At 35.9% G+C, this 117,448-nt stretch overlaps 1 protein-coding gene across 1 annotated transcript; it reads right to left on the bottom strand.

The window, feature by feature from the left end:
• Window positions 1–11,120: 11,120 nt before the first annotated feature.
• LOC132552673 (protein kinase C-binding protein NELL1-like) lies at window positions 11,121–94,052 on the bottom strand. The gene is made up of 20 exons (XM_060216863.1): window positions 92,878–94,052; window positions 54,960–55,088; window positions 45,998–46,148; window positions 39,963–40,233; window positions 32,860–32,932; window positions 31,733–31,815; window positions 30,681–30,812; window positions 30,319–30,412; window positions 28,208–28,287; window positions 26,445–26,556; window positions 26,056–26,175; window positions 25,748–25,885; window positions 15,659–15,781; window positions 15,072–15,167; window positions 13,450–13,590; window positions 13,072–13,188; window positions 12,825–12,907; window positions 12,383–12,553; window positions 11,310–11,546; window positions 11,121–11,195 (listed from the first exon to the last, which is right to left on the bottom strand). The coding sequence occupies exons 1-20, from the start codon at window positions 92,942–92,944 to the stop codon at window positions 11,139–11,141; spliced, it is 2,475 nt and encodes an 824-aa protein (XP_060072846.1). The 5' UTR covers window positions 92,945–94,052; the 3' UTR covers window positions 11,121–11,138.
• Window positions 94,053–117,448: the final 23,396 nt, after the last annotated feature.

The following is a 117,448-nucleotide window of genomic DNA, read 5'->3' as shown; positions in this document are numbered from 1 at the left end:
TACAAATTAAACTTTTTCACCATTTTTTTTCCTATTTGTCAATATGATTCAATCATATAAACACACAAACAACATAAAATAGATATATCAAAGTGATAAGAAATTAAGTGAAGAAAATTCAATTGAAAACAAAATATAAAGTGGCTTGCTTTACTTTGGGAGTTCATTTCACCATAAAGGAGAATTGTACCGTGGTTCACCATTATGGTATTTTGACCACTGTTCATTTCCCCATGTTTCAAAATACCATGCTATACCGATTGATAGGTAGTGATATATTGATTTTACCGGTAAATCGGTTGTTGATGAAGGTAGTGATTTTGTACCGGTTGATAGGTATCGATATATTGATTTTGTACCGGTTGATAGGTATCGATATATTGATTTTGTACCGGTTGATAGGTATCGATATATTGATTTTGAAACGGTTGATAGGTATCGATATATTGATTTTGTTCCGGTTGATAGGTATCGATATATTGATTTTGAAACAGTTGATAGGTATCGATATATTGATCTTGTACCGGTTGATAGGTATCGATATATTGATTTTGTACCGGTTGATAGGTATCGATATATTGATTTTGAACCGGTTGATAGGTATCGATATATTGATTTTGAACCGGTTGATAGGTATCGATATATTGATTTTGTTCCGGTTGATAGGTATCGATATATTGATCTTGTTCCGGTTGATAGGTATTGATATATTGATTTTGTTCCGGTTGATAGGTATCGATATATTGATCTTGTACCGGTTGATAGGTATCGATATATTGATTTTGAACCGGTTGATAGGTATCGATATATTGATTTTGTACCGGTTGATAGGTATCGATATATTGATTTTGTACCGGTTGATAGGTATCGATATATTGATTTTGTACCGGTTGATAGGTATCGATATATTGATCTTGTACCGGTTGATAGGTATCGATATATTGATTTTGTTCCGGTTGATAGGTATCGATATATTGATTTTGTTCCGGTTGATAGGTATTGATATATTGATTTTGTTCCGGTTGATAGGTATCGATATATTGATCTTGTACCGGTTGATAGGTATCGATATATTGATTTTGAACCGGTTGATAGGTATCGATATATTGATTTTGTACCGGTTGATAGGTATCGATATATTGATTTTGTTCCGGTTGATAGGTATCGATATATTGATTTTGTTCCGGTTGATAGGTATTGATATATTGATTTTGTTCCGGTTGATAGGTATCGATATATTGATTTTGAACGGTTGATAGGTATCGATATATTGATTTTGAACCGGTTGATAGGTATCGATATATTGATTTTGAACCGGTTGATAGGTATCGATATATTGATTTTGAACCGGTTGATAGGTATCGATATATTGATTTTGTACCGGTTGATAGGTATCGATATATTGATTTTGTACCGGTTGATAGGTATCGATATATTGATTTTGTACCGGTTGATAGGTATCGATATATTGATTTTGTTCCGGTTGATAGGTATCGATATATTGATTTTGAACCGGTTGATAGGTATCGATATATTGATTTTGTACCGGTTGGTAGGCTGGTTGTCAAATGAAATATGGAAAATATCTTACTTTATACCTGGGTATTTCATTACAAATACAATATTTGGTAATATGTTTAAAAAAGAGTTCACAAGACGTCCTGCTGTTTCAGTTGAATTTATTCACAATGATAAGGCGTTTACAATCTACATTTCTAAAATGGCTCACCATCTCTCAACTGATTACCTACACTACAAAATCACAACAAGAGTAACATTACTGACCAGATATATAACTGTAACTTATTACCCACCTGGACGGATCACATACCATTACTATAATGATATATGGCCAAATCTGTTAAAATGACTCGCAGAAATGTGAGACTTCATCTCTATCATTAAACATCAAAATGTATCAAACCTTTTACCAATACTTGAAATGGTATACTTACCCCAGAATATTTGTTTAACTCCTTCCCCGCCTTCAAAATGTTACTTTATTATCAAACAATTTCCAATCTCAAAATGTTACTGTCAGTGTAATAAAACAACTCCCCATCTCAAAATGTTACTGTCGGTGTCATCAAACAACTTCCCATCTCAAAATGTTACTGTCGGTGTCATCAAACAACTTCCCACCTCAAAATGTTACTGTCGGTGTCATCAAACAACTTCCCACCTCAAAATGTTACTGTCGGTGTCATCAAACAACTTCCCATCTCAAAATGTTACTGTCGGTGTCATCAAACAACTTCCCATCTCAAAATGTTACTGTCGGTGTCATCAAACAACTTCCCATCTCAAAATGTTACTGTCGGTGTCATCAAACAACTTCCCATCTCAAAATGTTACTGTCGGTGTCATCAAACAACTTCCCATCTCAAAATGTTACTGTCGGTGTCATCAAACAACTTCCCATCTCAAAATGTTACTGTCGGTATCATCAAACAACTTCTCATCTCAAAATGTTACTGTCGGTGTCATCAAACAACTTCCCATCTCAAAATGTTACTGTCGGTGTCATCAAACAACTTCCCATCTCAAAATGTTACTGTCGGTGTCATCAAACAACTCCCCATCTCAAAATGTTACTGTCGGTGTCATCAAACAACTTCCCATCTCAAAATGTTACTGTCGGTGTCATCAAACAACTTCCCATCTCAAAATGTTACTGTCGGTGTCATCAAACAACTTCCCATCTCAAAATGTTACTGTCGGTGTCATCAAACAACTTCCCATCTCAAAATGTTACTGTCGGTGTCATCAAACAACTTCCCATCTCAAAATGTTACTGTCGGTGTCATCAAACAACTTCCCATCTCAAAATGTTACTGTCGGTGTCATCAAACAACTTCCCATCTCAAAATGTTACTGTCGGTGTCATCAAACAACTCCCCATCTCAAAATGTTACTGTCGGTGTCATCAAACAACTTCTCATCTCAAAATGTTACTGTCGGTGTCATCAAACAACTTCCCATCTCAAAATGTTACTGTCGGTGTCATCAAACAACTTCCCGTCTCAAAATATTATTGTCAGTGTCATCAAACAACTTCCCACCTCAAAATGTTACTGTCGGTATCATCAAACAACTTCCCATCTCAAAATGTTACTGTTGGTATCATCAAACAATTTCCCACCTCAAAATGGTACTCTGTATCATTAGGCAACTTTCTACCTGAAATGGGTCACTGACCAGTTCATCCCGACGAATTGTTAAATGCCACTCAAAACATTACTGGACGGTATTGCTTATCTCGACTCAAAACGTTACTGGCTGTTTAATTAGTATTAAACACATTACTGGCCGGATGATCTAAAGGTATATCACTTCCCAATCGTTTCTTGTCAAGTCACCGTAAACTGTTCACAACCATTATTCAGGTGCTGAACTCCAGGCTTTCTCGACATATTTTACAGCATTGATGGGAGACAACTCTTAGTCAAGGTAGGTACCGACTGGCTCTCAGCACAGATGGCAATTTCTTACCATAACTTTACCTTTCCAATATTGTGGTATGTAACCGTAGAAAACTCAACCTAACGGATTAGTACACAATCAGCATCACACTGTTTAGCATTCAAATGTTTACAGTTTTTTTACTTTGCCTTAGAATCAATGCGTGCCGACCAAACAATTTGCGATTTTAATTTAAAAGGCTTGGCTACAATGCAGGTTATGTTGCATTTCGACAAGCGATAGCAATGAATGAGCTATATATGTCACTTTTTAAATCTCCTGTTTTATGGTCTCTGGTAATACTTATAGTATATCAGAATATCTATGATAAAACACCTTCATCACGACAATTTTGAATAGTTTCAGTTGTAACAGAGAACCAGCGCTACCATCCCTCAAAATAACCTTCTAATTACTGCTTTACATTAATGACATTTGTTAAAGTTTCGGTATCAACAAAAATACATGTGGGGCAATAACCATTGTTGACGTTTGTTCGTCAGTTCTAACTTTGATATACTGAGAAAACATACAGTGCATTCATGTAAACAGTTCCAAATACATGTAAATGTAAACTGGCCCCAAAATATTACAACAATTTTAAAAAGACAATATTTATAATATGTACAAAGCAGTTTTATTGTGATCATTCTGGAACGACAATTTTATTGTGATCACACTGTAACGACAGTTTTATTGTGATCACACTGTAACGATAGTTCTATTGTGATCACACTGTAACGACAGTTCTATTGTGATCACACTGTAACGACAGTTCTATTGTGATCACACTGTAACGATAGTTCTATTGTGATCACACTGTAACGACAGTTTTATTGTGATCACACTGTAACGACAGTTCTATTGTGATCATTCTGGAACGACAATTGTATTGTGATCATTCTGGAACGACAGTTCTATTATGATCACAATGTAACGACAGTTCTATTGTGATCACTCTGGAACGACAATTTTATTGTGATCACACTGTAACGACAATTTTATTGTGATCACTCTGGAACGACAGTTTTATTGTGATCACACTGTAACGACAGTTCTATTGTGATCACACTGTAACGACAGTTCTATTGTGATCACACTGTAACGACAGTTCTATTGTGATCACACTGTAACGACAGTTCTATTGTGATCACACTGTAACGACAGTTCTATTGTGATCACTCTGTAACGACAGTTCTATTGTGATCACACTGTAACGACAGTTTTATTGTGATCACACTGTAACGATAGTTCTATTGTGATCACACTGTAACGACAGTTTTATTGTGATCACTCAGGAACGACAGTTCTATTGTGATCACACTGTAACGACAGTTTTATTGTGATCACACTGTAACGACAGTTCTATTGTGATCACACTGTAACGACAGTTCTATTGTGATCACTCTGGAACGACAGTTCTATTGTGATCACACTGTAACGACAGTTTTATTGTGATCACACTGTAACGACAGTTCTATTGTGATCACACTGTAACGACAGTACTATTGTGACCACAATGTAACGACAGTACTACTGTGATCACAATGTAACGACAGTTTTATTATGATCACACTGTAACGACAGTTCTATTATGATCACAATGTAACGACAGTTCTATTGTGATCACTCTGGAACGACAGTTCTATTGTGATCACTCTGGAACGACAGTTTTATTGTGATCACACTGTAACGACAGTTCTATTGTGATCACTCTGGAACGACAGTTTTATTGTGATCACACTGTAACCACAGTTCTATTGTGATCACTCTGGAACGACAGTTTTATTGTGATCACACTGTAACAACAGTTTTATTGTGATCACTCTGGAACGACAGTTCTATTGTGATCACTCTGGAACGACAGTTTTATTGTGATCACACTGTAACGACAGTTCTATTGTGATCACTCTGGAACGACAGTTTTATTGTGATCACACTGTAACGACAGTTCTATTGTGATCACTCGGGAACGACAGTTTTATTGTGATCACACTGTAACGACAGTTTTATTGTGATCATTCTGGAACGACAGTTTTATTATGATCACAATGTAACGACAGTTCTATTATGATCACACTGTAACGACAGTTTTATTGTGATCATTCTGGAACGACAGTTCTATTGTGATCACACTGTAACGACAGTTCTATTGTGATCACACTGTAACGACAGTTCTATTGTGATCACACTGTAACGACAGTTTTATTGTGATCATTCTGGAACGACAGTTCTATTGTGATCACACTGTAACGACAGTTCTATTGTGATCACACTGGAACGACAGTTTTATTGTGATCACACTGGAACGACAGTTTTATTGTGATCACACTGTAACGACAGTTCTATTGTGATCACACTGTAACGACAGTTTTATTGTGATCACAATGTAACGACAGTTCTATTATGATCACACTGTAACGACAGTACTATTGTGATCACACTGTAACGACAGTTCTATTGTGATCATTCTGGAACGACAGTTCTATTGTGATCACACTGTAACGACAGTTCTATTGTGATCACACTGTAACGACAGTTTTATTGTGATCACACTGTAACGACAGTTTTATTGTGATCACTCTGAAACGACAGTTTTATTGTGATCACACTGTAACGACAGTACTATTGTGATCACAATGTAACGACAGTACTATTGTGATCACACTGTAACGACAGTTCTATTGTGATCACACTGTAACGACAGTTCTATTGTGATCACACTGTAACGACAGTTCTATTGTGATCACAAAGTAACGACAGTTTTATTGTGATCACTCTGAAACGACAGTTTTATTGTGATCACACTGTAACGACAGTTCTATTGTGATCACACTGTAACGACAGTTTTATTGTGATCATTCTGGAACGACAGTTTTATTGTGATCATTCTGGAACGACAGTTCTATTATGATCACAATGTAACGACAGTTCTATTGTGATCACTCTGGAACGACAATTTTATTGTGATCACACTGTAACGACAATTTTATTGTGATCACTCTGGAACGACAGTTTTATTGTGATCACACTGTAACGACAGTTTTATTGTGATCATTCTGGAACGACAGTTCTATTGTGATCACACTGTAACGACAGTTCTATTGTGATCACAATGTAACGACAGTTCTATTGTGATCACACTGTAACGACAGTTCTATTGTGATCACAATGTAACGACAGTTTTATTGTGATCACAATGTAACGACAGTTTTATTGTGATCATTCTGGAACGACAGTTCTATTGTGATCACACTGTAACGACAGTTTTATTGTGATCACACTGTAACGACAGTACTATTGTGATCACAATGTAACGACAGTTGTATTGTGATCACACTGTAACGACAGTTCTATTGTGATCACACTGTAACGACAGTTTTATTGTGATCACACTGTAACGATAGTTCTATTGTGATCACACTGTAACGACAGTTCTATTGTGATCACACTTTAAAGACAGTTTTTTGGCATTTTTCCTATTGCCAGCAATCTTTATCATGCTATTAAGCTTAACAAGTGTTAACCCTCGTGCTCTCAAATGGCATTATCTCGATATCATTTGAGTTGGAAAGGATTGTAGACTCAGTCAATACTGACTTTGGATTCTTAGTCAGTTGTGACGTAAAACCAAACTTTGGAGTATTGAGTCAGCTGTAAAACTGAACAAAACTTTAGAGCATTGAGTCATTTGAGGAATCAAACTAAAATTTGGAGTATTGAGTCAGCTGTAACATAAGAACAGATTTGGAGTATTGAGTCAGCTGTAATACTAAACAAAACTATGGAGTATTGAGTCATTTGAGGAATCAAACAAAAATTTAGAGTAACATTAGAACAGATTTTGGAGTATTGAATCAGTTGTAACATAAGAACAGACATTTGAGTATTGAGTCAGTTGTAACATAATAACAGTTTTTGGAGTTTTGAGTCAGCTGTAATACTAAACAAAACTATGGAGTATTGAGTCATTTGAGGCATCAAACTAAAATTTGAAGTATTGAGTCAGCTGTAACACTAGAACAGACTTTGGTTTTAATCTAGATATAACAGGCAGACTCCATTAGAAAGTACAATTAATAGTGTGGGATATGTTGTCGACGAAAGGTAATAGCAATTTCTAAGTTACAGATAACATAAGTTCACCTGTTCAACAGTCGATTACAAACGGAATTACTTATATAAGACAAAGAAGTGTTATGCGAGACAATGCCGTTTGAATGGGTGTATATCAAAGTTGGTAGAAAAATCTAAAAAAGAATTGGAAAAACGACAAGTGATTTCACCCGATAGATATTCATGACAATTCATATATTTCTACAAAAAGTATGTTAAATATATAGCATAAAGGTACCTTCGGCAATCGGTCGAAAAGACAAAAGTAATTACATTATAAATACAGTAATAATGACAGGATGACCCTATATATGTACTAAACAGACGAGGTGTTATACGTGTAATACTAATTATATAAGAGAGGCTATACACAGAACATTGAACAGAACATCACTGTATATACTATTACTGGATTAAACATGATATATTCATAAGTAAAGAATATATAGAATAAATACGAGTATATGGATTGCAATAAATATTAAAAAGGGATAAAACTAATTTACATCAGATAAACACGACTATATGTGTCATCATCCCTTTAATAACACTAAATACATATATAATAAATTGCATCATTTTAACTAGTACAAAAACCACAATAATAGTACAATACTGCAAATGGTAACGGAATTACTACAATATACTACATAAATAGCGTCTAATATTGTGAAAAATACAACAGTGCCAAATTCACAACTTGTAACAATATTATGAAAAATATGAACTTGCAACACACTACATTTCCAATGGACCATATTGTCATAGTCAAAATACAACGATGTACAAATGTACAACCTATTACCATCACAAGTATGTACCAAATCTTTTATTTTGAAATGATATTGCATATACTGTATGATTGCATTGAATTACAAGTGAAAGATGAACACAAAATTAAAAATCATCTTTAAAAACCCTATTTCATCATAGGCACAGGTAGCGATCTTTGATATGCTAAATACTGAGCGTGCCAGTACTTCCGGCGTGGGCGATGCGATATGTGTAGATTTTATAAGAACGGCAAGATTTTATCAAGTCACAGTTCGCAATCACGACGAGCAAAGCATTTATAGACGGCTTAATGTACATGTAGATGGAAGTTCCTTATGGATTGTGATAATATAGCATACCTACTCGAATACAACGCAGGTATGACAAGCGCTGATTCACCTTCGACAAGTCAGCAGATACAATATGTATATAAAGCAGAAACTATTTAATGTTCAAAATACCTGATAGGATATTTAAAATCAAGTTGGCATTCTGTCTCATTCTGATGTCATACCTCTGTGGCATACAGCCAGAATATGAGTCTTGACAAGTAGAACCGTAAATGACAATACAAAAGGTCAGTTAATGATAACACTATTCGGTAACTGTGTTTTACCATAGTACAAGTCTTTACAATTAATAATGTAATACTTAATATGAATCTGGTGACAGCTTTATGCTGTCAAACAACAACCAGAAGTCATTGGCATGTTTAAACATGCAAGTAATTTGAATATTCGCGTAGACATCTCCAGTGTATTTGTCGATAGCATGTATTCTACATAAAGAGTAAGACACGTAAATATATATATAAAACAATAATCATGTACCCTGTAATATCGAGAGGCATTTCTGTAAATATCATTAAATATAGATGTAAATAGCAACAAATGTGATATCATACTATCCTGTAACCAATGGTGGCTAGCGAATTAAACTGAATCACAACACAATATATATTCAATAATCACAAAAATGAATCTTGTATCAAATTACAGTATAATAACACAATCTGCATATCATATTCACAAAAAAGGTTCTCGAATTGAGTACAGTGAAATGTTTTTTGTTCTGGATACGTTGCTTTGCATTTTATGATATCGGCGAATTTAAGCCCATAATGCATTTACCTACGTATACCGTTTTAAACGATGAACATTTATCAAATTATCTAATGACATATAGATAAGTTTGATGTTTAAAGTGTCTTTTAGATAACGTTGCATTATATTGCTACCATGTAAAAGTATTTTATATCAATACATTAAAATATAACCATTGATTTCGTGGTTGATCATTGTGTATACTGAACGATTATTTACAAATCGTTAATGTATACCTTAATTTCAGTAGCTAATATATATATATATCCTGAACTGTGCAAACATCTCCCCTACTTTTATCTGCGTATTGATGTGAGCAGAGCAGACATAACATGTGACAACACTATATACTACAGAGGAAACGTTAGATATATGGCTAAGCCATATATATGAAAACTGTCGCTATGAACCATAGCACTGCTTGTGTGCAGTTCAATATCAGATCAATTACATTTAACATATTTCAATGTGGATATGGAATAATAATTATTACCAAATAACAGGCCGTTATATCAATATAGGTGATGTCTACTCTCGGCATTCAAGTCACAACACTTAGTGAGGATACGAAGCAGTTATAACAACTAATTAATACATAAGAGAACAAACGCTTGATGGCAATGTGACATACATAAGTACACACTTAAATTGTGTTGGTTCTGATATCAATGTCAACAAAAACAACACCAATCTGTTACATATTCAGCCAAAGTAAGCACATACTCCTGTCAATCAAAATCAACATATCACGAATACAACGATTACACTAAACACACATCTAAAATGGCTAAATATGTCAACCATACAAATATAGAAGTATTATGCACATTCACTATAGAACTCTTGCGCGAGACATAATATCACTGACATTGTAGTAACAAGCTTTATTGTGTGTTACTCTGATAGTGTTTTCAATAATACAAAGTTCTTGTTTAGATTACTTCACAGTCCAAAGAGAATGTCCTCCATATTTCTTCATTGTGTGTATGTTTTTGTTTTTTTCTGTGTGTTTTTTTTTGTCTCTCCCTTTCTTTTATTAAGCAGCATTGCTATACAAACGTAGTTAAGGGTAAATTTTTGTCACTTGTGTACAACACTCAACACAACGTCAAACATATGAGGAACAGGGCTGTCACATACATACTAAGGACTGTATCAACATCTAAATGATACCAACGAATGGTAAATTAAACGGTAAATATGTGACAGTTTAAGGAGCTTACCATGCTTAACATGTGAACAAGTGTTATTAATCAATGTTCGGAGTGAATATGGCAATTTCTACCAGTTCAGATCATATACAATTTTTTTAAAAATCACAGTAACCACAATGATTATTTCAATCATTTGCTCTTAGAATCCGTAGTTGCCTCCCTTCAGGCATAAACATTGCATGTGAAATGACGGGCAACTGCAATATAAAAGCTATGTTAAATTCCGACGTGTTCTTCGGACCATTGGTCTGTACATATGGGGTCGTTCTGTACCTTACGCTCTGTCAATCCCACTCATAGAAGCAAAACCTCCGGAGGAATATTTCCACAACACTGGCAGCTTTTAAAGCGACTTTAATTAACATTTTTTAAATTTAAAGCAGTTTTTTTTATTCGCGATTTCTGATGTCAGTTCGTGCAGAAATACACATGAATGCATCAAAATGATGGCGGTGACTCTCTTCTCTTTTCAGTCCAGTATCGACGTACAATTATGATCGTTGTACAGACAACAAATATGACCGACCTGAAACAAAAACATATTTACGAAATTAATGTTCATCATCTCAGCAATATTTATAATATAGATCCTCATTTGTGAAATATACTCGTAGGTCTTTTTCTTGATTCAGACACTTACCCTACATTCACACGTGCTACATGGCTTTGATCCGAGTACCCAGGTATCCCCATGGGTGTACGCATGCCCCTTGTACAGGCATGTAGTAGCAGAGTTGTCTGCCCCTCCTGTGACGTATGCCTGACTGACACATGGGTTATCCTCTACACAACGTGGACAACAATCTCCCGGCTCTAGAACTGTTGTATGGCACGTGATTTTTGGACATTGAAGGGGCCAGCAATCAATCTCGCCCTCCTAAAGATAGAAAGCACAGAATGATGAAAATAACTCTTCACGATTTAACTCATTTAATGTACTTGTCATTACGAAAACCAATAATCTTAGGGGAAACAGAAACGAGTAAATGTAGATTACAATGAAATAGATAACTGTCGTTATTTAAATCACCTTGCTGAAGGAATGTTGTCAATAATTTACCGTAGTCGTAAAATTTGTGCCGTTCTCTTATAGTTGCGGATGTTTGAAGTTTAATTGCTGAGTTCGTGGATGAATTGACAAAACCATGATAGTATTGTAGAAAAAAAGAGTAAAAACTGTAGCGAAAGTAGTCAAGATATAGTACAAATTATGTATAGTGCACAAAGCGCTGCTGAAGAAGAAAAGTAGACTGTATTTATCGAATTATATCTAAAGTTATCAACCATAATTGTAGACTTAAATAATTTGTGGAAGAAGTTTGAAATATTTAGTACAAAAGTTACAATATCGTGTTGTAGGCACCAAACTTAGTTTTAACGTACAACGTTACAAAAAAATGTATTTATTTCACTTCATTCCTATCATTGTCAGACTAAAAACTTTCGCTTCATGAATAATCGCTCGAAAAAGTTGTTAAAATGTTTTATAGTGATTTATAGATCCACCATATTACCCACTTTATCGCATCTTTTCACTCACCATAGACGAAACGAGGATACAAGACAAATAACAATGAAAGTGTTTTGATGTCGTAATTTTGACAGTAGGTAGATATATTATCATCAAACCTACATAAGCAGTCTATCCTCTGAGCATATAATGGTACAGAAATATGTGTTATATGAAGATATGGCTACTTAATGGGAACGTACGAGACACTCGCAGGTCTGACATTGGTAAATCCATCTCTCGCCATTGTCGAACATGAGAGGCACCTCCTGATGCATACATTGCGAGGTCTTGTCACAGTGAAGGCAACAATCGTAGTCGGTGTTAGGGTTAGAACAGTCACACTCACGCTTGTGGCATGTCGTCACTCCAGACTGAAACAAGTCATCATTTCCGGGTTAGAACAAAAATTACATTTCATATTAAAAGAAAAAAAATAGCTACAAATTTAATAGCTTTGTGTTATGTATGATATACAGTTATATACATACATACACAAATAATTAGGTTGATTAAAGCAACACGAAATACAAATTAATTTTTGAGGTAGAATAAATTACAAATCCATAACGAGATAAAATAGGTCTCACTGCAATCACTATATATATATAAATATATATATGATATTTATGTGATATTCAATACCTTGCACGAACATTCCATGCACTTGTCATCAGATGGCGTCCAAACACTGTTATCATCATGGTAACTGTCTTTGTCGTGACATTCTGAAAGGGTTTTAATCATGATAAGGACTTGTAAAATATACAAAATTGTTTCCATCAAACACATAAATAAATGGATAATCCACACAAAATTTTAACTGTCCATCATAACAAAGTATGTCTAAAAACGATACTGCTGACAAGTCTTGTCAGATACTTATATTTACGTTTGATACACGGCATTCCAGGTTGACAGTGACACTCGTAGCTTCCCTCGAGATTGTGACATTTGGTACTTGGGTGGCAGGTATGACCGTGACCCTCACCCGCGCATTCATTGATGTCTGAGGAGAATATCATACACATCTGATATAGATATATACATACTTGCGATTACACATTATACCAAAGCATACTGGGAATATATATAAATACATCAGACGAATAAACATAATATTCTGTGTAATATCTTAAGTATGTTGTAATATATCTCTATAAACAAACACTTGAAAACTAAATGATTATGTGGTGTAATGCAACAATTCAAAGAAGAATGCAACAGAATTCTAAATCTCCAAATAGAAAGGGGACAACATTGGACGTACCCATACAGAGGCTACCATATCGGTTGTCAGGCCAGCTGCTGTGGAATCCCTCAACACAGTCACACTGGTACCAGCCTGGAGTGTCCACGCAGATACTGTTCTTGTGACATGATGCTATCTCGATGGCACATTCGTCTATATCTGTAACAAATAATTCAACATTACGATTTGTAGTATAATTTGGTCACTATTTTCAGTCAGTATAATCATACACCGTTTTTTACAGTTTATACAACAAAATACAGTTGCTGACTATGAAATCATTTTGTTTTACATTTTCTGGAAAATGTTTTCGGAAGCCATCTTTAAGATTTTTCCTCGTACCCATTGACCCCTGCCTATCAGAGGTTTACTGAAACAGAAAGCCTAAGCTGGCTCTGATGATTACCTACAAAGATGCCTGACTTGTCAGATGAAGTCCAGCGGGACCATCACCGTTACCTTTGATGTCTAGCCTAAACAATAGTAATTATCGCTGATTGACATTGTAAAGGCAATCCTTATACTGATTAATGTATCGCCTGTTCACTTCTTCATCCAATACACAATCCTCTCAAACCTTTGTCGTCTGACACTTTGGACCTAGATAGCTAAAACATGATTTCGACATATTTTTCAAATATCTAGTCCATTCTACTGATAATATTATTACAGATAAGGCAAGAGTATGTTGTATTTTGATTTTGAATGATAATATACCCTTATTTAAGAATTGTTTTGGACCTTAAAAGAGTGGAGCTCGACTATATAATTTGATGTAATTGTGCTGTATTGCCCTACAAAACTATAAACGAACTTTATAGTTATTACAGTATATTATTATTTGCATTACATTATTGATATCTTGGTGTCCAGGAGTATATGATTTAAGATGAATGTGTATCTATGAATAATGTTATTGATATTTCCAGACTGTATACTTGAAAGGATAAATTGTATATAACAAGTATCAGGTAATTAAACTCGCATTCTTCTAAATAAATATAATATATAGATTATCACTATGTACACAATTATGGATTTGGCCGGCCATATTCTCTTGGAGTATAAGTGATAATTGAAACACAATTGTTGTTTTACTGTAGATCAGGAAACAGAAGTGATGCTTTTCAAAGAAAAAACGTCTTCGATGTCATTTGAAATGACATAAGTCTTATTTTACATACCATTAAAAATAAATTCTATATATGTATAAACCATACGGTCTTGATAAAATTAGATTCAGTCGTTAAGTAAACACCATGTTACAAACATCCAGTTTCATACTTTTTGCCAATGGCTTCTGTTTTCCTCGATTAAATTTAAAGATAGTGAAAATAAAAAAAATATATATAATACAATTGTTAGGAAAGTGTAATTTACTACCAGGTACATAAACATTTGACCGTAGAGTTTCGAACCAATTTTCACCAGCTATATTGGTTGTCCAGTACTGTATAACGTAAAAAACACACGCAAGAAACACAAAACCAAGTCCATTTAGGTTATTGAAATTATAATATTGTAATTCGAGTAACGGAACTTTTTAAATAAATACATAAATAAATAAATAAATAAATAAATAAATAAATAAAAAAATATGGTCAAACTCCAATTACGAACTCGTTATTTCATCGACTTACCAAGCTCACAGTTCATGCCGATATATCCGTGACGACACTCACAGACACTAGGAGCTATACAAACACCACCGTTGAGGCAACTACCGTCACAGACAGCTAAAGAAAATAAGATATTTGTTATAGTTGTCAAAACATCAATTCATATTGCATTCAGTGAAATCAGTCATACCTTGTATTGTAAACAGACCACCGAACATAACACCCAGAGGAATCGGAACAGTACTATCTTCATACTCCTCAACACGAAAGTGTTCTTCCGAATAGGTAGCAGTAAGGCTACACATTCCAATGTGGATTGATAAGTCACAAAATCTATTCAGTATCTTTCAAAATGATAATTTGTTTAATAAAAAAGATATTCTTAATTATCAAATAGATACAGGCTTGGTAAATTAGATAATATTATGCAGGGATTACCCTGTCAGAGCTGATTTCCACTCTGAGCAATAAGGCTTTTTTGGAGTTGAAAATCGTAAATGTGAAAAGAATTAGAACGCAATTTTTGTATATACTGATATGTGTACATAGAAACACTATTCTCAACTTCTGAACATCTAAACGACCAATGAAATCAGGATAATACATACGACTACACGTATATCCGTCTCCCGTGTATCCATGACGACAATGACAGGTGTAACTCCCGCGTGTGTCCAAACAGTCTGCGTTCATGTCACAAGAATGCACGCCAGATAGGCACTCATTCCGTTCTGTAATGAAAATTAACCATGCACCCGTATTACAAAATAGATTCAGAAATTTAGGCAGGGACAAGGGAAAGAAACATTAAAACAAAGGAAAAACATGATGTCAATATAAAGACGAAATATTGCAAAAATAACACATGAAATGGGTTTTCTAATGATGTATAGGTGGAGGCGAAATTATGTGTTCCACAAGTGTTTACTACACTTCTTATTTCATCATCCATTAATTCTGTTGTTACAACGAAGAAAACATGTAAGTCTTCAATCAACAACTATTTGATCGACCATAACAGGTTTGAATTAAACAAGAACCATTTCATACCAAATGTTAAGCATCCGAGCAAGAATGCAAACGAATTTCAAATATTGTATCCATTCAACAGTATCATATCATTAGAAAAATAATATATCACAGAAATGGTGTGTAAATAGGAAAATATGTAATATCACTGGAAACTGGAAATTATACGATATCATCGACGACGTTCTATTAATAGAAAAGTTCTAACATGACACTAAATAGTTACATCATCGGGGAAATTTGATATAACCAGAAACGTGACATAATTGGCAAAATTATATTATGTCACCGTAAACGTTAAATCTAATTAATGCAAATGTCCTCTCATATCACTAGAAAGGTTTAATCAGTGGAACTGTTGTATCATATCACAGGAAACGTTCTATTATATTACAGGAAACGTTCTATTATATTACAGGAAACGTTCTATGATACCACAGGAAACGTTCTATTATATTACAGGAAACGTTCTATTATATTACAGGAAACGTTCTATCATATCACAGGAAACGTTCTATCATATTACAGGAAACGTTCTATTATATTACAGGAAACGTTCTATTATATCACAGGAAACGTTCTATTATATCACAGGAAACGTTATATTATATTACAGGAAACGTTCTATTATATTACAGGAAACGTTCTATTATATTACAGGAAACGTTCTATTATATTACAGGAAACGTTCTATTATATTACAGGAAACGTTCTATGAAATTGCAGGAAACGTTCTATGATACCACAGGAAACGTTTTATAATATCTCTTTAAGCATTCTATGATATCAATTGAAAAGTTCTATAACTGGAAACTGAAAACATGTTGAAATGAACAGTTTTCATCCGTAATGAGTTCTTTGACTGTGGTCGCAAATTTGCAGTTGTATCGGACTGTTCAATACCTCAAATATTATATCAATGCTTATACAACATATATGATTATGTTAATATCCCCAAGTGATTTGTATTAAACTTCATTCTTGTTTATTTAATATTATGTATATGTCACGTGATCTGGAATCACATAATTAATGAACTAATTGCTCACCATGAGAAAAGAGTTTTCCAGACCCTGTTCGACCAAACAAAATTGATAAAGTCATCTTAAAGCTAGTTACTGTAACTATTTTGAGTTTTTTTCATTACGCTTCAACTAAAAAAAATACAAACATTTACAACATTATCTGATCAGCACTGTATAGACGTTGTACTGTACACTATTTGAGATCTAAGGTGGTCCTAATACACTCAGATAAGGTTAACCAACATTATCCAACTAGTTTTCAACACTGATAAAACTAATTTTCAAAAAGGACATTGTCAAGAACTTTAAAGTGTGATACCAGGAGGGGGCTTAACATATTGATTTTAACGTTTACCAATCCCTTTGCTTTTTGGCAATAAAATACTATTAAACTTGAATAAACAAAGTCGTATATCTGTAAATCACGAGTTTTATCTTCTCCTGTGATGAGTCGACGGAAGACTAGTTATGTTCTCACAGTTACCGGTCTAACGCGAATTATTTTGAAAAAGAACATGTGCTGTTTTTCCGGTTCATAATATATTTGTCGAAACGCATGATAAGCTTTATGCAAACATATACTATCAGCAAGCCGTGAAATCGTAAAGAAAGAATCACATTTTGGTTTTACAATCAAATTACTTTCTTAATTGGTGATAATTTACACTTTTAAATAACATCTTTGAAATTTCAAATGATGGAAACTGTGACTTAATACATATAAGTATATCTATGCTTTCATCTAAGATTTCGTACTGAGCTACCCAGAATACAGAGATAACACAATCTTTGGTTATAGGTTTGAATTCATTTATGATTTAAAATTAGAAATCAATACTGTTGTAGCATTAGGAAAATCTTAAACTTTATGGCTGAAAACAATAAAAGTTTTATCGTTTAATCTTGTGTGTAGTGTTAGTTCTCTCACCTGTATCACCTGTATTAAAGCCCTCAGCAGTTGGTAACATACCTCCAAGATTTACCTTTGCTCGTATTTCTCATGAGATTAAATATTATGACTTCTCTCTCTATGGTTCCAAGTTTTTTTCTGCTCTTAAAAGTACACATGTGATAAAAGAACGATTATTCTGAGATAAAACTCGCGAAAATTAATGCAATCGAAATGTAACTAAGTTAACTGCCGTAATTGTATCTTTCTTTTCATTGACGATCAGATCATTAAAAGCGGATGCTCTTAAAAATTACAATACTTTTGCAGTTGAATAGTGTTTTTGATTATACCAAAAATAGCAGATAGGTAATACAACACACGTGTTTCTGAATTGATAATGACAGACGTTAAGATATGGTAAATTACTCGGATATTTTATTTTCGTCTAACGAAAGTGAACGCAGAGTTTCGCCTCCCGTTGTTAAGTATCTTTTGTGTATGTTAGCTTTAGACCTCTGTTGTCTAGTCTATATCAAACGAACATTACAGGTATACGTGCATGTTGATTTCATGATATACTGTTAAATTTTAGTAATACAAAAATGTTTTGAGTTCATGATATGCCTAAAGAATAAACTCGGCGATCAGGTGAACTCATAAAACATGTGCGTGGCACTACCTGTCCTATAAATGAGTTAACTATGCAGAGTTAGCATATGCTTTGAATCAACTTTGGTCCATGATGGCAACTGGAAATGCTTGATTTACTCTTTAAGAAAAGATCAGCATGTAATAAATCTCACAAATTGGAGCAGAAAATTCGGAGATCATTAAAAATCACACATTAGCTTCATTCTGATATATAGTGTTCTTTAGATATAAACTACATACATATTATTTCTGTAACAGTTATCTCCCTTCAATGATTATTAATGATATTAAGTAATAATTCAAAGTGAACAGAGAGATATTTCCCTTAGGAAATGAAAATTCAAACCTTGACGTCATATCATAGAATGCTCAAAGATGATATGAAATAAATCTACCTCGTAACTGGTCAGGGATCATTTTCTTAACGTAACATGGACAATGCCTTAATCATTGCTTATCGTGGTGTTTGACATAATAATCATTGTTTACTTCAATGTACGATATAATGCTTACCGTGGTGTTTGACCTAGTAATATCGTTTGTCGTATAGAAGATTCGTCCTGTTTTGAATTTGATTCTGAGCCAATATAAACCCTAACATAATGAAACGACATTAACTAGTGCATATCCTACAGAGTGACTAAGTTAGAAATATCCTACAGAGTGACAATGTGAGAAATATCCTACAGAGTGACACTGTGAGAAATATCCTACAGAGTGACACTGTGAGAAATATCCTACAGAGTGACACTGTGAGAAATATCCTACAGAGTTACAAAGTTAAAAATATCCTACAGAGTGACAAAGTTAGAAATATCCTACAGAGTGACAAAGTTAGAAATATCCTACAGAGTGACAAAGTTAGAAATATCCAACAGAGTGACACTGTGAGAAATATCCTAAAGAATGACAAAGTGAGAAATATCCTAAAATATGACACAGTGAGAAATATCCTAAAGAGTGACACGGTGAGAAATATCCTTAACTAACGATCATGAACGGCAATGCTTGGAGGACAAAATGCATGATAAATGTTCACGTAATAGCTTTTTGTACTTTACGATATAAGTGATAATCTTGCAGCATGATATAGGTCTGAACTTCTTACCTTTACAAAAAACATAACAATGTAACATAGATCACTTGACAGAAATATGCATGGACATATGGAACACAGGCGAGAACTAGGTGGCTGAAGTATAAAATTCTGACAGTCCCCAATAGAGTTTAGCTATCATGACTTTGCAAAAGCATGATCTGGTATAGATCAATGAAGGCGAATTACTTAGACCAATATAGTCGATTACTGTCCTGGTGAGCCGTGTCAAGTACTCATCAGTGCCAGGAAACAGCTAATATTCCGCTTGAATATATGGTCTACTGTATAGGACTTTACAGCAGGCGATCAGCGTGTTACGTAGCTTCCAATGTATTGTGTTTGCTTCCTAAGTAGGCGATGTGGTTAATGTTAAGAAAGAATCGAGGGAAAGTCAGGCATAAATCGAGATACTGTTTACCGCAATGAAAACAGAAACAAGGTAAGCCAGTCACTTAGTGTCGACCTATTATAGAATCCAGCCATTCAAAGTTGAAAGTGTTTTTGCTTTTTAATCTAACGAAAACATTGACGTAATGGCCTCTCCGACTTCTCGTCATTTTTTTTTCATTCCTTGTTGTATATGCCTTCCTGCTTTTGAAACAAGTTTCCCTTGTCCATTAAAATGTGCACAGCGTCAGCAATTTAAAGGAGGAGAGTGAATATGTGTAATTAAACTGGGTTCGTACATTCTATCAACGACTACTCCTAATTACCTATCAATGTTTTATGTATTTTGAACTACCTGTTCTACTGTAGACAGGTTTACAGGTCTGGAAATAACATTCTATACGATCTCCAATTAAACAGAAATATCTAACATTGTTGATATGTATTTATCAGAATTTCACATTTCACATTTATGTGAATTTATACCGATCACTTGAATTTTCTTGACAAGAATATAGTTCAGAAACATTTAGCAACCACAACTGAAAGGACGAAGGTGACCATGAAAGTTTAAAACAAGATACACTATGATATACATGTTTGATATTTTAATTATAAGGCTTAACGAAACAGAAAACATTATGCTATATCTGATAATCGACGCGATGACCTCTCCCACACATCGTCATTTTTTATTTGCATTATATGTCTTCCAGCTTTTGAAACAACTTTTCCGGTCCATCAAATTGTGCATAGCGTCAGAGATTTCACGAAATTCCAAAGCGTTTTCCTGCGGTTGAAATTTGAAAACGTGATTGTGCAACCGCTTTTATCATGGATACATACTTTGTTCTTAACATTTTTAGTTAATAATCGCGAGTTCCTCACCTTAGTTGGGCATGTGTCGAATTTCACTAGCTATTGAAACAAAACTAAGGTAAATACAGGATATTAAAAACCATGAAAGTCATTCAATTATTGGGCAGTTGCGCCTCCCCATGAATTAACTTTCGTTCGATCAATTTCCTAAGTCACCTCTTAGATTTGAAAATGTAGGTTCTTTGTATCAATACAGTTGCAGGATGCAGTCTATTTCATTATTTCTATATAATTCTAAAAATATATATGTAACCATAATTTAGTCCTAATTACTTTTGTGATTCTTTTCCGATACAAGTCTTAACCACGATGACAAAAATGAATAAGGGAACATTGTCTGACAGATTTCAGTATGAAAATTTCTTTACATTAAAACAGTCTCTCGGTTTTTATCCATCTACGAGGCCTGCTTGATAAGTTGTGAGCTTTGTATGGAAGAAATAAGCAGGGAAGTCCTTTTCAGCTATACTATTCCCTGACTATTTAAGGCTGTGCACCCGAAGAATGGTTTTTATTTGACCAATTTATGTGGAAGAAGTATTCTGACGTAACGGAATGGACAAAATCGCTGAAAGAGCAGCTATTCAGTATAGTCATTCTAATATGGTAGCAACAACAAGGAATGTTGCCCAGCCATATGCTACATTGGAAAGGTGAATGACTGAATTAAGCGTGACAGGTAGAGCCTTGGGGATGACGCCTTTCCTGGAAGGCCTGTCACTGTTGTAACCCCAGGAATGGCTGATGTCTATGATATTGATATGACTGACAGTCGAGTTACAGAGAGATATATAGCCAGAACAGTTGGGATTTCAACGGAAACAGAACATTCCATTCTTACAGAAGATCTTGCAATGAGAAAGCTCTCGGCCCGATTGGTACCAAGGCTTCTGACAGTTGATCAGAAACACACCAAACGGACTTTATCGTATGATAATCTGAACCTTTTAGAGGCAGATACTGCTAACTTTCTGCAGAGATTTGTGACTGGATGAAGCGTGTGTCCATCATTTCACCACAGAGGCCAAACAACGGTCTAAACAATGGAAGCACTCTAGTTCATCCCCGCCAAAGAAGGCACCAAAGACTGTTCAATCAGGTGGAAAGGTTATGACCTTGGTTTTCTCGGGTGCTGATGGTATTCTGATGATAGATTATCTGCCATCACCTCTTAGACAGTTAAGAGAAAACGCCGCGGAAGACTCAGTCAGGTTGTGTTGTTCCACCAGGACATTGTACCTGTTCACAAGTCCGTCAATATCATTGCTGTTAATAACGACTATAGCTTTGAATTGATTAAACATTCGCCTTATCCGCCTGATCTCGCTCCGTCAGACTTTCATCTATTTCCAAAATTGAAAAAGGCCATTTCCGGTACTACTTTCAGTCAGATGATGACGTCATACATGCAGTGGAGGACTTTCTGAACGGTCAAGAAAGAGATTTCATTAGAAGTGGCATTGAGGACCTTAAACATCAATAGCAAAAGTGTATAAATACTGAAGGGTTAGTTGAAAAATAATGCAATATGTCCACCTGAATTTAAACCCTTAAATATGAGACTCACAATCAGATCAGCTCCCCTGACCAAATACAGCTTTCGATTCTGTATAGATTAATCCTTTTTGTCTTCCTAGCCCCTTATTACATGATTGTTATTATAGTTTATCCTCAATAAAAATGTTCATAAGACCATGAACTGACAAACATAACACAGCAAGCTTCAACTATCCAAATTAAATATTTCACAATTTTGAGCTTCATGTACGTGGCCAGCAAACAACTATGCTCAATTATAACCCCAATATAAAATGTGCCGACAGAATCTTTACGAGACTAACCACATCTAATACGCTACGAAGCGAGATGAGTTTAATGGGTATTTTATTTTATTCAAGCACAGGTGAACTTCATTAAATGTTTTCCAGCAAGGCATGTCCTATCAGTTCCCGTTAACATCTAATTCCTTAATTATACCGATTCCGGTCGGGTATCCAGAAATAATATTAAAATCCGAGACCTGTTATCTGAGAGTGAGAACAAGCCTGCATCGTTATATAACATTCGGAATGTCTTTCATGTAGAGTCACTTGCAGTAGGTAATGATGTAAACCGGGCTTTATTTATCGATGTGAAAGTCTGGCGTTTTTGTAATTGATTTCCGAACCGACGGTGCACGCCTGTTGGGCGATAAAGAAGGTGAAACATACTATACTATTTTACCATGCCGACCTCCTGTGGAATGAATAATTACCCCGATTGAGATTTTCTTCACACTTCTGAAGGTCAGACCGATTGTATAGTGTGTGATGCTTGGAAAAGTGACAATGAATTATGAATTCCATTAAATAGTGTTATCAAAGTGTTAACAGAGTTGGAAAACACAAGGGCTTAATGAAACTAGTGTTTGGCGGGTTTACGTTTGCTACCCTTAAAGCATTTGTTTAATTAATAGATTATGTTTTCATCCCTAGATTTTGAACCTACCACGACTGATGGTTATCAACACTTCCACTACATGATTGAAATCTGTCTTGAACATAAAGTCTTGGCAATTTCAATATGTTCATAATAGTAAATATCGGTATATGTTTAGAAAGTAGACAAAGACATGTTATTTCAAAGAAAACGGTGTTGCATGTGGATGTAGGTACAATCATTTATATGTCTTCATGCATTTCTGTTTCAAATTAGGAAATTTGTTATAGAATGGAATGTGTTACATAGCTACAGTACGGTGATGAGGTCATGTTTCCGCCTTTCCCACTGGGGCTGAATCTACTTTGAAGTCAAAAATATCTCATGAATAATATTGATTGAAGATTTCAAAAAGATGAAATATCGACATGCAGAGCCGGAAATGGAGACGATTTTATCACCTTTTATAAAACAATAGGAAATGTTTTGAATTATCAAATTTATCATATGTTTTCCAATAATCTCTGGAAAATCCACTGTAAATTGAGCAATAATCCAATTTCCTACATATGACATTTGCATAACTTATTACACACATTATACACCTTATGAAGTATGCATTTTTTCATAGAATCTCTATTACTTAAAAAATTCAAATAGATATTTTCCGAGGCAACTTTAGATGTGAGCTTTGATGTAGGTGATATTTTCTCCAAATGGCAGAACTATGCATGTCCCTTCACCTCAAACTATCTTTTCTAGACCGTCACGTGGTTCGCAAACATAATTTACAATCATACAATTACCTATTTCTTTCGAATTTGTCTTTTTCTATTTTGAATAAGATACTCCTGTTCAAATTCTCATTTCTAATTAGTTAAATGTGATATATAATATATTCTGAAAAAAGAAGATGCATTGTGTCTGCCTATACGCTTACAGAACAGGCATACTTATTTTTATTTCGTAATGTTCACTAAAATGCTTTTCTAACTGGTCCATGAACGTGTCTTAGAATTGTGCTTTAGTTACAAATTAATTGTCATTTGTAATTATTTGTCATTGCCTGCCCTGTCTTTGTATAGTTATCCTTCATCAAATAACTATTAATAGACAACGATCACCAATTTAGATTGTAGGAAATGGGATTTATTAACCAATTTTGTAATAAAACCTACAGCCGATTTTCCAGAGGTAGAAAAAGTATTTTCTCAATTGATAATTTTCATGACTATACCGTTAATTGTTCTCTCGCACCATACCTATACATGTAAATAAATATACATATACATTTCCTTCACATCCGAACAATGAACGACATATTTCCTTTTACACTATATATGAATTATCACATGAAATTAATAATAATAATCACAATTATCACAATCATTCGTTCTATCATTCTTGCCATGTCGTTATGATAGTTTTGATCCTGGTGGTACATGATTTGTCACGTGATCACTTTATACTAAACAATCGTTCACACTAACCAACATTTTAACAACAACGAATTTAATATTTACAATTAAAATAATTCTTTTTTCCATCTTTCTCATTCGCCGTCTCTCTCGTTTTCTATCTCATTCTCGCTCTCTTCCATTTGTCATATCTTTTAAACCACGTCGATGACATAGCTTACATTATCAAAAATGACTCAATATATATATATTTCTATTTTCATTTCAATTGGAATATTATATTTTATAATCCGCAATGAAGCGAACTATTATAATGGAAAGTAGATGAATGGAACAATGCCACTGTAATACAATCACAACACAACAGAAATCAAGATAAGAGATACTTATTCAAATCGACAACATTTTGCAGACAAGTAGTGATACTTGCTTACAACATTCGCCTAACAGTGTATACGATAGCGTGAAGCCGTGACAGCAACCTACACGAGAAACCGTTATTTTTCTTTACGTATTATACGTTTTGTTTGTTGAACCAAAAAGTGGTCCAATGAAATGTGAGAAACAAATAAATATAAACTATGCAAGCAAGATAGATACCAGATCATCACCGGCACATCCAGCTCAAACAGACATTTAATCTAAAACAATTTTGTCCCACCCTAACGATAAACACGCCAACATATTTAACATTAACAAGAAACATTTTCTATAAAGGAAAAGACTGAAAGAAAGTGACAAACGAATACAGGGCATTGTCCCCATAGAAACATGGCGACAGAGCTATTGTTAGGAAATATGTAGATGATAATACATAAGGCACAGATGTAGCAAGAAAGCCACGGCCAGTAATGAGTGTGAAAAATTGAGGACTGCTGGTGAAGACGACGTGTGGGTACCTTCACACTTGTAAGGATCTGACGGAGCTTCGCCTGATGGGCATCTACACGTGTAGGATCCAATGGTATTGACGCATTTTGTGTTCCCATTACAATGGTGACCAGTCTTTCCACCTTTGACTTGACATTCATCAATATCTGAAAGATCAAACACATTCATGATAAACAATACACAATAGATGTAAGTGAGGGATAGAAACATTATATCATTGTCAATAACAATTACTTTCTGATAAAGTCTTGTACGCGGACATAGAAAATAATGCCATATAGATATAATGTTTCACTGTTAACATTAAATTAATTACCTTCACAATGGGTACCATCACCCGTGAAACCAATTTTACACTGACAGCCGTAACGGGTAGCCATATTGACGCACACCGCATTTGCATGGCATTCGTGGCCCTTGGAGCAGAAGTCGGTACCTAAAAGAGAAGAGAATTCATCACACAATCATGAAAGTTTACAAAGCATACCAATAGATAGTATAAAAACGCAATTGCAAAATGAGTTTTACTTTTGTTTAGACTAATGTGTAACTTGCCACATATATTAACAGGATATTTGTTGTCGAGGAAGAAGACACTGTTGATATGTTTATTACTTTATAAGTATAGATGCGTCAATATCTCTTGGTTCATTTTTACCTACGATCAATTGCTTTCGAATAACGCTAGCGGGGTTCAGTGCTCACCTTCACACACAGGGCAGCATTCATCTTTGATATGCAATTGTTTTTCTACAGGACAATCTAAAACTTCGCAGTTTTGTTCAGGGTCCACTTTGGTACATGCCATTCGTCCATCCTATTAACAGAAATATCATGATACGGATTTATCTTTCATATAATTACATACATGAAATTAAGATAAGTTCTTATGATTGAATCTAGAAAAATCGCAATTTTCACAGACGGATATTACCATCCCACGGCACTTCAGTAACATCACAAGGCCCTACCGCGTTTCACTTCAGGAAATTTTCATACATACCAACACTTTAAACATTCTTCGCTTTTTTCTTTTTTTAAACATTTTTCATGAACAATTGACATTTTTTGTTGTTGTAAGACTAATGATTATATCCTTAAAGCATTACGGTGCTAGTTACGTAATCTTAAAAATCCACAACCATTCCACTTCTGTGTCTCGTTCATTGTAAGGAACACCGGAACAGACTGTATAAGCACTCACGAAATGACGATAATGGCGATATAAGTTACGAGTTCCGCAACCACTAGCATTCCGCAATTTATGACGGAACACGGACGCAGCCAAACAAATGTGCTTCCTTTACATTTACTCCGTGTGTCTGTGCTTAATCAATTTAGCAAAATTGTATACAGTCGTCAATTCTGAACCAGAAACGAGACTCTATAACAGTCTACTTAGCGCAACCTATTACCAGATCGGAACAGGTCAAGGTCTAAGTAAAATAAAACATTTTTTGTGGCGGAAAGATAAACATAGTTTGACGATACAAGATTAGCAAATTATATAATGCGTTTTCTTTATCGCAACAAATCAATGATAAAATCGATGTAGAAAGCATTTGTGTACTGTTGTAAACCTTATTTCCCTCTCCCTCTTCGATATTACTAACTTAGGATTGACAATACAAGCTATTCCCATATATAAGTTTATTGAAGAACTACATATTATGTGCTATTAACCATGATGTGAGATAAATGTCGAGGAAATCTAGGCAAATCAGTTTCAAGCAGCCATATAGGTGCCGTCAATGAACATTCCTGGATGTTATTTCGTCATTAACTCTCTGATTGAGTTAGGACCCAAAACCATCCGAATTATCTTTAGTGATATCGAGGCCAGTTGCACTTCTCACTAATCTATTTACAAGATGTCGGTACGGTATGTTAGTGAACACATGAAATAATCTCCGTGATTTACAGACAGTGAGACAGTATGTTTCCTCATTAACATATGACTTCGGTAATTAACATCAGGCAAGTAATCGACGAAAGCCGAAACTTTTCGTAAATTGCTTTGGAATCCAGGTAGTGAAAATCTTATATCCAAAAGTGTGATCAACTATGTTTGTACTCTAGAAGAAATGCTTGTGAACAAAGAAAGTAAAATGTATGCTGCATAACCGGTGAGGCAGAATCTAGGAAATTTAATGAAAATACTTCAACACACACTATATCATACAGCTGTATAAGGATGCCTACAAGCTAGGGCGTATCGGTAATGGATTCTTACCCATGGAAAGTTAATAAACTCATTAATAATACATAATTGTAGTAAGACAGCACAGGCTGATCACGACGGTTGCCTAAAATAAAAATGCAGAAATCGGGGGACAGAAACACATCGTTTGATATGAGGTGACAAATCCAGAAAGTATGATGACTTATGGTCTCTAAGTAACAGTTTCCAAGCATCTACATAATATATGACACAGTGATGTGTGATTTATACAGCTTAGTATACTTACATCGCACGTACACGTTACACACATACGCGGGGTGATGGACTGACCATGATCGTAATATTTCCCGCTGTAGAAACAGTTTGCTGAAACGGTAAAAGTTTAAATAAGATAACGAAAGTTGGTTAATTTTACAAATAATGAATAGTTCACTCATATGCCTGAATATATACCAATGTTCCTATCGTTGGATACAATACAGATATATGGTGGTGTTTGTGCTTCAATGACGAAACAAATGTATTATGCAATATGAATTCTATAATTTTTGTCGCACAAGGATGAAACAGATGTACAATGCAGTATGACCTCCATGACGTTTTGACTACGAGGACGAGACAGATTTATGATATTATGAATGCATTGTTTTTCTATGCTATACATAATTTAAAACTTATTTTGAGAGTTATAATTCTAATGTGTGATTTTGGAATGATCAGCTAAGACATCTTTTAAATTTTCAAACAAATGTTTCGAAGTGTGATATGTGGAAAAAAGAATAAGAATTAAGCACAGGAAAAAACAGTTGTATTACGCTATTTTCATCTACAATACAGACAATTACTTTGGATCACGTGAATTAAGGAAAGATGGCAGCATGTTTGTTAAAGCTATCATTGCTATTTTTCACAATAGCCTTCAACTCAGTCAGCTTTCTTCTATTTTACCGACAAGTTATCACCATATGGATTCACTACGGTGTTTAATGAAGGACGAGCCTGTTACAAATTACTTCTATTGACTTCAGTGGCAATATGATTTTTCCAGTTACGGGTTTGATATAAGGACACACATGGACTTTGTAATAAATCAGGCAGTGCCAAGCTCGATGTTACAACCGCTGTGTAGAGCGGCAACTGAAAGAGTGTCTGTGGATAATAATAGACCTATCATTAAGGCACCTGGGCCTTCCAAATATAAGTACATTCTGTTTTCAAACAAGAGATCTGAAGAAATAAGTGGTTCTTTATTTATGTTAATTTGCATTTTTTTCAGACATAGGAGCATGGTAAAGATGACACCGCAATCATTACTTATATTGATAAGATATATCTTCAGTTAATATAAATTTTAGATAAATCTAATTCGATAACGTTTTAGACTGTGTTGATAGTATCAAATGATACACTGAAGGGTAAATCTTAACGAAAATTTTAAAACAGAGGCAACGGAGATACTGAAGTTTATTGCAATCAAAACACGACAGCTGTAACATAAAACACCTCGGCATCCTTGGCAAGTTATACACTACATTCAGTTAACGAACTAAAACATATTTGGATTACAATTCTAACATTAAGATATTTCCTATACCGAATTTTAGAATATATGCCTAAGATTGCTAAAACGATGCAAAACGTATCCAAAGCATCAGAAGTAACACCTATCACTCCAATTTGAAATGGAGGAATTTTTTAACGGTTTCGTAAAAGCACTGCGAATGGCTGATACCCACCGAATTCAAGCAACAATGACAAATAAGACATCTAATTTTAATATCTATAGGTACCAATTTATGTTTTATCAATCGAAATAAAATTTCTTTCAGTTACAACAACTGATAATCTGTATGGCGTCTAAAGACTAACTGGAACAGGCATTCAGTGAAACTTGGCAAGGAAGGTGACGTCCAATGCGATATGGATCATGTGTGCCAAATCCTTTACCGCAATGTGCAACAAAGATATGCAAAACAAGGGTTACCGATCATTTTACTTCTCAGAACTCATGTTTAATGCTTCTTCAAGGAGGACTCTATCGATTTTCCTGACAATTATACAATCTGCTTTTGCCAAGAACGACTAAAATGCTAATCGACTCAGAGAAGTTGTCTGGATATTACCGCCCGTAAAGAGTTTCTAACAATCAAAACATCAATTCACTTTAAAACTACAGACGTTTCTCACATATATTTTGCGTTATTTTTGTGTTTACTTTAAGAATGTTAATACATCCCTTTTCATTTTGAAATTCTTTTTCGTTCATAAGATTCACTTCTTGGTTGCATCTCATCAATTAAAAAAAAATACCAAAAAATATTTGCATCATTAGATGAAATATTACGATGAGTAGCGTCAGGGAAACATAAGTACAAAGGTCAACTTAGAGTTACTCACTGAGACAGACAGGGCAGCACTCTCCGTCTCGATATACTGGATTCTCACATTGGACGGGCGGACAATCCACCTTCTGACATTCGACAGTGCCGTTCTAAAAAAATAATAATAACTTATTCAAATTTCTCGTCTACAACGAACGTAGCATTTCTCTGTACTCCTAGATAGAACAGACATGTACGATAAGGAGAAAAAAAACAATATCTTCGATGGAATACAATTGTCTGTAAGTGTAAGGTATGCTAACCCATCCCTTAATTGTAAAATATTTGATGCGTTTCTTTTAATTGAACAAACACAAAAGTTTACACTGGGTTGATCATCAGTACCTACAGAGAGGTAGAGAGAGAGAGAACGCTTACCGCACACCGACACATCGTGCATTGGTCTAGCTGCCACACCTCTCCCTCCTTCCGCAAAGTTCCATTCTGTGAACAACTCTTTAGGCACTCACACTGTTCCAAACCAAAGATTTTCTCTTCTGCCCGCAGAAGCTAGAAAATACAAATAAGATATACAATAACTCTGTCGAGAAAGACTGACAATGAAAATGATATCATCATATGTATTGGGTCAACTAATTAAAATTGATAAACTCTAGACGGCAATTATGGTTAATTTTACAGAGAGATCAATGTCAATGTGAATGCATAAACATCTCATCACAGATACAACATATTTTCACCAAAAGAAATTTCCCAGACTATAATAAACATTTTAATAGGCGAATATTGCCAAATAGTTCGAGTAGACCCCATACAATAATGTCACAAATCATTGTCAGAGAGAAATGTGTGGAACCCATATACTTGGACGTGAAATATTTATGAAATCTCTTTCATCGTTTTAAACATTCCCTTGGAAGGTCTACGATTGTCAAATATGATGCAGTTTACATCAACAAACGTACTGATAAAAAACTGCCTTACGTTTCTGTGCTCACATCAATATAATCTTGTATTAACATAGGAATACATCGTTTCATGAACGTTTGAGTGAAACACGCCCATTTTGCTGTTAACAATATTTAGAACGTTTTCGTAGTGTTTTCTTTAAATATTTTGTTCTTAAAAAATTGAATTCCATAATATTTTCCATCAATAAAATTTCAGCAAATAGCAATTCTGATTTAGTCCCGTTCTAGAGCATATCACTCCCGTACCACACACACATATAAATGATGTTATTGTAATGGGATAACTAGACGGTTCTTGAATCTTAAGCTGAAACAGGGACTTGCTATATCGGCAATAAAAGATGTACTGCTCAGGAACAGAGATGAAGTCGTATACTTAAGGAAATTAAGGCCAAACTGAAGTTGCTGGCACTGTCCCCAGTAAGAAGTTGAGAAACTAATAAGATTTGGGTTTCATCCTTTGAAAATGGTTACACTATTACAAAACCTAGCACTTACCTTCAGGGATAGATTTTGGTACAAGGAATACATATTTTTGACTTGCTGTTCAAGCGCTTGATACTGTGCACATGTAGGACAAGCTGAAAGAGCACGAGCAAACGTTAATCACTTTAAAACATTAAATTCTCAAATCCAATTATCTCGATTTTTCTCTGTAAGCGTTATATGAAATTTGTTGATTTTTTTATTGCTATTTAATCAATTTGGTTTCTGCAAGTATCTGCGTTTTATAACACTTGTGAAACCCATTACTAGCAGATTGATTCTAAATTGACCCAAACTTGCTTTGGGCGTGATGTTCTATACTACTTTTAATGTTTTTCCAAACGTAATCTACAAACACTATAACGTCAAGGTTGGTTAAAATTCGACGATGTATCTTGTTTTCCAAAGTATTATATATATTTCTCAACCTGCCAGGAGTATGCGAGGGTAATCTGGTAGTGTGACCCAAATATCCTGTATAACATTCCACACCTAATTGGCAATACATTTGTCAATGCGAAACTTTTATGGAATGATTAAATATAATGCATAAATTCAATAGCTAAATATGTCCTGATTCACACTGCATTTAAAGGGCATAATGTTGTCTGGATTTCAAATTTGGTTTAAAAAAATAAGACAATATATTTTTTCTGATAAGAATTTTGTAATAGAGAGAGTAAAAGACTAACGCAATTGCACCATGCGGTCATCCAGATGGGCTACATTACCATAAAACGCACTTTTGAATACGTTGTGTATTAACTATCGAAGAATTCTATGTTCAAGTTCACAAGTGCAAGCAAACCCTTCCAAATAAACCGTTTCCCCTTTTTTCAAGGATTCGAATATTATCACAATTAGTCAATCAATTATGAGGTTGGAAAATTCCCTGATATATATTTTACTTCTTTTTACAGAATTATTTAAGGACGTTTGACACAGAAAACAGAAAATAGTGGAAGGTTTCAACAAGCTCATTAAAACATTTTTAAATTAAATATTTCAACATCACTGTAGTACTAGTTTCGAAAACGTGAAACCTTTGCTAGCCATATGCGCTGAACATGTCCACAAGGTGGTCGAATGGTATGTGCTTATCTAAAACATTTAATTTGGAGGCAGAAAACAATACGTACCAGTATCTTGTTGTGGACATTGTAACAGATAACCGTGTGCCTGTGTTACTATTTTTACATCTTGCAAAGCCCCCTGCAAAAGGGTGAGAAAAGGCATGATAAGTTATACGACAACAATGGATGAATCAGCAAACAAGAACAAGTTTTTCTAACTGCTGACGCATTTAATCTGGTGCTTTACTGACTTCAACGACCGAGTTCTTCCGAGCTAAAACTAAAAAAAACCCATGAAAATTGACATTATTAGATACATCACATTAATTGATACAACATAAAGGAATTGTCGTCCCCTGACATCTATATAGAGGCGTTTCGTGAATGATCCTGTTCCATTTCATAATAAGTTAAACCTAGTATTTTGTCAGATTGCTGTCAGTTTGTGTTATGTTATCAGTATAGTAATGATGACTTATGTTAAGGCATCAAGAAACAAAATAAAATGCACTGAATGCAATCAATTAATCTTTTACTTCAAGGTGTGATATATACCATTACTGTCATGGTTATTGTCCGCTGAACATTTTTATTAACCGGGTTATCAAGTGAAGATTACCATCTGTCAATTATAGTAATGTAGCATACTTGAAAACAATGCAAAATAATCATTGGGACCTTGTTCATTCATTCCAATAACAACAATGACGTGCAACTCGATCGAGTAGTGGAAAGACGCTCACTTAATTCACTTGATTGGCTATCAGATCAGTGTTTTGTAATGAACTGAAATCAATATCTCTTCCAGTTTATCTCTCAGTCAAATACTTAAAAATACACCAGAGATAAAAAATTCAACAGCATTTCTTATAATGAATATCATAGAGACAAGAGGCAGTCCCTTAAACACTCGCAAATAAAAGCCTCCATGTGTAATCTACTTTCTTCCCAGATAAGGGAGGTTGTGAATCAGCTAGAGATCAATGCCTATATCTTATAGTACAACATATATTGCACTGAATGTCAATATTGCAACAACAAATCTTACTTGAGTAGGGTAACAATATTTGACTATGCGAAACAGGTTGGACTGATTGGGATAATAACATATCACGAGATTATCTAATAATTACTTAATTTATATAAATGATTAGTGATAGCTGATAAACAACATAGTTATATAATCAAGGCAATTTAACTTTTCTCTCATGTAAACAAGAGAATTGCATGTTTGCCAAAATCGTTAAAGGCTTATGTTTCTTTCTATAACGATACCTACAGAGCAGATAGGAACGTGGGAATATGATGTTACACCTTAAAAGAAAATGGTTATAACTTGTGAAAATGTTTGTCAGAAACAAAACATATACCCGTTAAAAGATGGTGATGGTGATGACGGTGATGATACGACAGAAGGTGCCTTAATCATCTCGTACATCGCTCTCTGTCTATAAAATCAAACACGCAACATCTTTGCGGTGATTGATGCATGAACCGCTCCCTGAGAACCCATCCGAGGATCTAGAATGATTGACAGGCTAGCACACCTGAGGGTATACATTATAAAGGTCGAGCTCACTAACACAGTGCACAACGTTATTTAATCTGTTTTGAAAGTAGCATACTGTGTTTGCCAAAAAACGTCATAACAAGAAAAGCGAATTATCGTATTTCTTAATTCCAGCTTTCGAGACAAATGATAAAGCTTAGGTAGGATAGGTTTTAACAAACACCATCTATTTCCTTTATGATGGTTAAAATTCACGGCATAGAAACAAATAGCCTTTTCAGATAAAGGGTTCCAAATATCTTGAGCATACGCAAAACTCAATACTGTTATTAACTAAACACATTTATTGGCATTTCTCGAGTGACAGCCATTAGAGTCAAAGTAAGACCTACAAAGCTGCACTCAAAAGATTGACAATGGAGGTCAACAGGTGCACATTTTTGGTAACGGAAGTGGATAGCGACCGTCACTGATTGGCATTAAAATGGCTTAAAACTCTACATTTATATGAGAAGACAGAAGAGATATAGATCGGCAGGGATGCGTTGTCCTATTTACAACACATCACGTGCTTCAACTCCAATAAACACAAGTGGATGAGAAAATTGGAATTTGGAATGCCTCTTCTTTCATTACTTACTAGTAGTGCTAAGTGTGGGTGTTGACGGGGTATGACATAATTTTAGAATTAGAAACAGCATTATCTAAGTTATAGAGATTAACTCAAGCTTTACATACTCCTCCATTAGAGCATGAATGCACGTGAGAGCACGCGACGACAAGAGGGTGTTTTCTCTGACTGATTCTGCCGTTGATACTGAGCTTACATACTCTTTTCAAAACAGATTACAGGTGTCTTTCAAACAAATCAGTGTAAAAGAACATGTTTCTTTATCAAACCTCTCTTGGCAAACAGTAGTTGGTTAAACGTATTCTACGTTTGGCAAGCATTGGTAGTTTCCATAGCATCGTTTTTAAATGAAACATCTAAAGACAATTACACAGGACTGAATTTATTAAGAAAGAAAAACAAGAAAAATTTAATTTGACTATAGACAGATTGTGTCGTCGCAAATACATAATCAATGTTAATCCTGGAGAAATATTATCGACGGTTTGAACAAACAAGTTGATCAGATACCAAAACAGCCAGGCATCAGACTTGTATCCAACGGGAAGAGTGTTACCTAGGGGTAAAACGATGGAAATAAACAATGTTAGAATCGGGTTTCCGACCAACGTTTGATGTCGGTGCCCATCAATAAACCTCTGTCAGATCGTTGATGTACTCCTATCAACTTAAGACACCCCCAACGAACTCCGAGTTTACCGCTACAATAGCAATGGGCAAACCATTACCTATACATTCAGACCTCTTTTACCACCGCTGAACCAGTATATTCGGTACATGTCCTTCTACATAAGATTTCAATGAATTTCTGAATATGGTATTTTCACCTTTACTTTATCTTCCTTCTCAATGCTACTATCGAAGATTAAATAACCCTTCTTTATAAATTAGATATTTTATGATCATTTTCATACATATTTGTTTGATCAACAAGATCTCTCCTATACTGCTGAGGAAGCTACCTCAGCCATGTGATCTTGATCGTTTTTGTACCAGAGAGGAAACGATAAAGGCAATAATTCATACAGAGATACAAAGTAGGAAACGTGGCCAAAAGTATTCTTGTTAAGACAGGTATTGCTATGGTACATGCTACACAGAACTTAAAGTTAAACTATCCGTGTGATCCGCATCCGCTGACTGATACACACCTGATGCCAGGTCTCACCAAAATGACAATGGAACAAAGAATTGATCCTATCTGGTGAAGTAATCATCAGGGTTGTCTATCGAGTCATTACTACTAAATTAGGCGTTGGCAACGCTAATGGCAATAGGGATTGACCATACATGCATAATGAGTATAGTATAGTGTTTCAAGTTGTGGAGTTCTTTTTAATTGCAAACATTTTTACAATTTCAAGCAAGTCAATGATGTGAGGAACATCATATATATTCAATCAAACAAAGCGGAGAAAAGAATTAAATAGGAACAAATTTTGGAAGCTCAAAACTTTTTTTTAATTTTTGTGGGCGCACAATATGCGCGAGATAAACGCAAGATGCAAACAGCATCGGAACCGTCTTTCCTCGTTATCATTGAACGTAAGGTATACTACGTGAATAGTTTGATATATTTATATAGAAAAGATAAGGGACCCTGCTCGTTTGATTGCTGGGCGTACAATTAGTCCTCGTATCACGCGCAGACCGACACCCACGTACATGTTTTGTCTGCAACACAATGTGTGGCGCACTAAATGTGGGGGAACCAGTTATAGATATTATCATCATAGCATTTGATTATCCGGAAATTTAAAATCATAGTTAAGATAGAAATCTAATGGAATAGAGGAAGTCGGATTGATCATGTTTACATAAGTGTTATGTAACAGTTCGTGTATTAAATGCATGCGAAAAGATGTATTACTTGTCTTAATACAGAAACCTTTATTTCACCATTCTTGAAAATCAGTGTTGTTATGTCAAATTAGAATCTGGCGCCTGTATCAAAATTGGTGTGAGGTCTCCACGCAGTATTCATCGCAAGCCCACTGATAAAAAGGAGAGATGTCGGAAAGACCATTACAGCAATCCCGACCAAAATAAAAATAGTTTTGTGATTCTTGTATTGAAATGCCTTACTTATATGTAATCTCCATTGTATGCATTTTCCATGGTTCTCATTCGTTATTTAAGGGTTCCATACAGTACTCAAGAGACAAATTGTTTCTCTTTTATTTCTGACGTTTTATACAAACATAAACTCATTAATCCGTGTAACATTTTACCAACAAAAATAAATCGACATTTAACTACACTGTTTTATACCTTAACGAATGTATGTAATGTAACGTAAAATATATTAAAATATGTAGACATTGATTAGTCTATTATGGCATTTATAATCGTAATAAATGACAGCCTTGCAGACAAAATGCAAGGTTCTGTTTGCTGCAACGCTGATATTTAATGAAAACTTAAACATTAACGTTAAAAACCCAGAAAGTAGGAAAATGGAAATAAAAATCCGGAGAGTGTTTTATATATTAGAATCACAGCTTCTCTTCCTGTTTCGTATTAAGGGTCATGATTGATTACATGATGAAGGCGTGTAGATGTCTGACTGTCATGGTCTGTCTGTCCTCAGAACAAATCCATTCTTCAAACCAAATATTTCGTAGCGAGTCAATTATTCATTTTGTGTGTTTACTGTTTCCAAGTGTAGAGCCAGCAGGCGTCCTCAATAACTCGGACGATTCTTCGCAGGGGATATTATTCTATTCTTTTTACAAGGTATCCGACACGGATTCCTGAATCGTTAGGCAAAGGCTGTCCCGGACCATTATTGGTTCCAGGATGTAATGTATTACACAAAAATATACATTGTTGAAAATATCTTTGCTTTCTCTTCATATTATAAATTTACTGTCCGTATGACAATAGTTTCTACATACAAGTAACTAGAAATGCGTTTAAAACTATTATGCCATTTTATATTTTAGCATTATCACACAAAGAAAGGAAATTAACTCGAATCCTACAACACTGTACGACATGGACAATGGAGGCTTTAATGTGCAACAGTATTTTTTATATAAAATTCTGAAAATATCTCTTAAGTAATATACCATTGCAAATTCGGATCTACAGAATAAATGCAAATAACGTGTAAATAAAGATTAAACAAAACTCATTATCATAACAAATAAACTTAATTTTTTCCCACCAGTATTTGATATATAAAAAAATCTGCTACACATACGTTTTACAGGAGTCTTATACTTAACGAAAGTTAGTATTTATGTCAGGTGTTGTAGTATGTGTTGCCAGTTAATAAAGATACAAAGGGTAATACACGTGTAAACACGTGAATGACAGTCAGAATAGCACCACTCTGTGTGTGACCTGCTCCCTCCCCCGGCGCTCCAGCACCACGCCGATCACAATGCCACTTCGCATCAGTGTAGTATGCACGGCGGGTAAGAAAATGGCGTCAGCATCATACGGAAGGGCGATTCAAGTGAACGTTTCTGGTATAGCCTCATGAGCTGGCATGTCACTCGGCCGTCTGTGAGTGCAAACAATGCCCAACCGCAGGCCGACCTCGACTTTATGAGGTACCAAACATGTCGGCAATGCTTAGATGAAAGGACCAGTGTATTCTCAGACATCCAATACATTTCTATGTATGTTTTATTTTCTCGTTTTAACAGGTGTCATAAATAAACCGGTTTTTTTTGTAACGGGCACCCAAACGACATCATGTTAAGAAGAACAAAATGCTGCTGTTCGAAAATAATAATTATAGGTCATGCATGACTTTCAACATGATACAAAGGAAGAAAAAGTGGCAACAAAGTCTTTATGTGTAGTAGTCTAAGTCACACAAACATAACTACTGATACCAATTAAATTCTGTACCAGAAGACTGTATTTTCATAATTCGGAAAAATTGATGTGAAGATATTCATGTGTGGCAGGTCGGATACAATGTGAGAAAGAAAAGATCGTTAAATCCACTAACGATAATAAGATAGCATTATATGTATTACACAGCATTGTGATGAATGGGTCTAATGCCAACATATATTACAAATACAGATACAACACTTAAAAGAACTATCTTCATCCGCGATACAAAAAATTACATTCTATTTTTACTTCAGTTTATTTTTCTAAGGTTTAGTGTAATGTGTGAACCAGACGCCTTTGCTTTGTGATTTTACGTATCTTATGATATCAATTTTCTTGTCTCGAACATAAAATGCCTCTTCATCTTCTTTTTGTATCATCCCGTATGTTAATGACTAGACTAGTACTAGTCTTTGATCCCTCATTGGTGACTTAACCGAGGCAAATAATATGTTTTGAGTTTGTTAGAAAACCAAATTACTAAAGCTGCCGTCCAATTATTTTTAACTATCTAATGACAATCAGCACGAGAGTACTGAATTACGATGTTATCAAACAGTGAATTTATTTTATTTTTCTATATTTTCAGAAATCTTTTCTCAATGGCGACTTAATTCAACTGTACCTAGGTTTTGTACCTGTATGACACCCAAACTCCTGCATCGAATTCCATTCACGGTAGAAACAAACGGAGAAATTAATAAGCAATTGATTTTTTCAAAGTGGATGAAATTAATGAATGCAACAGAATCGTACAGATTTTAGTTCTAACCATGAATCATCAGCGGTAAAATGGACCAGGAAACAATAGAGAAAAATAAAACCGAACGATATCCAATTTTGACCTTCTAAGAGCTTATAACAGGCTGTCACAAAAGGATAATTAGTTTCAATTATAACAATCTTAAAGCTTCAAAGACAATATTTCAATACATCATTGTTGTCGCAATGACGCAATGAGCATACAAATTGGTACTAGTTATATACCATGCTCTCATTGACAGCTTCAACAGTTTACCATGATGTACACTATAATAATTAAACATTGTACGCCAAGAGTATTGCTCTCACTCAAATATGGAAAGAAATAAAAAAGATATTTTCCACTTTTTAAGTGTTCTTAAAACATAAATGAGTAAATTCCATAGCCAACCATCGCGCTGAAATACCTACCCTAAACAGTGCATGTTGACCATTCCTTTGGCCAACATAAAGTTTTAACGTCCCTGCCGTAGATCTCCTGTCCACAGTTTTTATCACTCTTTCGTATATTCTATTGCAGTCCACAAATAATTTGACATGAGTCCCCGACAAAGAAAGTGCAAGTTTATGCCACTGGTTGTCGGCAAGTCGGTATGGGAATGTTTCAACGAGTGTTTGTTGGTCATGAGTGTAATGGAAACGGATTTCATCCCTCCGTCCACTGCTCTCTATCTCTAAAAATCTGAAAATAACAAGATGATCACTTAAAATATAAAATATTTCAAAAAAGAAATATTTTAATCTATCAACACTCAGTAGCAATAACAATCGATATATTTCAGGATTCATAACAATTACTTGTAACGCGCAAAATGAACGGGTTCAATACAATTAAATGGTAAAATGTTCTTAATATCTGAAGCAATGATTCTGTTTTACCTAATAATAAAAAAAATCATTCCGAATACATCACTGTATCATTTCCAGCATACAAAAAACTAAACTAACTGAGGTGACAACGTCTATAATGTTCTCGAAAATGCTTTTTTATCTTTTTATATCACTAAGTTGTACATAGAACCAGGTACTCATGGACAAGTTTTGATACATTGTAGAATGTTCGCTTCAAGATACGTGTTAATTTCACAAGACCTCATCGGCAGACTAATGGAAAAGAAAAACGCTGTGGAAGTACGTCCGTCTCTTTGTCGACAACTACTATTATCTCAGGATCTTCGCAAATTATACTGAATCTGATTTTCGCCTTGACTAGTTGCTTCATACTGTTTCTTTACTTCAATATATCATTATTTATTCTAGATATCCTTTCAGGATATGGCAAAAATCCATTATTTGAATAAAGATAAAACCTCCGAATTATATTGTATCAAATATTAACCTACCAACGGAAATAATATATACAGCAGAAATCTTTTTGCACAAACTTATTACAGTTTTAAAAAACATGAAAGAAACACAAGAAGATGGCAACTTGGCTGTAGAGGATGGTGTTCCCGAATTCTTAATTTAATATACCATAGCTGCATGATTAAAAAATGATAAGGTCAGTGGGTGTACATATACATGTCTTTATCCTCTCAGGTAAAGGTCATGCGATGCCATCTTTAACTCCTTGCTTGAAGTGGTCAAGTGTGATATTCGACCCTTTAACCTTGAGCGATGACCACAGAATCTAATTAAATGTAAAACATAACTTTTCAATGATATCATACCTAATCGAATACGCATGGCAAATCCACAAGATATATTGTAGTGAAGCCTTGGATTTATAAAATAGGTCAACTGTGACCATTGTTACTCCTAATTTGACAGATGTTTCTAAAATTCAAACAGAATAAATACCATATCTTTACCTCGCATGGAAGGAATATACACGCATTTGATATGTTTCCTCCTATTTCTTGAGTGTTTGTTGACCACAAAAAATTAACATGGAGTATAATGAGCCAACACTTTTGGTTTTTCCCTGCGGACGGACAAAATCGACGCACGCACGAACGGCACTGATATACAAACCTCATTTCAAGGAGAAAAAACGGGAAGTTTTATGCATAAAATTATCTTAGAATACATGTTTATCGTTAGATAGTGAGGAAATATGATTATTTTATTTCTACATCATTTAGAAGTATTTCGTTCTATCACTAAAGCTATCGCATGATGAAAATCATTACCGAACAGGTTTGCTTCAGCTGTATTGATAAAAATGACTAAACGTTTTCAATGATTCACGTTCTCAACTTGAACTCTTGATTGCATTTGTTTGTTTTTCCCCCATTCCTCGATCAATGAATGTCAGGACATTAATTATTTTATTTTGGGCTGCCAGCTTGCCATTACGTTTTAATTTCCCGAATATTTGAGAAATATTACGTAACAGAAACCTTAATATTTTTTTAAAGAATAATTTGCGTTCGCGATGCAGTAAACAGGTATAATTGGAGTCCTATACAGAGAAATAATTATTGAGTTCTACTCAAATTTTGTAATCGTAGTTTCCATTTATTGATCTTAGTCATCTGATGTTTACATTTTTATTCATTATCCATGTGTGTCAACAAGTACGACCATTCATGATTATGTAATAAATGCTTTCTGAAAATCGTTGCATCATTTATTAATGATGTAAGGAAGAAAACGTCGTCTTATATATACATATAAATAATGTTGATTTCCCCATTCCTTGCTTAAAATATTAGGTGTTGCAGTGCCGCTATTACAGCGTGTGAAAGATCAACAAATATTCCCCTTAAAATACTTTTGGCATAATAGTTAGCCGGGTTTTCATTGGGAGTTTCACGTATGAGCAGATTGCCGTCTTACTTGCTTAGTTAAAGGTTGTCAGCAATATAAAGTTTAACGTCACAGGTCCTTGAATAATGACAATGGCAATGAACACAATTAGGTACAACATACAGGATAGTAGGAGGTAATCGGGAAACTTCATTCTTTTCAGTACACAAATCCCGATAAGAACACTTTTGAAATTTTATTTTGTGTCTCCCACTACTACATTATGATATAAGGGAGATAAGTCCATCGTATCTTTCCGTTCCTACCGTCTATCTTTCCAGAAGATGTTTCCTTGATGACCGGCATCTAATGCCCCTGTTACTGGGACGCCTACATGTAGCTGCTAACGAGAGAGATATAAAGGGATTCTCTTTGTTTAGCATTAATATCGTATCGCCTTTGACTACGAATTTTATTCTTGCGTATCTAGCATTTTGTATTTGTATTCACCATACATCATATCCGATTAATTTCATTTTCAACACGCCGATAAAACATTCATTACAATTTTGTATCGAAAATGAAAGAAAATATGTTACTTCCCTCCTAGAAGCGACCTCCTAAGTTGACGACATTTTAACATTTCCAAACATCAAAACTGTTTAAAATCCACTTCATGGGCCTTGTTTATTTTCCGTTTGCTCCCATATCTCGTATACATATACATAGTGTCTATCAAACAGAACTGATAAGACCTCTACTTTTAACCCTTCCCAACGCATCATAGACTTCGCCATGTCATTTTGTAAAAGAGATATAGTGGAGTTTGTCCCGACAGAAATAGCCTTGCAGAGCTGTATGATACGCGTCTTATTACCGTTTTATGTATTAAGTTATATATGTTTGATTTCAATTGGGATAAAATTTTGGCACTGCAAAGTTAAATAATCTTAAGTGGGCTGTAAATGGGCTCTAGAAATATCTTAGATGGCTTTCGCGTGCTAATGACTTTTCATTCATATTTGAAATGTTTCCACCGTATTTCCTGTGTAGTTCACACTTATCCAATTACCTCGGCTTTTTATTCCGAGATTTGATTGATTCTTTTTTCAGCGATGTAGCGATATTATATAAGGAACAGTAGCTGATCTCTTGAGAAACCGTTTGACGTCGACTCCTTATACTTTATTAGAGGAAAGCTCAATAATATATGTTATACATATCTTCTTATCTCCCAATTTAACATGAAACTGTAAAACATAGCTGGATCTGAGGTTTATAAGCAGCTATCGCCTCATTAATTCCTATCTTCAAGCCTTATACAGTTTTTCGAAACTTGTATAGACGATATGACTTTTTGTACAACTGTAAAATATATTTTTCCGTAGTGACAGTAAGTGTCAGTATTCAAACTTGAAATCCTGTCCTTAATCCTATTTGAAATGTCGTAACACGATGATATTTAACGTCGGACACATGTCAAGCTTTTAGCAATACCTCGCACTTATTTGCTATAGAACATCACACTACAGTGCACTAGTCTACACTATTATCATACTCAAACTACGTCCAACGTCATATCGCACAGGAAAAGAGAATAGATCCTATTGAATTATGACGATTGTAAAATATCCTACAGCCTGTCTTGTCGCAACCCTGTCGTTGGTTGGGGATACAGTGATGTTGCTATCCAGAAATGAATAATTCAATTCACAACAGGGGAATTAAGATTATCACGCTAAACATACAACTATCTTTGTCGATTTTGTTGTAGGATAAGGTCAAGGTAAACGGCTTATCATTTATATTTTTTATATATAAGCGATGGACGTAGTCAATAAATTTCTTGTTATTCAAAGACAAGTAATCATCAATATATCCTAAAGTTAAAATCTTAAGGACTTCGCAAGGTCTTTGCGACCTCTTTTGAAACATTCAATTTCGTATGAGAATAAAAAAAAATTGTTTCAGTCAAGAGAGTGGGACAATTTGTTCCAATAAAGCAAGAGATCAATGTTTTACACAGGTCATATTAACACCTTACCGCCTAACGTGATGCCGATGGATATTTCAGCTGCCGAAAAAGTACAGATACAAACCACTGACCATCATTGAGGCCAGGTCACAATGAACAGTGGTTGTGGTATTTGGCTCGGGTAAAACTCTTGTGTTAAGTCGAGCTATTTTTGATTCTGGACCATAATCTGTTCTTGTATGGATATGTGTCCTTGGTCTATATACCGATTTGTGGCCTTGACTTTCCAGCAATTAGGTGGAGAAATACTGGTTGGCATATTTTTACCATCATAAAAGTCAGTCTGGCCTTGACATTCATAGAGATAGCCATGGATGTGAGAGGCCTTAGAAGGAGGAAATGCACTTTGTTCCCGACCTTGTCAATCTAAGGTGTGTGCACTCTAGGAAACATATTTGATCGTTTTCCGAGTGTTAAAACTGCATGAGCCAATCAAACATCGATCGCCGAAGTGTTAATCTGGCGACTTAAATCCTTGACCTCCCATACTACAGGAGGTTCCAGTTAGGCTTAGAAACGCGGAATATAAGTGATATGGCTCAGATTATTTCAAATGCAATATATATCCGTATTTTGGTTTCGAAGTGTATTAATTCAGAACCAAATAACACAACGTCAACTCATTGAATCCCGAGAATGAATATAACCCAGATGTATTTGTGATTGTCCATCATCTTATTTCCGGATGAAGGCCGGCCCTAAAGAGCTTACCTTGTTACACTAGAAAGGTATGCACGTATGTAAACCACCTACATACATTGTCAGGAGATAGTCCGTGAGATGGCATGCGTAGTGTTATCCTTTACCTACACTGGTAATTATTTATTGCATTCATTGATAAGACTTGACAAGATGTTATGCCATTTTAATATGATAGAAATATTCATTTCACAGCGCTCACATTTTGAATCTATTTTATGTAAATCGAAATTTATATTAAGAGTGCCATTCATTTGTAGGAAGTTTAGTCCTCGCGGTAAGACCTAATTGCATGCCATGTTTTTAATTCATTCGAATAGTGGCATGGTTCAGAATAAACATGCACTTGTCGTTAGTCAGATATATGAAACTTACAAAATTTATTTAATTATGGATCTAGTGCACCATTCAATCTAGATTTTAAATTTCTTTCAATCACTTAAGATTTTACTCAATCACATCATCATTATCATAATTAAGGCCCTTAGCATTATTGGCGAGTGCAAAAAAGGAAGAAACAGCTGTATGATGCAGTGCGTTTCATTATTTTACTATGTATCTAGCTATCTGTACCGAGACGTGTTATTAGCTTGTCGTTTGTATATACTTAGAGATAGCAGGTGGCAGACATTGCTGGTGGACATTAAAGCCCCCAAGGTTTGCTGTAATTTGCATGCCACATTTTAATTCGAATAGTGGCACGGCTCAGAATATACACACGTGTAAAATTATTTATATTATCTGATATATGAAAATTACAAAATTTCTTCAATTAAACGAAAACGTGTCCTTCGTCGCATCGCAGATTTTAAAATGTAGACCCTTAGCATCACTGACGAATCCTAGGACGAAACAGCTGTATGGTGCAGTTTAATATATATATTCACTTGTGTGTCTTTTGTTTAATCTGTGTTTTTGTACTATCTACTCGATAGTAAAGAGCCATGATATCAATGAATACCAGTTTTCCAAGAATCTGAAAATGTCGCATGCATTGACAACAAAAGACTGAGCTTACCTTACAATGTCTGAAGAAAATGCTATGATACTCCCCGCATCTCCAACCTCCTGTTTCACAGTTGCTAAAAAAGTTACTTCACTATTCTCACGTAAAATATGAAAAGCCTCTCTCAACACAGTATTTGGTAAAGCTAAGTTCCGACTTGGATCTGAAAAACAGGAAATATCATACATCAGTATAAAGTAATCCTATCAATGTAGAAATCTTGTCCAGTTGTTTAAACGGTAATCGTTTCATTTCATCAAATTCACGTCAATGACATCCTATTGCTTGTTATTAAGTGTTGTCAGTAAGAAATCATGATATTAGTGCCCGTTGTAAACAAGAGATTTCCGGATAAACCTTTCCTCCTAACAATTGCCCCCTCTCCTCAACGTGTAATATATAAATATATAAACTATCGCTATTACAAACTCGCTATGTAGACTTTAATCGAAGTTTGGAATGTACTTTAAACACATTATAGTTTGCTTCGAATACGGGGAAAATGGAATATATCTCCAAATAACAAATTTTTTAAAGTTTATTTCCCACATATAGAAAATCAATCTCACGATTTTTTTCACGATTCAGGAAAGGTGTGATTAGTAATGGTTAAATATTATAAATCGTTGACCCTGATCGTACAATAAGTAATTCGGACGTATAGGCATCAGATACCAATAATAATTACTCGCTGTTGATTGACTTAATTTAAAATTTTCTGTATTTCCATCAGAATCTTTAAATATCGGCTGTTAGTCATCACTTTGACCTGGTTTAATGCCCAACACCGTCTGAGTATTGTACACAGCATCAAGCGTTTAGGGGGAGACTTTGGATAATCCATTACACAAGGAAAGTTTTTTCTTTTAGTATATTATCAGAAAAGAGAGGAAAATTTCATTATAACCCGGAAATGTTGTTTGTAGTATCGCTCGTCCCGAGGTGATACGGCCCGACATTAAACGTGGCGTATGATTGCCTTCGGGCTGCGCTTTTCAGCGCAAAACACTTGTTCGCCATGTCTGCTCAGGTTTATCTAGTCTTTTTTTGAATGGGGGTGGTACTCTACGAATTCCCAGGATAGTAGCTAAATGAGTCAAAAGACATGCAAACTCGCTCAAATCGGCATCACAGACAGTTTTTTTTAGAAATAAACAAAGAAGTAATGGTTGTTGTTACATAACTAAATAACATAGCTAAACTGTACATTTTACCTGTAACGCAACAGGATATTGTACATACAATTTCACTAGACACATGCAGCAAACAATATGATATTAATTGAATCTTTTCGAATAAAATTCAATTAAACTCTGATAACTGCTTGCGTGTGCTTATTTTGGGTTGTCGATGACTGGGCCAAATTATACCATAACTTCAGTCATGAATGAAATTCTGTTTTTCGCTTATCAGTTGCTAACGCAGCGGTGGCGTTGCTGTTACAGAATGTAACACTCTTGAGAGCTATTTATAGCACATGATCCCACCCCAAGACTACTTAACAAAGTCAGGATTTTAACCAAAATGAAGACAAGATACTGATTAAACATATAACTAACTTAATCAATTATGGCACCCCGAATTGAAAGTATAAAGTGTTGATGAACAGGTCTAAATTAACATATACGAAAGATGGTGCATACCTTATCTGGTGTCAAGATCTCGCTTACATGTTACATGAGAGTAAATATAGGTCTGCAGGTATGCCTACATGTTGCTGGGGGAGTATAAAACACGGAGATCCCGAAATAGGTCTTCTTCTAGACATTCATAAATTGATATGTATTTAAAGTACAGTTTGGATAGCATCATATTTCTCCAGTCTGCACTCGTGTAATCTCGTGAGATATGGACCACCTCCCGTTAATTGGCAAAAGCGACATGACCAACATTGTGAACTAGCCCAACTAACTATATTTTTTAAAGTAAAAGATTTTCATCAAAAATAAAATGATTCCTTTTGGTATGTACATTTTATTGAATGTAGTTGTGTGATGAAGTTGATTGTGCAGTTTTAGTAAATTCCGATTTTGATAAATGAGAAGATATGAACAGTGCTATTTGTTTCTAAAATAAAATGGCGTCCAGGCATCTAACGAATGCACACCGGAATGGGATACTTTAAAACTGTGGATGTTGGTTATTCCTTTTCTTTGATAAGATTGTCATGCTTGTCGAAATACAAAGGTCTGTTTACGGGGCCAGGTCTTCCACACCAATCTGATAAGAGTTTATCACAGGTAATTATCCTCTAACAGCCGACAAGTGGAGATGTAGGTGATGGCAATGTTAAAACACAGGTGCGTATATATACACTCACACGTATATATAATGTCATTCCACAAATAAATTATAAGACACTACCATCCATGGTTGTATAATAGTTTTGTTCATTAACACCAAGTGCGCTAAGACTACAGACTGAGGTTAATTCAGAACGAGGCACACGAAAAATGGTGTCGATCGATAATTGACATATCTTAGTATATCAAGAGACACATTCTTGTCTGTATCCCACATGAACTGATTCATGACAATAGCATGTAGTCATACTCCCTGGATGTACATAAAACTAGTTAGCATGGCTTACTACCCAGTCTACCGGGAATACATAGTTTGTTGTTATAAAAAAAACAGTTAAAATATGTATAGAATATCCCTTCTGCAATAGGACAACAGAGAACACTATTTAATATATGGATATATAAGCTGCGAAAAAGGAACACTTTAGATTTGACAAAGGCATACCCTATTATGTACTATAAACACTTGACTGAAAATGTAGTAATGTACATTCTTTGTAATTAAAATTCAATAGCGGTTGTCTACAGCTTGCCTGCGTGCAGGGAAGCTTTCGGTCATGCACATTGTAACGTGATCGACATCCACAAACTAGTATTCTAATAATTGAAATTTACTGCCTACAAAGTCGTTTGCTGATTGATATCAACATTCATTGTCAGCACATGCTTTGATAACGAGGCCCTTATTTGTAGTTCTAAAAGTATGCAAATGTGTATGCAGCTTTCATGAATTATTTATTAAAATCATTTGCTTCCATGTTATGCTACGCATACCGAAAAATAAAGATAGCATCTTACAACATTGTTGTGTACTGACGAAATTACGTTCTCGTCACTTTTGAATTCCTAGATTACTGAAGATTTAATTATACCAGTATATTCAATACTCGGATCACCAACAGCAAAACAGTGTTCACAGTATATACAATGCTATTTTTGGGTTGTAAAAATGATACAGTGATACACATCATTTTTGGTATTCGTGGAATGTAATAATGATACAATTTTAAGAAACATAAACGGTATTTGTAAAATGTAATGTTACAGATCATTTATCGAATTACTCCACTGTAATGGTAAATACATTATGAATCATTTATGGCATTAAGGGGTCGCAATGACTGTACAATATTATGTATCTTTTTCAATATTAATGGGTATTAAAAATTATATACCATTTATGGTATTAGGGATTTGTAATAATGGTAAAGTATTATGTTTAATTTATAGGATTAGTGAAATGTTAGAATATAATATGTTATTTATGGTGTTAATGAATGGTAATGGTAGAATATCACATTTAATTCATGATCTTAGTGAAAGGTAATGTTAGAATATAATATATTATTTATGGTGTTAATGAATGGTAATGGTAGAATATCACATTTAATTCATGATCTTAGTGAAAGCTAATGTTAGAATATATGATGTTATTTATGGTGTTAATGAATGGTAATGGTAGAATATCACATTTAATTCATGATCTTAGTGAAAGCTAATGTTAGAATATAATATGTTATTTATGGTGTTAATGAAAGGTAATGGTAGAATATCACATTTAATTCATGATCTTAGTGAAAGCTAATGTTAGAATATATTATGTTATTTATGGTGTTAATGAATGTTAATGGTAGAATATCATATATCAATTATGATATTTTCAAAAGCATAAGAGAGTTGTTATATTTTTAGGATCATTTTCTGTGGGGAATGGGCGGATTTTAACGTGACCAATGTTTGCTGGAATTCTCTACTTCATACACAATTCTCTGTTTTAAGAAGCATTATTCTGAATCGTTAAAACCCTCGTGAAGATCATTTGACTTTTATGTAAATGGGGATTCTAATCGTATCCATATGTCATACATTAATATTTTAGCAATTTACCCCGAGTTAAGAACAGCTGAAATGTTTCAGCCTACTACGGCTATAGCGACCATTTCCTTTTCATTGGTATTTATTACGACGACGTGCTGGTCCAGACACTACCAATATATCTGCCATGCATAAGGAACAGAAAGAAGTCTTTAAGGAGAATAATCAATGACGGGTTTACTTAGACCTTGTTTCAGAAGCATCAGGCATCATAAAATACCAAGGTAGCAAGATCTAGCATTATGATAGGAAAGGGGATTGTTCAGGGCCCCATTTTCTATTGGCTAACATACACCAATTCATGAAACAAAATCAAGATTAACAATTTGTACATGTCATATATTTATTATTGACAACGCTTCCTAACCATACCATACATTCTCTAAGTATAGACTCTGTCAGTCAATAATTTAGTGATAAAAAACCTATACTGCTGAATGTAGAAGTAGGTTCTATGCTAACTCAATGATGTAGTGTAAGAGACATTTATTAGAACGAAGATTTATTGAGATATAAGCATATTTCCAGATCGATACTATATATATAGACGTTCATGTAATTTCTTTCTTTGTAAACATTGCACAAGTGTTTCGTTATTCCCTCTCCACTTCATCAGTGATTTTTGCGGCGTTTTGCAAGTTTTTAAACATTCAGTTAATCGTATGTATAGGATAAGTTCAATGAAATATAAACCGCTTCCTACTGTGTGTAATTAGTTTATCAGTATATAGTCGGTGTACAGCGCATGATAGTGGGGGCCTCCAATCAATCTTCTATTGATAATGATACCGGTCCGGAAAGGGTGTACCGAGATCGTCCCAGTTATATTACAAAAATAAGTAAAAAGCGTGTATTAGATTGGAAGGTTCGATAAAAAGGCGACTTCGGAAATATGATTGAAGATAATTTTTCTATATTCGAATTTTAACGCTTTAGAAGGTGACAGAAATGTCATCTATACCGGAAATTGATAAAGCGGAGGTGAAACATTCTGATTGGGAATCCTGCAAGTCATGCGTAACTGATTGATATAGGAGCCATTCCAGGGAACATATTGGTTCGTTATTCCATTTATAAAGTCTGTTTATAAGATAATGGAAGACTAGCAAAGATTGACAAGAGTTTTTAACGAATTATAAGCATCTTGCTTCATGTCCTGATTTCAGCATTTCTTGCAGAACGAAAGATATACAGAAGCAATCTGATAGAGCCGGAATGGCATCACTAATTAAAAAAATAACAGGAGAGTGCCGTATTATATTATTTGAAACCATTTATGGAGATTGCTTTTAGAAAGTTACTATCTTTCAATAATGATGAACAATTTGACGGTAGCATCCTCAGGTAGACGGGCATGTATTTTCATTGAGGCCATCTATTATCGTCGTACCTGGTGAATCTGAATAGAAATGAAGAGCTGAATTCTTGTTAATGTCGGTCTCCCATATTGATGACAGTTTGTTGTGTTATCGAACATCAAGGCACATATATTCCTAACATTAACCGTGGCATCCACGGATGATTTTGCTGATTTTAAATACAACGTCGAAAACGTGTATTGATATTTTGTCCACTGCGAAAACGAACAAAATGTGATAATATAAAAATGTGTAATAGCGTGCATTTATGAATCTACATTTCAGGCATCTGGATTTTGAAACACCGTCAAATGAGTTCATCTCAATCCAGACTTATTTTACCTAGGATTTTTGAAAATTGAAATTCCGTAAAAGGGTTTAAAGGGTGAGACTAAATTGGGGAAATTATGTGAAATTCTAATTCTCAAAGTACATATCTATTTCCGGAAAACAGTATTGTCTGTTGTAAGCACGAAAATAGCTCTATTTGGGAAAACTTTCGTGTGATGCAGTTCCTTGCAGATTTACAAAACAACCTAGGCTTCTTTTCATTTCAAATAAAAATTGTTTTTCCGTACCCTTTTGTTGTATTTCTAAGCGGTGTAAAACATTGTAAACATGACCTAATATGTAGCTTCTGTATTAGAGTATATTGTACGATGGATTATGAGTTTGATAACGACTTTTAGTCAATAAGTGCTGACGTGGATGGTCAGGCGTTGCTCTCACAAACGGCCTATTGGCTGTCATAGTAAAGTACAAAATATTATGTACTGAGTGTGTAAGTAGATTTGCTATGTGAGAAGATTTAGAAGAAATTTTCATCGTTGTTTGAAATCCATTTTGTGCCAATATTACGTATATTCTCAGTATGATCTGGCAACAGCCTGAAATCCATCTTTTTATTGACATAACGAACACTTCCTATGATAAAGCAACTATATCCTAAAGTGAGATTAAAATGACATAAAAATCCCATAAATTACTGGCACACTTCATTTTTTTTATTTTATAAATAGGCCTTATTTATTTCGAAATCCCCGCTAAAGTTCACAAGACAATTTAAGTCATCAGAACTTTTATTATATTACCCGTTTCTAGATAAATATCCTCTTAACGAAAGAAGATCGGTAGCATCACTTATAATAGCTCTTTTTCATGTACAAAGAAATGTGACTGCTAGTGATATTTATCACTACCAGAGCAAATATCTTTAAACACAGCCATTTAAGTCATCGTCTAACCAATATTATCATACAATTAATCTACAGTTGATAATAATAGTAATTGAAACTTTCTGTATTAAGCAAATGATAAATACACACACACACACACACACACACACACACACACACACACACACACACACACATATAAATTTACCTTCCTTGTATTTGTACATATTGTTTTGAGTAGGGAATGATGTCGCTCCTGTGACATGTACAATGAGTAGTTTTCCGATCGATACAGCCATGCCCAGGGAATCCTTAGACACCGTAGTATTTAATGATGATTAAGGTGGGAGACTGACACGAAATTCGTTCAAATACTGTCCGTATCCTTATCATTTCAACAATAAACAAACCTTAACTTAATTAAGAAAGCATGTGCATGGCGTTCATTACGGTCTACACATACGGTTTTCATATTTGATCTTGAACGTGTTTGTATAAAAAAACCCTTTATCGTTAAATCGATCTAAACGCTTCAAGCACTACAGTGTGGTGCAATTTATTTATTTTTTTACTTCATAAGGCTTGTTGAAATATTCAATCTTATATATGTATTTCCATAATAATAATTTGATGAATGTGAATTCACCTAAAAACAGTGTTAAGAGAAACTCTCGCTTATATATTCATATTGGTTAAAAATCTGTAATTTGTTTTAAAAATCGAAATGACAGGCTTGAAAATGTAAAGTTTGCTTTAGATATGTTTAGATACACGGTGTACTTCCAATTAATAAATAACTTGGATATTGGAAACTAAACATACAAGTATTAAAGGACTGAAATGTATTGCTATAACGTAAAATCTGCTGATTAAATAATTAGGAATTTTTGACACATTCTATCTAATAATGATAATGAATATATGTATGTTTAAAACGTTTGCCGTTGATGCCTTTAAAGTCAAACACAAGCGCCTCTTTACATTTACATAACACTTGCACCTTTGAATATCAAACTGAATGGCTACATTTTTATTTCGTTTTCTGTTTGAAACACAAAGGACGGCCGAATTATGGAATTTTGAAATGGAGGGTTGGCATATTGGAGGAGTGTTAGGACAATGTGATTTCATCAAAATGTGGCCTAATTCATTGGATTGCAATTCCAATGTACGTTACATTGAAATTTCAATTAAATGTAAAGTTTACTCCGACGAGTGGTATTTTCTGACGAGTCTTTAATCGATTATTTTTTTCCTTTGGTGGTGAATGATGAATGGAACACAGTTTCCAGATAAAGGAAAGTCCACGGGAAACGCAGAAAAAATGGGGGGCATTTTAGGGTCAGGGGAAGGGCAGATAAGGTTGGTTATTGGCAGGGGTGTGTTCGGTAGAAGGATTCGTTCGGCGCTCGCAGACATAGGTAGAGCATGATGAGAAACACTTTATGGCACAGCAGTGCGCGCCATAATCTCGTCTGCAACAGCAAGAAGGTGAACAGGCCTACCGCTATAGGAACCATTACCATCATCGTCTCACGTTCTTTCTTTGGGGCAATATTGGTTACATAAATATATTAATCTTTTAAAACACAGGTTAATAGGACAAAACCCCTAACAATAAAACCACCAGGGAGGAACACAGGGGCAGATAACTCTAGATTAGAGAAGGTCTGTCTGGGAACTTTGGTCCGTAGTGGTACATTTAAAACTGTATAATTCATACACGGCTGAATTCACTTATCTCACAGGAAGTTAAGCAAGATAACTTTTGATAAAGAATTCCATCAGGAAAATGGACAAAAACGTCCTTGACTTTTACGATATAGTTAAAATAATTGCATATAATGCAATTCTCTTATCTTGTTTGTTTAACGGGAGGTCAACTTCGACATAAATGGCGTGTAAAAACATTTAGTCATTCTCAGGTATTTAAACAATTAACAGAAAAAAACAATAATGCTAAACACGTAGATCTGACTCCAGGAGTTACAGTGTTACACCTAGACTTTGTTGATAAGTGATGTATCCACTAAGTACGTACCTATCTACAAATCATTCATTTGGTCCCAAATATGATTTGTTCTGGCGTGTCTAATTCACAAATTGAGTTCTCGGTATGCGTGTTTATTGGAATGACCAGCGAGAATTTAAGCCGAAATGCATTTGCAAGTTTCCACATTGGAATGTATACTGAGTATATCGCAATTCATATTTAGGAAGTAGAAAATAATGTAAAACTGAAAGTAAATGGATGTCGAGTTACCTTCCAGTAGAACAGCTGAAGTGTTGTCACTCTGGCCTGCCACGACCGTGAACCGTCCGCTGTTGGCGGTCGTATTGAGGAATTGTAAAAGATCCAGTACATGTCTTGATTTGAGGTCTAAACTTACACCTGAAACACAAAAGAACATTACATAAATTTTCTGTAAATAATACTGCAGATGCCACGATGTAAAATAGTGGAACAATTTTTCTTTACATAACAACGTGCTCAACTTGTAGAAAACATATATTACCACACAAGACTAATATAAACTTTGAGGATTCATGCACAAAACAACATTCTTTATTTAACGAATAATATACAGAAATGATAAAAAAAACGATGTGGTTAGAGAACAAAGCAGCTTCAACAATCACCCATCCATCATTGTTAGACGTGCACTAAGAGTTACATTGACCTTACGATTGCCTTGGTTACTACAGGTCGACAGCCGAGTGGTATTTGAAGGCATATCTGTGGATGTCATTACTGGGCATAGGAAGACAAAACAAAGATAATGAGGGTTGCCATTGTGTATTTTGGTGGTACTTCCGGTTTGATGTGCGTTGGACGACTGCCGCTTGCACTGTGTGACCTGTGATTGCCAGCGGAGCACATTGACCGGCATCAATAGCGTTATTTTTTGGCTGGCACATCAATTGTATCCAGCTGATTAGTCTACAGCAACAGAGAGTAAGATAACTAGCATGTGTGCAAACGACACTAATTATGACCGACATATCATCAGCACACCATTGGTTCAAGGGATTGCTTGAGAAAATAGAATATCAATACTACAAACGAAATTGTGTTTTTGAAATGCTATATAATTATGAAAACATGAACAATTACATCAACATCAACATCAACGCATAGTCAAACTTTACATGCGCATGATTATTCAAAGCATCAATTTGAGATATGGACATAACGATATCCCGAATAAAAAAAACATGTAATTGCTGCTCTCTCAGAGCTCTTGAAAGTTGAATATATGATCTAGGAAAACTATCATAATTAACTACATTTAGTATACTGAATAAAGGAGAGTGAAGTATGAAAATAAAGTAATACATTACAAGTAATACATCCTGCTTGATTGTCATTTCATTTTCAGCCCCAATCACGAGAGCAATTCAGCGGTAAAGTGCGTGTTTATCCTCAAATAAAACGCAGTATTAAAAAGTTGCCTAGTTATAAAAACGTCAATTATACATTGATTACCGCCAAATGAAGCGTGAGTTCGTTTAATTAAGTTTAAAAGATACAAGCTACAATCAGAGACGATGACATTTACAGTAAATCTTCTGAAATCACACATTGATTTTATCCAGATGAAAAAGACATGCCTACATCAACTGCAATTGCTAATGGTCAGCTACAAATGGATATGACCAAACTGCCAAGATGACTGTCCATGATAATAAGTGATAACGTGTGCACCAAATAAATACCGTTTGGTGTCGCTTATCTCGACAAAGAAGGGACGAGCGTAAATCGCCGGAAATTGACAGCCATTCAACAGAAACTTCGGCAACACAATAGCCAATTTGCAGAAACCAATAATTGAGACGCAAGGCTGCGGTCAGATTTAAGGGACACAATTTGATCGACGCCTTCATTGTTCCGAATTTCATGTCATTATTATCATGTCCGAATCGTAGACTTTTTGACGGCACAATATTTGGAACACGTCACCAACTCTGAAAACTCTGATACTCAACATCCATCATAGCAGTATAGCAAAAATGATCTCCAAAAAGCCACCTTTATATCGGAAACAACACAAAATTTTAAAAATCAAACACCGTTAACACGACTGACTCTAATAAAACGTCACTAATCATAATCGTGATTGGTTTTCAAGATAATCGTGATTTACCTATCTTATCAACAAAGAAATGCATGTTGTGCGATGTTTTTACTGTCTGATCTTATTATTAATATGGGTGTGTACATACCAAAATTATGAAAATATTGAAAGTAAGGTTTTTGTATATACTTGTATATAGAATCAGTATATACACGTATATACAAAGAGCCAGAAGATCCGACCGGAGATTGATAATAGGTTTCTGGCATACTTTAGCAGACTGCCTTCTTACATCGCGGATCGAAGTCGGATTAGTGAGTTCTATCTTTAGAGACAAAGGTTTTTTTTATCGTTTTATGTCTGAAAAATATCGAATATATGCATTTAGTACCAATGATTTTCTCTTTGGTTATATGGTGACCGCGTACGACGGGGAATAATGTATAATAAAACGTACCATATGGACAAAAACGAAACTCAATACGAATTATGTTATATGGCACCTCATCTTATTATATATTTAGACTATATTTGTCAGTTACCAATAATTCGTCCCCATAAGCGTGGTCTAATCAATGTTAAAGTCATGTCAAATATAAAACTGGTTCCAATATCAATCAATTGAAAACGGAAAAAGAACAAAAAAATTCACGATTATTTTACGTGCCATTTGTTCATTGTAAATGCACCTACAATATTTAAATTGTAATCTTATATAAAAAGTAAATATTTTTCTTAGATAACCTACGGACTTTGGATTCTTGGCCCAATTCATCAGGTTGATCATCTTATGTGTATTTGTCAGTCGTGTTATCTAAAGTAAAGAAAGTTCTCAGAATCTATCCAATTTTTATGGGAACATGCCTCAATCAGATAGTAAGACCACCGCCATTGTGATAGGATATATACAACAGTTGGTAACACTGGGTAGGCTTTGTTATGGTACCAGAGGTATATAGTGCACTATTTCTGGATGATATATGTAAAAAAGATTCCTTGTGTATGCCTTTTAACAGAACAGTATTCTGATTGGGTAAAGCGGTATATTGTTTATCGTGATTTTTTAAACTAATTAAAATTAAAAATGAAGATAAGTATCGAATCAATTGATAATATGACATGCGATATAATCATGTAATTCAAACGTTTGTACTCTTTTTCTTAATTATTACAGGAGAGTAACACTCAATATTGCCACTTTATTGAAAAACACTATTGTGCATCCTGTAACTCACATGGAAAAGAGAGACGTCTGGTTTGCCTGGGAAGTTAAGTGGTGGGTAGGTTTACACCAAAGCAGACAGACAATGTTAACATAGAGTGAGTAAACAGGTTCATGTCTGTCTATCTAACTAGTTACTTTATACCTACCATCAAAGGCAAGAAGTGCAGCGGAAGTCAGAGAGATTTTCTTCTTAATCGCCCTACCAATGTCTTCTCTAACACAACCTTTCAATCTAGATCTATATCGTTCGACCTGTCTTTAAAAGGGTCAGAGATTTACTGGATGTACACACGAAAATAAACTTAGATTATCAGTTTCTACCAGATCAATTAGCAGGGGACTGTCGTTATTACGTAAGGCCACGTGGTATTCGCACCCTCATTTCCTGGGGGGAAGGTGAAATGTTGAAAAAAGGTTACGTTTATAATTGGCATTGGTGCAGATTTCAAGATTAACATCGGTTAGGGATCAGCTTCCTGTTGTGTTTTAGGAAAGAGTTCAATTATGTTTGTTTAAAATTTGCCACATTTTAGGTTAAGTTTAATTGAATTTTGAAAATTTTGCTTTGACAAAATCAGGAACTATAAATCAAACTTATTAAAGATGTGTCATTAGGATAAAATTTGCAACGTTTACATTCCAGTTTCTACCTATCTATAGGTGAAAGGTCAAACAAATGTTGAGATGTAAACCTCAGTAACTGGAATCAGAAGACATTGATATAGGTTACATATGTTTGATACAAATACCACATTCAAGCTACTACTAAGACTTACTATAAAGAAATTATTTCCATTGATCTCCTATCTGGAACCAAAAAAAAAAATAAACAGGCAATATTCCAATCTCAAAATATGTTTATCGAAGGATATGCACGGTCTGAGAAGTCTAGCGCATGTAAGACATAAACCACTATGTTTTACTACAAAGGGAAGGATTTCATTCATTCGAATAACGATCAAAGGTGTCTGCATGATACAAAGAGAAATGCTGTTCCTAAACGACAGGGATATAGAATTTAAGTGTATGATATCACTTTTGTTTAGCTGAGGAAGCAGACGTAATACAATTCTATAAATCACTTCAACACATACCGCTTACTTGAAAAAACACTCAATTAATCGAGAGAAGCTAAAGGGTATTTTATTTCAAGAGAGGGTCGAGTTGGAGAAACGGTTCCCTGAAAAGAATTATTCCTCTATCTAGAATCTGAGTCGGATTGTAGTCTATCATAGAACACAGTCACTTGTCCTGAGTGGAACCATTGAGAAGTATTTATACTCTAGTGTTTTATATAAAGAAGCCATCAAATTAGGCAGCTGCCCTACAGCCCAATAATCTTCCTCTTATTCATAACGAAGGGCCTATAAACGTTTGATATGAAAGGAATTGGTCTTAAAAGAAAAACTCTCCTGGACACATGTTGCATACCTTGTAAACACAACAAGATTGCTGCCGCTTTTGATATTAATTGAGGCCGGGGTAAAAGAGATGGTTCTTGGTCATCTTCTGATGGTATCTCTAACGGCGTAGACGTCGGATCATCTCGTGTAACGCCCCGCGCGTGAAGGGAACACGATATACGATAGGGATGGGGCGATAGGTATGCCCATAGACCACGGGTCTACACGTGCAATATCCGTTGATGAAAAATATACTGGTTCAACTATGAAAAGTTTGTTTGATAACTTCAGAGGAGGAATATGAAGAATCATGGCACTTTAATGTTAGACTAAAACAAAAGTTACTAGTATACATAATCAAATATTTTTGAAAATTTTACATGCATCTCGAATCATGGGCCTTCTGCACAGCCGCTTTTCTCGCCTTAATGCAGATACATTTGGTAAATCGATAAATATTGTATATGTTCAATAAATCCCCAAAAGTTTTAATACAAACTTATGCTAAATCATCTATCGGCCACCACTGTGCCAGACTGAATGTGATGGCTTAACACCGCCGACCTTGTGATAATGCCTGGTCTCTTACTGTGGGAACAGTACACGCCACGGATGTAAATATCGACACGAGCGTGAAAGAAATACGCCAGATTCCGTAAGATGTGATATAATGATAGACTTGTCGTTATCTAGCACCGACAAGTGCTTCTCTTGTGAAACCTCCGATACCCTTCACCAATCTGATCTACGGCGCTAGAACGTTTGTCCTAGGTTACCAACCGGAAGTGCAACATCTTGTAAGAGAAAACGATGCCGGATGGAACGAGTATGCGTCTGATCAGTGTTGTCTCGAGGTTTGATTAATAAGCCTCATCTTCTGTATTTTCAACCAACATAGTGAACTTTCATTCTCTCTTTAAGTGTCTGCAACATAAACTTCTTTCTTGAAGGTCTAAGTAAATTATACTTTTAATTTCTACATCCTTCATCTTCTACTTTGTGTATAAAAAAAATCGTTAAAGAACTAAACGTTATGTCGTTCCTTCTTTATACATTTACTACCTTGTCTTATTATGGCTACTTTCCTTGCGAAACATGACCGAGACTCACCAGTGCTCTACTGATGTTACACAGCTTTCAGTATAGCCAACATTAATTGCTGCAGCTAGACAGTCTCATTAAAGAAGGCTGTATCAACAGCATATGATTTCAATCCAATCCTTGGTTCATCTTCAGTAACATTTAATTGACCCTGACGCTTGACTAGAGAAATAACAATGGTAGCCATATTAATCAGACACAGGCATACTGCCATATGGTACCTATCCGATCGCAAAAAAAATCTATTCTAAAACAATTCTAGTTTTTTACTTATTTCAATAGAGGTCACGTAAGTGCTGTACTCGAAGAAACAAAACCGCTATGTACAAGGGTGGGTCGATAATATCATAGGTCATAATCTTATTTTCAATAACTACAACAGAAAGTAGGAAATGCTCAACGGATGATGGAAAGACACAATGTTACTGGTTGTTATTTTTTTCAAAAAATAAATTTAAGCCTCGTGATTACCTTGACCTAAACCACGTGACAAGCAGCTGTTTTGAGAGCATTTAGAGGAGATAATTGAAACCACACAGCAATTATTGAGTTAAGCTCCAGAGTTCGATAACATTGTAAGTTGCGCAAATATGTTTTTGTAACAAACAGCAGCTTTAAATTAGACTTCATGACTTCTGCTTGAAAACAGCTCAGCCTCCCTGTGGTAAGACAGCCATGATATGACCGTCATTAACAAGGCGGTGGGCGATCTATTCCCAGAAAATAAACACTGATTTACCGATGATGCTTAGATCGAGAGAGCCAGCGTTACAATTAAATAAGATCCCAAATGTCTAATTAGCATCTCACAAACCACACTAATGTTGAACGCTACGTGTATTAATCACACATTTTATATTTCCCTGGTGTTTTGAATACCTTCATCTAGTTTAATTATCCACTACTTACGACTTGTATTTCCTCATTCCCACGTGTCCGAGTACTTCCCATCATTACCATTACCACGTTCACACATCTCCTGTGGATCTACATAGCTTACGGCGCTAATCTGATAATCCTCCTGGCGGGTCGAGACCTCACATGCTCGCGAGGTGAGGAATGGCGCTACCCGACATCTTACATGCTGATAGATATGCACGGAACGCTAATCATGACTTCGTGGGAGATTTGAACTCATAACACTGAGGACAAGACGGCCTCCCGGTCTCGCGCCAGTCAATGACAGACATGAATCATTCATTTGGTGTGGGTTCTTTTTCCTATTTTCGAATACTGAAAATTCCTTTCATAAGCATGTCAACTGAAATTATAAAATCTTTTAATGTCGTGATATTTAAACGTGTTGTAATTGTCAATAAAAAGGCATGTTTACAACTGAGTACAATAGCGACTTTCGATATTTGTAAAAAAAAAAACAACAAAAAACAAAAAAGCTTGCTCCCGAAATGGACAGGATACTTTACCCATTTATAACTTTGTATCAGAAGGAACAAACAGCGCTAAGCACACAAAATGACATCACAAGTACACTCACTATGTTAAAAGGATAATGGATGTCGAACCTTTAAGGATTAAGGAACTATGAATGTCAATGACACCTGTTCTAGGTTTGATTTCATACATAAACGTATTGTTTATAGTTGTGTACTTTTGCTATGGTCTTAAATGTCTATTTGTAAGATAAAATACATCTCAGATATACAGCGTTCAACAAAAAGGCCTTTTCTTTCAACGGTCTGCACCGCGCACGTACCCAAGTTTTGTCCTCGTCTTTAGCACTGCGAGCACCATCGTATGCTTATACTCTGTATGACCGGATCAGACTGTTGATTAGATTTTATATATCACATCCTAAGCTGGTCCTATCTTACATAAATATATATAGAGGTAATATATGGATGTTTGGCTGCCAAAGATAGAGAATTCGTGTCAGAAATACACAATGCATTCCTAGGGTGTTTAATTCCCGTACACAATTTTATAAATACCGCCGTAGTAAGCGCTGGTCAAAGGTTCCAACTTTTTATTACAAGCAATTGCGGGAAAACTGTAAATATTTATGTAACGTTGATTACAAGATGGTTGTCGAAAGACAAAACACTGTTTATATATAAGTTTTTCTCATATTTGATGGACGGGATGTAAACAAAGCTGCGTCGGACGGTGAAAACCGAAATATAAAGAAAGGGTAATCACGGACGATCTCCCCAGACATCCCCCCTAGAAAATCAAACCATAAAGAGAGAGAGAGAGGGAGGGGGAATCAGACACCGGCCCCAGAAAACTAAAACATAAAGAGAGAGGGGGGGCATCAGACATCGGCCCCAAGAAAATCAAAACAGAGAGCGGGCATCAGACATCGGCCCCAAGAAAATCAAAACATAAAGAGAGAGAGGGCATCAGACCGCACCCGTCCGGTAAGAAAAGACAGCAAAACAATTATTTTATCTCATAGGTGATATAAGATAGATACATTAACAATAATATTATACCAGACACTGTTATCAAAAGAAATAATTATCTATACGTAGTTTAGGCAGCCTTGTAAGTAAGAGGTGAACAAGGTAAACAGAAGACGAAACTTAAAAATGGGTTGAAGTCTTCATAAAAACACATTAAACAATTAACTAGAAAATCAGTAGTTAAATCAGTGTTATATCTGTGGTAGAAATATAAAGTATGGCACAGAATAGGCAACTCAAGCGATAAAGTGGCAAAGCTCTCGTCCAAATTAGGAAGGACATGCACTTCTCAGCTAGACTAGTAGTGATGTCATACTTCCGGAATCATAGGCCTATCAAACTATCTGCCAGTAATGTCAGGGATGTGCATTACGATAATATATATATATGGCGAGTAAATTAAGAGTATGGACCACCGTGACAGATACATGCGTTAAATACCGGAAGACATATCATGTAATTAAGCAGAAATGCATCAGCAATAATGCATTAACCTTGAAGCATGCTAAGATGGCTTTGTTTCCGTTAATTTATCATTGTTTTTTCACCTCTTATACCTGATAGGACATTGCCACAATGAACTTTTACCATAATACCGATATTTCTGATATCTTGCAGGCGCCTCACGTGTTACCTCTTACTGGAGACTTGTGTTTACTAACCGTATTCAATGATGTTTGTACAATACTGCAGAGGTTGACGTCTTTTATTACTCTCATTGCAATCTAAGTGTTTTCATATCTCTCCCTCTGAGAACGTAGACAGCTCTACAAGGGCAGATAATCAGTCGAAATAGGTCGTCGCTTCTAGTGACTACGTTAATAGAATTAAGAAAACATTAAAATGTTGGATTTTTTTCTGTGTGGAATTGTTTCCGGTACCGCATGCGTATTACGTTCACAAATCGCGCACTACACGTGCATTTTCCATTTACTGAGGTTTGTGATAGCACCCAGAGTAACACAACTCGCATTAAACAAGTCTATGAACCTAATATGATGCCACACGATGCATGTGGCACACGTGTTAGCTCATTTATTGAGTGATATTGAAATATACAGTTTAGTCATTTACCTTATCTGGTACCAACAAAGTACATACAATGTACACGTATGAAATCCTATGAAACGATATCCCAGACCGACTGTTCAGGCATAAAACCCGCCTATTGAGCTATATGGGATAATACTGCGTAATACAGAGAACCAGGTATCGACCTATATGATTACTTTCAGGACAAAATGTTGGACAAGTGTCAAGTATTAGAGTCACAGAAACAAGGTGTACGTATTTCACCCGGGATATAACTTCCACACTGTTCTGACATTCGCGCATTCCGGCCGGATCAGACATAAAACCCCGAACGTTGAACAACGTCAGATCAAAGCACGTGTTTTATAAGTGGTATATGTTAAGATTAGTGTCGAGAACCTTGCGTACGTCATGCCGCAATAATTTCAACAATAAATGTATCGTCCGCGAGCTAACTGACAGACACGGATCTTCATACAACCACTCTTGTAGACATAACCGTCATACAAACAGTAGTCGCGGTCAAGGTCTCGTAACTCCGTATCAAAGGTGACAAGTCTCGGAATGTTGGATGTGATGGTATCCCGTAATATCACATGTGTTTATAACATTATACGGTCTCACGAAAAAAACTACTTGTCTCGAAGTCATATTTACATTCTGCCGTCCCAACTTATGTGCACGCAAATATTAAGCATGTATATATTTTTTTCTGGAAAAGTGCTTCCGCATTCCCGCCTAAAAGTAAATCGATCTTACTGTACATTTTATGCTAGCGGACGTGACGTCACTGGGCAAAACAGCACTTTGTCTTTGTCACATCAGTTTTCTCGTTCTTTTATTCTCTTGTGCATTACATGACCCGCTTAACATTATAGACCCCCTACGAGCACGTGCTTGGAATTGTTACATCGTCATGGCGGAGGGGGCACCCTGCCAGCAACCTCGTGCATGGCCAGAGATATTTACATTCCGCTCGACAAACGCTGTGACGTAAGAATTCATGTCGTCTGCTGAACATATGACAATTATGGTAAATGTTGACGGCTTGGTGTAGTAGCGAGAATTCCAGACAGAAACGTCACAGACTGAGGATGCCCTGTTAGTCTGTTAGTGGGGACTTGGGGGTTAGTTCAATACTTTTTTGATACCTCAATGTCCAGCTTGTCCGAAATAATCGCAACCGATATCGATCTCTACATGTTGAAAAATGATGGCAAAGTGGTTAGTGAATAAACTACTGAGTTTCCATTCTTGACATCTCACCAATTCGAAAAGTGGTCACACTCCAGACATTTCGAATTAACGACAAATGATCCTACCCTAAACATCTTGCTTTAACTGCAAGTGGTCCTATACATCTCGCCCTAGCCACATATGATTCTACCCCAAACATCTTGCCTTAACTACAAGTGGTCCTATACATCTCGCCCTGGTCACAGATCATTCTACCCCAAACATCTTGCCTTAACTACAAGTGGTCCTATACATCTCGCCCTTGCCATATATGATTCTACCCCAAACATCTTGCCTGAACTACAAGTGGTCCTATACATCTCGCCCTGGTCACAGATCATTCTACCCCAAACATCTTGCCTTAACTACAAGTGGTCCTATACATCTCGCCCTTGTCACAGATCATTCTACCCCAAACATCTTGCCTGAACTACAAGTGGTCCTATACATCTTGCCCTGGCCATATATGATTCTACCCCAATAATCTTGCCTGAACTATTAGTGGTCCTATACATCTCGCCCTAGCCACAGATGATTCCACCCCAAACATCTTGCCTTAACTATAAGTGGTCCTATACATCTCGCCCTAGCCACAGATGATCCTATCCGAGACATATCGCCCTATTTACAGATGTTCTTAAATGAGCACTCCGTCAAGGCGACACAAGATCATACACGAGATATCTCTTTCTATCTGAAGATGATCCTATACGAGACATCTCGCCCAGGGGACAAATGGCTCTATACGAGACATATCACCTAGAGGACAAATTGTCCTATATGAGACATCTCGCCCATGAGACAAATTATTCTATATGAGACATCTCGTCTATGAGACAAATGGCTCTATACGAGACATCTCGCCCAGGAGACAAATGTTTCTGTACAAGACATCTCGCCAAAGCGACCGAGTTTCAGTAATATCTACCTGTTTCATTGTGTACACGCCATACGCCTTTTGAGCAGTACGACGTCTAGACCTATTGAGGTTTTATGCACACACACACACACACACACACACACAAACAGAATTCTCATCCTTGTTGCACTGTTTTGCCGCACCTTCCGGTTCGCATCGGAACTGTCTCCCTGTATCATGTCAGCACATCTGCGCAAGATATAAATCTAAACGTCTAGAAATGCAGTTGATTGTGATTTAGTAATAATTAGCTATCTTTTTGTTCTTACAAATACTCCAGTGAAACTGGTCTAGGTACACATTAAAAATGAGAGTATGACAGACTGAAAGACAAAATATGTACATTTTTAAATATGTATATGAATAGTATATACTTTAAGCCCTTTTTATGTTTTAAACATTACTTTTAAATGACAACTTCATATAAATGGGCATCTCATCTAGTTTTCCTACTATTAACATTGTTATTCTTCATGACGTGCTGCTGTATAAAAAGAAACGCGTTTGTAAGCAGCAACGTTTCATACGATCACGAAGGTTATAATATGCGTTACTCAAAGCTTATTGGTTGGTGTATAATAAAGTTGCCTTAAGATCCTGCTCTATACTTTAAACATTAAAACTTCTGTATCATCAATCAACAGAGGAAAACTCATATACAAACTTAATTACTCTCCTCACAATCCATATCCTGTTGACATTATTATCCTAGCAACAACAGCAACCCGAATATGTAATGAAATTCTTATTGAACTTGTTAAAATCTCGCATTTTTATAACTTGTCGGATCAATACGTTATTATTCAACAGGTCATGCTACTATCACCGCCATGGCTACACGAGGAAGATCGTTTCAAATCAAGGATAATATAAAGATGTTACCAAATGAATGTACCATTGTCTCAGGATTAAAAAGAATCTTAGCTTAAGGACTTCAAATTTTATACGATCTATTTTAATGATAAAACAACTAGTCTTACGTAACCATTGCCTTTATTTTCACAAGTGCTGTGTGCATGGACACGTGACAATCTGAAACATCGGAGAATTTGACGTCATTTCATGATTAGTGTGCGAATAGTTTGATCTGATGCATAGACCCAAACCTTTTCCGACTTGAAAATATTAAAATCATGCTTTGAGTGGCTTGTACCAATGGCTAGGCTTTGAAGGGTTGTGTTCATTTGTGCAACAAAAAAAATATTAATAAATAACGCCGAACGTCTTTATCAAACTGGACATTTGATAAGGAATCCTTTTATAAAATTTCAAATTAAACATCTGATCACGAACCGGTCAGAAGAAATTGACCATGGATGTTGAAAGATACTAAGAGAACACGATCAAATATCCGTATATCTGAAACTTTAACATTACGGATAATGACATTTCTGGAACAATTCCATACTGACATTTCGTTTATCAGCACTAAGTAAGATGGGACGAGATATCATGAGGCGAATTGGTCATTATCAGCGAATTCCGAATATTTTCACGAGATATCCTGAACTACTAGGTATCGCTTTACGTTCCACTTCCGCTGGGGAATCAGGGGAGTTTGTAACACTCGGAGATCCACATATAACTAAGGCCAACTCTCGTATGTCTCTCTCTTAACCACATTTTATTGATGTGTTTATCATGCATCATTTGTTGAAAATGTTTAAAATAGATACAAACGAAAGAAAAAAACACCCGATTTATTGGACATTGGAAATTTACAAGTGCACCATCAAAGGTATCTTTTTACCGTTCCAATTAGGCATGAGAGTTGACGGGTAATAGCTGCCCCACCACGAAGTTATTCTGTATTTTTTCTTCTGTTTTAAAGCAGGAACAGAGAGTAAAACCACCTGTTAATGTACATACTGTAGACTTGGTATATCCCCCAGCACATAGCCCGGACGGTATGCCGTCATGTGCTTTAAGTTGGGACGGAAGAAAATAGGTCTGCACCGAATCACTCCCAACCGATAGTCGATGCGCTTACCTTAGCTTTTATCGCAAAACTCCCGCTGTTGCATATTCATGATCGACAAAGATTTGAACAAATAATCCACAAAGTAGACATCGAAGAACATAGAGATATTCCATGGTAATGGCCTTATAACTACGGATATATTGTAAACTACTATTTAATAAAAAATTTGTAAAATTAATGCTTTATCATAATATCGCACTATTTCTGTACGATATTAATTTATTATGATATACAACTTATATTTTAAAGAGTTTTTAATGATACTTTATAGTACGCCAATGATATGGACTTTGATGTAACTATATCAACATAATCTAGTATTATTGTATCTGTACATAAAATTCAGTGGCAAAGATTTTAGAAAGTACTCTTAATTCACTGTCTATACTTTATAGGAAAAAAGTGTTATAACCATTCAGAATACAACAGCTATTTAAAAAAAACCGATAATATTACGTAACACACAACTGACAGTATTGAATTAATGTACCTTTTACAAGGTATAGTGTGTAATGAATATCAAAAAAATGTAGAACTCCTTCTTATGACGTCAGACTCAGCTAATCAAAAGATACTAAACGATTCGCATTGTGGCGCAATTATAGAGAAAAACAGAACGAAAATATGTAATAAAAATATATCAAAATCGTTTCTATTCAAACTGTGATTTATGACAGTTCTCACGCAGTTTCATAAAATCATATATCAAATGAAAATTTATTCAAGATCTTATATCTATGTCGTCCGCCAAGAACTATAGTGGAAATGTAATGCCTATATCGTGAAGTGGCGGAAGTTTATGAAATTATAGAAGTCAGTAAAATTCTCTGTCGATAGTAACGCATATATTGTACAGGTTTATGTTTTGCAAGCATCAATATAATTAAATACAGAATACGTAAACCAAATGACACACCATAAGAAAGTCACAAAATTGTGCAGCCTGACAAAAGCTAAGTTTAGATGTCCCTCAGGAGTGACGATATGTAGGACGTGGTTTGAATTAAAGAAAATTCTTAGAAAGTTCTTTTAAGTGTTTCAATACATATTGTATGCTATTCAAATTAAATCAACTCTGCATTGGAATGAAAAGTTACCGAATTCCTATGATTTAGGTCAATTTGCATGTCTACAGACTTTCTAATTGGAGTGAAACCTGATCTATCAAACTATTGCACATATTTTTGTTTGATCATGAATGTGAGCAAGAATGTCGTTCAGTATAACTTTTCCAAATGTATCACATAACGTAGCAGTATGAGATGATATTAAAATGAAAAAAAAGTAGAGCAAGTATAATAAAGGACAAAATTGCTAATGAGCAATAAGTAATTTCAATCACTCCCCAAATCAGTCAAACGATATATACGAAATAAAGTAGGAGGCGCGTTTGACCTGTCATTTGAGAGAGCCGTGACGGTTACTGTGTGTTTTCCCATCAACAGACTAACCAACATATGGAACTCCCGGGCTCATTACGTGAGGCTGTACAGACTGTGAGGTTGCATGCCTCGTTGTTTCTGATGAACCACTGCAGAGGTTGCAGTTTATCAAACAATTAAAAAAGTTGTTGGCATGTTAGTTTGTGTGAGAAATAAAAACAGGATTGAAGTTATTGCACTATCGGAGAACGCCCAAACATATTTTAGATTCTCATTAATTTGAAGACTTAGTGCTTTGCTAAAAACTCGAGCATTACCATAGGTTTGTCTAAATAACAACCAACGATATCGTTTAGCATGTTCCAGACGGATATGGGAATTTAAAGAAAAGGTAACCTGTTCAAAAAAATAAGTGTGTTATTGCAAAGTGCCGTCGTGGCTGCACAAAATTCTGTTAATAAGCCGGGTCTTTCATCGTCACAACTCCAACAAGCAGGACTAAGAAGTACAGCAGTATTATATTAACGATTTCTTCGTAAATGCTATACAAATAAACAGGTATTTTGAAATTGGATTGCCAGAACTAAACTAAGGGAGATAAGTTGGTTTTTAACCTTGACTGAATAGTATAATGTTCTATCAGCCGAGTTGTCCACCACACCCTCTTATAACCCAGCCTTCGAAGGAGGGACTGCAAATAATTTGAAAATACACATTCATTTGACGTCCTTCTAAAGGATATGAAAATTAAGAGCTTTACTGAGTTATGGGGCTAGAGAATCTCCCCATCTAGGTTTTGACTAGAATCGATCACCTCAGATTATCCTCCGTCGCCTTATAGGCTTCAAAATTGAGGCCCTAAGCGTCGAAGAAGGAGGAAACAGCTGTATGATGCAGTTGGAATTTGTAATAAAATGGCGCTATTCACTTGTGTGTCTTTTGTGCAATATTATTTTCAAATATGTTCATGTAACGACTCGATAAAGTAAAATGAAGAAAAAAAACTCATTTATCATCATTATTAAAACAAAGGCATCGAAACTTTAGACACTGAAGTGTATACATCAATATAACAGATGTCTGTCGGTGCCGAAGTACTGACGTAACTTTTCTTACAAACGTCCATCACCCGTATCATCAACCTTATCCTCCAATACAATGTTAGTGTGAACGATTCGGCTGCAACCTTTGTACTATACAGGTACACAATGTACATCAATATTGAACATTTTGAATGCAATTGGTATCTTTTTCTGGGCATGTTTACGTATGGGATAGATCTAGTAAACAATTATGTAATAATGGGTTTTGGCTGATGTGGTCCCTCTACACTTAGGCCAATGGTAATTGCCTGCAAATTGCAGACAGTTTTCACTTTTGTCGGATTTCCTATCTAAATACTGATAGTAATCAAGAACCATTATATCATATGTTACCGATAATAAAGGGAAAAATAAGAAACAAAGATAATCTTTTTGATAAAACGCTAAAGACTTCATGACATAGCATGTTCAAGTCCAATATCCACATCCACCTATTGTTAGCTGGCTCAGGTGTAGTTGGAAGGTATTCAAGTCTACAAATCGCTTTGCTGTTCCTCGTTGAAATGTGTCTGATCAGCAGCGAAACTGTCTGAAACGTTCAAGACGTTTGTATAAAGTCTGGCGCATTTACGCAGAACCTGTTTTAATATTATGTAAACCAAAAAATGTAAATTAAAGTGAAAACGAAACAGGTGAAATGTTTTGCGAATACGTTTTGCAAAAACAAATCATTACTAGAAGTCATGTAAAAAAAACCAGAACTTTAACTACAGAAAATCTACTTTGTGTCCTGTAATTGCTGAAAGTCTAACTGCACCACAGTAAGTCTAACTTGTGATCTGTAATTGCTGTAAGTGTAACTGCACCACACTAAGCCTAACTTGTGTCCTGTAATTGCTGAAAGTCTTACTGCACAACACTAAGTCTAACTTGTGTCCTGTAATTGCTGAAAGTCTTACTGCACCACACTAAGTCTAACTTGTGTCCTGTAATTGCTGAAAGTCTAACTGCACCACAGTAAGTCTAACTTGTGATCTGTAATTGCTGTAAGTGTAACTGCACCACACTAAGCCTAACTTGTGTCCTGTAATTGCTGAAAGTCTTACTGCACAACACTAAGTCTAACTTGTGTCCTGTAATTGCTGAAAGTCTTACTGCACCACACTAAGTCTAACTTGTGTCCTGTAATTGCTGAAAGTCTAACTGCACCACAGTAAGTCTAACTTGTGATCTGTAATTGCTGTAAGTGTAACTGCACCACACTAAGCCTAACTTGTGTCCTGTAATTGCTGAAAGTCTTACTGCACCACACTAAGTCTAACTTGTGTTATGTAATTGCCGCAAGTCTAACTTTGTTTTATCTATACCACACCCAAGTTCTGACTTGTAAATTCTACAATGAAATATAGTAACGTCCTGTAATAGATTTCTCCATCATTCAATGGCAGTTTGTTTATTTTTCCTTATCTAACTTATATCAACTAAGATTTCAATTTAAAAAATCGTGTCCAAATTGCAGAAAACAGCAAACTTCATTACGTAATATGAATTTGGTATTCTTTTTCAATTCCCCGCATAACGTGTATTTGATGATTAATAAGTTAACGTCGATTAAAATTATTACCGTTTTCAAATCAAGAGCTACGATTCTGAACTTAATACGTACATTATGTAACATAGTCAGTGAACAGATTGCAGTCGTAAATCGTAGTAAAAATAGTTTACCCATTAGGTTGGAAAATGACATAAAATTCAACTGTAAATACCATCTTTATTACGAAGCGTTTCGTTTAATTATTTAAAAATATATAAAAAGTAAATAAATACAAAAATTTAGATGTTACTGTCATTGAAAGAATCGCATGAAATGCTACTAAAATTTCTTTGTGTCTTTTTAATGCTTTAAAAAAGCTGCAATACACATATATTTGTATTCTACATGACATATTTTGAGATCGTTCAAACATGCCTTCTACGTCAAATATTTGAGTAGTGTGGTGTGTTTTCTGTTGGTCTTACACTACATTATAGACCGAGGAAGATAGGGCAGCGAACTTACATGACCGTACGTTAGATTCTGGGAGACATTATGACGTCAGATTCGGGTAAAATGTTATGATGAGAAGAGTTAAGTCAATTAGGTTCTCCTTGAACCGATTAATCAAAATAAATGACAGACAAGGGTGCAGCTCTGAAAGCCGGCCAATGTTTAGTTGTACCGTTGCTACTGCCAGGTAAACTCACTACCAATGCAATAGCCAGACATACAGCGACCTGGCAAAGCCATAGTCGTGACTCGTTAACACGTTGGTCGAATAAAATCGAGTTCGATTGAGAAAAACTTTTTTTTTCAATTCTTTCTCAAATGCCGTCAAACACAGCGAATTTTCAAAAAAAAATTATCAAGACGAAAATTTGTATTTATACCATTAGGTCATTTGAAAGCAGCACCTTTACCAAAATAATTTCGATCTACAAGTGTTTAATATAAGCTTGTTTATGGTATCGTCTGCTGCTGTTGATAATAACAGCTTCTTAAGCAAAAGACAAATGCTTCGATTGTAAGCCAGTTTGCTACTTTCACCATCCGCGATAGTGATTGGCTGACGACTATGTTACACTGTTAGTACGATAGTATTGACATTAAGTCCCATTAGTATTCTACACCACGATGACCTTGACATTTTCAAAATATGGATGCTTGCGGGCCAAGCTGTCTTAACCGTTACTGAATCTCCTGGAACTGTCGTTATTGACTAGATTTGGCGTCCTACAGTGTGTGTAATTCAGGATTAATGTCCCAGCTGAGGGACAGACGCAGGTTCTGCCGTCTGTAAGAGATAATTTATATCACTTCGGCACGTGTACTTTTAAACCAGCGTGAACAAGGTCACGTAAAGGCTTTTCTCTTTGAATTTTCATGAAAACACATTATACCACAGCTAATTAATGGCCTGCATGTCATAAAGCTTTAACAAGATTTAAATCAAACAAGTTCAATATTCATAAAAGAACACATATAATGCTGCAATTTAACCAAATATGATGTCGTTTTAGAACGCCGCATCGCCAATGAATGGCAGCGTTTTGCCATTTTTGAAGGAAGCGTTTTGATGATAACTTCAGAAATTAATTATATATGTTTTATTGATCAGATCGGTGCAATTATGTAAAAAGCCATATAAAAAACAAGCCAAACTTAGATCGAGGCTAAGGTAGCCGTGTCACGCCCATGCAACATCAGCAGTTTATGCGCAGACCTTCAGATCGATAGGTAGCACAGAACAGAAAGAATCATTGACCCTAGAGAAACCTCTCCCAGACAAAATGTCAACTGTGGTGTGATTGAGGCGGCATGGTGGTTGGTTCCTTTCCTGTAATGTTAATCTTTTTAATGGTGTTATCAATACATTGGACACCAAACGTACACGTTTTTCCTAAAAGGGGAAATATGACAAAGCGTAAACACATAGACAGATTAAACCAAATCAAAGCGACAGACATCCTGTAGCTTCAACACTACATCTATTCTTCAATTTTGGCGACGGTATTGTGTAATGTTAAATCGTTAAAACTTTGATATGAAGTGTTTTATTTTAATGCTTTTGAAATGAATAACCACAAAGTATATGAAGTTTCTTGAAGCTTTATAAAATACCGTTGAATCAAGGTTTAGCGGGTCAATCATAGACAAAGCATGCATTGCATGATATACAGAACATTCATCGATTAGATGTATCTGCAACACACAGAACTTAACAGCTCGGTGGATCAGGTACTTGTGACCTACAGCGTCTAGTTCCTACCATCATACGACCTACAAAATGCTTAATCAGCTAGACTGCTATTCCATTGGGCCTTTTCACTGTTAATAACAGTTTAAAATTGACGTTAGTGTCTGTAGCTCCACCACAAACGGTTATTACTCCTCGCTAGAGAGTTTTGATTGAGAGAGGTGATGTCGGGAGTTCATTTAGGACATTATCAAAGACAGCTAGATATCGTAATGTTAGACGATAGTCTTTATGGGAAAATAGATTCGAGCATTTTAACAATGTAATACAGAGGGCTTGGGAAACGTTTGAACGCTAAGGGGAACATAAATTGACACCGAATATATATTAATGAACTGGGAAATGCAGCACGCGCATTACGTGTCAGGAGGAAATCTAACGAATTATAGCGCCTGCTCTGAATTGTGGCGTGCTGCTTCATTTCAGCGCTTGGCGGTAATCCCAGACGCTTGAAATAGATGACGACATACTTCAGACTATCAACGAAAAACCATAGTATTTTACAGAATGATACAGGCTCTTTAATTCATGTTGTACATATTAAAACAAAATCCTATGCATGAATGCTAACAACTGAATAATCAAAATGTATGTCTGGCTGGAGGTTTTCACTTGTTTCGACGTAATGTTATCCGAAGGTGATATGTTGAGGTGTACTTTAATGTTTTAATTTACGGAAAAGAAAAAGAATCTTCGAATTTCAAAAATGCGGAGCGTTTGCTCAATAGGAAATATAATTTAAGCGATTTAACATTTATTTTTTACTCCACAGGTGGGTAAGTTCTTTAGTGAAACTTCAAACTATTGCTTACATGTACGCAGAGTCATCAAACATCAATGAGTTATACTTCAAATTTAAAATTCTAAGAACATGCCAGGCTTGAGGAAAGTATTATAAATTTTATAATATCAGGCCAATGTTCAAAATGCATTTATAACGAGTGTGTGTATGTGAGCTGTGGGCGCGGAAAGATAAAGTATGGCGGCCAGCTACTGCCTGGGAATGTTAATTGCATATAAGAAACAAACTGCCGCCATTATATAACAATTTACGATAAAAATAGTGCCAAAATGTAGGCCAAGTATCTATTTCTGTACTGCTAAGTTATGTAATGTAGAATGATTACACACACATTATGTAGAGATAATAACTTTTCGCTTTTTTTCTCTCTGGAATGTTGTATGGGTTTTACTGTACTTTCCAGGTGGAGACTTTGTCTGACATTTCGCGGTTGGCCACAAAGGTGTAACAGCAGGGCCATATAGTGGAGTCGGTGGGGCCTATGAACGGCATTGAACTGCAAGTAAATCTACTGAAAAAGGCGGTCATACCAGACCATTGCAGATTCTAAAACCTTCCGTTAATTTTCTCATTTCAAGCGAAGATACTGGACTAAAATGTTTGTTATCCATGAATTCAGCTTTAAAAAAAACCGTTATTAATGCTTTTAAAATGATCGAAATGAATAAAAATATCTCGCCGATGAAATTCGACTCTTCTGAGTGCGGAAGTATCGTACATCATTGATTCAATAAAAGGACAGCTTTTAACTCAAGACTCGCACGAAAACTGAAATTTAAAAAAAAACGGGAAAATAATACATCAAGCTTGAAAACTACAGCAAAATGTCTCCGAAATGTATATATATATATATTCATCTGAATATGTGGAACCTTTCGAACCCAGGTATTTCCAGTGTAAACTTCGGCATTTTACTTTCGGTTTGTTGAAAAACTCTCCAGACGTTACACATAGCATTCATAGTGGTATCCTCTGTTCATAGATTATGCAGACGAGTAATGCACGTCTGTTTGTACGCGCGAGCGACGGGCGAGAGATATGAAGACCAGACAGGGCCTTACAGCAACCTGTAGGATGCCGTTATGTTCCTGTGTGTATAGACTAAGGTCTTACAGTTCTTGTGTAATATATGGGGTATACGAATGTTCGGTCCACAAGCTTAGCGGTGTTGAACAGAACAACGTAAACTCATCAGTGTGGAAATGTGTAGACTAAATACAACCGGATTTTCAATCCAAAATACTGCCAGCTCAGCTAAACCATTCCCATGTAACGAGCAAACGCTATGTACAGCGCATCAATGCCTTTGAAGTACTTGCATAAATTTAGGTAGAAGTTTTACTAACAGTATAAACATTTTTGTATAAAATTCACGCTGTTCCCGTTCTCCGTGTGCTGACTCATATATCATAGGTTCCTATCACTGTCGAGTTCCTTTACCATTTCACTCCATCGGTTTATAGCTCCAGTAAACATTAAAACTCTACCCCAACCCATCCGCAAAATAATTATGCGATTTTGGCAGAGCAGGGTCAAGATAATGTTTAAATGGCGGTGTCAATGTGACATTTGTGAGAACTGGCGGAATGATTTGCCAAAAAATGAAGGATTTAGACGTAGGTCGAATATTCTTGTATTCGAAAACTGGCTTTTTATCATTATTATTGAACTCCACATTACTTTTACATTGTGATAGCAGGATATGTAATTTTTCCAAAATTCAGAACAGATATTTGATCGACCAGTTCAACACCAGTGAAAAACACCTACGTTTGTTTCTCGAAAGGTCAGCCTAGCATATTTATTAGTAGTCATTTTGATTTGAAGGTAAAAAACGTGTTTGTTACTAAATTTTAAAAATTGAGTGAGTTTGTTCTGGTGTATAAACGAACAAATAAGAAACCCTTTAAAAGCAGAACTAACCTGCAAATGTGTTCGATAGTTACCGTGTAATTAGATATGCAAGGTCATATGAAGGAATGTGTATGAGAAAACACCAGTTTTATATCAGATTTCGTTATTTATATAAAAAATGTATTTATGTTAAGAACAGACAGACATAGCGAAGTCAGCACAATGTTTGTATCATTAATCCAGGAAAAAGAGACACAACATTTAATTTTCTATTGCTGTTCCAATAAAACTATTTTCATAAAAAAATGTTTCAGAATATAAACAATTCTAGCATTAAATGCAACAACTAAGATTTCTTTGGAAAATAATTTTAACTATTCTGGATGTACCTGGACACATTGCGTTCCTTTCTAATGATTCATAGGCCGTCAGTATTTACATATCGAATTGAAGATCGTCACTAAAGCGGTTAGTTCATACACTGCGGATTAAACTTAAGTGCGGAAAGTCAGCGGGAACTACTTGGTTTTACAAGCGTGGCTATATCTGTAGGTTCTACACCAGAGATAAACAGCAAGATTGATATATTAATCATATGTATGTTTCTTGACACTATTCCAATTTTTCATGACGCTTTAGAATCCATTATTCTAAATAATATTTCGTGTGGTGATAATTGAATTTTCTTGCTTTCCAAAGACGTTATGAGATGGTGAACAAGTATCTGTGGTTAATAAACCTACTATTATTTGTAGTTGCTATTCTATCAATACTCCAGACGATAAGTAAACTGATATCTACATCACTGAAGGTCATATCACAACACAAGTAAATGTTCTGTCGTTGATAAGGACATTCCTATATTATAAAACGACGCTTCCGTTCCTTAGTTTGGTAACCTGTTGTAGTAAAGACCTGAATGGGGAAAAAAACTATGATTATGGTTATTTTAATTACCAGTTCTTGTGTCAATTAACGTCATAACCTATGTACATACATAAAGCATGCATTTCTTTCGTCATGTTTCAATTCCGAGTCCCCATCATTCCAAGGCATTTATCATAGGAACAAGGAAACCGATGTCCCCGTCAATAGGCGGAGCCTGATTCAAACCCCAGTATACAAGATCCTCAAGTAGTGTTTCATGTCAAAACACATGTTTGTTAATTGAAGCAATATGGTATAGTAGGGGCCCATCAGAACACGAAATGGGGAGGGCATTCAGTAATTGCCTAAACTCGGTCCATCTTTCGTGCAAGTGGTCTCGTAGATACGGGCACTTTAGAAAAATGACTTTAAGGAGAGTGTGGGGAGGGACGAGTTATAATTGCCCAATCATCTAGTCCATGCCCTCACCTGCTAGGTATTTGTCGGCGAGGATCGGGGTGGGTTCGTTTAGTGATAAAAAATGTAATACAAGCATACGCCAAATAATGTTCCGAGTAGGTGTTATTCGGATCCTGCATGGGTATATTGTCATATACTGTTAAATGATTAAATATTTCCATCAAACTACTGCTACAAAAGAACGTCCAGTCAACACTATGGCCATATCATACTAGTGTCGTTAGTTCACATCGTTAACTATATGAAGTGTGCTTGTATACGCAGTTCGATACTAGTGTTCTCGCAACAAATGAAAACAGTTGAAATCAATCAGACACGTAAATATTTTTATCTTTTATAATCTTTCAAGGCAGGGAGTCGAAATATCAATTTGAAAGGAAAGTTGGAATAGCTTCTACATGGTCTAGAAAACTATTGCTAGGAAAGAGAGATGAAGACCCCGTATCAAGTTCTTAAGAGTTTCAAGTGAACACACTTCAACAACAAATGCGCATTCTATTTTCAGCCCAGAAGCATACCAGAACTTTCCATTCAGATTCACGTTCTTTTTTAAATTTCCAATCTGGCATTCATCTTACCGGATTGTTGCCCGTGATGTTGCCATCTTTCCCCACTCCTTTCCTTCCAAAACGTACAGATATCTTTTGTAACACCGTTCTGATATCCTGAAACTTCCTCGTGATTCTCCAAAGATGAAATAACATGTCTGATAAGATATGCAACCTGCCTGTACATTATGATATGTGATACGCATTAGCTACCTTGGTATCAAAGTGCAAACGTTTGAAGTATTTTTCCAAACACGTGCGTGCACGTCTATATCTATGTTTGCGCAGTATGGTATGGTGTTACTTTCAATTGCGAATGTAAGGATTCTCTTTGACAAAGGAATCGAAGTTTCTCCTTAAGATGTGCCTATCTAAAAATAAAAGTAAAATGAAATGATCGACGTTTTCCTACGGTACCAGAACCACATATGGAAACATGAAATTAAAAGGGAGATAATTGATTTTCTCAGATTGTAACAGGCAAAACAACCTAAAGAAAACCAAATACCGACAAATAATGATACTAGAATCTTATTTAGGAAACAGACGGACGCTTCATCCAAGATTAGTCAAATCATCTGTAATCGATCAACGCAACCGTATTTAGGACCATTGTGGAGCAAATGTTTTCTTTGTCATTGTATACTTTATTTCTCTACTGCATGCAAGTAACAGACGCCAACTTACGACATACAGTACAAACTGCAGTCGACGTGTTAACCCTCGTTCGGTGCTCTAGCCTTCGGACACGTTGGCTATCTTGTGTTGAGTGATTGAGTGATAGTTTAGTTATTAGAGTAGGGATACTCAGTGTCCTTAGTAGTTCTGGAATGGGGAGGTCTACTAATCAATTCAAACCCCATTCCTACCGACAAGTTGATTACATGCACCAATCAACAGTAGGGCTAAATACATCACCGCGCAGTCCATACAAAGCATGTGCACTTGAAAGCGCATGTGGGGTAAAATCCGTTTCCCTAATTGACTCCAAGCTATTCGGCGACCTAATACTTAGGACACCAGTGAATGGCCAGAGGAACTAGCCGAAACTATTAACAGTCGTCAGTTGGGTCAAGCATGGTCTCAGTACATGACTGCAATTGAGAACGACATGCATATCTGGGATGAGAGATTCTCTGCATTTCATAGGAGGTCTCGATACTTCAGACACTTTTAATGGCCGTTTGTATAATGAACAGATGACCATTATTGACCCCGCGAGGCGCGTGGATTGACTATCCATCTTCACCTTGTTAGGAACACATGTCCAGTGACATGAAGAGGAATTGGCAAAATCGGTAAATAATAACCGTCGGTCACTTTTGAACATTCCTACCGAAATTTTAGACATGGAAGTAACAGATAACCATTGATCACTTTGGAACATTCATACAGAAATTATAGACATGGAAATAACAGGCAACCAATACTATAATGATATATATAATAGGTATATTATATGGGGTATGGGTATATAGGGCCTTCATGAAGTAAACATTGAAAAAACCCAAACCAACAGAAACAAAAAATAAACAAAACAAAAATAAAATATGCTAAATGGAATGACTGAACATTTATAAAACAACTGCATTTAGTGGTTGCGTGTTGAAAGCTCTTTTTACCGAAACGTAAAGAGAGATATCAAAAAACAAGATATATCAAATCGATTGTTATTCTGACAGGGTGCTAAGTTGTGCATATATTTAAGATATTATCAATTAGCACAGAGGAGGCCTTATTGCTAGTTATAAATAGATGAGAAGGCACTGCCTTCATCATCAAGGTTGCCAGGCATTTGTCTCGCGTATCTTTTCATAAACGTAGATCACTTTATAAATGTTTTGATGTCCATACCCAAATGTTGTACCACACACGTGCTAACATTAAAAAATGTAGTTAATTTACTCTTGGTATCATCTAACGTACATCGTAAGATTTCTATACAAATCACATTAGCCAAAGAAATGTGAAGCATATTCGTGAGTTAATTAGATTAATTCGGGAGTTAATTAGATTAAGTTCTGAATCAGTTCCTTATCCTGCTGGTCCTCTGTGTACGACACCGGAACAGCGTTGTAACACCATTTCTCATATGTTATCTGACTGGGAGTATGTACGAGTCTTTAAAAGGTCCAATGTAAATATATCTATGTGAGAGAATGACAGGTTATATATATGAGGGGAGCTGTTCCAGTCTGATTATAGCGCTAATTTAGACGGACATCCTGCGGGGAGGCCAATTACAGTAAATCCAAAACCGAGAATAAACATACATATTTCAACAGCTTCGATATCTGTAAACATAACATGTTTGTGGCATGTACGTGAAAAATCCTTACATGATTTTGATTTATATATATTCATTTTTCATTAAAATAAGCAAGGAATTCGTTCATAATTATACTAAATTAATATTTTGCCTAAAGTTATTGGACTGGACAACACGATAAGTTGATAAGGCCACAAAGGAATAGCATTTAGTATCAGAGGAGCTTGTCCATCCGTTGAGGGGTCTTTCTTCTCGGGGAATCCGGCTAATCTAATAAAACTTCCCACTGTCCATCGTGTGTACATCTCGCCATAGGAAACATGTTTATACCGTCGGCAATATTGATAACATATGTATAAAGGCGAGTAAAAAGAGAAAAAAAATGTACTGTATATATGATCTGATTTAAGACGACAGGCTCATGTTAAGATCAAAGTCTTAGTATAATCAAAACAAATCAAATTAATAGAAACCGTTCAGGGAATTAGGGTTATAGCCCTTTGCAAAGTGAACCGCATCAGTACACAATACAAGAGCCATGTTGATGCAGCCATTGTACCAGAATTCAACTTTTACTTTGCGTGGCATAAATGATGTATGTGACGAAGAATTAACATGTTGATCTTAGTGAACAGAAAATTATATTCAGATGAGGCGTATCAAGATGTGGATGCCATTTAAGATATTTATTGTTTGCTCTTTGTCACAGTAACAATGTACCTGCCAAATTGTTGAGGTGTACCGCTAAGTCGGTAGGCAATACTTACACCATACCGGAAACACCCACAAGTATCAGGAAGTCTCTCATATTTACTTTAATAACAGAGTAATAAACTTTCCAATATTTACAACCCGTTGTCTTAAGTAATCGGTAAACAAAATCCTTCCTAGATTGTAAATAAATAACTGATAAAGTAAGCCTTGGATAACTTAATTTGTGAGTCACGATGACCTGAATTACGTGTATCAAACAAGGTAGCCACACCAAATGCATTATAAAAGCCTCATTCTGATATCTCCAACCTCGGCCGTTATCGGTAATCGTCATGTGTTATCAGGCGAAATGTTGACTTTGGTCTAATTCAATATTTTTGATATTTAACACAAGACAAACTTTCACAGTGGGGCACTTTGGATAAAAGCATGTTTACACTGACTATAGGACTGAAGGATGTATATCGCTGAAGACGTACACACCTCATCCATGATATTCGTTTTATTTAAACTGGCCTCGACAATCCGTCCACAGACCACCTGTAATGGGTCTAATAACATGATATAAACACCAAACTTTGATATCATCAAGTACAATGACAATGTTTTGTGTAGTGGACATGTTAACGTAACATACATGATACGAGTCTTGTCTTTATGGACTTTATAAATAATATATAGCATCCTGAGATAATTCATGATGACGATTCGTCAAATCTTACTACACTGTACTCGTTCTATAAACCCCGGAACAGCAGTTCAGTTCCAGATTTTAAAAGTCGCAAATTTTATCCACCTGTTGGTTGAGCAAAAAGTAATTTTGGCATGCGTTGTGTTTTTGAAGTAATAAATGTAAAATGGTCATTACTTTGAACGGCCTTGATTAACATGATGGGTACCGTCGATGAAGCAGAAGACGCTTCCGGACACTATGGTTTTATTTTCAATATACATTTTCAAACGTCTTCGAGTAACGCATTCTTTTGTTCATATTTTCCCATCGGTTCATCGATTTCAATTTTAAATATTCTGTCAAAATGTCACTTGTTTATATCATTGTCACCTTTATATTACTATAGCATGTGGAGACCAATAAAAGGATATCGTTATTTAAAACCTTTTTAAACTATTTAATCGTATCATATAATCAAAACAAAGTGTATTTTAAAGTCGTCACAGTGAATAGATCTATATTAGCAGCCTGATTTCATTATCATCTTTAAGGAAACGAAAACTACGCGATCATTAACAAAGCATATCCAACCTGTTATTCAGATATCGGGGAAAAAATATCAACAAAAAACAGGTTTTGTTGTATTATTACTAACATATGAGAGTGTTGTTTGTTACTGATACAAGACCCTTATTGTCATAAAACTAAAATAGCCGTTACTACACGTGATAAAACATTACATGTATCATGCTGTAATTGTAAAATACCTGAAAGTACCTGACCATTGTCCAGCTAGATTCAGACGCTAAAGAGGTAAGTAGGATACACGACTCTTTTGTATGTCAAAAACGTCACTCTTTATTACTTGGTAGGCTATATTGAATTGTTAGCACACACTCAATTCCTCATGTCAGATACATAGCCGATACACTGCAATTGAAGCCACATCAGCTGAAAACTAACAAGTCGATGTATTTCCTATAACAAAAGTGACAGGTTTTCAAGCCTCGCTACATCCTCCTGATGAGAAATTGGGCACTCTTACAAGGACGTCGTCAACAGGCGTTGACGCTTTTTAATGGCATACACATGTTTTCAGAATGAATCTTCCTCCAAAATATCTTTAACTATGACAGTTTTTCACTAACGTTTGGATCCGGTTTAAGTATTGCTGTTGAGTAAGGCGGGATTCGTTTGGCTAAACATAAATTGTGTAATAAAAAAATCATCAAACCTAAACGATGAGTAACTTCCGGTTTTGAATTGCATGTTTGTAAAGTTTTGTTCAGCTTAGAATAATTTGTCAACTAATTTCCGTTTACAGGATTCATCCTGCCTTTCATCGTTAACGGCAACCTAGTTTCGCATATACGGATGTACGGTGATTGTTGTATTTGGACATCAATGAGATGCGGTATTGACTAATTGGCTCTGGCAGTTTGTTAAATGCTACAAACTCGCTAAAGAAGCATTATTAACACCTATTACCCAATGACTCTTGATTCCGCAGTCATCAAACATCACTTCGTCTTGGGAGTTCATAGAAGATATGGTAGAAATAATGCCAACCGTTTGTCTGTAGGTGACATGATGTAATGAGAAGGATGAAGGGGGCGTTACATGAAATTTGCATTAATAAGTTCCTTTCAGCTTCTGATTTTTCTGATCAGGTAAATTCGGGGTTTTTTCAGCAACAGAAGATAAACTACTGATAAATTATGTTAATATTTAACTGCTCGGTTTTGAAACGAACTGATCGACTCTTTGTGATACATAGTGACGACTACTGCTGATACACATTATAGAAGAGGGTTGTCGACAACCGTATTTATTCTAAGATTACAGACAAAGACATGATCTGAACAACTGATGGTACTGTTTAGTCAGTGGTGTACTTCGGTTCCATTAACAATCGAAAATTTTGACTGGTGTAACATTTCCCTTAAAAAAACAAGTCGAGCTTTTAATCTTAAGGTAATTCAGGATTACCTATGGCCTAAGCAGATGTTTACACCAGTTTCTTACTCAGTGATAACATGTCGGTCATCATGAAGCTGACACTTCGTGATATTTTCTATATGTGATTCATTTTGAGAAGTGTCCTTATTTATTTGTACAACAAAAACTTCCTTTTCATTTCACAAGAAAACATATTTGAAAAGCGCAGTCTGTAACATTTCCTAAAATTAGTGCTAGGTTCATAACCCTGTTACAAAAAACAGTGGATATAGTTACGATCGTATTCCATACAATTGCTGATTCCGCAATCCGAACCTTCTGTTCACCGGGTCATAGCGGGGCCTTGGATTGGTTTTTAGACACTTCACGACTCAAAGGATTAGGAAATGTTTACTTAGTTTATTTTCGCGGAGGAAGTTTACGGAAAAGCCATGAAGTTATAAATGTATCAAGGACGGGTAATATGGGGGTTCTCCATCTCTAAGGGGGATAAAGGCGGGAAGTGAGGCAAGAGTAGAAATGAAGACGACAGTGAATGTACTCCATGACCGCTTGCATATTTGTACTCAATAATGTGTTATACAAAACAAAATGGCAGGTCGAAATGCATGTATGTTCTCTCATTACCAAACAAGACAGACAGAACTCTACAGGTAATGGGAAAAGATACTAAAACACCGGAAACACACACGAAAGGCACGCGAATATGTACGTGGAAAACGCGCATCATGATAACAAGAAATATTAGCTAACAACGAGGGTGAGTCGTGTTGGACCTTACCCAAACACTAGAAATATAGCAACTGTTATATAAATACGTACTACACTCGTATCTTGTAATACCTATGCCCAGCAATAATTCACCAAGTGCTTCCCGTTAAAAATATATCATATTATATTTTAACTAAGTTTATGTTTCAGTATGTGTATGTATGTCACACAGATATCCAGTGCAACATTTTTGTTAGATGAAATCACGTGTACATGAACGCAGCTCGTTTTAATATGAAACATTTACGTGCATCTCCGATTCATTATATCTCCCTAAGCCTATACTTACATGAAACGAGTCCTTGCAAGCAAAATTTAAAGCGTCGAGCTGACTCTGATCAATTATCATATGAAATGAAACCATAAGTTTGTTTTATCATATAACTTTAAAAAGTTACATTTTGACATATTTAAAAATCAAACTGTGAGGACGAAATCAAAAAGAAGCAGACGTCTTTCTTTATGACATCACTAATCTACTAATAAAATGTGTACCCATACAGTGTCAATGCTAAATATAACATTCACCTTCAAATTAAACAAGGAAGCACATAACTGCCTTGCGAGAACATGATGGCCGACAGAAACCATTGTCCACTGCCTCCTTCAAGCTCTGAGCTAAGCACTTTGAGTTGCGACAGACAAGAAAGAAAAACGTTTGCAAATTACATCAAGTATTTGCCCTTTTAAAAATACATGTCTGAAGGATTCGTGCTTCTAGTTTTTGAAATACAAAAATTGAAAATTGCTGGCTACATAAATAATAATGTTTGAAAATTATAAAGAAATTATAAACACAAGATTTAAATCAGTATCTTTTATCATGAATATCAAACGACATTTCTTGTTTGATACCTAGCTCTTTTAATCAACACACAGCAAAATGATCTACAGAAAGAGCCTTCTGTCGATTTTATGTTCAGCAGTAATACAAAGCATAGACTTCATGCTTATTAGAAATAATAGTGTAATAGGAAGGAAAACAGGCTATCAGTTAAAACGTATTACCAAATCAAGCGAAAACATTTACATACCACAAATAGTTTGAGAAGAGATGCAGAGACATCTCAATGGACGGGTTCGAGTACAAAACAGCAATGTAAATCCGACTATAAAGAAGAGTATTTCCATATGTCATTCGTGTAAGGTTGTAGAATAATATTTATATCTGAATGCACCTTTTGACCAGAAATATTACTCTTATGTATATTTTCACATTTTCATTGGTACAAACTCGAAATAAAAGGAAGATTCATGATGGTTGGAATGAAGTTCCACGTGCTTTACAGAAGAGGATAGGACAGAAGATGTTCTGTATATAACAGACGTGAAAGAGGAGATGGATAACACATGTAAGTTTTTCCGACAACTATTTTAAGAATATTGCATGGCTTTCGTTAAATAGGAAAAACTCTAATCTTTCTTTGTTAATGAACTTAAGAATCAGACCTAAACAAATAAGAAAAAAAATCGATTGATGTTTATTTATATGACGTCTGATGTTTATCAGGACCTGCACAATCAAACTTGAATTGATTACTTTAAAAGGTTATAACAGAATGAAATGATTAAACCAGACGAGGCAATAATTGAATTTTATGAACAACCATCATAATTCACGGCATCAAAGTGCAACTGTTGTATGTATGCTTTCATGGAGGTGTCCCTTATATCTATACGGCTTTAAATACATTTTCCACAAACGGTATACTACAAGAATACACAAAGACGTGAATGAGTATAATTAGTGTAAATGTCATGACAACCTTGTATAGTTTGAGATAACAGTAACGATAATTTTGTGATAGGCACTACAAAGCTTACAAAGGTAATAACCAGGTAAAACTCAACGTGAAGGTAATACACTTCCAACATCTATGCTATACAAGCTGTATACCTAGTCGATCAGTGCTGTCTTGCCCCATATTATACAAGGTTGGTGTAATGCACGTGCATTCTCGTTTCTATGATTCATACGAGTCTCGGTAAGGTGATGCCAGTTCCTATAGTCCTATAACTAGTGTAGTGTAGTTCCCCATACGATATAGTTGTACAATAAGTATTACAGAGTACAGTTCCCGGTACAGATTAGTAGTATTATAAATAGTACTGCTGAGTGCAGTTCCCAGGACGGAACAGCAGTATTACTAGTATTACTGTATACAGTCTCCAAGTACAGAATAGTGATGTAACTAGTATTAAAGAGTATAACCTCCCGTACAGGACAGTCGTATAACTGGTATTATAGAATACAGTCCCCCGTACAGAAGTTGTATAACTAGTATTACAGAGTACAGTCCCCCTACAGAAGTTGTATAATTAGTATTACAGAGTCCAGGAACCCGTACAGAAGTTGTATAACTAGTATTACAGTGTTCAGTCCCCCGTACAGAAGTTGTATAACTAGTATTACAGAATACAGTCACCCGTACAGAAGTTGTATAACTAGTATTACAGAGTACAGTCACCGTACAGAAGTTGTATAACTAGTATTAAAGCGTACAGTCACCCCTTCAGAAGTTGTATAATTAGTATTACAGAGTTCAGTCCCCCGTACAGGAGTTGTATAACTAGTATTACAGAGTACAATCCCCCCTACAGAAGTTGTATAACTGGTATTACAGAGTCCAGCAACCCGTACAGAAGTTGTATAACTAGTATTTAAAGAGTACAGTCGAAGTACAGAAGTTGTATAACTAGTATTACAGAGTACAGTCCCCCGTACAGAAGTTGTATAACTAGTATTAAAGCGTACAGTCCCCCGTACAGAAGTTGTATAACTAGTATTACAGAGTACAGTCCCCCGTACAGAAGTTGTATAACTAGTATTACAGAATACAGTCACCCGTACAGAAGTTGTATAACTAGTATTAAAGAGTACAGTCCCCCGTACAGAAGTTGTATAACTAGTATTACAGAGTACAGTCCCCCGTACAGAAGTTGTATAACTAGTATTAAAGAGTACAGTCCCCCGTACAGGAGTTGTATAACTAGTATTACAGAGTACAGTCCCCCGTACAGAAGTTGTATAACTAGTATTACAGAGTACAGTCACCGTACAGAAGTTGTATAACTAGTATTAAAGCGTACAGTCCCCCGTACAGAAGTTGTATAACTAGTATTACAGAGTACAGTCCCCCGTACAGAAGTTGTATAACTAGTATTACAGAATTTGTATAACTAGTATTACAGAGTACAGTCCCCCGTACAGAAGTTGTATAACTAGTATTAAAGCGTACAGTCCCCCGTACAGAAGTTGTATAACTAGTACTACAGAGTTCAGACACCCGTACAGGAGTTGTATAACTAGTATTACAGAATACAGTCACCCGTACAGAAGTTGTATAACTAGTACTACAGAGTTCAGTCCCCCGTACAGGAGTTGTATAACTAGTATTACAGAGTACAGTCCCCCGTACAGAAGTTGTATAACTAGTATTAAAGCGTACAGTCCCCCGTACAGAAATTGTATAACTGGTATTACAGAGTACAGTCCCCCGTACAGAAATGGTATAACTGGTAAGATTAAATCGGCGAAATATAACGGACTTGCTTTAAATTACATTCGACGTACTGTAGCATAAGACATTTTGTTGGCTGTGTTTTGAGGACAAAATATTTGGGTGATGATGAATACGGCTTTGGGATGTTTCATTTATCAAGTAATTTACGAGCTGCTTGTATTCACAAATTAAAGCTCGTTTTTACGAGACTTGTGAAGAGAATCTAACGCCATCTTATTCAGTTGAACTCTTCGGCTACAGGCGTTTGCCACCTATAGATTTTCCAGAACAACTTAAACTGGAGAACTGCCAGTGTTGCTTCTCCAGAAAATTCAATAGCAACAATAGTTGAAATAAAAATATTTGTGTAATGTACACCAGTTATAATATTCACAAGAAATCTATTATCTGACACCGATGATAGATCAGTTGTTGAAATCAGTAGCAACTCGCAAGAAAATCAAGACGGTAGATGCGTATTTTCACTTACTTATCACCGTAAACGCTCCTAGTAAGTTTTTATTATCAATAAATTGAGTTTCCCCTGGTGTCAAAATTTTTGTCTACGCCGTCATCTATTCTTGAAAACTACATCTCCATGCTTGAAAACACGTCTGCGCCCTGATCCTTTTAAACTTTTTTGGCAATTTGACCTTGACCCTGAATGATGTATCGGACGGGGAACATTGACATTTAGCATGCAGTGCTATAAACGTTTGATACTGTTCTGTTTAGAAGGACACGTGCGCCTTACCAACAGCTGAAACAACGTGTTAATGCATCATGTTTGGGGGAGATATCATTTTTTGTAGAAGATAAAACACGAAAGATAGTACTTATGCAACAGGTTGTTGTTTTATAAACAGAAATTTACAATTTTATTTCTTTCGAAATTTTGCTGACGAATTACGTAGACACGCATGGAAGCACCCATGGTGTAAATACGGTTGCCAGGTGACGCAGGTACTGTCAACTTGATTGTAATTAGATGAATGCGGTGAAAATGGGACAATCGATGACGTTGATATTAAGTAGAAATAGTTAACCATTTAAGGTAAAAATATCATACACGTGGAAATTTTTTGTATAGCAGTGCATTAGCACATAGCTTAAAGTTACAATTTACAAATGAAGACCAACAAGCACCAGCTATCTATGTGTAACAGGAAAGCATTGGCATCTTACATCATACCTCTGTTGGCGAGATAAACATCAGTACAGGCGTGAGGGTAGTGGAGATAAACTAACCCATCAACAGTTTCTAATTGCAAATTGGCAATATATTAAACATTGCGTACTGATGCAGACGGTTAAACCGACATACACACCACTGAACTTATATGCTTCACATGGCGATTTACAAATTTCAATCACAGGTGTCCCCATCCCTTATGTATCCAGGGGAGGGGGCGCTACGCCTCCATTACTCCGTGACGTCCACTGGGGGATAAAACACTACTACCAGCCGTGAATGTAAAACCATATGTCTGATCTCGTAAGTGAGACTTCCGGAAACTCAATTACAGGATATAATGTTCAGATGAACACGTGGTGTAGGTATGGAACATATCTCTTTAGATATTAAGACTGAAACAAATTGTGCAGCATATTGTCTACATTAGCTTGTTATCTCTGCCACGTTATATTGCAGATTTGCAATACCTCTAGTTTTGTAAAACACTGTTACTTCCTAAACATGAAAAATGAAAAAAAAAATCTTCATTGATTGTTCCTACACTTCATAAACCTGCCTGGAGACTTAATTAAATGTCATAACCCAGTCTAGTATACTATAGCAAAGGTAGATTTATGTTAAACCGCATCTTTCAGGAAGATAAAATCAATAAGATCATAGGCTTTAAATGAAGTTTTTAGATATTTACATACCGATATGAACACCGTACGGTTTCTGCACCCAGTAGCCGACCGTTCAACAATAGAATCGTGGGTACCGTGAAATACACTGTCTGGCTGCGTATCAAAGCGATGGAAAATTGAATCATGACGATGGCTGGGTTACCAGTTAATACCCTGCTAATGATACCATAAACTAAAGAGATATCAAAGGAAGAGTTACGACATATGACGAAAATCTTCAATTCTTAGTTTTATGAAAATTTAGTATTGGAAAGAATATAATTAGTGGTAAATGAAAAGAGAGAGTGTGCACTCCGTGCCTCTTCTCTTGATGGGAAGTGCGTGTGGCATCTGGGACCGGAAATACTGCAAGTATGGTAAATTGAAACAAGAAATTGGATCAGGCAGTATTGTCTTCAAAGATCCGGAAAGTGATAAAAGTTGCGTTACATATTAGTATTAAGAACAGATTTTTATTCATCAACGTGTATAAACAAAAGAATTGATAACGCAGGCAGATACTAAGTTGATTATATTCATTCAGAAGTGAAATTTGTATTTATCTAATTTGGTCTGAGAATTTTCATTATCAGTACAAATTATTTTTATAAAGTAATACCAACTGATGCATGTTTGATAACACGTTTTGTTAGTAGGTCCCATGCTCTGACGTTTTACTCGGTAACAAGCTATATATCTGGCGGATGGAGGGACACCACTAATCTTGTCAAGTGGAGTGTAGTCTCACACTGCTGTCAGCACTGGATTACAAGGTTCAGACATAGTGTCACAATTTTAATTAAGTAACACTGTTAATTTATCAATGTGTTTGTTCTCTGTTATATAGATTTCAAGCGAGATAACAAGGATCGATTATGAAATCTAGTTAATTATGCTGGCCTTCCTTTCTGGATTCAGTTAAATTACATGATTAAATGAAAGCGTGGCTTGCTCAGTAGAGAGATAATAACCGGGGAAAAATAAGACCGTGATAATATTATTCAGACAATAAGTGTACTATCTTTTTAAGTACTCCATTCCAATATCCCGTTGCCAACACAATGACCTAAAGCTTCCTACTTTTACATGTAATTGACGACACATTCACTAGACGTCCCGCACTCCAAAAACTGTTACGTTATTGCAATTACTTTCCTCAAAATGTATTTGAGCTTTATTTCATGCTTTGAGTCATTCATTCCAAGTTGTTCTGCTTGATTTCAGATCAACATCTACAAACGCTCTTTGTAATTGTATCAGGTTCCTTGTCAATACATGACACTACAGAATCTACCTGAAAATGAATGTCAAGGGATTCAGAACTGTTGATTTGATGGCAGACCCAACATCTCGCTGGAATGGCCACCACTTTGTGCTTAGCTCGGATGTGTTTTACATACACTTGTGTTGACTGTAGGCGATCGATACGTACGTATATATAGGATCTTGGGTCACGGATGTCGTAATACAGCTCTATGACGAGACATACTGAGTAGCTTTGTTACAATATCATTCGCCACTTCCCATCTATCTACTGTGCAAGATTGATCTCGTAAGAATGCCCTATTAATATTTTCTGTCAAAAATTTCTTTTCTTGTGATAATGATACGTATTATATAAGTAACAAATGGAATAAAAACAAATTTCATGTTTTTCGTTAAGCAGACTAAAAACCTAGGTCAATTTTAAGTCCGTTATAAATACCAGGACTGTTTCCGGAATGTTCTGTCTGTTAGAACAGCACGTTAGGAAAGAGAGCACTTTAGACTAAAACCTCTCAGATACATTAAGTACGGACATTTTAGAATGAAAAGAGCACAAAGTACTATTCATGAAATATTGATATATATTCTGAGCAGCAAACATGGAAATTGATTTCCTTGTATGGTAAAATCACAACGACTACATCGATATATACTCGTATCAAAATCACGCCGAGTATAATAATGAAAGGGGTACGTTCGTCTGTTTAAAATTATGAAATAGTTGTAGATTTGGTGGCGCGCAATTCTAATGACCACGTAATGTCGAGTATAATTTTATTAATATATTTATTTCCAGACAATTAAAAAAAATACCGACTATCTCTAAGAAATAGACAGAAGCACAAAAATTTCTTTATCTATTTCATTTTTCATAGAACGAAAAATTCAATCACGTGCACTGACAACCATATTTTATATACAGAACATGCGTAGACGATTGAAAGCAAATACAGATAGACAAAAAGGATAAGTTTATTTCAAAATGAATATTCAGGTTACTTACCGTATATTGTTAATCCCAAGAGAAGCACCAAGATATGCGCGATGTTATCGTACCTAAATGGTCCCATGCCTTTTCACAGTACAAGAGTTTGTCTGGCGAAAAGCACCCTACAACACACATTCTTCTAGGAAATGGTGACCAGCTCGGTGACCGCTGACGACTGGACTCCGGTATCTGGAGCGCGATGTTGTCACGGCCCCTGCACGAGGGACGATCATCACACCGGAAGAGATCCTCAAGAAAAATAAACAAATTAACACCACAGGTAAAATCGTACAGGTGAATAATATTACAATATTTAAAAATCCCACTCCAAATGGTAATTTGTTGACCCGGACGTGATTAGCACAATTTGAGTAACGTTGTAGCACGTGCCGGTAGAGATGGTCGGACAGGTGTATGGGGGAGGTCTCCCCAGCAGGTATGTTTCCGCGCGGTCCCTGTCAAAGCCCCACGTTGATGGGCAGGAGAGGGATTATATAAGTTTTATGACACAGTGGAGATATGCACTGTTTTCCCGGTCGCTCACTTATCTTACTGTCGCTAAATTCCGATGCCTTACCGAAGCACTAAATGAAATATTTATTTACCATTGAACGGTAATAAACGGACGACAAAGAAAAGCTCCCAGTGAAGAAAAATCCGAGAACAATTCAATCCAACACTTCAACTATTACAAAGTGTTCCGAAGCCATATATGATAACCATAGATCTGCAATGATTCCTGTCGGGTGAGCCAGCGTCTTCATTCATAAAGTGGCGGAATGCATGAGTCGCGAGCTACCTGTGTATTGTAAGAATGGATTTTTTGTTCAGCATCTGCAGTAACCGTGTGTATTGGACACAGCAAAACCATCGGGGCATGTACCCAACACAATACCGACAAAATTGTATTCATCTAGATCCTTCAGAATCACTTGGACTACTTGTCCGATGACGATACGATAGTGTATAGATTCCAATTGAAGTGTGAAGCGCGAGACGCTGATAACAATAAGATGTATCCCCTGTCGCACGAGCAGACGACCGGCTGTCAGTGAGCAGGAGGGATGCAGCTACGATCGCGTGCATCCCATAGCATCACGCGCTCTCTGTTGGTGTGATCAGCGGAGTCGTCTGCTTGCCATACTGTGGCTGATTCAATAGACACCGAGGCAGATCACCCGCATCAAGACGATGTTCCGATGTTCCTCAATGATGAGGTCTAGCCAGTCTACACCAGTCTCGGCTTCACAACTACACACCGAGACTCCTACATACACACTATACAGTTGCGTGTGCTGTTTGGAATCATAGAGATTATAGTTTCAAACTAGATCTGTTTTCACTGAAACCCGACGAGGTCAAACCCATTGTATATGTAGCGATTACGTGACCATCTTAGAAATGTCGGCCTTTTTGCTGGCAGTTCATTGCACGAAACATTATCAACTTGCATTTATGAATGAAAATTCATACTTAATCTATACCAGTAATTCTAACATTGTAATTGAGTTGGTGATAATTAATCCTAAAACACGTACTACTCCAGTTTGTTATTAGACAAACAGTATTAAAGTTTTCTGTGTAGTACATACTAGTATTATATTAACACGAATATATGAATGGCTACTATCCATCTGTTATCATGATAATTCGTATTTATGATTGCGTGGGCCCATCTTTAACTGATTAAAGTGACGGAGATTTTAGGTGTATCACATTGGCTGAGATGTGAATGAAGATTCACTGCATGTGTATGTGATTATAATTAAGTTTTTTTTGTGGAGGCGATGAGGTACATTTTTATTAATTAGCATACTGTACACTTTATGTATCACCGTGTCTTACTTTCCACGTTCCCTTTCTTTTCCCGACGCGTTTGTGTATCATCTACCCCTGTAAATTGCGGAATGAATTTTAAAAGTAAAGGGGTCTCGTTTTCAAACGCTGTCACAGTTCATAGAACGCACATTGGGCTATACCGGACCTCCCCTCACTACCTGGCACGTGCTCACGCGCGGTATAATGGAATAAGCGAACCCTGATGAACCCTTTCAACCTAAATGATACTGCAGAACCCCTGAACCCCATCGCCGTACATACCACACTTCTTAGTGTTTCTGGCTTTCAACAATGTACGTTTCCTGCATTCAATGCTGTTTAAGATAGAAGATAACGAGCACACACAATTTAATTGAATGTTTACGAAAGCTGAAACATCATTTCCTCAAAATATGGCTTCATTAAGTGATCTAGTTTTCATCACATTATAATGAGAACAGACGTAAAAAATGGCATTTTCTTTTTTTCTTGTGAATTAGATAAACATGCCAAAAAAAGTCAATAAAATTTAATTTGTTCAAGCATGTGTTTTAAATATTAATCATTTTTGTTGAAAGGTATAGGTGCGGTAACTCATATTCCTTGCATTAAAATGATCATATTGGCAGCTCCCGTCATCATTATTTCTTATACAGAAATACTTGATTGTCTAGGGACCCCTCCCCCCATCCCTATCCAATTCCCAACCCGTCGACCAGAGGTAAGGCACTAATCATTCAAGAGGGATGAGTCTGACGATAGGAATTACCAGGGTTTCCGTGCCACAGGTACAATGTACTAGGTGAACGAGGCCAATTTGCGAAGGGTAAGGATAAGGAAAGCTAGAATTAAGTTAAACGAATCGTATCGAAGTTTATGTGATAAATCAGATGATGAGCTTATTGGAAATTAAAAGCTTACAACAAAGTAGTTACATTTCCCAACGGTCACATTAATATCCACAGCAGAAACGGCAAAATAACCTTATATAACACTCTTATATAATACCTTTTAGTACTCCACCGTTACTCCGTAAATGGAGGATAATTATGACAACTTGTAAGAGATTGCAAGTTTGTATGAAAATTGTCTTAATGCTGTACTTTTGATTATCTTATGTAAAACAAAAAGGCAAAAATATGACTAAAAATGAAGTATGAGTGATGTCAGCTTTTGGTTTCGTTTCTTACCAGAAATCCATATTCAGACCTATTCAGATAGATTACATAAGATATTTAATTTGCTTTGGTGTTATGTTGTGTAACCTATTATCAGCTATCGACTTTATAGTGCTGCCACACTGAAATATACTGCCGATGGCACACAGCAGGACACACCGCCCGGTCACTGATGATGCTGAGGATGGGTCATTATACTTCCGACGGTCATCCCGTCCGGTCACATTGATCTGGTCATAGCACTATAGTGTTGAGCGTTGAGCAGGTTCAGGCATGATTCGGCAATGGGACAGAACTCAAAACCACCCACACAAAGGCGAACACTTAACTGTAGCCCAAATGTGAGTGTTAAGGAAAACATTATGAAGAAAATAGTCGCTAAGATGAAGACAAAGTATCATGTCCTGAATTAAGTCGCCACTTGTGGTCTTTTGTGATCAATTATTATGCCTTACCTGCAGGGAAACACAACAGGAGTGAATTTACATATTAAAAACTTGTTTATTTGTTACAAATTTTGCTATAAGACGTGATATGTACCATTTCTGAATATTTATGGCATATAAACAGAGCCGATTTTTAATGTCCTTAAATCCTCATGATTTTAAACATGTTTGATTTATTTTTAAAATCTACAAGTAAATTTGAACGATAAAGAAATACCTTGTTCAAACCATTCTGCCAACCAAATCTTAAACAACCAATGTGAAACATACATTTACCTTCACTACCACCCCAAAATGTACTGAAACATTGGTATAGTATAACGAGGGAAAATTTTACACGGGACTCTTCAGTAGGACACAAGAAAGATTTCCGAAAAAGGCCCCCAACACTGGACGTTTATCTGAATGTCTGCACGTTTGTCAATCAAACGTTGACCTCTATCAAATTGTTGGCGGGCGTATAGATTCTATAGGTCGATTTGCCCTTTTAAAAAGTCAGTTGAGTTGTGGATTAATATTTGGGCCATAATTTGGCAACTATTGTTGATATCAGTCCATCCCTATTGCCAAAAGACACCAACCTGACTACAAATCCCAAACAATCCGCGACCCTTGTTAGTATGTGTGAATCTAAGCTATCTATGAATACCCTGAACATGTCCGCTGCCCTGTCCACTACTAGAACCATTCAGTTGAGCTTGTCGGGAAGTGTGAATGTACCACGAGAAGTGATACGCCGCCCCTCCGTTCATCACTGTCACATAAATCTATAAATAAACTATGCACGGCAGCAGTAACAAATCAAGCGATACCTGTGTATACCTTGTATCGTAAAGTACATACACGGATATTGATACGGTTTGATAAGATATCACAAAATACATTTAGTTTGAGTGATACAATTAATTACATACTTACAACTTCGAAGTGTATAAAAACAGATCCCGTCACGTTCAAAGAATTCTGCGACACACAATCAGATCCTAAATTGTCATCTGATTTCAGTCTTTTTCCGTCTTACTTTAAGGTCGCTACTAATCCGACTGAATTCGAAATCACAGCAAACAATTTCTAATAATAGAAATGATGCCCAGGATTTCGTCATATCCAACAATAGTGAAGTCAGACGTAAAATGTGTTGCTGCGGTGATGAAATTCGATACTTTAAATAGTCGCCATGACAGTGGGTTTGTATACAGAATAAACTCGTGGGGGTTCCCCCTCACATCAACACGTGTATCGCAGACTACTTCCGGTACACAACAGCATTCCAAACTTGTTCGAACATGTACGAGCACACTGTCTACCTATCGCGGTTCTTTAGCAACCACGCCAGAAAATTCTTGAACATATTCACTTTGTGAGTCTGTATCTGAACAGTTTTGCAGATCTGTTGTGCGTTGGTGGAATTACATAAATTACAACATAGCATGCCTCGGGGATCGGCATGTTACTCGCGCGATAAGTTGAGATAATTTTTAAGTTAATTTCTTTTAATCTATTTACGTTATAGACTTCCGGATAAACAATAAAACAACAAGTTCATTTGTCCTATTTGTCACAGGAGAACGTCTGTCAGCATAAATCTAGACTGTTTTAAAATTACACGATTTTTTATTGCAATGATACTAACCGTTCATACGACATATGACTTATATCTTTTTAAACCTAATTTTTAGATGATCATAAAATCATAAACAACGGGGCGCTGACATTTAAAAGTACAAGGCAAAATGAAGCTGATTGACAGTATTTCCTATGTTATTGTACTGTTTTTTCTGTCTGTATAAACAACATTTCTACAAATCGACCAAATGGAATCAGTATCCGGAGGATTGGTTAATCACACAGTGGTAATGTACTCTTACGTATTATGTCAGTAACAATGGCGAACTTCCACCCGGGCTAACAGACGTGATGATTATGAATTAATCAAACATGTTTTGGAAATGCTCCAAAAGAAATTTATGGTTTATGATAAATAATATGAGATGTATCTCGAATGAATTAGTGATTAAGCGCATTTATTTTAAAGAAGATCCTTCTGAGGCAGATAACTCAATTCTCCATGGTAATTGAACATACACAATCTGTGGACTATTTGACTCTATCTTGGTAGTGGGAGTCGTTTGTTGCCCATATTTCATTCTAGTAGTACTTTGTTTTCGTTTTGTAGATGTAAAATTCATTTCGTTGTTGTGACGTACCGTCAGATATTTGACATGAGGAATCTGGGCTAGGTCAGGCAAATTACATAATGGGAGTGTGTAGCAGATGTTCTAAATTGGGGACACTGTGTCCTTATATTCTAGGGTTCAGTCGCCTTGGACCAATACACACAGTACGTAAGTGATCAAACATTGGAATTGCAAAGAAGTACTATTTCGGTAATTTGCGCCCTGCGACAACGCGACGAAAACATAGTGTTGCGTTGTTTCGTTAATTTATGTCGGACGTTTTTTTGCACGTTAATTCTATCGAACTGTTTCATTGTACCTGTCAACGTGAAATGCGAAATGATCAAAATTAGTTACCATGAAATACAAATTACAGTTTTAGTGATTTGAAAGTCTCGTTCATGTCTTAATTTTTGCATACAATGCATATTTCCCTTTTCGCGTTTTTTCTTATCGACAACTATTGAGGCCGCACTATTTCACATTTTATGTCTAAATAAACGTATGCCATACATAGGCAATGTATTATTTAAATAATAATAAGTTTGCTTTCAAATTGATAATTATATTTCTGTCAACTATTACATTCCATTGGAGATATAGAGATTACATAACGAATGGTGTGGTATATGGTATTTGTTTCACTCGAGCTTGTTATTTTTTAAAAAGTTACAAAAAGCTGAATCTGTAACGAGTGTTTTTGGTACTTTTGAAAAGTAACTAACGAGAGTGAACGATTTACCATAATGACTAACGACATCTGTTGGAGCGTCATGATGCAACGTTTGTGAAACACCGCTAATTAATTTGCGAAACTGACTATTTCGGAAATACGTGGAAATATTATTCATTATCAATCATATAAAAGTAATAAAGGAGTTTGTTATTTTACAAACAATATAGATTGACAGAAATCCATATAAAATCATTTTACAACAACAAAAAATTGCCTAGAACTTATCAACCAATGAAGAGACAGGAAGGTCATATACTACAAGTGCATATGTAAAACAAACCGCCAGCATGTTTACACTAGAACTTGAAACTGGTACAGCATAATGTAGTAGAAACACAGATAAAGGAGCGTTCGGATTATGTTGATAAAATGAAGATTTGGACAATATAGAGATTGATTTCAAAATCGTTGAGTGTGTTTTGTTGGCTGTCAGAATTACAGTGTGTGGAAATGCCCATGTTTAAGTCACGTGTGGAATGCATATGAATCCATGTGCAGGTGAAATATCGGTAACAAATATACCTGTAGATCAACTGTCACATATGCACACGCAAAACGCATAATAGGCGTGTATCGCTATGCAGGAACTATCCAGGCAACTAGCGTCTCCACTCGAGTTTCCTCAGCTGCTGGCGAGTGCAATCAATTTATTGTAAAAGTCACATAAAATTATCGGCATCATGGCTAGGAGATACGCCACATAAATTATGCACAAATTATACAATGTTACATGGTACCGGAATGAAAGCAAACAGAAATTTATGACCCTGAAAAATATTCCAGAGGGGCATGTGTTGTATGTTATGTAAGCGGTTTGAGCATTAAGCATTTACTCAAATGCCCTCGCTAATATCGAGTCATCATTTCGTCTCTCCGTAATGAGATAAATTTGTGAAATTGTTTCTTTTTTTTCAATAAATGCAATTTTCTCTAAATGTTTGAGATATCGGGTCACAATAATTCATTAAAATGGACCTAATTCACGAGCAGTTTACGACGCTCATTTTTGAAACTTTTTGTCTATGGTAAGCAATATGGTTAATCGTATAGTGTCTGTAATAATCACATTATGATAACTACATGATTACTGAAGTTGTCTCTTCCTTTCACAACATTGGATTTCATCCGCTTACTCTTATAATCTGCAAATATTCAACGTGCACGCTGCTGTTGCTGGAGTGCCGTTATCGAGTAACTGTGTGTTCCTTCCATTAAAAATGCATGTTTCCGTTCAATGTTTAGTAAGATCGGTACTTAAAGCCTGTCGCCACTTTTCGTGATAAATTTCTATTTTTAAACTTGACCGTGTTTACAAGTTAGGGTAAAAACACTTAATTTTGTATTAAACTATCCCACGACCATCTCTTACTCGCGCTTATTATTACAATTATGATAAATCTTTTGAAATTTAATGTAATGTTCATGTTATCTTATCAGCTCGCTGACGATATCGGGGATAGTCGCAGGGGCTGACCGTTACTCAGCTGTGTCCCGCGGGGAGTGTAATTAACCAGGGACATCGCCCCCACTTGTCAATTACTGGACCTTGTAACCTAGCCATTCCCTCATTTGATAGTGACATGGAAATTTTAGCCGAGACCAAAACATGGATACTACGGTATTTAATTCACAGTTATATGCTCAAGAAGAACTCTTAGAAAATGAAGTAGCATCACTTCATAAACAAGCAAACGATATGTGTAGATATCACGAGAACTATTACATTTGGCGATCAGTGACCCAAGACATGCTAAGCTGTAGTCATGCACCTGCCATCTTTTATTCAGTTTTTTGATATTATCTAAATTCGAGTTTTTCCTATACTAAGCGTCTACCTATTAAATAAAAGCTTCTCTCCTATCGACGTAGCCCGTATTACAGACTTTGCTAGATATAAATAATTTACGATATTTTCCCTAATGAAGTCCATCATGCAAATATGTCTGTAAAGTTACGTTGTTGGTGGATTTTCTTGGCAACTGTAATGCTTAGTTCGCCTGATAGAAGCGAATACTGGACTAGGTGTGGTACGTGCTTGTGAACACTGTCTGAAATGTGACAGTTGGAAGCTGCAATGCAGACGCCATTCAAAACAGTCCATTATGATTTGAATATTCATGCGACAAAATTCATCTTTCACGCTTAAATATTAAAGTATGTTTGTTTCACGAGTGCATGTCCTTTAACAGGAAGCGTTAATTCTAGAAATATGAAAATGATGTGTTTGTTACAATTAGTTTGTAATAGAATTTGTTTATTGCTTACTCAGCATGTACTCGCTATTGTTTACGTTATCCAACATCGTTTACCAACTAATCCGGATACGTTGATTAATAATGAATAGTACGTGTAGCAACAAATACAAAAACCTTTTGTTGTCTTACATACCACAGCATCATGCTTCAAACGTCAATTTCAGATATAAGACTTCAATTGAAAAATAAAAAAAGTTAACAAGTGAGTTAAAAGGTGACAGTTTGTTTGAAGTATTTAATTAAACGAGATGACTACAAAATGTAAAATTGACATTACAACGAAAGTGTAAACTACAGGCGCAATTAAGATGGTAATCTATTACTGACAGGTTTAGCCTAGGTATTCAAAAATAATTTTATAATTTCGATATGAAAAACCTGTGCTAGGACAGCGTCCTGATGTGGACAACCTGTGCCAGGACAGCTTCCTGATGTGGACAACCTGTGCCAGGACAGCGTCCTGATGTGGACAACCTGTGCCAGGACAGCGTCCTGATGTGGACAACCTGTGCCAGGACAGCGTCCTGATGTGGACAATCTGTGCCAGGACAGCTTCCTGATGTGGACAACCTGTGCCAGGACAGCGTCCTGATGTGGACAACCTGTGCCAGGACAGCGTCCTGATGTGGACAATCTGTGTAAGGACAGCTTCCTGATGTGGACAACCTGTGCCAGGACAGCGTGCTGATGTGGACAACCTGTGCCAGGACAGCTTCCTGATGTGGACAATCTGTGTAAGGATAGATTCATATAATGTACATTGTTTTAGAAACATACTATTTATTCCCAGTAATTATTTCTGATACTTTCACCCTATCGGTTCAGTATTCAAGCGAGGACCGCGTATTTGCACTAGGTCAGGTTAGGGTCAAGAAACTAGTATTGGTCACCGATTGATGGTCATCGCTACCAGGTCGCCCCCTGGGTAGAGTGCTGTTGGAATGCACCATTGGAGTTATCAACATGGACATATGAATGATCCCTTCAAAGACATCGCTCGACATATGCACACGTGTTATTGTCGTTTCAATTCGTTTCAAAGTCTACGTGCGACTATGAGTAGGATGCGTTCGTTCATCCCTATTCTCCCAAATTTCCTTCCCACAAACACGCCACTCGGGTCATGGAATTCACCGATACATGGGTGTGTGTAGTCGATCCTTCTGATGTGGTTCCACATGTCAGATGAAAATAAGGATACGAATAAAACTACACGTTTATCATATTTTGGAATTTTTCTTATTATATATATGTAAACATAAATGGTGTCGTTTTATTACAGTGGATGTACGTTCCTCACATAGTATCGGTCGACGAATCGAATATAACCGGAATATATAATACCTCGGTCAATATCAGTAGATGTGTGTTGGTATTAAAGTTTTCGTTATCTGATAAGGTGTGTTGGTACTTCTGTGGTTGTGTGTTGGTATCTCTGTTTTTGTGTGTTTGTACCTCTGTTTTTGTGTGTTGGTACCTCTGTTTTTGTGTGTTGGTACATCTATTTTTGTGTGTTGGTACCTCTGTCGATGTGTATTTGGTATATCTGTGAAGGCGTGTTAATACCTCTTTTGACGTGAATTTGTATCTCTGTTAATGTAACCTATACTTCGATGTGTGGTGATGTGACTGTGATGTGACTTTGATGTGATGTTTACTTCGATGTGTGGTGATGTGACTGTGATGAGACATTTACTTTGATGTGACTGTGATGTGACGTGTGTGTGGTGATGTGACTGTGATGTGACTTTGATGTGATGTTTACTTCGATGTGTGGTGATGTGACTGTGATGAGACATTTACTTTGATGTGACTGTGATGTGACGTTTACTTTGGTGTGTGGTGATGTGACTGTGATGTGACTTTGATGTGATGTTTACTTCGATGTGTGGTGATGTGACTGTGATGAGACATTTACTTTGATGTGACTTTTATGTGACTGTGATGTGATGTTTACTTTGGTGTGACTGTAATGTGACTGTGATGTGACTGTGATGTGACTTTGATGTGACGTTTACTTTGTTGTGTGTGGTGATGTGACTGTGATGTGACGTTTACTTTGGTGTGTGGTGATGTGACTGTGATGTGACGTTTACTTTGGTGTGTGGTGATGTGACTGTGATGTGACTGTGATATGACGTTTACTTTGGTGTGTGGTGATGTGACTGTGATGTGACGTTTACTTGGATGTGACTGTGAGGTGACTGTGATGTGACGTTTACTTTGATGTGTGGTGATGTGACTGTGATGTGACGTTTACTTTGATTTGTGGTGATGTGACTGTGATGTGACTGTGATGTGACTGTAATGTGACATTTACTTTGATGTGACTGTGATGTGACGTTTACTTTGTTGTGTTTGGTGATGTGACTGTGATGAGACTGTGATGTAGCGTTTACTTTGATGTGTGGTGATGTGACTGTGATGTGACATTTACTTTGATGTGTGGTGATGTGACTGTGATGTGACGTTTACTTTGATGTGTGATGATGTGACTGTGATGTCACTGTGATGTGACTGTGATGTGACTTTGATGTAACGTTTACTTTGTTGTGTGTTGTGATGTAACTGTGATGTGACTGCGATGTGACTGTGATGTGACATTTACTGTGATGTGACGTTTACTTTGATGTGACTGTGATGTGACTTTGATGTGACATTTACTGTGATGTAACGTTTACTTTGATGTGACTGTGATGTGACGTTTACTTTGTTGTGTGTGGTGATGTGACTGTGATGTGACTGTGATGTGACGTTTACTTTGATGTGTGATGATGTGACTGTGATGTGACTGTGATGTGACATTTACTTTGATGTGACTGTGATGTGACTGTGATGTGACTGTGATGTGATATTTACTTTGATGTGACTGTGATGTGACTGTGATGTGACGTTTACTTTGTTGTGTGTGGTGATGTGACTGTGATGTGACTGTGATGTGACGTTTACTTTGATGTGTGGTGATATGACTGTGATGTGACGTTTACTTTGATGTGTGATGATGTGACTGTGATGTGACTGATGTGGCTGTGATGTGACATTTACTTTGATGTGTGTTGTGATGTAACTGTGATGTGACTGTGATGTGACATTTACTGTGATGTGACGTTTACTTTGATGTGACTGTGATGTGACATTGATGTAACGTTTACTTTGATGTGACTGTGATGTAACGTTTACTTTGATGTGACTGTGATGTGACATTGATGTAACGTTTACTTTGATGTGACTTTGATGTGATATTTACTTTGATGTGACTGTGATGTGACATTGATGTAACGTTTACTGTGATGTGACTTTGATGTGATGTTTACTTCGATGTGTGGTGATGTGACTGTGATGAGACATTTACTTTGATGTGACTGTGATGTGACTGTGATGTGACGTTTACTTGGATGTGACTGTGATGTGACTGTGATGTGACGTTTACTTGGATGTGACTGTGATGTGACTGTGATGTGACGTTTACTTTGTTGTGATGTGATGTGACTGTGATGTGACTGTGTTGTGACGTTTACTTTGCTTTGTTGGTAACATCACTGTTGTTGTGATGTGATGTGTGTTTGTGTTGGTTTTGTTGCCTGCCAATAAATCGTGTAGGAACACGTTACTTGTAAACGTCGGTTTGAACATTCTTCACAAGAATTAGGCTGATGGGTAAAATTAGGATTCCTTGTTATTATATTAGATTTCCACTATTTTGCCATTATTACGCTCTTAAACAGCTAGACAATCTGGTCTTATAATATGCCAACGGCTATTTCACGCAGATAATGAGAGTTTATTTTGAGTTGGTATACACTGATGGTGTGCCTGAAAATCCTATCTAAATTAGGCCAACACAAGGCTTTATGGTGTGTAATAGATTTCATTGTTTGGTTGGCATTTCAATTTATCTTTAAAGTTGAAATAAAATTTAGTGCAATCCATTTAAATATCACCTTAGAACCACAAATTATCTAACCATAGATGGCGGATCAGTTCTAGAATAAAAGACGACAAAGTAATTGATGAAATGGGCCAGTCATGATGAACCAACAGAATTGATAATGATGAATAGGTCTGCTGATGTCTTAAATCTATATCTGACCTGCCTCTCCCTGACATGGGGCAGGACTGACCATTGCGATATATATGATTTGTAGGATATATATAGAGTCAGCCTTCCTCCGTTATATAAAAACAAGGCACAACTATGAATCATACACTATCGATATTTTACCAATGTTTCCCCTCCTCTTGAGGTTTACACGTCACGCTTTACGTGTTAGAATTACTGCCTGTGACTTGTCCGATACCGAATCGTTAACTTCGTGGGGGCTCCTGATGGTACTTTCAGGCTGATGTTGTGTTGTTATCTCAATGACTGCCAACGTTAAACAGGTCATTGTGACTATAATTTACTATGATATGGAAACCGTTTCATCTCATGTTTGCCTATTTACTCTCAACAGCTTCAAATCGATAGAATATGAATGAGTGTTACGTCAACGGCCAGTGAAAGGTTAACTAATTATTCGTCAGTAACCAGTTTAAGTTACTCAAAGTCATGGTTAGTCCACTAAGGTTTGGATAATTAAATTTACATAGTCAAGGTCAAGGTTACCATACATAATGAGGTCATTGTACTGTTTACCAAGGTCATCGTAAATTTAGATAGTGCATTAGGGTCAGGATCAGCATATCTAGACTTGGATCGGAATATTTAGGTCAGGAACAGTATTTATAGCCAAGATAACCATTACAATGTTAGCTTGAATTAGGTTAAGGTCGCAATAAGCAAAGTGTTAAGGCCACGGTTTCATCTGTCAAAGTTAGAGTGAAAACATATGAAGGTCATTTAAATTATGACACGATTGAGGTCGATGTTACACCTGTCAGTGTCAAGGTAACCGGGCCATGATATATGTTAAAGGTTATAGTAGATTACAACATACCTGGGTTAAGCAACATTTTATTATTATATTAAAGTATATAGGTCGAAATCAAGCATGGTCAGGGTTCAACAAGGTTGGCGAGGTTTTGGCTATCACCACCGGAGGGAACGTAACTATAGCAATGAACAGAAGTTAGCGAAAAACTCTACCCGGTATATATCTAGGCAATCAAAACCTCTTGTAAGGAAAACTGATGAGACAACCCGAACACAACTTTGTTACAAACCGCATGCATACGTAGATACGTAGGCTTAATCCGAGGGTTTACGGTAAGCCCACCTCAGGCCGAATATACAAAAGAGCGAGCGACCACCGATCGATGGATATTTAATCGAAAATGGAAGCTCAGCATCTGATAAAAACAAATCGGCTTTATCTGATTGCGGCAAATATTCACTACAGAAGTGTATGTAGCCGCTAGGAAAATTAAATGAAAAACCCCGTGAAGTAGACTGAAGATTTACCAGATATAAAATAGGTGACGGGAGGGCAAATGGGTAAATCTGTTAAAACTATTCCATGTGTTTAAAAACTTGAACATATGCCGCATTGCAGATTGCAGCAAGGCAAAAACTAGGAAAAATGCAAACTTCGACATCTGAATCAGTTTTCTTGAGTTGTCATTATACGATATCCAATTTTGGAAGGAGTTTAGAATACTCTTACCAGAACTATCAGAAACAGAGAAGCCGAATAGAATGTCGTTTATTATTCAATCAGTGCTGCAAATGAAAAAGAAAAAGGTCCCTCCAAATGTCACTAAACGTTTGGCGCTTAAAGAATGAAATTCCAAGAAAGCTTTGGAAATTGGAGAGAAACTGGAATCGTTCTGTGAAATGTGATCTCATCGATCTAATCTTCCTGCATTATGCTAAAGCCCTGTGCTAATAAGGACACACCGTAGTTGCCATAACAATTGATTAGATATCTTGGGAATAAATTCACGCGTCATTTCCTAATTTGCAACAGAGACAATTAAAAATAAATGAATAAAAATAAATTCATTTGTCGAAACAATAACTTTCTGGGATGACGCCACTTTCTTCAATGTTTGTTCTTGCAATAAATATCGGGTTTTGTGGCTGGTTTGGAAGAAAGAAGTTGTAATATGATCGCGTGTACTTTTCTGGCTGACATGTAGTTTTTGAAAGTTTTATAATTACAGATGTATGTGTTTGTGTACCAGCAGCGCCACCACTCCAAAAGATAAGTGTGCAGTACCAGCATTAAGTGGATATGTTGGAGTGGGTAGAATCCCCCGGGTAGTGCTCTCGTGCTCCCTAGCAGTATCTCAAGGACATGAGAGCTGGCCAATTGAGGTCAACATGGTGATTATACAAGGACGTAAAAGGGCTATAACTTCGGTTATTTTGTGTTATCAGTGATTGGTACATGCACTGCTTGTTCTGATATAGGTTTTCTGTAGGTGTGTGTAGTTGGTTCACTTTGGGTATGTAATACACTGGATTACTTGGTGTTATCAGTATTTGGTACATACATCAGTTTGGGTATGTAATACACTGGATTACTTGGTGTTATCAGTATTTGGTTCAGTTTGGGTATGTAATACACTCTTGGTGTTATCAGTTTGGGTATGTAATACACTGGATTACTTGGTGTTATCAGTATTTGGTTCAGTTTGGGTATGTAATACACTGGATTACTTGGTGTTATCAGTATTTGGTACATACATCAGTTTGGGTATGTAATACACTGGATTACTTGGTGTTATCAGTATTTGGTTCAGTTTGGGTATGTAATACACTAGATTACTTGGTGTTATCAGTATTTGGTACATACATCAGTTTGGGTATGTAATACACTGGATTACTTGGTGTTATCAGTATTTGGTTCAGTTTGGGTATGTAATACACTGGATTACTTGGTGTTATCAGTATTTGGTACATACATCAGTTTGGGTATGTAATACACTGGATTACTTGGTGTTATCAGTATTTGGTACATACATCAGTTTGGGTATGTAATACACTGGATTACTTGGTGTTATCAGTATTTGGTACATACATCAGTTTGGGTATGTAATACACTGGATTACTTGGTGTTATCAGTATTTGGTACATACATCAGTTTGGGTATGTAATACACTGGATTACTTGGTGTTATCAGTATTTGGTACATACATGTTTGGGTATGTAATACACTGGATTACTTGGTGTTATCAGTATGGTACTTGGTGTTATCAGTATTTGGTATCATTTTGGGTAATACACTGGATTACATCAGTATTTGGTTACAGTTTGGGTATGTAATACACTGGATTACTTGGTGTTATCAGTATTTGGTACATACATCAGTTTGGGTATGTAATACACTGGATTACTTGGTGTTATCAGTATTTGGTTCAGTTTGGGTATGTAATACACTGGATTACTTGGTGTTATCAGTATTTGGTTCAGTTTGGGTATGTAATACACTATTTGGATTACTTGGTGTTATCAGTATTTGGTTCAGTTTGGGTATGTAATACATTACTTGGTGTTATTATTTGGTGTTATCAGTATTTGGTTTGGTTCATACATAATACACTGGATTACTTGGTGTTATCAGTATTTGGTTCAGTTTGGGTATGTAATACACTGGATTACTTGGTGTTATCAGTATTTGGTACATACATCAGTTTGGGTATGTAATACACTGGATTACTTGGTGTTATCAGTATTTGGTACATACATCAGTTTGGGTATGTAATACACTGGATTACTTGGTGTTATCAGTATTTGGTTCAGTTTGGGTATGTAATACACTGGATTACTTGGTGTTATCAGTATTTGGTTACATTTGGGTATGTAATACACTGGATTACTTGGTGTTATCAGTATTTGGTTATTACTTGGTGTATCAGTATTTGGTTACAGTTTGGGTATGTAATACACTTCAGTATTTGGTTCAGTTACACTCTTGGTGTTATCAGTATTTTTGGTATCAGTATGTAATACACTGGATTACTTGGTGTTATCAGTATTTGGTACATACATCAGTTTGGGTATGTAATACACTGGATTACTTGGTGTTATCAGTATTTGGTACATACATCAGTTTGGGTATGTAATACACTGGATTACTTGGTGTTATCAGTATTTGGTACATACATCAGTTTGGGTATGTAATACACTGGATTACTTGGTGTTATCAGTATTTGGTTCAGTTTGGGTATGTAATACACTGGATTACTTGGTGTTATCAGTATTTGGTTCAGTTTGGGTATGTAATACACTGGATTACTTGGTGCTATCAGTATTTGGTTCAGTTTGGGTATGTAATACACTAGATTACTTGGTGATATCAGTATTTGGTTCAGTTTGGGTATGTAATACACTGGATTACTTGGTGTTATCAGTATTTGGTTCAGTTTGGGTATGTAATACACTGGATTACTTGGTGTTGTCAGTATTTGGTTCAGTTTGGGTATGTAATACACTGGATTACTTGGTGTTATCAGTATTTGGTTCAGTATTTGGTTCAGTTTGGGTATGTAATACACTGGATTACTTGGTGTTATCAGTATTTGGTACATACATCAGTTTGGGTATGTAATACACTGGATTACTTGGTGTTATCAGTATTTGGTTCAGTTTGGGTATGTAATACACTGGATTACTTGGTGTTATCAGTATTTGGTACATACAGTTTGGGTATGTAATACACTGGATTACTTGGTGTTATCAGTATTTGGTTCATACATCAGTTTGGGTATGTTAGACTCTGGATTACTTGGGTGTTATCAGTATTTGGTTCAGTTTGGGTATGTAATACACTGGATTACTTGGTGTTATCAGTATTTGGTTCAGTTTGGGTATGTAATACACTGGATTACTTGGTGTTATCAGTATTTGGTACATACATCAGTTTGGGTATGTAATACACTGGATTACTTGGTGTTATCAGTATTTGGTTCAGTTTGGGTATGTAATACACTGGATTACTTGGTGTTATCAGTATTTGGTTCAGTTTGGGTATGTAATACACTGGATTACTTGGTGTTATCAGTATTTGGTTCAGTTTGGGTATGTAATACACTGGATTACTTGGTGATATCAGTATTTGGTACATACATCAGTTTTGTTGTAATACAATGGATTACTTTGTGTTATCAGTATTTTGTACATACATCAGTTTGGGTATGTAATACACTGGATTACTTGGTGTTATCAGTATTTGGTTCAGTACATTCAGTTTGGGTATGTAATACACTGGATTACTTGGTGTTATCAGTATTTGGTTCAGTTTGGGTATGTAATACACTGGATTACTTGGTGTTATCAGTATTTGGTTCAGTTTGGGTATGTAATACACTGGATTACTTGGTGTTATCAGTATTTGGTACATACATCAGTTTGGGTATGTAATACACTGGATTACTTGGTGCTATCAGTATTTGGTTCAGTTTGGGTATGTAATACACTGGATTACTTGGTGATATCAGTATTTGGTTCAGTTTTGGTATGTAATACACTGGATTACTTGGTGTTATCAGTATTTGGTCTATACATCAGTTTGGGTATGTAATACACTGGATTACTTGGTGTTATCAGTATTTGGTACATACATCAGTTCAGGTATGTAATACACTGGATTACATCAGTATTTGGTATGTAATACACTATTACTTGGTGTTATCATCAGTTTGGGTATGTAATACACTGGATTACTTGGTGTTATCAGTATTTGGTTCAGTTTGGGTATGTAATACACTGGATTACTTGGTGTTATCAGTATTTGGTTCAGTTTGGGTATGTAATACACTGGATTACTTGGTGTTATCAGTTTGGGTATGTAATACACTGGATTACTTGGTGCTATCAGTATTTGGTTCAGTTTGGGTATGTAATACACTGGATTACTTGGTGTTATCAGTATTTGGTTCAGTTTGGGTATGTAATACACTGGATTACTTGGTGTTATCAGTATTTGGTTCAGTTTGGGTATGTAATACACTGGATTACTTGGTGTTATCAGTATTTGGTTCAGTTTGGGTATGTAATACACTGGATTACTTGGTGTTATCAGTATTTGGTTCAGTTTGGGTATGTAATACACTGGATTACTTGGTGTTATCAGTATTGGGTTTGGGTATGTAATACACTTACTTGGTGTTATCAGTATTTGGTTCAGTTTGGGTATGTAATACACTGGATTACTTGGTGTTATCAGTATTTGGTACATACATCAGTTTGGGTATGTAATACACTGTATTACTTGGTGTTATCAGTATTTGGTACATACATCAGTTTGGGTATGTAATACACTGGATTACTTGGTGTTATCAGTATTTGGTACATACATCAGTTTGGGTATGTAATACACTGGATTACTTGGTGTTATCAGTATTTGGTTCAGTTTGGGTATGTAATACAGTTACTTGGTGTTATATCAGTATTTGGTTCAGTTTGGGTATTGGGTATTTGGGTATGTAATACACTGGATTACTTGGTGTTATCAGTATTTGGTTACTTGGTGTTATCATATTTGGTTCACTGGATTACTTGGTGTTATCAGTTTGGGTATGTAATACACTGGATTACTTGGTGTTATCAGTATTTGGTACATACATCAGTTTGGGTATGTAATACACTGGATTACTTGGTGTTATCAGTATTTGGTACATACATCAGTTTGGGTATGTAATACACTGGATTACTTGGTGTTATCAGTATTTGGTTCAGTTTGGGTATGTAATACACTGGATTACTTGGTGTTATCAGTATTTGGTTCAGTTTGGGTATGTAATACACTGGATTACTTGGTGTTATCAGTATTTGGTTCAGTTTGGGTATGTAATACACTGGATTACTTGGTGTTATCAGTATTTGGTACATACATCAGTTTGGGTATGTAATACACTGGATTACTTGGTGTTATCAGTATTTGGTACATACATCAGTTTGGGTATGTAATACACTGGATTACTTGGTGTTATCAGTATTTGGTTCAGTTTGGGTATGTAATACACTGGATTACTTGGTGTTATCAGTATTTGGTTCAGTTTGGGTATGTAATACACTGGATTACTTGGTGTTATCAGTATTTGGTTCAGTTTGGGTATGTAATACACTGGATTACTTGGTGTTATCAGTATTTGGTTCAGTTTGGGTATGTAATACACTGGATTACTTGGTGTTATCAGTATTTGGTTCAGTTTGGGTATGTAATACACTAGATTACTTGGTGTTATCAGTATTTGGTTCAGTTTGGGTATGTAATACACTGGATTACTTGGTGCTATCAGTATTTGGTTCAGTTTGGGTATGTAATACACTGGATTACTTGGTGTTATCAGTATTTGGTTCAGTTTGTTATATCAGTATTTGGCATAGTATTTCCACGTGCTTCACTTTGGCTATTAATGTAGACTATTTGGAATTTTCACTTTTTGTACATGTATAAATTAGGTTATGGATGTAAAATATTTTGTGTTTTTGTCAATAAGAACAACTGATATAAACACGGGAACACGCTTAAACACGCCCTCCCTTTTATACAGGCTCATGTATATAATGGCAAACGGTAAACTGAAAAAAGAAGACGTCCGCATTATGCGTTATCGTTTCAGCTTCTCAGGTGTTTAATAACAGAATAAACACATTTGTAGAACATTCTGACGCCATGATATCAACGTATGTTTGTATATCCCTAAGTGATTTCATAGTTTAGATGATTTTAGAATCTTAATCAAAAGCCAACAAATGGCCTTACAAAGCATTGACGAGTGTGTATGTGTAGGGACGGTCGGACAGAGTTAAGTCTACTTTCAGTTTAGTTGTCGTGTATTTGTCCTTACAAAGCATTGACGAGTGTGTATGTGTAGGGACGGTCGGACAGAGTTAAGTCTACTTTCAGTTTAGTTGTCGTGTATTTGTCCTTACAAAGCATTGACAAGAGTGTATATGAAGGGATGGTAGGACAGAGTTAAATTTTTAACCCGTTTGGTTGTCGTGTCCTACTCTTTTCACTTTATTTAGGTCACACTGCCACATATTTAGATGGTCAGTTTCTGTCACATGCAGTAATGCCGTTAGTTTACTGATGGTTATGGTCAATTGAGTAAATATCTTGAAATAATTAAACATGGAACTAATGTATCACACATCATGGTTTCCTATCAAGGTTAATTAATACTGGGCCTTATTATTTGGCCACGTTTGGCGGTATAGTTTACATTGCTTACTTAATGATGAAGATACAAAACCACACTTCCTCAATTGATCCTCTGTAGCTGTGTTATCATGCACGGTCGCCTAATCTGTTGTCTATTATGGTCAATCCCTTGTCAATCACTTGTCAATCCCTTGTCAATCACTTGTCAATCACTTGTCAATCACTTGTCAATCCCTTGTCAATCACTTGTCAATCACTTGTCAATCACTTGTCAATCCCTTGTCAATCACTTGTCAATCACTTGTCAATCCCTTGTCAATCACTTGTCAATCACTTGTCAATCCCTTGTCAATCACTTGTCAATCACTTGTCAATCACTTGTCAATCCCTTGTCAATCCCTTGTCAATCACTTGTCAATCACTTGTCAATCCCTTGTCAATCACTTGTCAATCCCTTGTCAATCACTTGTCAATCCCTTGTCAATCACTTGTCAATCCCTTGTCAATCACTTGTCAATCCCTTGTCAATCCCTTGTCAATCACTTGTCAATCCCTTGTCAATCACTTGTCAATCCCTTGTCAATCACTTGTCAATCCCTTGTCAATCACTTGTCAATCCCTTGTCAATCCCTTGTCAATCACTTGCACGATTACAGAATTTTCAGTCTCCGATTCTTAGTGGTTATTGTATTACACGGCAGATATGACAGGGACCTTGTGTGGAACGGGTCGTTTTATTAAACGAGGAGCTTGGTTTGTCCCCGGTTTTTTTCAAGATTTTACCTTCCAAGAGAAGTATTGGGTGGCTGGTGTCCCAACCTTAAATGTCTCATATATTCCGTTTCCATTTAATTGGGTTTTCCTTTATATCCTATTGTTGTCCGTTTATTTCAAGAGGTCTTATTGATCTTGCTGCTTTCGTTTTTCTATTGTTCCTAATGGCTTTCTTTGTCCATTGTTATGTTTCTTAGCTTCTGCTGTCCCCGCTGTTCTCATAGGGCCTGTCACATGTTTCCGTTGGTGCCTTCTTTGTCCTTTATTGTGTTTGGTGTTTCTCAGATTCTGCTGTTCTTACTGTTCTCACAGAGCCTGTCACAGGTTTCCATTTTTGCCCTTCTTTGTCTTTTGTTATGTTTGGTGTTTCTCAGTTTCTGCTGTCCCCAGTGTTATCACAGTGTTATAAATTTTCTGTTTGTTTTTGTTATTTCCTGTTTACGTTTACTCAAACAGAATGTGCTAAATTTTGTTCATCATCTGTCAAGTCTTAATTCCACTCGCTATCCGAGAATTCGAGTAAAGCAGAAAGTCGTCTCGCGCTTGTCTAATCTTTGAAACTTTATGTTAAAAGAACGAGAATTTGATTCCGTTCAATATCGCAACATAGCGGCAATACGTAAGGAAAACAATGTTAAGTGATTTCTCCTGGGTGCCTTGACCACAGACATAAGGACTCACAACAGGGCATTTCAACACCATCAGCGACACGTCGGTTTCATAAGATATTCAAAAAACATTTAATGAAGTATATATAAAGTGTTTCTATGAGTCAGACATTGGTGAATATAAAAATGTATGGTTTACACACTGGAAAAATGTCGGCACTGTCTGGTTTAAAGCGAGACAGGCGTCATCTCGTCGACCCCAGAGTGGCTGTTATGTCCAATGTACGTTGCCGATAATACGTATCGATGAAATGACCCCCAAGAGTCCCGCTAAACAATAGTTGGTCTGATGGCTGACAAATATAACCGACCACTTGGCGTCTGTAGACAAAACTGATTCGACCACAGCTGGAAACTATCAGAATAAATGTCCCAAATTGCGAACGTTGAAAATCGTTAGAGGCGTCTGATTATAATGTTGTTAAGTAAAACTGTAATGGACGCTCTTGGTATAAAATACCGTCAGATTGTAAGGACAAGACAATATATAAAGCTGTTGATTTCTGCTGATAAAACCGTAACGCAAGTTCTCATATTGACATATACTTATTTTGAACGACATTAATATCAGAAAGATTTTATCACTCGAGAACAGTGATATTCACGTTTTAAGAGCGATAGAAACAGCTGAATTAACCTATCATAAATTAATAATTGTATAATTATATGAAAATAAAAAAAACAAGCAGCATAGTGTTGAGTGATATCAATTAGTGAACAGAAAATAATAAACAATTTAAATTGTTTTAATAAGAACTTATTTTTACATATACGAAACATTGATATGTACAATGAATTAATGCTTATTGTTAATCTGATAATATTATTTGTATAATACTGCCTGATTTCATTTTTGATTGAGTTTTTAATTGGTTCAGTAACTGATATTAAGCTACAGGTAAACTGAGTGGCTGAAGGTTAACATTAGTTAAGATAACCACGGGTGCAGGTAACCGTCATCTTCCGCGTTGATATTACGTTAAAGCTGAAATCTAGAGGTGCTTCAGCGAAGGGCAAATAAATCACTAATCACGTACAAATATGTGATATTATGATATCTTGATATATCTAAGCTAATGACATTACAGTAAGATAACACTATGATATCCTGGTATATTATAGAGTACTACATTTGAACAGTGAGGTAACACTATGGTATCGTGGTATATCTAGATTACGACATTTGAACAGTGAGGTAACACTATGGTATCGTGGTATATCTAGATTACGACATTTGAACAGTGAGGTAACACTATGGTATAGTGGTATATCTAGATTACGACATTTGAACAGTGAGGTAACACTATGGTATCGTGGTATATCTAGATTACGACATTTGAACAGTGAGGTAACACTATGGTATCGTGGTATATCTAGATTACGACATTTGAACAGTGAGGTAAACTATGGTATCGTGGTATATCTAGATTACGACATTTGAACAGTGAGGTAACACTATGAAAAAGGTACCGAGTGACTCGATCCCAGGACATCACGTAAAGAAGTTTTCTGATAAAACGTAGGAAAATATGTCTGATATCATATACCAGTATTTAGAAGATATGGATGATTCGTTTCTTTGTAATGCGTCATAGTTTATTTAATTGATTAAAGTAAAAAGAAATCGCAACTGTGTATCATTAATTGAGTCCAGGATCATCCTTGAATGTACCTATTAGAATATCGCATTTTAAAGAGAGAGCTAAAGGTTCGTTGGCCATGGTAACGCATTCCCTATCTAGAATACTATAAAGATGACAGGGGGAGATGAGGGAAATGATCAATGTGATGAGAATGCTGGAGGAGGTGTGACAAGTGTTTTATATACCATCCGGCTCGTAATATCCTGTTGTAAGACTTTTAGCACTGCCATCATCCTGTTATACGGAAGACAAAACTTGGCAAAGGATCGACCCCAAAAATATGAACTATTATAAATACCATAATGAAATTATGTGATTACTTTTCTATTAGTAATAGGTGCATATGGCTTTGGATGGGAAGGAGACTGAAATTTCTTGGAGCTGAGAATGCAAAATATAATTGTTTCTTCGCTTCAGCGTACAATACTGCCCGGGAGCCAACACGAACTACAGTGAACTCCTGTTGGGTAAGTTCATCTTGAAAAGAGCGAGAAGTTCTACACCTAGGAAGATTTAAAGCATGCCATTGTACTACATACAGTGTATGTATGAATAATAATAAACCGTCTGGCACCATGAAAGTTCGGGGTTATCAGAAAAAGGAGAAATTTTCTCATTCTAGCATATCGAATAACAGACTTGGTTCAAAACTTGTACGTCTTCAACGATGCATTCTAGTGTATTGCAATAAAACTAATATGTATGGAAATTAAACTGGTAGTTTGATAATATGTCGTCTAATGTAATCGGATGGCTGGCCGTAAGGGAGATGGAAGGAGCAAATTTTTCAGCCCAAAGAGGATTTCGCGGGTTTCCGTTACAGGCCTCAGAATTTGTC

Source organism: Ylistrum balloti, unplaced genomic scaffold, assembly GCF_031769215.1.
Source record: "Ylistrum balloti isolate Yb309-2 unplaced genomic scaffold, AGI_CSIRO_Ybal_v1 Utg370266, whole genome shotgun sequence".
Lineage (NCBI taxonomy): Eukaryota > Metazoa > Mollusca > Bivalvia > Pectinida > Pectinidae > Ylistrum > Ylistrum balloti.
Note: the sequence above shows the minus strand (reverse complement) of the source record. Positions and strands in the feature narration are given on the sequence as shown.

Excerpts from the sequence above, each read along its gene's own strand:
- LOC132552673 (XM_060216863.1), bottom strand. The coding sequence starts at position 92,944 with ATGGGACCATTTAGGTACGATAACATCGCGCATATCTTGGTGCTTCTC. Across the intron at positions 30,413-30,680 it reads GCACGATGTGTCGGTGTGCG|AACGGCACTGTCGAATGTCA; the intron begins GTAAGCGTTCTC and ends TTATTTTTTTAG. Across the intron at positions 26,176-26,444 it reads ATGCTGCCCTGTGTGTGAAG|GTACCGACTTCTGCTCCAAG; the intron begins GTGAGCACTGAA and ends CTTCTCTTTTAG.